Source organism: Melopsittacus undulatus, chromosome 9 (genome assembly GCF_012275295.1).
Source record: "Melopsittacus undulatus isolate bMelUnd1 chromosome 9, bMelUnd1.mat.Z, whole genome shotgun sequence".
Classification (NCBI taxonomy): domain Eukaryota; kingdom Metazoa; phylum Chordata; class Aves; order Psittaciformes; family Psittaculidae; genus Melopsittacus; species Melopsittacus undulatus.
This window is the reverse complement of record NC_047535.1, coordinates 22728580-22871642: the sequence shown is the minus strand read 5'-3', so window position 1 is coordinate 22871642 and position 143063 is coordinate 22728580. Positions and strand designations below refer to the sequence as shown.

The following is a 143063-nucleotide window of genomic DNA, read 5'->3' as shown; positions in this document are numbered from 1 at the left end:
CTAGTTGGCTTTAAATGCTGTTTGGTAGAGAAGCCTAAACTACTTGTTTGAAAGTTGGGCTCAGAGAACTTCGATGCTCAGCATCAACAACTTATTTCTGTAGCAGACTAAATTATCCCAAGAGTTATTTATGAGCACCAAGTGTTAAAATTCAGTCCATCTCAGAAGACTTTTCCTTGTGCTGAGGTGCTGGCACAGGGTGCCCAGAGAAACTGTGGCTGCCCCATCCCTGGCAGTGTTCAAGGCCAGGTTGGACACAGGGACTTGGAGCAAGCTGCTCTAGTGGAAGGTGTCCCTGCCTGTGGCAGGGGTTGGAGCTGGGTGAGCTTTAAGGTCCCTTCCAACACAAACCAGTCTGAGAGTCTGTGATTGTGATTCTATGATACAGCTGAAAAACATTAATACAGTACATTAAGTATTTTCTGCACTGACAAACTTAAAAATCATTTCAAAAGTTTGAGAGAAAAATATAAATTCCATTTGCAAAATCATCTCTGAAAAAAATGTCACTTGTTCATGACTTGCAGTCTTCATTATATCTATACTGATTTATTCTTTTAAAACTGTTTTTCAAGGTTTTCCTGTTTTCATAGTGTGGACCTGCTGCAAAGGAAAAATGGAAGAGGCACAAATATGCGTCCCACTTACAATCACAGACATCATCATTCATGAATTTCATTATGTTTTCATTTCCATTTTTTCTGCTTAACATCATAAAGTGTCTGAGTGGCAGTTGCAGCAACTGTTTACATTATCTGAAATACCAGCAAAGTATTCCCACTGCATACCAACAAGAGCCAAGGCCTATATTTTACACACAGTATTTAAGGCCAACTGCAAGACTTGGATTTGAAATTATAACTCTGGTGTATGATGGCACTGAGTATTTGAGTTGACTTCTACCTCATTTTCAATATTGCAGAGTTATTCTGGCACCTTTTAAGAGGACACGTGGTAAAGTACACAGATGGCTCTGAACAGTGCAATCCTTCTTTTACACTTTTATCTGAAAAGATGATGTTTTACCTGAGAAGGTGTTTTAGTCTGAGAAGGGAAGTTTCCTCCATATAGGAAGCTGAGAAATGAAGGCTTTCCACTGACTGCAAGAGGGGTTCAAGAAGAAAACTGGAGAGGGGCTTTGGACAAGGGCCTGTAGGGACAGGACAAGGGGAATGGCTTTAACCTGCCAGAACAGGGGAGACTGAGATGAGCTCTTAGGCCGAAGCTCTTCCCTGTGAGGGTGCTGAGGCGCTGGCACAGGGTGCCCAGAGAAGCTGTGGCTGCCCCATCCCTGGCAGTGTTCAAGGCCAGGTTGGACACAGGGGCTTGGAGCAAGCTGCTCTAGTGGAAGGTGTCCCTGCCCATGGCAGGGGTTGGAACTGGATGAGCTTTAAGGTGCTTTCCAACCCAACCCATTCTGTGATTCTATGACTGCAGCAGGGTTGGGATCAGACTCTTCAGCTAGTGTTTGGATAATTTGTATTTTTCATTAAGATGCAATAACCAGGGGAACCCTTTCATTGTTTCTGTGAATCACTTAATTTTTAAATGGTGAACTTGTGCATCATTTCAGTCATAATTTGGAGCCCTACCACTTTACATGCTGTTGAAAGCCTCATCTCTCACGGGTGTTTTGTGAGACAGAAATTGTAATCAATTGGGATGAGAGAAAAGCTCTGGCAAGGAGCAGATTCAAGTTGTGAAATGGGTAAAATAATGTTCTCCTTAGGGCTGGGAAAGCTATCTCCTCATTAGCATGAGCATTACCAATGCATGTAGTTTACATGAAAATTACTGATGCATGTAGTTTACGTAGTGTAGCATCTCAGTGAATGTGCAGCCCTAAGTCTTAAATAATTTCCAAATAAATGCGCTTTCTATGTGTGTTTTCTAGGTTCAGAATTGGGATTGTTCTCAGGCAGAATACCCAAAACTAGCTCTTTTGATGTCATATTCACAGAAACAGGCACAATGTGAGTCAAGCTCCTATCAAACGAACGAAATTAGGACAAACGTTTAAAGACTTCTCACAACCAATTGCTAACAAATGATTTACATCGAGAATTACTTGCAGAGTGATTACAGCACGTTTTTGGAAAAAAAAACAACCAAGAAAATCAATCTGCTCATGGACAAGTAAAAGAAGACAAGGAAAAATTCCTCTAACAAATATGAAACTGAAAATTATTCACTCAGCTCAGTTGGCAACAACTACTTTTTATGGTAGCAGGAGCTTGTGGAGTAGGAGGTAACCATATGAAGAATGATTGATTCAGTATCTTATATTGCCATTCTGGAAGTGGTTCAACATCTAATTTAAAAGCCATTTTCCTCCTTTTACCCAGTAAAGAAAACAAAATGATAGTCAATGTCTGTGAGCTGTTTTGGGCAGATAAAATCTATTTTGTGTCTATGCAGTCCTGTGGTCGCTGAAAAAGGCTAACTCATAAGAAAGAGCGGTTATTTATTAGGAAAGATCACTCTTGCCAGAAAAAAAAAAGCAACCAAAAACCTGCCTGAGGAAGTATATTGCCACCATAATCCTCTTTGCATCTTCCCATCAGAGAGTAAACAATTTGCCTTTCCAGAAGAGATACATAATAGTTCTTAAACTCAGTGTATCTTTTCAGTCTTTGAGTTGTGGTCTTGTGTAAAAAGCATCTCCACCAGCCCATCTTGCAATCCACAGTAACAAAGTGATTGGTGATTTAGTTTCCTTTTGAAAGAATTCAAAGCCCACTTAGGGCATCTCTCTCCTAAGACCACCTTTTGCCTCTTCTTTCTCACTTTAGGGCGGAAGGCAGCCACTTTCTAGGCTAAGGCTTTGGGATGCCACACTGGGATGCTGGAGGAATTATCTGCTGCTCGGGATAGGGGGTGACTGTAGCGTGTTCTGTTTATGCCTGCGATATGCTGGATGTGAGTTCAGCATTCAGAACTCCATAATGCCTTACACATGTGTTTGTGATTCAATATTTAATTCTTAATTTAATTAATTCCGGAGCAGGCACATGCTATCTTTCAAAGGCACAGCAGATGCGAGGGAGCCCACTTGATGATTACTGCTTTACTTCACAAAAACCTTCAAATGCTAATGACAGAAATAAGCATTATAGCACAATCATTGGGTGAATGATATCCAGCATTACTCCAGATTTTAACCATAGTGAAAGGTTTTATGAGCTACTTTGAACTAATGGAAGAATAGTTTACTTGTAAAACAGTGACATGTTTGTTCCCATAAATGGTGGTTGCTGTAATTCTATTGTATTACTGTAGTTACACTGAGCTGAGTGAGCTTAATATAATTGAACTATTGGTTATAAAATCCTACTATTTTTGGGTTGTTTTTTTTTTTTTTTTAGAGAGAGAACTAAGAGGACCCATACATTTCATAGCATCACAGACAGTTTTGGGTTGCAAAGGACCTTAAGATCATCCAGTTCCAACCCCCTGCCACAGACAGGGACACCTTCCACTAGAGCAGCTTGCTCCACGCCCCGTCCAACCTGGCCTTGAAGACTGCCAGGGATGGGGCAGCCACAGCTTCTTTGGGCAACCTGTTCCAGCTCCTCAGCACCCTCACAGGGAAGAGCTTCTTCCTTATATGGCCTGGGATGAATACAGGGATGTTGTCCGGGTAGTTAGGGATCAAGTTAGGAAAGCTAAGGCCCAGTTGGAGCTAAACTTGGCAAGGGATGTTAAAGATAATAGGAAGGGATTTTATAGGTATGTAGCAGCTAAAAAACAGACTAAGGACAATGTAGGCCCCCTCTGGAAACTTTCAGGAGAACTGGCTACACAGGACTTGGAGAAGGCTGAGGTTCTGAATGGCTTCTTTGCCTCGGTCTTCACTGGCAAAGGCTCTGACTGCACCAAGTCTTAGAAGGCGGACACAGGGACTGTGAAAACCTAGACCTTGGGCCCACTGTACGAGAGGATCTGGTTTGAGATCATCTTAAGAACCTGAATGTACACAAGTCCATGGGACCTGATGAAATCCATCTGCGGGTCCTGAAGGAGCTGGCGAATGAAGTTGCAAAGCCACTGGCCATCATATTTGAAAAATCATGGCAGTCAGGTGAAGTTCCTGATGACTGGAAAAAGGGAAATATAAGCCCCATTTTCAAGAAGGGGAAAATGGATGACCCAGGGAATTACAGACCAGTCAGTCTCACCTCTGTGCCTGGCAAAATCTGGGAGCAGATTCTCTTGGAAGGCATGCTAGGGCACATGAAAAAGAGAAAGGTGCTTGGTGACAGCCAGCATGGCTTCACCAGGGGGAAATCCTGCCTGACCAATTGGGTGGCCTTCTATGACGGGGATACAAAAGTGATGGACAGGGGTGGAGCAGTTGACGTCATCTACCTGGACTTATGCAAAGCATTCGACACTGTCCCACATGACATCCTTGTCTCTAAATTGGAGTGTCATCAATTTGATAGGTGGAGCACTCAGTGGATAAAGAACTGGCTGGATGGTCGCACTCAAAAAGTTGTGGTCAACAGTTCAACAACCAGCTGGAGAACAGTAACGAGTGGTGTTCCTCAGGGATCGGTGTTGGGACCAGTCTTAATATCTTTGTCAGGGACATGGACAGTGGGATTGAGTGCACCCTCAGCCAGTTTGCTGATGACACCAAGCTGTGTGGTTCTGTTGATACGCTAGAGGGAAGGAATGCCATTCAGAGGGACCTTGACACACTTGTGAGGTGGGCTGATGCCAACCTCATGAAGTTTAACCATGACAAGTGCAAGGTCCTGCACCTGGGTCGGAGCAGGCACAGCTACAGGTTGGGCAAAAAGGAAATTCATGGTAGTCCTGCGGAGAAGGACTTGGGGGTGTTACTCAATGAGAAAATGAACATGAGCCGGCTTCAGTGTGCGTTTGCAGCCCAGAAAGCCAACCGTATCCTGGGCTGCATCAAAAGAAGCGTGACCAGCAGGTCAAAGGAGGTGATCCTGCCCCTCTACTCTGCTCTTGTGAGACCTCACTTGGAGTATTGTGTGCAGTTCTGGTGTCCTCAACATAAAAAGGACATGGAACTGTTGGAACAAGTCCAGAGGAGGCCACGAGGATGATCAGGGGACTGGAGCACCTCCGATATGAAGACAGGCTGAGAAAGTTGGGTCTGTTCAGCCTGGAGAAGAGAAGGCTGCATGGAGACCTCAGAGCAGCCTTCCAGTATCTGAAGGAGTCTTACAGGGATGCTGGGGAGGGACTCTTCATTAGGGACTGTAGTGATAGGACAAGGGGTAACGGGTTGAAACTTAAACAGCAGAGGTTTAGACTGGATATAAGGAAGAAATTCTTTACTGTGAGGGTGGTGAGGTACTGGAATGGGCTGCCCAGGGAGGTTGTGAATGCTCCATCCCTGGCAGTGTTCAAGGCCAGGTTGGATGAAGCCTTGGGTGATATGGTTTAGTGTGAGGTGTCCCTGCCCGTGGCAGGGGGGTTGGAACTAGATGATCTTGAGGTCCTTTCCAATCCTAACTATTCTATGATTCTATATCTATCCTGAACTTCCCCTACTTAAGTTTGAACCCATTCCCCCTTGTCTTGTCACTATAGTCCCTGATAAAGAGTCTCTCTCCAGCATCCAATTCCATGCCCACTGAAGGGAACAATGAAAAAAACAGTGTATTTCTGCAAGAATGTTCTAGGCAACCTTTTCAACATAGGAAGGACATGCTGCAGAAGATGGAATTCAGGAGCTATTTCATCAACCCATTAAGATACAGGGTGAGGATATCTGCATCCATTTGAACTGTGTTGATAATTCCTGTCCTTTATACCTTCCCTCTCACACCACAAATCCACATTAGACTTGAGACTGCTTGAAATGATTCTGGATAGCAATACCAGTGTACTGCTAGTGGATGTTCTGCCCAGCTTTCTTGTGCTTTAGGAGCTCTTTCTGCATCACCTGCCTGCCCCTGGGCCAGGAGCTGGGGATACAAAATAGCCTATTTCCTGACAAGCATTTGTCATGACAGCTGATATCTTGGTAGACTAACTGAGAATCATAGAATAGTTTGGGTTGGAAGTGACCTCCAAAGCTCATCCAGTCCAACCCCCATGCAATGAGCAGGGACATCTTCAACTAGATCAGGTTGCCAGAACCAAATCCAACCTGGCCTTGAGTGTCTGCAGGAATGGTGCATCCACTACTTCTCTAGGAAACCTGTTCCAAAGGAGCTTTAATTTTTAATCTAAATATAGTCAGATTTCTCAGCCTGCTTCAGTCTATTAACTGCAAATATGCATGTAGGTTGCTTGACCCAGATTAAAAAAAAAGCCACCATTGCCCTTTGACTCTACTGCCTCCGTATGCAATCTTGGAAAGGTTGCCTAGAAAAGGTAATAAAACATTCAGTGGCTGCAATCCCCCACGCCTAGAAGCTTTATTGCTTTTGTTTAATTTGCTACATGTGATTAACTCCACTGCATTTCTGCCTGACAGAATCTGTGACTAAAAGTGTCCTGTGAGTATGTAGCATGCTGCAACACCGGTGGAAAGTACATAAGACCGTAGTCTTCATAATCACTCTTTTTCCAAAGAACTACTGCTCCCAGCAGACAGGCTATTTTAGGCTGTAGATGGAAATCAGAAAATTATATTTTCTTGCCCTGTTAGTTCTCCTGGGAATTTTAGTGCTTTCCTCTGTGTATCTACTTTGGGTGTTGGTGGCAGCATCTCCTGGATAATACAGGTCTCTTGGAGGATTGATCACTGGAGCCTATTCTGAAGTACTCATGAGAAATAATTTCCATTAGTCCCAAAGTATTATTTGTTGATATAAAATCAACATCAGTATTAGATCAAAACTAGGTCTGGACAACCTGATTCAGTTCATGATTTGAGTGACAGTTCACTCAAAATTCAGGCTTGCAAAGCAATTAAAGGTATTTCCTTAGCTACCTGCACTTTCTGTTCTAATGTTGGTAATATATTTGCATCTCTCAAGTTTGCAGACTGCCTTTTACCTCCTAGTTGATGATCTGAGCTCAGTCACAAATGTAGACACTTGATTTGTAGACCTGTTTATACCAGTAAAAGTCTAGACTTGCCCTAGTTTATAGCACAGACATTATAATCTAACTCACCCGTATCATATGGATCTAATGCAAGATTTTTGCACGGTCTTTAAATCTGAGAAGTTCTAATTATCATTCTTAATATTTCATGTATTATGCATTATTTTCCCTGGAAGAAGCTTTGTGTTATTAGGAATTCAAAAGATGAGGTTCTGCTGCAGCAACACGCAAATCTGGCAACTTGAGAACAAATCATAATCTTTAGCTTCAGCTGCACTTCTCTGATGCCCCAAATGGCACTGAGAAGGGTTTTCTGTGCTAGGAAATACCATAATTATTTTGTGGCATGGGTACTGCTGTGATTCTTACATCTGCATCCCTCCCATTTGATTGAATACTACTCACAGGCATCCTTTGACGTGCTGAGTAGCTGGTAATTTATTTTAATCAATTGTAGTACTATTGAGAAGCTCTCTTTGCCTATACAAATAAGTAAAAAACAACTTTTAACCTCACAAAACATTAAACATGCTGTTTTCTTCACTGAGGGAGAAGGATTGGGCTTTTATGGGAGCAAGCCTGTTGCGTGAAAGATATCTTAGTCAACAAGGCTTGGCACTGAGAGCAGACGAAAGATTTTCAGAGAATATGTGACAAAACCAGATGGCTTTAAATAAATGAATAGAAAAAACACTTAGTGATGTACCCAGACATCCTATGTGATCACACAGGCATCACAAATAGTTGTCATAATCATGAGCTGTCAGTCTCATAATCTACTTTGCTTTGTCATTTACAGCATTCATGTGCTTGACTTTAAGCAGCCTGATGCTGTTCACTGGTTGCTTGGTTTGACTTTAAAAATATCATTAAAATTTCAAGAACATTTAGAAGGTTGGAAAACAGTGGAAGGAATGAAGTGACTGAACTCCTGATTTACTTTGTTTGGAAAAGTCTCATGACCTCTGCATTTCCTTGCACATCACCAGCTATGTTTGCACTTGCTAACACTGCTTCCTGTGTACTTTTTCATGGTGGGCTTTCTTCCATTTACATGATTTATTCAGGCAACTTCATTGTCATCCCTTTCTAGTCCTTCTGAAACAGCATGAGACCCAGCTACTGCTTATTGCCTTTGTTACTCTGTTACCACTTCCAGACCTTCTTTCTTACCATTAATTCTAGTTACTTGTCTGGGCATGTTTTACCTCTGTCCTTTAATCCCACAGTTTTCCATGTACAGCCCCGGGTACCAGAACTCCCTCTTGAACCACCCCAGCTCCTTGAAATGAGAAGGTGATGCAGCTTGTTGGGAGCACAGCATGTACTATAATGTCCTTACCCATTGCCAGACAATTCTGTAGTTCTTTCTCCAGAGAGCCCTTTGTCTTTTCATGTACTGAGCAGCTGGATGCAGGGAGTGTTTTTCTTCCCTTTGCCCAGCACCTCACACTGAAGACGAAAGTACAGCCGTAGTCCCAGGGGTGTTTAAGGGCCTGTGTACTTAAGTACTTTCATTTGCCAAGTCCTTGTCTCCTATGCTGGTGCAGGGCCTGGAGCACAAGTGTGATGGGGAATGGCTGAGGGACCTGGGGGGTTCAGATGGAGAAGAGAAGGCTCAGAGGGGACCTGGTGGCTCCCTACAAGTGCCTGACAGGAGGATGGAGCCAGGAGGGGCTGGGCTCTGCTCCCAAGGAACAAGGGATGGGACAAGAGGAAACAGCCTCAAGCTGCACCAGGGCAGGTTTAGATGGAGCTGAGGAACAATTCCTGCCCCACAGGGTGCTCAGGCATTGGAACAGGCTGCCCAGGGCAGGGTTGCAGTCACTGTCCCTACAAGTGTTCACACACTGTGAAGACGAGGCCTCAGTGCCATGGGGCAGTGGTGGCCTTGGCAGGGCTGGGGAATGGTTGGACTGGGTGAGTGACCCTGAAGGTCAGGTATCCTGGAAATCCAACACATGGAATATTCACATAATGTACATAGGTGGGTTCAGCCCCCAGGAAAGGGATCATTTAAGTCCTGAAAGAAAGAGCTGAAAGCCAAGGCACAGGATTCTGTAGGTAGATCAAGTTGCTTCTAAAGTAACATGATTTTTTTTTCTCCAACTCTGAAAAATGCATCAGAGGAGAGAGGAGTGGGGAATAACATTCCTGCCCTTGTCAACTCTCTTCTAATTCCTGATGAAATAAAGGGATAGCAAAAGAGAGTCACAGCAGAAAATTCTCTGCTGGAAAAAAAAGTTTACTTGATCCAAAAGGCTATTCTTACTGGTGAACATTATTTAAGAAAACAAAAAAGCAGATTTCGAGAAAAGCAGATCTATGGGAAGTGGTCAAATTCAAGAGCAAGGAATTTGATTTTTATATAAATGCCAAATGTAAAAGAGCATCTCTGATGTTAAAGTGCAATGAAGAACTTGGTGCACAATCAAGCATGGCGTTTTGTGGCATCTGGTATGGTCAATACTATAAAATATACAATATTTCTCAACAGGATTTCCAGGAGGTTTTCAAGTGGAAGTGGTGCAATTTTCCACAGATACACAGAAAACATTTGCCTTCAAGTTTACTGTATTTTGGCCAATATAAAACTATGCTTAAGTATAGATGTTGTTCCCAAACTAAGCATGATTTGCAATAGGAAGAAGAAAATAAATAGCTTGACAGATTGCCATTCCTTCCTCTGTCTGGTCAGTATATGTAATTTTTATTTACATTATATAGGTGTGAGCAAAGTCTTCATATTCCTTGAAATAGGGTATACTGTACATGAGACTGAAGTCAGCTGAGCACATCTGAAAGGAGCAGGACTTGTAGGAGCACACAGGCTCAACAAACCTTAAGAACTGACACATCAGGGTAAGCACCCTAAACCTGTTTTGTCCAAATCCCGGTAGCTGGCTGTGAGCAATTAGGCTGACATTTAGCCCTTCTGTTGCATGTTCTTGCAGTGCTACAGACTCATGCTGTGTGATTACAACAAGAACAAACTTCGAGAACCACGCAGCTGATTGATAGCCAGCAACATCCTGAGAGTTTGCTGCTCCAGTAACCACTGAAATATCTCAAAACTATGCTGAAAGAAAGGCAAATGCATGTCCATACTTGAATTTACAGCATTCCTCAGGTGTTCTATTTCCTGGGAGGTCCTATGTGAAGGAGAATGTGTATCAGAAGAACATCTTTTCTCAGAATCAGATCAATCAAGATCAGTAGGCACAAATACTTCACTACTTAAATAGGGCTCAACCATAAATGACAAGTGAGGGCTAATCCACCTGCCAGTCTTCTGAAGTTGTTCTGATTGAACAAGAAATACTATATTTTTGCTAATTATGCTTACTACATATAGCCCCATACAAGGGGGTCCCATTGGGCCAGATGCTGTGCAGGCACAAAGGAACACGTAATCCTTTTCCTGAGCATCTTCAGCTCTAAATAATGTGTCTGAATCTCCTGTTTTCTCAGCCTTCAACTAGAGGATATTTTGTACCACTGACCCAGAAGGTAGTGAAAGGGCTCTGAAAAAGGTTTAAATAATTACCTACCTTGACTTGGATATTCTGTGAGTCCCTTCTAATCTCAGCCTTCCCAGCAGTTTGTGAAATAAAAAAAAAAAAAAATAATAAAATAACATATTAGTCTAACCCACTGTCAGTTTTATGACTGAGCTCCTCTGCCATATTGACCACTCACCACTTGGGACCAAACCTGCTGCTGTTCTCTCCTGGTAGGTTTCTGCTAGATACAATTGCAATATGGCAGATGATTTCAGCTGAGAATTTGATGCCAAGCTATTTTGGGACTGAGTGAAACTTGTCCTCCATAATTACTTTATAATCAGTGAAGAGTGCTTTCTAGAGCAACTTAATATAATACAAAATCACGCTTTAAATATTCTGTTCTTGTACCATGTAACAGCAAGAAAGGACGAGGACCTGGAGAGTGCAGGATGCTCACTTGAGAGTCCACAAAAATTTGATGGCAGTGATATATTGGAGAGGCCTGATGTTGGTAGCAGGCAACCAAGGATATCAATAAAGCAAATGGGAGAGCTGGATAGCTTATGATGCCTTATCTCCTCCAGAATGCCACATAGACATTTATTAGGAAAATAAATGTACATTAATGAATGAAGTATCAACCCGTGATTTACAACAGAAAAAACATTTTCTGTCTTCAGGAATTTCTACTTAGTTGCACAATCCTTCCACAAGCTCCTCAGACCATCTCTGCAATCACAGGGAGCTCCAAAATACTGCTCCTCACATTACTGTAACTGTCTTTCAATTCTGTTGTCTTTCAGTACTGTTAACTGTTAATTTCAATTCTGCACTTATTCATGACCAGTTGATACCCATTCAATCCCAGGCTAACCTTTAACTCATGCAGTTTTTCCTGTCTGATACTACCCCTAAGGATATTTATAAATAGTTGTCTTTTGTCATGCTTAGTTTGGTGGGGCTAAAAAGATGAACTGATGTTAATTAGTCATGGAAGTCCTTCCTGCGCAAGAATGAATGTGACCCTTCATCTGGTAGACTAGCCCCAAATAGCTCCTCAGTTTGCAAAACCACAATATTCTGGGTTACATGTAAAAGTTGTGTATTTTTTGTTTGCAGTTAAAAGTCATCAGGTACAAGTCCCAGTCATTTATTGACTCAAGATTATGGAAACACAGGATCCCAGCTGGTTTGTGTTGGAAGGGACCTTAAAGCTCATCCAGCTCCAACCCCTGCCACGGGGTCTTAAAGCTCATCCAGTTCCAACCCATGCCATGGTCAGGGACACCTTCCACTGGAGAAGCTGCTCCAAGCCCCTGTGTCCAACCTGGCCTTGAACACTGCCAGGGATGGGGCAGCCACAGCTTCTCTGGGCACCCTGTGCCAGCGCCTCAGCACCCTCACAGGGAAGAGCTTCTGCCTCAGAGCTCATCTCAGTCTCCCCTGTTCTGGCAGGTTAAAGCCATTCCCCTTGGCCTAAAAGCTGAAGGTCACATTTTTTTTAAGTTAATGCCTATTGAGTTACTTTTCTAAATATGCAGAGTTGCAAAACTCAGTGTAAACAGACTCCTCCAGAAGCAGAGAGTACTCCAGCTTATGGAAAACCAAATAAAGAGCTCTTTTAAGGAAAAGTAACAAAAAAAATTTGGAAACTCTTGACATACCTTCAAAGGAAATTCCCTTTCTGTATGGAATTGCTTTTTACTGTGCCGAAGCCAGTAGCTTTGAAAAACATTTCTTGCCATGCCTTAAAGAAAGCAAAAGGAATCTCTTTACTCTCTTCAGTAATCCCTCTCTCCTAAAACAGGGATTTAGTAGATTTAAACCACTCTACTAAACTTTGCAGAACTGACTGTAGGTAGCTGAAGTTATGTTGGATCCTGCTGCCTTCATTCAATTAATTTGGGAAGTAAAAGGCAGCATTGAAAGTTCCACTCCCGAGTGATTTCTGCTTTCATTCCTGTCAACAGCTGGGAGTCAGCTGGGTGGTCAGGGGCTGTGAACTGTCCTTTAGGACAGCAGCACCCAGCAAAGAGCACGGCTGTACGAGGCAGCAGTCCCAGCCGTGGTGCTGATTTACTGCTATGGCGGTGACCCCGCTCCTGGTGCAAGAGGAAATCGATCTCTCCAGCTAATAAAAAGGGAAAAGGCAGCCTCTGCAGAATGAGACCACACCTTCTGGGCACCGCGGGAGTTGCAGGATCTGAAAAGCTGTTTTAGTAAGTTTAAAAGAAGAAAAAAAAAGTGGAAAACAAGGTTATTTTTCTTAATGCTCCACTAATAAAGCCTCTTGTGAGCTGCACTTCGTTTAGTGTTTTCAAATGCAGCCATCGAGGCAGCTGGTGGTGGCTCATGCTGCCGCTGGCATAGGAAAGACTGCAACCAACACAGGCAGCTCCGGATTGAGCAGCACCGGTTTAAAGCCATTGATATTCACGTGGTCAGTGCAGGAGAATGTGGTTGTGCTGCTCCTGCTGCTGCCTTTGGCCGCCAGGAAAGCTGTACATGATGTGTACAGATATCCAGGCCTCACTGCGTGGAGGGCAGTACTGCTCCAGCACCCAGCGTCAGCCTGACACCAAGGTCATGTCTCAGTGTGCCCAGCACTAACTCACCCAGCACCTCCAGGCAGCAGGATGGCCCCAGTGAGCCTAGCAGTGGCTCATGGTGACACCACAGCGCAGTAACATCAGCAGCAGGGATATTACTGGGGGTGATGGAAGGACCCCCAATGTAGCTGCAGCCCCACTGCCACTGCCAACGCATCCAGCTATGCAACAGCATCTGCTGCCCCTCGTCCTCCCCTCCTCTCTCCACCTGATGTGGCTGTACCTGGCCCTGACCCGCAGAGGCTGTGGGGGGTCTCTGCTGCTATGCAAGAGCACCCTCCGCCTCCCGATAGAGCTGAGCACAAAGCATGGAGGAAGCAGGTTTCCTGCTCTGTGTTGGGAGACGCTCCTGCGTCCAGGGCTCACAGGGAAGGAGCCTCCAGTGTTGCTGCCGATCCTTTCCTGCACCAGCAAGATTCCTTATTTCCTTGGCAGCCTCTCACGTAATACTCTCGCAATGTGCTGCTAATGCACATGGCTTTGGGCCTGGGCACCAGCGCTAGACAGGCCCTTGCACCTCCCCAGGGCACCCCTGGAGTCTGAGAAACAGGGCATTCTGAAGCATGACCAATATTGCTGCAGATCCAAAACCACTCACCGGCTCCTTCTCGTTTTATTTTCTTTTTCCACATGTGAAGAATAGCAATAATAAAATGAAAGTCCTACCACAGCAGTAGGTGGTGATGCAGAACTCTGGCAGTCATATGTCAGCAGGAGAACAGCACACTTGACTCTGAATCCCTCAGTGCCAAGCATCCCAGCTGGGGTCCCGCTGCTCTCACACTCCAGGGAAGGCAGAGGAGAGGGATGGAGCAGAGAGAATCTGCTCTGGGGGGCTGGTCTGTACAAGTTTTCATCTCATGTGAAGAAGACAAGAAGTTGGGTGGTCCCCAGGAAGCTCCATGGTCCCCTTGTCTCAGTAAGGGGCAGCTTGCCCTGAGTCTCGTGCCCACCACCCTCCTGAAGCCCCTTCAGCTGCTGGACCCCATCCACACCATGCTGACGGAGGGAGCAGATGGACATGGCAGGCAGGCCCTAAACACCCTCCCCCTGTCCCCGCTGCAGCAGTGGCACAGGGCAGGACAGCAGTGACCACAGGGTGGCACAGCTCTGCATGGTGCATGGGGGCAGAATTCAAGCTCCCTGTGTATCTTGGCGTGAGCTGAGCAGCACATCTGTCATCAATTCCGCTTCACCAAGAGGCAAAGGGAGTGTCTCCAACCTTGTTCCCATCTGCGGGAGGTGGGAGAAGGGCTGGTCCCTGGGCCTGGCCGCCAGAGCCATTGCACCTTCCTGGAGGGATACAAGGGAACACTAAGATGCAGCTCATTTTAAGGGGAAACAAGTTTTCACTTTGCTTCAACTTTTCCTTTAACTGCCCCTTGTCCAAGGCAGAGCAGGACAACTGCCGAGGGCAGAGCAGCAGCTCTTAGTGAACAGGGAACCAACATCAAATCTTCTGAACCCTTCCCTGACACAGGCAAATGCTGGTGCCACTGCTCCCACTTTGCACAGACCCGCCTGGGCTCCCCTCCCTGCCACGGGGCTCACAAACAGACCAGGGGCTTGCAGTGAGTTTTTAAAGCTGAGCTCATGTCATTGTGCAAGCAGCCTGTCCTGGCGGCAGTGAACACTGTGTCTGTGGCTGCAGCTTGGTGCCATCTGGGGCTCACTGCTCCCCATCCCTCCCACATCCCTGATGCCTGTGCCACAGGAGCAGCCCAGAGCTGAGCACGACACCTTCATCATTTTGCCTTTGCTTTTACACAGCAAAGCACGAACTCTGAAACCAAACACTGTCATTGGGTTTGTGCCACAACGAGAGCAGCGATAAGGAATGCAGCTCACCCCAAGCCCACTGGCTCCCAGCTCAATGCAGCTCAAAGGAGATTTTCCAGAGACATTTTCAACTTAGCAAGGATGTTTTGGGGTAGTTAAATGACTTGTGAACTTTGCCCAGGCCTAAGATACAAAACTCATCCAAGGAGATGGACCAGTCACGTTTGGTATTTCAGCAGCCTGCAGAAATGGAGACAGTCTGATCTGTAGTGTTAGAAAAGCAAGGCCCAGGGAATGGAACCAAGGCCCAGGGAATAGTCTGTTGCTTTCATTTTACTTAATGAGTTTATACACTGGAACTATGAATAAAGGGGCTGTGCAGTTGCTTTGGCTTTAGTAGTAAGCCTGCAACCATGACAACAGGCAAACATTACTGATCACCATGACAAAGAAGGGAGACAGGGCTGCTGCAATGGAACAGCCAGCTTGGGCCCGGCAAAAATTCAGTGGACATGGAAAAATCCATCCTGAGCTTTAGTGCTCAGGGTTTAGTGCTCTGTGAAAAGGAAGATTTTGGGATAGTCTTTCGGCAGCTCCACGTGTCCACATTGTTTCATTAACTGCTGGGAGCAGCAATGTCTTGCAAAGCCAGGATGTAATGGAGTTGTGCCTTAAAAAATTGAGATCTGAGTAAATTACAGCCAGTGCTGCTCCTGCCTGCACCCTGCCTGCATCTCTGCCTGTGCCCTACCTGCATCTCTGCCTGTTTCATGCCTGTCCCTGCCTGCACACTGGGATGCCGCTCACCAGCTCATGCACTGAGAATCTGATGCTAGACCTGATGCTCATACCTGGGTCTGGAACACGCACAGCCCCTCAAGGTGCTCGGTCTGCACAGGCGGCGAGTGGAGGGAAGGGGAAGGGATGCTTTGCTTTGTCATCTGGCAAACAACAACCAGCACCAGCACCCGGCCCACGCTGCCCTTCCACAGGGTCTTCCTAATGATGCTTCAGTTATTATCTTAGCCTGGACTCCTCTGGGACAGAGCAAAGCAACAGGTTTACCCAGAAAGGATAAGTAAAGAAAATAATAAGCAATGCTGCCTGAAGGTATGTGATCAAATCACAGAGCCACAGAATCACACAATCAACCAGGTTGGAAAAGACCTTTCATATGATCAAGTCCAACCATTCCCCAGCACTGCCAAGGCCACCACTAACCCATGGCACTGAGGCCTCATCTCCACAGTGTGTGAACTGCAGCCCTGCCCTGGGCAGCCTGTTCCAATGCCTGAGCACCCTCTGGGGCAGGAATTGTTCCTCAGCTCCATCTAAACCTGCCCTGGTGCAGCTTGAGGCCATTTCCTCTTGTCTCATCCCTCATTCCTTGGGAGCAGAACCCAGCCCCTCCTGGCTCCATCCTCCTGTCAGGCACTTGTAGGGAGCCATCAGGACCCCCTGAGCCTTCTCTTCTCCATCTGAAACCCCCAGGTCCCTCAGCTGTTTCTCGTCACGTTTGTGCTTCAGTCTCCTCACAGAAATAACACTGCATGCTTTGAGTGTGGACCAGGCATTTGAGTCAAAGGACATAACTAAAAAGCATCTCAGAGCTTATTAAAAAAGTGATAGTAGAGGCCTCCAAGATGTTTCCGCTTCTCACAGGGCAGGGGCTGGGACAGCCTAACACCAAACCATAGAATCATACAATCCCAGACTGGTTTCTGTTGGAAGGGACCGTACAGCTCATGCAGTTCCAACCCCCTGCCACAGGCAGGGACACCTTCCACTAGAGCAGGCTGCTCAAAGTACAGACGAAACCTGTTAACCTGTCAACAGTGTCAGTCCAAACCAAACCAGAGTATTTAGTTTTTGCTTTCTCAGGATCTACATTTTCCCACTGAGGAACCCTGCAGGCAGGTAGGTCTTGAACAGTTTTATTTGTCTGTCTTGCTAGTAATAGATATTAGAAAACAGTGAAGAACAGTGGAAGTAAGGAGGATGAATTGAAGTCTGCAAGTGCTTAACTCCACAAGATGTGCGTCTCTTTACTTACCCCACTAGTCAGTAACCAGCAGTATTCTTAATTCAACACTGCTGATTGCTTTCATCTCATCTCTCAGCAGTGAATATTCATTAAATACAAATATACACAAATATGCTCCTGGACTCCTACTGCTGGAGCAAACACAAGGCCACCAGTAACGTTGTTCAATATTTCACACCCGTGAGAGCAAGACCACAGTGAGGTGTCAGGAACACAGAGTCTGCCCAGGCTCCTGCCCCCATCTGCTGGCCCTGCTCCCCCCAGCACCACCAGACACTGCTGGACATGGAAATGAAGGTTCATTCTACCACCGAAAGGCAGGCACAGCAATGCTGAGCTTCACGCATTCCAAGGTACGGGGTTTCTTTAAAACCAATACACACTTTGCTTTTAAAAGGACACAAAACCATGTTACCTTCTAAAGTAACCCCCAGTGGAATATTTAAGGATGCAAAGTCCTGCAAAGTCTCCATGCAGCCAGCTCTGCAGGGCACATTGGCCACCGCCAGCAGCCAGCCGGGTGCTCGCGTGCAATTAACAAGTACCTGAGAATTATTTTGCCATGTTGGACTTCTTAACACACTCCCCTTTCCCAAGGCTGCACTAACAGCCCCTGGAATGGTTGTTAAACATCTGATGGCTCAAACATCTCCATATGCCCCCAGCATCAAACCAGTACCTCACCAACTGTATTCCTCCTTTCCTCCCAGGAATTCTCTCCCTCAGAGCACTAAAGCACCAAGAAACCGAAGACAGGAAAAGAACCACTTTAAAATGTTCGGAAGTCTCACAGAAACTGTACAAACCCAGAGGGGATTTGAAAGCCTTTCAGTTGTTTTTCCTCCCCTAAATCAGTAGCTATTGAAATACTTCACTGCTTTGTAGGATTTGCAGTTACTTCCTTTTATTGCCACAATAATATGTTCTGTCAGATTAAAATGTCTGTCTTCCCAAACAGGCACCTCCTGTAATATATCGGACATTCTTATTTATGGGTTCAACAGTAACAAGAACTCTCATGTTCCTGGGCAGGAGGGTGGGAAAGAAGCAGACTGCTTCCAGAAGCTTTCAAGCTCTCTGTACCTGTCCTTGTTCCATAGAGCCCAAAGCATCCCCACTTTTCTCTGTAGTTTTCCCCAGTGTTCCATACAACCTCTGCCAAATCTCTCCAGTGCCTGCATCTCTGCTGCTCCAGCAAAAAGGCTGGATGAAGAGGGAGCCCACCCTCCTGCAGAGCAGGACTGCAGCCCTGGCAGGCCTCCTTCATCCCTTCACATGCTAAAAGCTGCCCCATTGTTCCTCCAGCTCTCAAAGCCCCGACTTTCATGAGCACATGGCCAAACCTGGCACATGGCTTTGGGCTGTAGCAGACCAGATATGTAGGGCTTTGACGGATAAAAGCAGCCTGAGATCACAGAAGTAAGTTTAAGGAACTTCAGGCTGTTCCCTAAACTCTAGTCATGGTTTTATTTCTATGCCCACAACATGGAGGGCAACGTCACTGCCCTGGCTGCCCACACACCAGATCCTGACCAAAGTTGTGCCGCTGGAGCAGGCAGCCCTGGATCCATGGCCTCACCTGCTTTAGGATAACAAATTGCAGAGCAATGTAGGATTTGGATGACACAAAGGCCTAAAATCTGACCTTGCTTTGCCCAGTGCTGCATTGGCATTGGTGTTACACACAGGGTGCCCAAATAGAGATAAGCTACAGCCCAAGTTGCTCCATCCCCTAAGAACTGCAGTTGAGGAACATTTTGGTACTTACTGTGTATTTTAAGAGCAGATCTCATGAGGATCCAACAGATCGACCTCATCATTCTTCTGGATTCCTATGTCAGAGCGTAGAAGTTGTTATCCAAACATACCTGCTCGGTTACTCTGGGGAAGCCTTGGTTGTCCAGCCATGCAGCCCCCAGAGCTGGGCTGTGAGGGGTTTGGGAGCCATCGTTTTGTCTCAGCTAAGAGCTAGGAAAGCATCACATACATTATGTTTATAACCAAGCTTGTACAGCAGAGGGGCTGCCTGTTAGTACAAAAGCTTTACTAATGAGCTATTCCTCAAGCTGTAGTAGAAGCCTGAGGGGTAGCTGGTAACTCAAACTCTTTTTCCTGGAGGATTCCATGTTGATTAACAGATCACAGATAATCCTGAAGCTGATGCCTGACTCTGAGGACATCCCCAAGGCTAGTTTGGATATATAAAGATACTTCAATACCAGTGACACAGAAATTTTTTATTGGAAATTATCCCAAGATCTCAATAAGTTTACATCCACATCTTGGGGCTGGAAGAAACTGGGAGAACAACATCCAGGAATTGGTCTACAATTTAGCTAAAGATGGGTTGGTTGGTGTGTTAGTCTTGTACAACACTCCCTAGACCTTCTAACTCTGCTGTCAATAGCAAGATTAAAATAAACTGCTTACTTTTTAACTTAAACACTTGTTTCACAGTCAAAGTAATTTCAGAATAACCAAACAACACAAAGGAGTCCCATTCTTAGGAGCACGCACATAGAATGGTTTGGGTTGGAAAGGATCTTAAGATCATGCAGTTCCAAGCCCCTGCCATGCTTTCACAGCACCCAAACTGGAAAGGGTTTTTATGTTAGAGTTTTTGTGGGTTTGGTTTGGATTATTTGATGGTTGGTTTGCTTTCAGAAGGTGGCACAGGTCCTTATGAACTGCAGTGACTCACAGGTAGCATGGGAGAACGGTTTTCAGGAATCAGCATTAGTTGGAGACTTCCTGAGAGGCAGCAGTGTTGGCAGAGCACCCTCTTGGGCTTCCCATCACCTCGAGCAAAGCAAAGGCAGCCACAGCACTGCAAAAAGGCCAAGCTCCAAAGGGAGATTTTAAGTGACACTGTCAAGGAACACTGCAATAGCTTCAGCACAGACTTAATCATCTTTGGATGGCAAATACATATCTGAGATGTTCAGGGAAGATGATGAGACTCCTGTTGGCTCTGAGCAAACAAATGCCTCAAGATACCTGCAGCCCTGATCCAGCTCTGGGGCAGCAGCACAAGAGGGATGTGGAGCTGTTGGAGGAGAGGGCAGAGGAGGCCATGGAGATGCTGCAAGGGCTGGAGCAGCTCTGCTCTGGAGCCAGGCTGAGAGAGCTGGGCTGGGGCAGCCTGGACAAGAGAAGGCTCCTGAAGGGGAGACCTGAGAGCAGCTTCAGTGCCTAAAGGGGCTGCAGGAAAGCTGGAGAGGGGCTTTGGACAAGGGCCTGTAGGGAGAGGCCAAGGGGAATGGCTTTAACCTGCCAGAACAGGGGAGACTGAGATGAGCTCTTAGGCAGAAGCTCTTCCCTGTGAGGGTGCTGAGGCGCTGGCACAGGGTGCCCAGAGAAGCTGTGGCTGCCCCATCCCTGGCAGTGCTCAAGGCCAGGTTGGACACAGGGGCTTGGAGCAAGCTGCTCTAGTGGAAGGTGTCCCTGCCCGTGACAGGGGTTGGAGCTGGATGAGCTTTAAGGGCCCTTCCAACACAAATCAACCTGGGATTCCATGGTTCTATGATACTTGTGGGTGCAATGAAGAGTTGCTTGAGGTCTCCATGCTCATCACTGCTGTTCAGTCAGCCACCAAGTACCAGACAAACACAGCTAAGCCATCTTATCACCTAATTGAAGAATCATAGATTACTTTGTGTTGGAAGGGACCTTAAAGCTCACCCAGCTCCAACCCCTGCCACAGGCAGGGACACCTTCCACTAGAGCAGCTTGCTCCAAGCCTCTGTGTCCAACCTGGCCTTGAACACTGCCAGGGATGGGGCAGCCACAGCTTCTCTGTGCACGCTGTGCCAGCGCCTCAGCACCCTCACAGGGAAGAGCTTCTTCCTTATATCTATCCTGAACTTCCCCTGCTTAAGTTTGCACCCATTCCCCCTTTTCCTGTCACTACAGTCCCTGATGAAGAGGAATCAATGTGCATGTCAAAAAACAGAGGCTGAAAACAATTCACTCCCAACAGCCCAAGGGGTAAACTCAAGGGGCTGCAGTGCAAAGGCCAGTGGCTGCTGCTGTCTGCCAGGGGAACAGGGCTGTCACTTAGAGGTCCTCTCCCCAGTCCTCATCACACATGCGCCAGTGGCTGCTGAGCTTAATGCAGGAATAAACTAGAACAAGCATGTCCAGCCTCTGTGGGCAAAAACACCTTGATGGAAGTATGGACTAAGCATTGCACTTCAGAATGAAGTTAAAGTTCAAGTTTTTGTATTCCTCCTTTTTTGTGCTTACCTGCTATGTTAAACTTTGTGATGGTCACACTCACCTGCTTGGACTTTTGGTTATCACCAGAAGAAAATCTTTCTGATTAAACTCTAAACCTAAGTGTTAGCTTGGCAGCAGATCAAGAAGAGAATGACTGTTACTGTTCTGCAAGGAAGAGAGAAACTGGCGATAGCACGTAGGGAAGAAAAGCTGCAAAGCACAGCTGTTCCTCCACAGAGGATCCCATTCAGAGGTTCATCCTGGAGGAGCTGAAGGACCTTGGGCACATCTTAGGGCTTTCATTTCCAACTGCAGTGCAAGTTAGTCAATACCTGGGCTACACCCTAAAATGGAGCAGCCTCTTCCAGAAGAGATTATCTAAAGCAATATGTCTATATCCACCTGTACTCTCAGCACCCATGCAGATGGGCACGAGAAGCCAAAGTGGACAGGAAATAGGTAACAACAGCATCAAAATAAGATTATTTAGAAGCAAGATTTGGAAGAGACAGATGTGTCAGATAACAACAAAACAAAATGCCAGGCTCCAGCTGTGAGAAAGGATGGTACTGAAAGGCTTACAGGCAAATAGAAATCCCTATTTCTCTGGTATCAAAAACAGGAGTGAGAAGGCCAGAACACTGTGGTCTGGAACTGTCTAAGGGGGAAGCAGCTGAGGTGCTTGGGTGCACAGCATAGCAGCAGAGGGTCAGAAGAGTTCGGGGCCCACATATAACTGCAGGAGCAGCACCCCTGCCATTCATAACTAACAGTGCTAAACCCCATCTTTCTAAAGAAAAAGTAGAGTCGTCCTTTATAATAAATGATTACTTGCGAGATTATTGCTACAAACTACTCAGGATATCACCTGAACCCCCAGACAGCTGAAACCCATCAGCAGGGAATTAAGAAAAAGAAATCTCCCACTACATCATTTTAGCTTGTTGAAGGCACTTTAAAATCTTTTAAAAATTGGTCCAATTACCAACTCCTCTGTTAAAGGATTTTAGTCTTACATTTAAAATTAGAAGTGACTTCAGAACTGTATTTAACTCTGGCAAGAAAACATGGCCAGTCTGTCAGAAAAAGAAAGAGGTAAAAAGGGAAGTGACAAGCACAAACTTACTCTCTGGTGAAGCATCTGTAGTGTTTTTTACTGGATTTAAAATAGAATATTATCTTTACAAAAGAACTGTAATAAATCTAAATGGAATTGGAACTTATCTTCTTTGTACTAGAACCTGAATACATGTGCCTGGCTTATCGTACAATTAAACTGTGTGAAAGAAAAAAGGAGTGCCCCCTCCTTCTCCCTCATCTCCAGCCACTGCTCACAGGAACCTGGCTTACAGCAGAAGGGAACAATTTGGAACAAAATCCTTTTCCCCCAAAATAATTCTCCTTTATTTTTTCTTTCCATAACATTTTTTTTGTATTTCCAACTATAAATAAAAAAAAAAAAAACTACTAGAAAGAAGTTACAAAATTTCATTGAATGGACCAGAAGGGCATAGAATTTCTCACACATGATAAATCACTTCCCTTCTTCCTCTTCCTCCTCCTTAGCTGTGGCAGGACCTTGTGCTTGGCGCCGTAGCTGAGGGGGCCACGTGTCAGTCGCTGACGATCTCATTTTCAGAATCTAAAAAACAAAATATCCACATAAGGGTTTCACACACAGGAAAACCCAAGCAAAACCCAGAAGTGCCATTTGAGACTGTGGACTCAGAGCAGGCAGAAGATGCTTCTGCCAGAGCATGCCAGCTGCACTTTGGGTACTGCAGGGAAGCAGAAACCAGAATCCTCTGTTAATGCATCACCTGTGTTGTACTGAAAGTTTAGAAGCATAAAGATGTTCATGTTGGTAGCAGAACTTAAGCACCTTGTGGAAACCCTCAGACCAGAGTCCTGATTTCCACAGGGAAGAGCTAGTGTACTGGGAGGCAGAAAGGGAAAGCTACCACAGATGCTCAGAGCTCCCCTCAGATGATGAGACTGTCACTGAGGAGAGGGATGAGGTGCTGTGTTTGCTGCAGGAAGCTGCTGAAGGGATGGTGGCACTGCTGGGGCTGGTTGTGGGCACCACATCCCTGTGCCTGCAGGCTCAGCAGCACTGCCCAACCTCACCTCCCTTATTCAAAGGAAACGGAACCAAGCCTAGGACCATCCTCCCACCTGGGAAGCAAGGATGCCATACCCCACACACCAGCAGAACACAAGGCAGGGAGGGGATCCATCAGCCTCCACCACCCTTTGCAGCCCACAGGGTGAGGTGGCCGGACATGGGAGTGTGTAGCAATGTCAAAGGCTTGAAATGACAGTACCAGAATAAAACACAACAAGGGTACCGAGAGCACAGCACAAGGCTGAAGCAGCAGCCACACAGGGTGCCACCACACATCCCCTGAATCCCATGGTATGTGCCCACTGGCTCACAGTGACATGCACCAAAGGCTTTTACTCTATGGCAAGGGAACATGCATGCTGTTATGGATCTGTGAGCCTATGTAGGATTTATACAGCATATGGTTTGCTAGATGCTTTCAGGAAATATGCAGTGAGTCTTTTAGGACATAGAGGGAAGGTGAAGGACACAGAGCAGAGGCACACTGTGCAAACAGATGCTGTCTGCCTGGCATAGCTTCTGGTGGGCCCCAGTGTTTTAGGCTTTTCCTTTATTAAATACAGTCCCAGTTCTCCCCCTCCTGTATTTCTGCTTGTAGGAAGAATCACTTTTAAAGGCAGTAAAATCATGGCTCGATCATAATTCCTCCCCAGGCTTCTAGTCAACATCAGTTCTGCAGATCCACCTGAATCTACCATCAATTCTCAACATCTGCTCACTATGGACAACCAGCATTTGGCACAGAGGTTCATCCAGAAAAACAGGACAGAATTAACTATGTTCAGCTAACGGGAAAAGCCTTATGGCAGCAGCAGGTTACAGCCCAGGGCAGCCATAAAGCCAGAGCAAGATTGCCAGGCCCCTGGCTCTTCATGCAAACCCTTGCAGATGCTTAGCCCACACTCCATGGACAAGTTCTTCACTTCTCATTCTGAAGTCAGGCCAAGTTTCGAAAGACTGAACAGGCAACAGCACTGAAGAGATCAGTGAACTCAGTTGTACTCAGCATTTTCTCAGTGCTAGGGAGAACTATGGGAAAAAGGCTGGGATTGCACATCTTTTAGTGCTGACTAACTGTGAGAGAGATATCAGATGTAATCTATCTAATCTATTAAACAATAAGGGAATGCTGAGGAAGCTTTACCTGATTTGCAAAAACCAAACTCACACAAGTTAATACTTTTTGGGGTGTTTTACATCACACCTGAAGAACACCCGTTTGAGAAGGGCTGGAAGCTGGTTATTTCTTCTTAACTTTCCTAGGTTTTTACAAGGTCCCAGAGCCCTGAATATCTCTGGAAACGTATGACAGACACAAAATATCCCCAGAAGAGTGGCTCAAGAGGCTCTCACCATGTCCATCCTGTCACCTGAAAATCCTCCAGAGCAATGTTGCTGTAGCTGCACTCAGTGGTGCCTTCCATAACAACAAGCAGAGTATGGAGATCTGCTCCTTTACAACAGAAATAAAAATTCCCACCTTTTCCTTCGGCCTGTTGATGTGCAACTACAATGTGCTAAATATGCACCATGAATCCATCCAGTGGCACTACATCAAAAGAAATTAATCCAAGCTTCCCTTGCTCACCAGACTTTGAAAAACCAAGATTGCCACAAGAATTTCACTGTTACAACAGATCTTTTATCAGAACAGTAGGTCCTCTTCCCTGCATAGCTTCTCCAGGCTTAGCAAGCAAAATCCAAAGCTTAATGAGGCTTTGCATGTAACACTGAAGGCTTCAATTACCCAGCCTCTTCATTGTGAATGTTATTTCATGGGAGAAGATTCATGGTCAAATATAGATCTGAGCATATATAGCAACAATCCTGTTAGTACACTACAACTGCTGCTGAAAAGAGAGGAGGAAGGATCACATCATTTACAGAAGTTGCTGCCTCCTGATACAAGCTTGACTTTCAGATGAATCAGTCGTAAGTAATCTATTTACCAACACAGCTGACATCAGCACCCCAGAACATCCAAATCCCTCTGGGCAACACATTCTTTCATAAGGCAGAATTTGCAACTTGACAGCTTCTAAAATGCACTTCATTATATCGCACTTCTGGAGCTTATCTGCATTAATAAAAGAATCGGCAGGGTCAGAGCTGGAACGTCACCTTCCTGTTGCACCTGTCCACACACAGACCTACCTGAAAAAGCAAGTATCGCCCCAAAAGTCACCAATGCATGTAAGTCAGAACAGGATTCCCATCTGATCAACAGTTGATTTCAGAAGTATAGAGGTAGGAAAATAATTGTATTTACCAGTTTCTTTCAGAGAAACACCACAAGGATCAGCACAGCAGACAGCTTGCCAAAATACTCCACAGAAGTTCAGCCTGCCTAAGTGCTAGCCAACCACAGCCCAGCACCACACATCAAAGAAATGCTCCTCAAGGATTCAATCAGTAATAAATGACCACAGCAAGAAATTCCATGCTATTAAGACTTTACTGTTTCAATCTCATCATGAGATGTTCATCCACCTGTGACAATGAAGAGCACATGAGCTCCCTGCTCATATGCTTTGCAGAGACCTTGCCCACATTGAGCAATCACACACCTCTCCAGAACTGCCACCTTGCTCCACCAGCATTGCCAGAAACCAGGGACTGAGAAAGGCAGACGAGGAACCAGAGAGTGCAAGGGGACTTGAATAAGGTATAAAACACAGCCATGAACTCTTCCTTTTTGTGACTTCCGTCTCCAAGCCAACACTTCAACAGCAATTATTGAAGACTCAGGTCATAGGAGCTAACATCTGAGACATCAATCTTACTCAGAAAAACTTGAACCCTTTCTTAACCAGAGGCAGGGGACACAACAGGGAAAATGAAGCTGAGGTCACATCTTTTCACAAGGAAGACTTCTGGTTACAGCTCTCCAAAGGCAATTCCCAAAGAACATAGGAAAATGGATGTTTTTTCTACTCAAACATGGACTAACTGAACCATACCAACACAGACCCACCAAGTGTTACATCCATGGGGCTTGTTTGGAAAACCTCTGAATGTTCTCAGAGTTGAAAGTAGTGCAATGGGACCATAAAAAAAAAACCAAACCAAACCAAACAAACAAAAAAACCAAAACCCCAGATAAATGCTTGAAGGGAAAGAGCAGCTGTTGACAAAACCAAGTTCAGCCAATGACCAATGCAAAGTATTAGTGATCTCCTTCCACAAATACCTAATGGCAGAACCTGCAGCTTGATTAAGAAGCTAATTTCAGAAATCCTGCCATTTAGTGTGAGCACATGCTATTCCCAAACATGAGTATCTCTGTGGGAGCAATGAGAAGCCACATTTGGCCCATTCAATCTCCTCTTTGATACCAGCCAATGTCAAATACTGCGGAGCAAAGTAATCGTTAAGTAATATATCCTCCATTAAGTTGTGGAATGAAGACCAGAGTTACACATGCAAATAAACTGCAAGGGTCAACTTTACACCATTCTTTTGAATGAAATCTGTGTCAGGGAGGTTGAATCAGCACTTGCAGAAGACTCTTAAACCACCTAAATATCTCTCCCTGCCAGCACCAGCTCTCAGCTTTGCATCCCTGCAGCAGACAAGCAGCACCAGCAGCTCTTCTGTGTGCCCAGCCCCGTTCCAAGCAAGCCAGGGATATGGTAGGAAAACAGGATGTGAGTGCACATTAGCTACTCCATCTATAGCAGTCAGAAAGTCAAATTAATGGCATATGGGCAAACTTGATTTGGCATTTCCTACTGGGTGCATGACTTGCCAGTTTAAAACGTTCTTCCAATGTTTGTATTAAGTTTCTTCAGCTTCTAAAAGATTGAAAACTGGAGGGAGATCTGTGAGCTCCCTCCTCAAAACCTTGTATTTAAGGCTGAGAATGTGTACTGACTTCACACATCCCTACAAAGCAGCATTGGGAACTTCAGGAGATACCAGGATGGCTCCAGGCAGGTTTGACCCCTGGTTGCTTCATATCAAAGCAATATTCAGAGTCAGGAATAAAATTAGTTCAGCTCTGGGCTCTGAAGGAGGATGTCTTTCTGGGTATAAACCTCCCACCACCTCTGATGGTGCATCACAGACCCTTCAGGTCCCTCTCGCTCCTTTCCTCAATTTCTGCTCAAGAAGTTGTCCCATATATTTCATCTCATGTAATTTGCTTAATTGCTACTGAGGGTCAAAGCACCCTTTAACACAATTGGCACAGGATCACAGAATGGTTTGGGTTGGAAAGGACCTTAAGATCATCTAGTTCCAACCCCCTTGGCCATGGGCAGGGACTCCTCACACTAGACCATGTTGCCCAAGGTTCTGTACAACCTGGCCTTGATAGAGGACAAGAAAGTCTAGCTTGAAATTAAAAGTCAGAACTGCAGCCAAGGCAACAATCAGACAATTAAACCGATGAGCACTGAAATGCAGATACCAACCTCTGAGCCAGTGTTTGTCCCCAGTGCCAGCTGGAGATGCAGCAGCTAAGAACATACCCAATAGAAAAGTGGAAGCTGCACTGAAGCCTGGCTCAGGAAGGGTGCCCAATGCAAGCAAAGCAAGAGGGGCTTGCATTGTGCACACTGAATATCTTCTCTTTCCTTCCCTGTATTTCAGTGATGCCAGGCTCAAGTTAAAAGGGCTTCTCTAGTATGTTCCAGTGTAGGAGACACACGTTTCCTCTTCCACGTGCTTCTTCCACCACCTACCAAGGTCTAGCACCCTCATGTGTACCACCAGCAACACTGAAGGTACTGTCTGCTCAAAAAAATCCATTTAATGTTCCAGACTGGTGCCAGCACAACATCAGAAATACAGCAGGGAGATTTCATCAATGTAACCTGCGAGGAGGCATTATGCAAGTTCTGGAGCACCGTTTCACTTCTACAGCTGCCAAGAGGTGGGATGTGTCACCTATGGGCAGAACCTCAGAAACACCAGAGGCACCACATCTGCTCCTTCTACACAAGCCAAGGGATAAAAGTCCGGAAAACAAACATAGAGTTACTGGAGCAGCTGGGAATCAATAGAGTTCTATGGTTTAGAAAAACACTGGGTTTTTCACACAATTTTCAAGCACAAAATGTTTATTTTTCTTCTTTTTAATCTATACAATTTCTCATGGTCTTTAGTGCCACTGACTATGTCAGTATACAAGGGATGGACTATACAACAGGCAATAGCGACATAAACTGTAAGATTCAGTGCAAGCTGAAGGAGAAGTGGTGTGAGAACATATTTTCCATGTTTGCTCATGAAGCATACAGACATGAATCTAAAAAACCCAAACAAATTAAAGATACATGTTACAGAGAAGAGAAATCTCTTACTACAGTAAGTATTTTGCCCAGGCAGAAGACTCTGCATAATTGTCTATAAAATTCAATTCTAACTGAATTGATGGAGTAAGATATTCAAAGGGTACAAACAAAATAATTTAGACAGATATAATGCTCAAAGTACAATAGAACTATACAATTCACAGCTTGGCAGCACAAGACAGCTCTGCCCTTCCGCAGACAGTATAAAATGGCATCGCAGTAGAGATAGAGAGCAATGTGCCTTCAGATGTGACCACATGGTTGGAACCTGTGTCTGCAACGCTCTCCCTTAGCGATCCCAGGGAAAAGAGACTTACCATCAGCAAATGAGTGTTAGTGGTTGTCTTGTGCCTTTAGACCGAGAGGTGCAGGTGGAGACTCTATGCACAGTAAAACGGGTAAAAAGCAACTTTCAAACAGGAGAGAGGTGTCCATGGCACCTAGAGCGCAAACTTGAGTCAAACGAAAAAAGAAATAAAAAATAAGAAAAAAAAAGAATTCAAACACAGGGTGGTGAGACTCCAGAACTGAAGCGTCACATAGGAAAAAGCACAGCTTCACATTCTCATTCCATTTTAGCATGAATACTGCTAGCATGTCAGTGGCAAACCATCATTCTTCACCTCAGAGGCCAGAACACACAACAGTGCTGTACTTACAAGGCTCTTACAATAACCTGGAGGTACATTCTCCTACCATCACAATTTCAGTTAGATTTCTTCAGTTATGAAACATGCATGAATTTGTAATTTAAGTAAATTGTCAAAGCCCAGCAGAGGATAGAAAATGTAATCCAATTTGCTGCTGATCTGGAACAAAACAGTATATGCCTGCCTGGTAGAGAAATAAGTTGCTGTCTACAACAGCTTTACCAAAGGCTGTGGAAGAGAATGAATTGCACTACCTGAAGCTATTACCCGTCCTTATATACAACTTACTTGGATCACTCTGTAAATGCTTCTATTTTAAAATGCGCATTTCACTATTCTGTTTACAAACACAATTTTTATCAGCACATCAAACAAATCTCACCTCACAATGATTATTTTAAAGCTTCAGAAATGAAAATTCATCCCATGAATTAAAATAAAAGCATTTACTGAAGAATGAAACTGATAAAGAACGTCAACTGTAAATTTTCAATATCTTTGCAACCAAAAAGAACTCAAACTCACAGGTGGATTGTAAATAAAACAATACCTTTCACATAATTTTACATCTCTTTCCAGCTGGAACTGAAAAGCAGAAATTCAAGGCACTGTACTCCTGCAGGGGTTAGTACAATTTTCTAGTCATCAATTCAAGTACATCGACTTTAAGGATCGCAAGTGTAAAACATCAGAACACAACAGGATAAAGTGTCTTCAGCAATGAAATAGAAGCAAATATTGCCACCACAGATGAAGGATCTTTTGTGAAACCATTTCACAGTGATTGCTGGATGCAGTGTATGGCTGAGTATGCTCGCGGGCCTGGGCCCCTGCCTCGTCCAACAAAAATGGCATCATCTACACATCAGACACTCCACGGGACATTCCCGTTACCAAGGGTGGGCAGGTGCGGGCCAGGCGGTTCGGGAGCACGCAGCTGCGGTGGCACTGGGAACATCTGCAGGCAGGGTCGGCTGAGGGGCGAGAACCGTGCAATGCCTGCGCCGCCAACATGCCACTGCGCTCCATAAACGGGCCTCGGGAAAACTCCTCCGTACTGGCAGAGAGGCATCACATAAGGGGTCACTGTGACAGAGAGGGCAGGCCCTGGTATAGGCACTGGCAGGGACGGTGACACTCCAGGAGCTAATGCAGCGGGCATGGGACAAGCCACTGGAACAACGTATTTTTTCCCCAATCCTGTTCTTACTGAATTAACCTACAAAAAGAAAAATACAAAAAGCATCGCTATAGAGCTCCTCCTCCCTCCCTGCTGCCAGCAGCGCTGCTCTGCCAGGACATTCATGGCTGTGCCAAGACACACGTGGCCATGCAGGGACCACGGCAGTGCTGCTCCCCCAGTGCCATGGCCGTGGCCGCTGCCATCACCATGGCTCCATGTCTGGGCTGGTGGCTGGGGAGAGCACAGGGATGGCACCGTGTGCTCGGAGCCTGGGGGTTTAATTTTGTTTGTGGGAGGAACTGAGGGGCTTTGTGGGTTTGCTGTGTTTGGTTTTTAGGTTTTTTTCTTGGTTTCTTAAGACAAAAATTTCAAAATCAGAAATATTTGTGCCTGTCCAGCCTGGAAAAGAGAAGGCTTAGGGAAGAAATTTTAACAGCCTTCCAGTAGCTGAAGGGAGCCTACAAGAAACCTGGAGAGGGGCTTGGGACAAGGGCCTGTAGGGACAGGCCAAGGGGAATGGCGTTAACCTGACAGAGGGGAGACGGAGATGAGCTCTTAGGCAGAAGCTCTTCCCTGTGAGGGTGCTGAGGCACTGGTACAGGGTGCACAGAGAAGCTGTGGCTGCCCCATCCCTGGCAGTGTTGAAGGCCAGGTTGGACACAGGGGCTTGGAGCAGCTGCTCCAGTGGAAGGTGTCCCTGCCTGTGGCAGGGGTTGGAGCTGCGTGAGCTTTAAGGTCCCTTCCATCACAGCCTGTCTGGAATTCTGTGAGTTTTTAAGCCTGGGAATCTCCAGTTAATTTGATATTTCACATTAAATTAAGAAAATTGGTATGAAGGTGAAATTTCAGAAGAAAAAAAAAGACTATATACGTAAGGCTGTATGGAGTGCTTACTCTCTGCTTTTGATTTTAGTACCTCTTCTCAACTAAAAATAAAAATGGTAATGTCACTTTGGGATTTACCACTTTGGGGCACTAACCTGTGCTGGAAAGCAGATTTTACAGAACTATAGAAACATCTGATATCCTTCTTTTCTTTACTGTCCCCATTTCTAATCTGAAACCTGAATCTCATGGTGAGCATCAAACTAAGAGAAACGGTTTGGTATAATAAATTTAACATTATTAATGTATAAAAATCCCCCCAAATTAACAGCAGAAACCAAAGAACAACAAGGACATATTTTTAAGAACAGAAGACTTCTTTAAGCTGTTAAGACTTCTTTAAGCTCTAAGACTTCTTTAAGACCCTTGTCTTAACATCCTCAAAATGATGGTTTCCACCAAACTGGACAACTGTGAGTGGATGACAATGGATGCCCATAGATGTACCTAATCAAAATATATAATTTCTTATACAAGCAATAGATTACACAGTAGCATTGAAACTGTAAGGTGTCATTTTAGTAAGTGGTCCTATTAAAAAAAAATCTAACCTGGTGTTTATTTTCAGTTTCTTTAACATACTGAGAAAAATGCCTCTATCCAATTCATTCTTTTTGACATTTTTGCAGCTAAATTACTCCATAAAGCAGCTGTATTTAAGGCTATATTTCTACAACTGGAAAGAAAATTGCATCACATTCCAAACCCAACCATTATACCTCCTGATTAAAACCTGCTAATGTCTTGATTTAAGGTTGCTTCCTCTCCCTTCTAAGAGGCAACAAGACATCTAGCTCTTGAGTCTTCCCTTGGATAGAAGCCTCTTGGTCAAAGCCATTTTTAAACCATCATCTCTTAACCAGCTATGAAAACTCAACACTAACAGGAGGCTGAAACAACACATTTCTTGCTGCATGTAGATGCCAACCGAAACATCAAAATCAACATGCACTGGAAGAGTGCTTTCAAAACAGCAAGAGGATTTCCCAGCTCTAGGAAAGCCAAGAGACTGCAAGTCACTTTGTTAATAAAATTCAAAGGGAAGCGAGTAGACGTTCATGCCATGATGAACAAAGTGTGCACCTACACTGAGCTCAAAGTCATAGCCATAAACAGAACTAGCTCGGCATTGCAATCCAACAGTTGGTATTTTAATGGAAGTACACCAAAAGGAAGGCCCCAAGATTCATGGTGCAGCAGGGTGCCTTGTCAATAGTAAGGGGGTATTTCACCCCTGAGCACAGGCCCTACAGCTGCTGGGGGGGCTGAAGGCCACAAGTAAAGCTGTGAACCCTAAGTTCTCCAATCACTCATGAGCTGGCCAATTCTTTGCTGAAAGGACACATGATCTGTAGCTCCCTCTTTAGCCAGGTGACCTCTCCTCTTAGCTGCTGCCTTGTTTCTTCAAAGCTGCCCAGGGCAGTGATAGAGTCAGCATCCCTGAAGGTACCTAAAAGACATGTAGATGTGGCACCTTGGGACATGGTTTAGTGCTGGCCTTGGCAGTGCTGTGATAACAGTTGCACTTCAGGACCTTAAAGGTCTTTTCCCACCATGATTCTGTAACTGGTGCCAGTTCTGGCACAAACTTTTGATGCCAAAATATGCATCACCTACAGCACACTGTATCTTGGCAGTGATGAGGCCACAGCTCCCAGTGCAACTTCTGGACTTTGGTATTCCAAAGCTTAGAGGTAGGGATGGAAATTGTTTCTTTTACACTGAAGTTTTGAATTGAGAACAAGTGGTATAGTACAGACTCCTGTATCCTGCTAAAGCAACCAACATTTAGAGATCACAGAAAACTAGAAGAGCTTTATAGCCACAGCCTGCAGTCAAACAGGACAAGCATTTGGGTTTATTTAAAATACCGCAATCCTCCTGCAGGAGCATAAAGTAGAAGTAGTCTTTAGTCTTTTTCCTTCTTAAATCGACTTTAGATGATGCAACACTAGTATAATGAGGAATAAGATTTATTAAATGACTTGGTCAACTATGTGAGATATTATTTAATTTTTAATATTCCCATATTAATTTACTTCTATTTGTTCTGCTGCCTGTATATAACCTGACAAAGTCAGCTGCCCTGGCCTTAAGCAGGCTAATAAGGTAGACACAGTCTCAAACATAATGAATTTAACAACAGTGTTGCAATATCATTCCCATGTAAGAAAGTCTGCTGGAGCTATTTCATAGTGGTTTTCTTTTTCTTTTCTTGGAAGAGGGACTGGGTTGACATCCTAAAATGTATCCTACATCATATGGGAAGGAAGTGAAATTTGCCTCCTCCTCTTTCCCTCTGCGTCTCAAGAAAAGAAGGCTATGGGGATCTTATCACTCTCTACAACTGCCTGACAGGAGAATGGAGCCAGGAGGCAGCTGGGCTCTGCTCCCAAGGAACAAGGGATGGGACAAGAGGGAACGGCCTCAAGTAGCACCAGAGGAAGTTTAGACTGGAGATTAAGAACAATTCCTTCCCCAGAGGGTGCTCAGGCATTGGAACAGGCTGCCCAGGGCAGGGCTGCAGTCACTGTCCCTGCAAGTGTTCATGCAGCATGGAGATGAGGCCTCAGTGCCATGGGTTAGTGGTGGCCTTGGCAGTGCTGGGCAATGGTTGGACTTGATGATCTTAAAGATCTTTTCCAACCTGGTTGATTGCCTGATTCAAATAGCCTCCTCTGCAAAAACAACATACTCACTGAACAAATACCTATTAGTGACACCTCTGCATACTACCTTCTTACCTCTGCTCATGCCCCCTCCTCTCCTGCACTCGCCAAACTCTCCCTGCACTAATAAACCTCTGCCTTGAGGGAAGCAGGTAAGGCTTGTACAAGTTCTGTTAGTATGAGCTGACTCCTTCTCCTGCTTGCCCAAATGCCTGCCTTCTCCTGCCAGTCTTTCCCTTGCTGCCACTTTTTCCTTTCCCCCCATATAATCACACATAGTCATTGAGAAAACAAGAATAATTGTACAAAGAACATCATAGACAAGAACATGTATAAAAATGAAACAAAACCCACAAAAGACAAAGCCTATGGTAGTACATGAATAAAAACCCAACTGTTCTTCAGCCTTTTTGAAAGTCTCCACCTTGTTCTCATGCTTTAGATCAAGCAAGCTCTACAAACTCATAGCTGTATACTTTCACAGTACTGTAGCTAGGAGTTGTGTTTGACTTATAAGCATTATAAATACTTCTGGTTTTCCATCAGAACATATGAAACTGGATAACTGTGCTGCGAAAGTTGACTGTAACTATCATAAGCCATTCCAAAAATGCAGGATTTAGACTATTTTTCTTTCAGCTACATCTTGATGGCTATGTTATTTGCATTACTTGTTTACTTCTGTATGGTCCAACTAACATTGAACAAAACTGAATTACAGGACAGGGTTAGAGCTGGCTGCCCTCAAGAGCAGGGGAAGGATGTGAATACATCTGTTTTTTTTTTTTAATCACCTTTTTCCACATTGGTGAAACCCCACATTTCTGAGGTGCTACAGAAGATTTGTGTTTGTGCTCTTCCAGATTCCTGGAAAGCTGTTCTGACATTCAGACCCAAGAAGGCAGTGTTGAATAGCTTCAAACACAGATTCGTCTTATTTTTTTGATTTTTCCAATCCAATGGAGACAGAAGACACAGTACAAGGTGTGAATAGTTCTTCCACTCTGTTTTCCCATCTGAGGCTGTCTCCAGAAAGCCTGCTTCCCAGGCAGCCAGCTCATTAAACCCAAGGTGTACTAAATGTAAACAGATGTGCAGCTATGGATGATGTTGTCTAAGCCCCAGCACATATTACAGACTGACGCAGACCTGCACGTTCACAGAAACAACCTTATTATGGATGTGGAATATATTTACAGCTTTTTGGGTAATAGTTTTTTCTTTAAAAGCCATGGAGCTTTGTGACAGTATGAACAGAAAACATTTTGGTAAACCCTTTATTTCCAGGCATCTTCAAATAATGCCTTTAACTGCACAATACTCAGTACTCTTTACACACAAGGCAGTTCATGTTCCTGAGGGTATTCCTTGACTGATGGTAACCACAATTACCTGTAAAAAGGGATTATTTCATCATGTCTTCAACCCAGATAAGCATGAGAGAAAGAACTATTATCAGGCAGTTTGGCTTCAGCTCTTCCTAACATCTCCCATCACATTTCAAATTACTGGTGATGAGAATCTGTGTGTTTCCACATTTATATAAAACATTTGAAAAGGAACATTTCAGTGTTCCTGTGACATAACTGGATGCTCAAATGCTCCCCCATAAATTTCTAGTATGTATCAACCAGGATTTGACAGGTGACTTTCACAGAACCAAAGGAGAATTTAAAGTCCTCCTTCACACAGCGATTATTTTATCACTTTCTACACTTCCGACGATAAAAAGAACGAATATAAAACCACTTTATCAAATACATCACCAACATCTCTTCTAAGCTGATTTCCAGCCTTAAAGAGTATCTTTCACTTAAAAAGGTACCAATACTATACTATATTCACATAATGAACAGTTTGCTGATGTTGGCGGAAGCATCTCAAATAAAAAAAAGATAATCCAGGGAAATTACTCCGTTTCCAGGTAAGAGAGAAGACTTGAAGTGAGCCACACAAAGACACAGCCACCCTGCATATTCATAACAGTGGGTGGACAGTAAAAGAAAATAAGGAATTCAAAAATAAATAAAACTCTACCCTCACCAATAAGGATTTGTTGCAATTTTCCTTTTGCCTGGATGTTAAAAAAAGAACCCCAAATACACAGGCCATTTGATTTGACGCCTACTTTGTGATACCTTCTATGACAGAACCCTAGATTTCCATGCCAGGAGGATGCTCATAACCTACATGGCAGCTGTGTTACGTACAAGAGCTCTGTGTGGTGCTAACTGCAGGAGAACTATACCCATGGGACTACTCACATCCCTCCTACTCCTGTTTAGAAACCCTTCAAGGATACATCTTTCTGTCCAATAACCTCCAGAGACGCTTTAGAACTGAAGGTGTGAATTCTGCTTTCCTCCTGCCCCTCTTTCATTGCACAGGACAAGCAATAGCCTCTAACCACTCAGTCTGAACATAGGAGACAACCTGCCTCTTAGTTTGCTCCCATCAAAAAAAAGTAAACCACAAAAAAAAAAACCACATAAGAATCACCATGTTTCCAATTTACCTTGCCTTCATGTCTAACTTAAAACCTTATTATAACTTTCTCTGATGGGCTGGAAATCCTTACTCTTTTCTTGCAAGGGCATTTTTCTACTTGATCAAAAAGAGGACAAAAAGATGCTGTTAAAAGATGGACAGAAGTATAGCCCCAGCTTTATACATTCCCTGTTAGAAAGCTATCCCCTAAGGTCATTTTATCTTTCCATTACCACTTAAAAGGTGGACTCAACAGTGATTCTGTGGAGGTGTAACATCTCCCCATGCTGCTCATCACACCAGGTGCTGATGTTATGGGTCACTTCTTTGGCTGTCCAGACTGAGTGTGTTCTCACACAGTTTCCTTCCTTCTCTTTTAGATATTCTTCTCCTAACATCATGAATCCTTCTTATCCCTTAACTTCAATTTCCCCTTTAGGGTAAATTTCAAGAGGTACAAACAGTAGAATGATGCTCAACTCCCAAAACAAGCCTTTTCAAAGTCTTTTAAACCATATCCATTGCCCTGTTTTCTATCATCTGCAGCATCTGTGCCACCTTCATGGCCAAAATATCCCAACAATAACCTAATATCTGCCATCTACCTTTGCATGTCTTCTGCAGCCCACATGGCCTTACAAGGACTTGATGCACAAAACCACCCAGGGCAAGCTAGTGTGGGCTGGCAAAGCCCAACTGACTGCCACTCCAAGCAGCAAGGAATGACCTGAAATGAAGAGCAGAGAATCCCAACCTCTCTGTGCTCCTGGTAAATTACCTCTAAAAGAAATGTTAATTCCCTGGAACAACTGCCATGTTCTAGAAGGAAACAACCCCTTAAAATCAGTGTACTGAGATAGGGACATTCCTGTTCCTCTCACAGCGATACTTGGGCCTTCTCCACAGGCTTTGAAACAGAGACACCAAGACTACAGAAGGTAAAAATAATCCTAAATTAATGTTAATGGGTGATTTAAAGAAGCAAAGTAATAATTTTTAAGAGTCTGAAGTGGGCAAAACACTCCCATTGGTTGTTTCAAACTACTGTAGGAGTCTCACCAAAAAGACATTGAGCTGCAAAAAGCACATCAAAGGAGCATAAGAACTGACTTAACAGAATTTGTGCCCTCACCATCACTTTCTGGAAATCTCCAATTTGTATCTACAAGCACCTCTTTTGATTTATTTTATGAGAACTAATAGGGTCTTAAGTAGATGCCAGTGTTACTCCAGAACAGGTCTATACTAGTTAAACCATTACTATGTAGAAGGATTATTTACTCTCTGGGTTTTGTTCATTTATAGCAACTAAGAACTGATGTAAAATTGCTTATTAAATTTGCACAAGTGCTTTTCCCCATGAAGTCAGTGACCCCAGTAACTCAGAAATCACCAGGTATCAGAACAGACATGTTTACAGTTCCTACTTGGGCACATCTCACCTCACAGATAACTAGATTTACTCCTGGTGCATTCAAGGTTTTTCTTCTACATGCTAAAAAGGCAATGGTTTACTACCCATATCCAGTTACTATTTTTTAAAGGGATTACAAAGCAATTCCTCACCAGGTTTCTTTCCACTGTTTCATTACTTTTAAAATTACTTTACTTCCCTCTACTTTGGCTTAATCTCCACTCTTCCAAAAAAATTAATCCAGCAAAAATTATTAGTCAAAGGATCATCCAGCCATAAGGAAGAGGAGGAAGAGATCTGGAAATCCAGACCAGGGTGTGACAGAACAGTAAACTGGGATTCTGAATACAATTTCATTCATTTTTGTGCCTGCCTCCATATCATCACTCAGCCATAGAAATAAGCACAGAAAGCACACATGAATGCGTATCATACTTTTTCCCCAGCTACTGAAAGTAAGACAGGCTGAATGGGGTACACCTGATTTCTATTTTGTTCTAGTTTACTTTCACAGCATTGCTGAAGATGGTATTTTCATGAGACAGAGCACCTCAAAGATGCCCTGTACAACAAGCAAGGGTCAGAACCACATCCAGCTCTCCCCTGTCTCAGCACAATCCTAACTCTACTTCCACTAACCAAAGGCTCACTACCACCAAGCCACCAGCCCTGCCACTGCTTTGCCTAAGGAAGACTAATATTAAATATCAAAAAGAAGTAATAGTTAAAACTTAAATGGAGCAACACATGGTTAACCGTAAGAGTATTGCTGTATATTGCTGTTAATAAGCAGTTTGCCATTTAAAAATATATATTTTTAATATATATATAGCAGCCCATATATCCCTTAAGATTATTCCAAAAGACAATTTAAAAACAAAAAGTCTGGTTTAGTATTTAATGAAAAGAGATGGACATTTATAGGAAGCATCTATCTGAAGTAATTTTAGTGTATGTTCTCCTCCAAATCTGAGTTCTGCAAAGGCTTTCTGACACATAACAAAAGGTACGTTCTTCAAGGAGTGCCACTTACTCCACATGTCTCATTCTGTGTTTGCATGGGATTAGCCTTTGGCTCCATGTCTTGCCTTTTTTGGTTCTGCTTCAGTTGGTTTAAAGAAGGTTTTGTCTGTGCAGCTCCAACAGTTTTGCTTGTCCACTGGTCAACCAGCTTGTGAAGATCATCTGTGAATGTCCCTTTCTTGTTGTTACTGTTGTTGGCCTGAACCTGCAGGGTTGATTGCGGGAGGGGCTCGGGACACGTTGCGAGACTGTTTGTCGAGGATCCTGGAAAGCCACACACAAAGAAAGCTGAGGATGACATCTCTGCTTCACCACTTCCCTGCTCAGTTTCTCATCTACTCCAACTCAAATGGTGGCTTTTCAAAATTTTATCCCTCCCCCTCCTTTCTACAGAACACCTTTGCTTAAAGAAATGGTCTGAGTCCAATATATTCATTGTTTTTCTCCCATTCTGCTACCTCAGCCACTAGCTGTTGCACCTACAACTTCTCTCTAGGTAAAATTAATGTCTTGGAGAGAAGAAAGGAAGGCAGTTCCAGTAACATGGACACCCTAAGGCTCACAAAGTCTCTTCTGAGGAGATGGTCACGAGCAAGTGGGAGGCAGGATGTATCACTTGTTAAAACTGCACACGTTTAAAAAAGTAAATTTACCATTTATTGTACTTGCATAAGTTTACTGTCCTCCTGGAAACACATAACTGTCATACAGGTTACAAGTAGGGTTGGCTACTACGCCTCTGGGAACCCACAGTCTCTCTTGATGGTGCTAGGACCATTTACTCTGCCATCTGCGTATTTTTTGGGGGGGGGAAAGACCCCATCAGGATCATGACAGAAAAGGAGAGGAGGACATAGCAGGTGTGTGAGGTTTTTAGGTAAAGATAAAGATACAGAACTTTTGGTATAGACAAAAGCAGAAAGGAAGAGTATTGACAGATATTTCATTTTATATGATCGCTTCTTTCTAGAAGAGCTAAGAGAAAAAAATCTGTCATTGACACACCAAGACCAGCAGAGAACAGCAACTGAAGGTGCCTGAATTTGACCTAAGCAGAAAATGTAAGGTAACTTTTCACCTAACATATTTGATATAGCTAAAGATTTGAAATAAAGACCATCTCTCCAAGCAAAAAGTTCATTGAACTGTGGTAAAATTATCATAGAAGCAAACATGAACATTCAGTCTTCTTGTTTCTGTTAATCAGTTACCAGCCAATGAAACCAAGTAAACTAATTAGCTCTATGGTTATACATAATACATTAATAACCTTTAAATGATCATGCATTCAACCTGCAATGTAACTTCTAAGTGGATACTGCTCATTTTCCTTTACTTGGGGGAAAGGGACCAGTGAGAAAAATAAGATTTTTGACAGGAAAGCTCTTCAATTAGTGTTTGATATTTCATGCAGTTCAATGGGAACAAGGGTGCTTTAAGCTTTAAATTCCTCTAGCAGAGAACTGCAGTCATATAAAGGTGTGTATTTCAGAAAGACAAACACTGAATTCAGTTTTCCGGCTGCATGCGTGCACAGTCTCAAACACAAAGAATACCACAAGTGTCTTGCAGCATGCGTGATCCCCAAGACATCATAGCACATGCATTATTACGAAAGTACCACAGTTTATACAGTCAAATTTCATACCGGTATAAGTGCATCAGCTCTATTTATTAAACAACTAGCTTTTAGTAAAAAATAACTAATAAAATAAAGCAAAAAACATCCCATGCCATGAAGGAAATACTGAGAAACAAAAATGGGATAGTTACTACTACTGTGATCTTTGCCTAGACATAGTCGTTTCAAGGTGGACCCTACAAGGTAAAACAATACAAGACATACAGAATTAGGTAAGACTAAACATAACAAATCTGACGGACAAGCTTCGGTACTTTTAAGCAATCAAAAAGTAGTTATTATGCAAGAAAGGACAGACAAAGTCAGCAGTTCAGGTGAGTAAAGGAAGTCTAAATAACTGGACAGCTCAAACCTTTCTTAATGTGCAGCCATTCAGAAGCTTTGAAAAGTACAATAGCATGCCAAAGCAAGGTCTCATGACTTAAAGATGCATTTGGTTGGGATATTATTTTTGTTTGGTTTGGTTTTTGGTTTGTTTATTTTTTTTTCCAAATTGCCTTGGCTTCCTAATAGGAAGTTTGAATTCCTACTCTATTTACGCAGGAAATGATGTCAATTCAGTTTGTGATAGGAGGCCAAAAATGCTTTCAGGAACAAGTCAAGCTAGTCTGGCTGCAAAGACAAACTGTAAAACAACACTAAAAATCCTGTTTTACAAGTCCAAAAAGATACATTGTTCTGCAGGTCTGAGGCCAATTGTTTCCAAATACTTTATTAGTAGGATTTGTGTCTAAATGTGAGATTCTGAACTTCAATTGACAGTAATGGTGAATGAGTTTCCCTTATGCCTTGTCCAAGTGCAGAAAAACAATCCAGCAGAGTGGCTGAGTTTTCCTTTAACCGAACTACATGTTTTTTCACATTATTATCTTGTTACATCCTTTGTCATGATTTGACATATTCTGTTGGATAGTTACAGTGCCAGAAGTGTACCAAGAACCCTCCTCGACTGTCAGATCTTGCCAGACATAAGCACCATTTCCATTTGAGTGCGAAGTTTCCTGAAAGGTATTTTGGACTTGGTAAAAATATCATTATGGTATGGGAGGAGATGCATATTTGACATGGGGCATGGTAAGTTTATTGTGAAGAAGCACTTGAAAATATGAGCACAATCAGAGAGGGGCAAAAAGCAAGAATCAGGACGGATGTGCTTTTTGTCTGCAGCAAACCAGCGTAGATAATTTATGTTACTGTGCCAGAAATGCAGCTTTAAACTCAGAGATTGTAGGTCCAGATTGACACAGGCTCTGAATGAGTCTTCAAAGGAGAAAGGAAAGACATCAGTCAGAGACCGAGGAAGAGAAAGTAAAAAAAAAAAAACAAAAATAGGGAGAGGGAAAAGAGAGAATAAATGTTTGTGTTTTGATATTGGTGGCATGAGGAGAACGGAAAGATTGCTTTGAAATATTTTCTTATTATTTCATACAGTTTAATGAGGTTTCTATTCCAGGAAAATCAGAAAGACACGACTACAGTAATGTCTTATGCAAGCATGACTAAGTGTAGGTTTTCATCTCAAAGCCTAGATAAGAAACACAAGTCACATTCATAACTCAACAATCTGTTGTATTTTTCACTTCTTCCCCTTTTTCCTCTCAGATACACCTTATCTTGCCTATTTCAAAGTTACCTAGCAACTCCCATTCTGGAAACAGCAATAGCAGTCATACTAGAATGCTATTTTCTGAACTATGCTTCATTTCTGCATGAAGCAATAGGTAGCATTTAGCTCAATATGGATGCAAATGAAAAGCAACTGCCTGCAAAAATAAAAGCAGGCAGCTGACTACAGTATGTGCTCAAATGCCTGTAAAAAGAGTTTAATCATCAAGCCCTCCACTTCCTGAACACCAGTCACAAGTTTACATGTACCTCGGGTGCCAAACCAAATCCGGGGGCCCCAGAGGTGTAGGGAAGAGGTAGAGAGCAGCGAGGAAGGGCAGATTCACAGAGTACCCACATAAGCGAAGTCAGCTTTAAGGAAAATCTTACAGAAGAGTCAGTCACCAAAAAAGAGAGCTGTTTCTGTTATCACTCCAGCATGTTGCTTGGGAGACAAGAAACATTATCTAGAGAAGCAATACTGTTTGAAGCAGGGGCTAACAATCATTAGCTACAGCTGGTTCTAAATTCAAATTCAATTAAAAATGCACTTGGTACACCTAATTCAACAGATTAACTGTATTACTCCTACAATCAAGGTGTTTAACAGCTGTAAAGTTAAAGAGATGAATCATAATTAAGATTCAATCTAAGACTGCAAAAATTCAGCAGAGTGTTTTACCTCCAATTCCAGATTTCTTATTCGAGAAATTAAGTAGCTATCTTATCTTGCAGGACAGAAAATCCACTGTCCTGTATTTGCACTATAATAACTGCCAAAAACCTTGAAAGCTAACATAAAATTGAAATGGCTATACAAAAAGGCACATACAATACACTAATTACTACAGACCAGGCAAAAATGGCTTTACACAAGATGACAGGTCTAAGCCAAAAGGAGCTTTTGAAAATTCCACTCACAATCAGCACAAACTCTTAGAACCATAGAATAGTTAGGGTTGGAAAGGACCTTAAGATCATCCAGTTCCAACCCCCCTGCCATGGCCAGGGACACCTCACACTAAACCATATCACCCAAGGCTCTGTCCAACCTGGCCTTGAACACTGCCAGGGATGGAGCATTCACTACCTCCCTGGGCAACCCATTCCAGTACCTCACCACCCTCACAGTAAAGAATTTCTTCCTTATATCCCATCTAAACCTCTGCTGTTTAAGTTTCAATCCATTACCCCTTGTGCAATCACTACAGTCCCTCACCAGCATCCCTGTAGGCAACCCTTCAGATACTGGAGATACTCTGATGTCCCCACGCAGCCTTCTCTTTTCCAGGCTGAACAGCCCCAACTTTCTCAGCCTGTCTTCATATGGGAGGTGCTCTAGTCCCTGATCATCCTTGTGGCCCTTCTCCGGACTTGTTCCAACAGTTCCATGTCCTTTCTATGTTGAGGGCACCAGAACTGCACACAATACTCCTTAAGATGCCTTTGCAATTTAACCCAGGAAGGAGTTCAGGCTAAAATGACGCTGAAGCCCACCAAAACTAGTTTCTTCCATGAAAAATACAAACGAAAAGTCAATATTGGCCATGGGGAACAGATCAAAAAACCAATTCTGGAAGAACACTAAAAATGTTCCATTTTGATGGATCTTGTAACAAGGGAGGCATTTGTAGAACTATCTTTAAAGAACCTGAACATTTATTTTTAAAAGTATGCTTCTAACATGTCTGCTAATACAGTATAAGCCTCACCCTGGAATATCCAAGCTTCTCAAAGAGATCTTTTTTTACTTAATCAAGTGTATAGATCCAAAGCATTTCTGAAAGCCATAGAATAGAATGATTTGCATTAGAAGGGACCTTTAAGAAAAATCCAGCACAACTTTTCTCAACAGCACTCAAACAAAAAATCCAGGGAAACACCAACTTGAGCCACAGGCCCAGCATTCTAGACTGCCTAGACATGGTACCAAGCTGCCCACACTGAAGAGCCTTAGCCCGGCCCACTGGCATTCCCGTCATCATTACCTATCACTGTTTTTTCCTGAGGCCCACAGCCACAGCAGCTTGGGAATCCAGCTCAATGGAATCACCAGCCATATATTCTTCCAGCAACAATCCCAGCCCCGACTGCCCTTGGAAAGGATGGAGCCACACACAGCCCCATCTCCATCCATTCACACACACACAACCAGCTGCTAGACTCACTGGGAAAACAAGCCATCCCCATCAAAACCTACCCACAATTTCACTTTGGAAAGCTCTAGTGCCAGACAGCATTTGAAAATCAGCTGCACTTTCTGAGCAGCTGTGACTTTGGATGGATGTGCCAGGGTTAAGTGCTTGAAACTCAGCCCATCTCCTTGTCTGACTCAGAAATGGGGGAGTGCAAACCTCCTCTCCCAACACCTCCCCAGAAGAAACCGAGAAGACAGCATATGGGCTGAGAACAGAAAGCAATTAGTCGTGCTGAGTTATTTAAGCATCGTGAACTTCATGCCTTGAATGATTTACATATTCCCTTGGTTTCATTCACAATACCCATGCACCCAAACATTTTAATATTCTGGTTTTTAATTGCCATCTCCCAGTCTTTTTGCATCCTCCTGAATAACAATTCTGTCAAAGATTAATGAAAAAACTTCTGGAAACTACACGTGCAGAGGAAGAAATGACAATGTCCATTTTAACACCAAATGGGAAAATGTGGACTGAGAATTCCCCTTAGGTTCTCACAAAAAAACCCCAAAACCCTGAATGAAAAATGGTCTCAGTTCTCTCACGACTTCCAATAGTTGTTAAAAACTTGCATATAATAAATCTAGTCTGTTGAGCAGGAAACCTGTTTTCAAGAACCTGAATGCTTGCACTTTTCAGGGACCTCAAACAGAAAAATTGAGATTATTTTTTAAAATACTGTTTATACATAAAATTAGGAGGAGTGTATTTGAGTGGTCTTGTGCCTTTGATCTCTACTACTTGGATAATGACAAGCAATGTGGCAGTCCCATGGGAGATCTGATATTAATGCAAATGAACAGCTAGTTAACCAAACACTTCCTCAAGAACATTATTAGCCTTTCTAATGTTATATATAAGTGGCCTATAGTACCTGTTCAGCACAACATATCTTTATTGTACAAGCAAAATCTGTTTGCCTAAAAAGCAGCGTATATGATTGAGTAAAAAGGTCTTAATTTGTTAATTAAGTAGCTCGGTATCATTTGGTTGAATTGCCAGTTGCTTCACAAGTCAGACAAATAGGGTACAAATAGAAGGTGCACAGTTATTTGAAATGAAAAATCCTAGCAATCCATTTCAAAGTATCATCTGAGAATCTGATATTGCTTTTTACTTCTTTCTGCTTTGATGAACTGCTAATTGACTTCATCTCAGAGGTCACATAAGGTCATAAGAAAATACACTGAGTGAAGTGCTTCAGCCAGATCCACTTACACACATAAAGTTAATGGCACTCTCCCTTAAGAGTCACCAGATCTTCCTGCTGCTTATGAATAGGTAAAAAAATTGCTCACTTAACGCAGTTAAAGTGAATGCATGGGGAAAACCCACCTACAAAACAGATTTTGAAAGAACTAGCTGGAGCACTACTGTCTCAGTATTTCCACATGCAAAGAGCAGGGGGGGAAATTAAAGAAAATAGAGTGGATATAAACAGTACTGTATATTGTGTTAATACAGCCCTTGTATGGAAGTTATACCCTCCAGTGACCTTCTAGTATTGTATCAGCTTGCTACATGCATGTCTTCATAGTCCAAACATGTGTGAAAGAGACCATTCGTCTACAGAAGGATGGATTTCTTTTTGTTGTCGCTGGAACCGGGACAGCAGACATGTATATTTGCCACATTGCAAACAAAATTACTTCAACATAAATCACATAAAGTACAAAAGCTTTGATAAGTCCAGGGTAGAATTTACCATAAGGCTATATAATAAATGATGAGATCTTCCACACATGCTTTTGGTGCCCAGGCACGAGCCAAAAGCAGTGCAAAAAAAGCTTTCATATGAAAAATTAATATAAATAAGGTGTGTTCATAATAATTACTTAAAAGAAAGATAAAAAGAAAGAAAAGATGGCTTAGAAAAAGGGGCATCCTGCCAAACATATCAGAGATACAAAACATGGAACTGGAAAAAGGGGGTAAAAGAAAGATGGGCTGTGATAAAATACAAAAGAACAAATACAAACAGATGGACAAAGACACAGGTCCACTGAGGAATCTGGTACGAGGTTTGCTACTAGATTTATAGGTCACTCTCTCAGACGTTTGGTGGAAAACCGTCCAGCCTGCAAATGAATATAAAGGGAAGAAAACAAAGACACTTATAAAGTACAAGTAGCTGTGATCAGATGTCCTATACCATCAGTCAAATCAGCTTTGTTAGTTAAACATCCACATCTCCATTTTAACTTTGCCAAAGAGGAGTAAGTTAATTGACCATACACAAAGGATGCAATAACGGCAGAAGAGAACAGATAGATATATTTTGTAGATTAGTTTGGCAGGATGTGCAATGAGAGGAAGGTATTTTAATCATCATTGTAACTTCCAATATGCATGGCAACAAGATCAGTCAAAGCCTATGGAGGTGTGCAATATACAGGAGTTTCAAAGGTCAGGACTGGGAAACACAGCCAGTCTACAGTCCTTGGGCTGGGACTCCAAAACCATGCATGAAGTTAACTCCTTAGATAAAGGAAACCTAACTTGGTTTTCTGGGTTTGGGTTTCTTTGTTTGCTTGTTTCTTTCTGTTTTTAGAATCACAGAATGGTGAGGGTAGGAAAGGACCTTAAGACCATATAGTTCCATCTAGAATTTCCCCTCACACCCAAGATGGTTTGGTAGTTTATAATGAGGAGCTCTGCGCCTACCACTTATAAAGCCCAAAATGAATCAAAGGAAACAATCTCTTCTCCTTCTATATCTTTGCTTGTCTGTTTTACTTTCTTTTTTTTCTCAGAAATCTGTAAGGCAGACTCCAAAAAAGGTGTCAGTATAAAGCCACTGCTGGCAAAAATAAAAAGTATTTCCTTCCTAAAAATTAGTATGCCTTCTTGAGTTTTGACTGTTAACACTTGGTAAGGTATACTTTACTTTTGTTCTTCTGGCAATACTGTAACAATCTCTTTAAAGATAAAGCAAGTAATTTACATTGTCAAAGGTTTGTGTTCCTATAGCACTAGAAGTGAAATCCATTCCTAAGTAGTTCAAGCATAAGGGAAGCAAACTAATTTTAGCATGTGCTGGAAGACATGCCAAACAGCTGGGATGAAAAAATCACCTTGGCCAGAGCTTGCGTTCACGTCACCTCCTTCAGGGCCTAAGCCAGAGCAGATGTCAGAAGACAAAGAGGCCTTGACAGAGCATGGCTGCTGTGTCTGAACAGCCTTCCCAAAGGTGGCTGAGGCAGAGGAAACTATTGCTGCTGCTGCTTCAGGAGAGCCAGTCTGAGATTTAGGTATTTCTTTGTGGGGTGAGTCTTTAGAGTCTGAAAGATTACCTGAAAGAGCAAACAAACAATACATGTGATGGCAAATGCTAGGAAAGCACAAAATCAAAATCCATGCCAGAAGTCTTTATCCTTTCCAACCCTAACTATTCTATGATTCTATTTTGCCACAAAGAACAACAGGGATTTACAGTTCTGAAGTACTGTGTGAAGCACAGACTTTACAGCCCACAACAGAAAATGATCTACATATACTACTGCTGATCCAGTTTCATAGAGTCATACAATCCCAGACTGGTTTCTGTTGGAAGGGACCTTAAAGCTCCTCCAGTTCCAAACCCCTGCCATGGGCAGGGACAGCTTCTACTAGAGCAGGTTGCTCCAAGCCCCATCCAGCCCAGCCTGGCCTTGAACACTGCCAGGGATGGGGCAGCCACAGCTTCCCTGGGCACCCTGTACTCCAAGAAGCTTATGGAGTAGGCTTGACTTTTAGTTTCTTTTCCTGCATTTTTCAGGAAGCTTGAAGTCAGGACCTCACAAGAAGCACTGCTGAATTAAAGTGAGAGCCACAGAACTGACTAAGTAGGAGGATGAATGCACAGAATGACTGAGCAGAACACCTAGGTTTGCTCTCAAAATAAAAGGTGAAAGCAAGCAAATGGAGTGAAATAAAAAGTTGCTGCAAAGACATAAGGAACTTTTTATTTATAGCTATCTATAGTTGGATGCACATCTGTATTGAAGTATCTGTCTGTCTGTCTACATGGATATCTCATTACCACCAGAATACCTTTGTAATCATTTGTTACATGGATTTATCAGCAAAAGCATCTAATAGTAGAAATGACAGTAGTAGTAACGGTACTAGAAACTTCTTGCCCTTGATCCCTAAGAAAGGACTTAGGAAGGCCAAAAAAATGAGGAATCTACTTAGTTAATGATGAGAAGACTCAGGCATGATTTCTTAAAGTTAATGTGAACCTTATACAGTGCCTCAAACACCTGGAAAGTAATGCAGAAGAAATGCACGAAAGAAAGCATGCACCAAAGCAGCAGATTAAGCAGATCTCTGTTCTCTAAGTGGAGGTGACAAGGAAAAAAAAAGGAGAATTGTGACATTTGATGCAGAAATAAACTTATACTCCCTGGACTAGGACAGCAAATTGACATAAGCCAAAATCCACAAGTGGAGACAGAGGTGGGCTTTGTGAATAGACAGAGGGAAAAATGGCTAGAGAGAACCAAAGAATAAATGGCAAAACAAACAGACCACACATATCAGACGTTTAGAGTACCTGATCAGAAGGAAAGGAAGTAAAACCTCTGCATGTCAGCTGGTAGCAGCTGAAGAGCTATAGAGCACTGAATCAACATAACAATGCTTCAGTTCCTCCAGGCAAACATACTGAGACTCAAGATGGATCACAGAACATCTTGCCTCTGAATATCCTTGCTTTTCCCATAGAATCATAGAATAGTTAGGATTGGAAAGGACTTCAAGATCATCTAGTTCCAACCCCCCTGCCATGGGCAGGGACACCTCACACTAAACCATATCACTCAAGGCTTCATCCAACCTGGTCTTGAACACTGCCAGGGATGGAGCATTCACTACCTCCCTGGGCAACCCATTCCAGTACATCACCACCCTAACAGTAAAGAATTTCTTCCTTATATCCAGTCTAAACCCCTGCTGTTTAAGTTTCAACCCGTCTCAGTTGAAATTCTTAATTAAAAGCAAAAACTTCCAAAACATTGTCTACAATTCACTGTGGTGCAATGAAATTCAAAGTGGACCTACGATGCAGCGACATTGAAATCAAGAGCTACCAGGTTTGAAACACAGGGTTCTCTAAATAACAGCATGAACTAAGTAGTAGAATAGAATAAAAATGATTTGTCTTAATTTTGCTGAACAAATAGGTACTGAGTCATATCAACATTTCCCAGTTGAATTATAACTTTATACTTTCCAAAGAGATAATGACTCAAGACTGTACTACTGTTTGAAAAATCTCAGACTGTTTCAGATGGTCCAAACATCCATCACAGTTTTATAACTGTTCTTACCCTCCAGACTTTGGGGGAGCAAATGCAATATAATCTAATTTATATGGCATCTTATAGGAAAATAAACCAACACAAGATACAGCACATAATCAACAGAGGATAACAGCACCTAAGACGTGAATACAAACATCAATAAACTGCATTTGGAGAAAGAAAATGTAACCAGGCTGTATTCCAAATTAAAGCAGACTATTGTTTCTCTGCCAAGCTGATGCAGAGGTGTGCATGGTTCAGCACTGGGCAGCTGGAATAACCCTGTTCCAAAGGAAGCCCACTGCAAAACCAGTTTGCAGAACACAAACTTGAGCCACATTACTGAAAGCAAGGAAAAATTGCTGCATGTCCTGCAGTCCACACAATTGCACAGCAGAACCACAACCAACACTAACAAAACAACTGAGGAAACAACCTAGTGTACCTACTTGTGCTTGATGTGCCACTCCTGAGCTGCTGGACCAGAGGGTTTAATAGTTTTCCACCTTTCAATTTATTTTTGCTGGTTCTTCGGCGACGGCTGCTTGGTGGGGCTGAGTGAAGGAACCCCAGGTTGGGAGGAAGGGGCTTCCCTAACCGAATATACAGTGCCTCTATCTCATTCTTCTGCTGAGTCTGAAGTTCAGCAATTTCTTTCATATGTCTAAACATAAAAGATAAAGAACTCTGCTAGAGATGTATTTGATGAAGCACTGCATCCTGACAGCATAGACAGTTATAAAAAAAGAAACAATACAGTCTGGTTATAAAACAATCAATCCAAAAATATATGAAATTACAACAGTCTGCCTGTGGTGACTGACTTCTCAAATACTCATTTGTAAGACAGAACTATAGACAGCTAAAAAGACTTTTGACATCCTTAGTAAAAACTACTGGTTTTGACAAGAGATCTGAACTCCAAACTATTTCAGAGCTCTCTTCAAACCAGTGGCTTCAAAAAAGCTAACTCTCAAGGCATGTATAACAGTTTGAAGGAATTCAATTTGGAGAAAGGCAAAAGTGATTCCCATAGAAATGCCACTAGCACATGAGCCATATTATCTATAATGCAGATTTCATGGTGTCATAAAGCCTGTTTAAGGGGTTTTGCATTACTATAGTTCTGTTTTCAAAAGATGCATCATCCATATTCAGTAAAACAATTATCTCTTTAGATACAGTTTAGCGTTCTGGTTAAACTAACATTTATTGCTGGTTTTTACCCATCACCTGCCAGGAAAGAAATGAAATGTTTGCATTTAAAGAAGTCAGCTCGCAGGACTGGCAGCACGACAGGTTCCTGCACCAATGACTTGATGCGAGATCCGATGGGAGGTGAAGCAAGGGTCTTACCTGCCTGATAGATACTAGGTTATTTACTGTAAAAGCTAATATCAGTGGGTCTAAATCACTCTTGCAGATAGGGGTGTGCAGAGAACACTACAGCAGCTGCCTGTGCAGCCATCCAGATTATTTTTATGATGCCTTATACAGTGTCCATCTGGGGACCTACTATCTTATACAGTACAAGTGGTATTGTTTGCTACCATATCACTACAGTTCTTCAGTAAGGAAGCCAGACAACACAGCAGAAATGTTTTGGGGTTTAAAAATGTTATTACTGAATTATTCTTCTAAAGGGAACTAACAAATAAAGTGATGTGCAAAAGGATGCACTATGACATGTTGGGGGAAGTGATGCCTAATTTGCCCAAAACCAGTGCACTCATTACAGCTATGAAAGCCACGTATTTGCTCATCATACGCAGAGATGCTGCCTGGATATCTTAACACAAGCTTCCCCAGCACTGTTTGCAACCCAACATACTTTTCTCTCAGGTTCTGCAATTCTTTCTTCATATCTGCATCTTCAAATTCTGAGTCATTGTCACTGCTCATGTATGATGACTGCGAGTGGAAAGATGTGATGTTGATGGTAGGAATTTTTGCTCCTTGCCCATTAGGGGAATCAAGGCCAGGCGAGCCAGCTTTGCCAGACCTCTGCAGAAAAGCAGCTGCTTTCTTAATGAAGTCAGTAGCTGTGCTGCTGCTTGGGGGGGAGAGTGGGGCAGCAGTAGCCGACTGCCGATGGAATAGCTCCTCAGCAGAATCACTGGAACCCTGGTCACAGAGGACATCAACAGAGGAGGCTGTCGGCATGCGCCGGACAGCTGTTTTTAGATTAGGGCTGGAAGGGAGCTCATCCAAGTAGACATCTGGGGGTGCCGAGAACCTCAAGCAGTGCGGCGCTGCTAAAGTTAATTCATCTTGTGTGCTGATCACTGAAAACCTGCCGATCGTTTTGGCTGGTGTACTGCTATCATGAGCTTCAGCTTGTTTTCCATAGGAGCCAGAGTCTAGAGAATCATCCTTTTGAAGGTTATTTATCACCCCATCTGCTGTAGGTATCTGTGTTACATTTTCTGTGTGTGCAGACAGTTTCATAGTTTTTGCCTTCTCGCTCCCTTTAGAAGTTTCCATCTGCTTAGTTACGCTTGAAGATGTAGGTGTAACCTGGAGAAAATAATGGAGATTAACATTGAAAGTAGCTGTAACAATCAAGCATAAAACTGCTCCTTGTTTCTGGTTACCTGAAGAAGGCCTTTTGCTGTAGCAGCCGGAGTTGAAGTGATGCTTGCAGCTGAACCTGTTTTACAAGTTGGAAAAAAAAAAAAATCATGTCTGGAATGCTTTAGTATAATAAAAGCCAATGTGTTTAGTGTGATAAACTGAAGCATGATGAAGTGTAGCACTGAGGAATAATTTAACTATACAATCTTTGTAATACAGGAGGCAATATCGATGCCCATATAAAATATCTGCAGGTAGTAGACACTCTCTTCGATCTATTGTGGAAATTAAAAGCTCAAAAGGTGGGCACCGAGACCACAGAAGCACACAAGAATGAAAGTGTCAGTGGAAGTAATCAAGAAGCAATTATTTCACAAGCTGGATGCTGCTTTTGAAGTTAAACCAAGAAATGAAGCCTTTTATAAAGCCATTTTCTTCTGGTACTTTGCAGAGAGTGAACATAAGGCAAAAATGTGTCACTTCATATTTCTGAAATGGTGAAATTTCAGAAAATCACTGCTTGATGGTATCTAAGATACATTAATTTACTGCAAAATGCTATATTCCACTTGCATACTCTGTCTGTAGTGAGAGACAAATGCAGGCTACCCAGTGCTTCCCTCTCATGCTGACCTGAAAGCTGTGGATGATCTACGTTCACTAGGACAAGAATGATCTATGTTGTCACACAAACCTTGTAGCCAGCTTTGTCACAACAATCTCAAAAGCTATATATATTACAAGCTTCCCCACCCCACCTGTGACAGAATGAACAGTTTTAGGTTCCTCAGCCCTTAAAACCTCACAATGAGTTGCAAGACAATTAATATCCAGCTTCTTACACTGGCTCCTACTGTGTGTAACTATACAAAGTTCCATTGTAACTACAAGTACTTAAAAGTGCTCTTTACTAGTTCTCCATGGGACTTCCTTAAAAGTTTAACAGGCTTCCCCCAAGAGGGACTACCCTCAAGCATGTTATTTTTGTCAACATGTTTTTATGAAGCCCAGGAAATCTGAGGGAATTTCTGTTTGGACTTTTTAAGGGCACTGGAAATTAATTATCTGGAACACAGCCTTCCATGTGAACACCCTGCATCTCCACCATAGGCAGGTATTACATATTTATGGTTTAAAAGAAATCACCGTGAGGCAGTTCCTTTCTAGGAAACTTGACAGAAGCAAGATGTTCAATATTAGTTGTATTAGAAATAGGATCAGGAACACCTTATGCTGGGCAGTGCTCTGCAGAAAGGTGAGCAGCAAGTGGACACTGGAGAAGAGGACCATGCACTAGTACAGATGCTGCTGTGCACTGAAAGGAACATTACCTTTTCTGCTTGCTGACCCACCTCTTCCTTCTGAGGAGCAGGCACTGATGCCGGTGACCTCTGACTTTTCATACTTTCGGTACAAAGAAGAAAGAAAAAGCATGTCAGTCCCACACAAAGTAGAAAGGTGATGCCTTCTCCTCCTCTCTCTGCTCTCACACTATTGTGGACTATTAAACTATTTTAGTGTCTATGAAGGTGACCTTCTAGCACTTCCTTCAACTCCTCTGTTTTTCCCGTTCCCTTGGGAAGAAATGAAAAAGCAGTAGCAGTCTCACAGAGGGAACTGTAGCCTAAGTTAGTAAAAAACAGGCTAAAAAAACATCCCAAAACCCCAAACTCAATTATATATATCTCTGTTTGGGGTTTTGTTCCAGTTTGCTTTTCCAGCCAGACTGTAGCTTCTTCATCTGTATGTCTGTCTTCAGAAATTCTGCCTCTCTTTCTTCCTATTGGCACACATTTTAATAGGACAAATTATTTGAGAGACACAAGACCTTTCAGAAAGGGAGAATTTTATCTGCTGTAGAAAGTCATTAGTGAGTTACTCAAGTGCAGGCATCTTGCCTGTAACATACTGGATTTTTCAAGCAGTTGATATAGTGCACCTGGCTAACACTACACAGAACAGCCTCATCCTTACTAATGGTGATATACCTATATCCAGAAATACTACTTTTCAGGTAAGATACACACCGATCTAGCAGAAAGTGCTGCAAATCTGTTGAATTTCATAAACTCAGGGTCTTACTTGAAATAATGCAATACAGGGCACAATCGAGACACTGGGTAAATAAAAGTTTGGTTTTCACAAATGAGCCAAATTTTATTAATGTAAAATGATGGTAAAAATTTAAGAGAACTTTCACATTGGAAAGCAGCCAACAGACAGAATACACCCAGTAGCAGACATGCAACATGTTTAGAAAAGCAAGAAACCTACACATGTCCTACCACAGGACATGTACATAGACATGGTTCAATGTATATAGACATTGGTTCTGAGCTTTGCTCTTTGGGGTAACAAGGGGCAGAGCCACCACTGGACTTACCAGTCCTGGATAGGGCAACATCTTGGGTGCTATGAGTGGCACCGATGGGGCCTCAGCAGCAGCTTTCACCTCCTGGCTGGGGTCTGCAACACTATGGCCTGATTCTCTCGAATCCAACACCAACGAGGGAACTTGATCTTCAGGAAAAGGCGGCAAGTGAAGTTCACTGTCGCCCTGTTCCAAGGGGGCAGAAATGTCTGGGGTCCCTGCCGATGCAGAGGAAGTAGGAACGTATTCCTGGTAAAGCAAATTGCGCAGCTTCTCATCGAGGCTTTTTATGGTGTTGTCGACAAAGTCCACCCTGGGAGGCCCCTCTCCGTCGGACTCGGCCGTGCCGGGAGGCTGCTGCTGCAGCAGAGCGACCCCTGCGGCGTGCTGTGGGGCTGCAGGTGCTGGCCCCTGTGTCGGGCTCTGGAGCTGAGACCCCACCACAGCAAGAGGATCGGCCGTGGTGGCTGCAGGGAACGACGGGCTCACAAAGGGATGCTGCACCGCACTGGGCTGGCTGGGCTCTGGCAGCACAGGGACCTGCGCCACGGGCTGCCGCTCCAGCACGATGGCATCCGGGAGCACCTGGAGCGGGCAGAGCTCTGCTGCCTTTGTGGGGGCTGCAGGGACTGCCCTGTGCGGCCCAACACTGCAACATGCGATCTCCACGTCAGGGACACATGTGCCCTCGTCAGGCTGCGGCTGCAGGCTCGGGGCAGCATCAGGCGGCCCCTCCAACAAGGCAGCACAGGGGACAGGAGTGCCAGGATGAGCCGGCATTGGAGAATATTCCAGCTGACTGCTGTTGGTGGCTGGCTGTTCCAGTATACTTGGAGTAGATTCCGGTTGTGCTGAAGCTGGAAACTCCACCTGGCTCGGTAAACAGATGGAAGATGCTGTGGCAGGAACTTGTGCCAAAGAGGGAGACACTCCAACAGGGCTGTCACATGTCTGCTGATCAGATAGGGCACCAGGTGGATCCATCACCACAGGCTGGTCATCTGGCTGCTCTGAGTCTGGAGAGAACACAGACATCACCATAACTTTTTAATAAGCCACAGGGAATTAAAGAAAATTATATGAACGATAACCACATCCAGCTGTAACCCACAAATTCTTCCCATCAGAAAATAACTGTTATACAAGCCAAATTAGACCTAAAATTTCAGAGTATGCAAAAATATGTCACTGAAAAGACACTGCTTATTGAAAAAGCAGTGACTAGAACTTCAGCTACCTTATAGTGTAAGGCGGGGGGGTTAAAACACTGAGACTTTCCTGAAACTCAAGACAAACATTGCCAATTGGGTTCAATTCCAGGAACACAAAATGCATGACTGAAGAACATTCACCATTTTCTTCTTCTGACTAAATGAAGGGAAATGACCACAACTAAGTCAGGTGAGAATAGAAGAGAGATGGCACACAAGCTTCAGAGAAGAAAATATTTTCTGTAATGCTTGTAAATACCTGGCCCTTCCAACTGCTGTGTACTCTGAGGTACTGGTGGGGAAAATTCTGGTGCATCAGTAGTAGGGTTTTCCACAACAGGACATATAATAAACCACCTTTTCCCAGTATGCAAAACTAGAGGTAGAAAGAAAAGAAAAAGTAAATGGAGTAGTTCCCATTCATTCCAGGTCATCTATCAAAACCTAGTCTCAATTTCTGTGTTTCAGAAGAAAATCAGAGTGTCTACAACAGTAGCTAAGATTAACTCCTAATTTGATTGTCATCCCTTCTGCCTCCTGATTCTGCCACATATTTTAAGTAATTTTCAAGCATTCACACTTCCCAAAGAGTAACAGTTACGTGCTGTAAACATTTTCTCATGATGAAAGATTTGTTAAAGTTCATCCAGTTCAACTTTTCCATGTTGGAAATTTTCTAGTTACTATTTTCTTCTACATTTAATTTCAAAGCCTGGCATATGTCAACGGCAAACCAGAACTAGATACACTTTCAAACTTTCATTAGTATAAATATAAAGGTTATGTTAAAAAAGGTGGACTGAAAAAATTCTGTGATGCTTACATGAAAAAAATAAACCAGAGCTTTTGAGCAGAAAGTCTAGTTTGGAGGTTTCACAGTTTCTGGACTCGTAAAGGAAGTTTTCATTTATCCTTCTGCCCTGTTCAGCACGGAGTAAATAAAGCACCACATGCAATAACAGGAATTATGGAAATGTTTTTTCCTTCAGCAGAGGTTTCATTTTTCTCACCAGCATGAACTTATAGAGAGAACCAAAGGCCAATTCCCTTCCCATTCCATTTGTCTGTAAAACCCATAAGATACGAACGTGTAACACAGTGTAGCTGAAAATTTCTGGGTTAGATATGTCATAGAATAGTTAGGGTTGGAAAGGACATTAAGATCATCCAGTTCCAACCCCCCTGCCATGGCCAGGGACACCTCACACTAAACCATATCACCCAGGGCTTCATCCAACCTGGCCTTGAACACTGCCAGGGATGGAGCATTCACAACCTCCCTGGGCAACCCATTCCAGTGCATCACCACCCTCACAGTAAAGAATTTCTTCCTTATATCCAGTCTAAACCTCTGCTGTTTAAGTTTCAACCCGTTACCCCTTGTCCTATCACTACAGTCCCTCACCAGCATCCCCATAGGCCCCCTTCAGATACTGGAAGGCTGCTATGAAGTCTTCACACAGGTTCTCCAGGCTGAACAGCCCCAACTTTCTCAGCCTGTCTTCATACAGGAGGTGCTCCAGTCCCCTGATCATCCTCGTGGCCTCCTCTGGACTTGTTCCAACAGTTCCATGTCCTTTTTATGTTGAGGACACCAGAACTGCACACAATGCTCCCAGTGAGATCTCACAAAAGCAGAGTAGAGGGGCAGGATCACCTCCTTTGACCTGCTGGTCACACTTCTTTTGATGCAGCCCAGGATACGGTTGGCTTTCTGGGCTGCAAACGCACACTGAAGCCGGCTCATGTTCATTTTCTCATTGAGTAACACCCCCAAGTCCTTCTCCGCAGGACTACCATGAATTTCCTTTTTGCCCAACCTGTAGCTGTGCCTGGGATTGCTCCGACCCAGGTGCAGGACCTTGCACTTGTCATGGTTAAACTTCATGAGGTTGGCATCAGCCCACCTCACAAGCATGTCAAGGTCCCTCTGGATGCATTCCTTCCCTCTAGCGTATCAACTGAACCACACAGTTTGGTGTCATCAGCAAACGTGCTGAGGGAGCACTCAATCCCACTGTCCATGTCACTGACAAAGATGTTAAACAAGACCGGTCCCAACACCGATCCCTGAGGGACACCACTCATTACTGGTCTCCAGCTGGACATTGAACCGCTGACCACAGCTCTTTGTGTGTCAACTCAATTACCAACAAAAACATAAATATTTTAGCTTTCTCTTGCAAATGTAGTCATGGTTGTGAAAAGAGTTTGCTTGCCTGTACCTTCTCGACTTCTTCATCACTGATCATCAGCTCATGCAACCCAGGGCTTCCCTAAAAGTCCTCAGATGTGAGATTCATGCAGAATAGCCCAGTGATCATCCAGGTTGCTAACAGCAGGGACCACGCTTACACCTGTATTTCAGATATATTCCCAACCACCAGGAACTGGTGAGTTTCTTCCTGAATCTGGCAAACTCATGACTACCTTAAAGCTTATTCAAAGGCACACTTACCATTCTGCTGATACACAGGTGTCTTCGTCTGAGACTGCCGCTTCTCCTGTTGAAAAAGCAGAAACAAAACAATAGAACTGTCTCTGAACACAGAATCATTAGGGTTGGAAGGGCCCTCTGGAGATCATCCAGTCCAACCCCACTGCCAAGGCAGGGACACCCAGAGCAGGCTACATAGGAATTCATCCAGGCTGGTTTTGAATGTCTCCAGAAAGGAAGACTCTACAACCCCCTGGGCAACCCCTAACCAGGCTCAGCTCCTGCAATCTCTCCTCGTAAGATATGCTCCGGATCCTTGATCATCCTTGTGGCCTCTGCTGGACCCTCTCCAGCAGCTCCTTGCCTTCCTTGTGCTGAGGAGCCCAGCAGTGGACACAGCGCTCCAAATGTGGCCTCAGCAGGGTCGAGCAGAGGAGGAGGAATCATCTCCCTCTACCTGCTGCCACACTCCTCCTGATGCACCCCAGGATACTCTTGTCTCTCCTGGCTCAAGGGCACACTGCCAGTTCACGGTCAACTTATCATCTACCAGTACTCTCAGGTCCTTCCAAGCTGAACTGCTCTCCAGTAGGTCAGCCCAAACTGTACTGGTACATGGGTTCTTCCTCCCCAGGTGCAGTACCTTGCACTTGCCCCTGTTGAACCTGATTAGGCTTCTCTTCACCCAATTCTCCATCCTATCAATGCAAGAGGAGCATCATTCCAAGAAGCACTCACATTGTAAGCTTTAATGGAGTAAAAACATTATTTTTTTCTAGCTAAGAAACATTTTTTTAACACACGATGTAACATTAATTTACAGTAACTGGCTCTAAGGAATCAAGCTAGAAATCTTTATTTAACATTTCTTACCTCACCCATTTCCAGTCTATCGGTATCTTGCTGGGGACTCATTCCCTGATCAGAACTTCTTTCTCCTTCTGTATCTTCACTGAGCATATCTTCTGCTTTATCAATAATATCTTTCATTTGTTCAATAAATGTCTCTTTTTCACTCTGCAATATGAATTCATTCTCTACCTATAAGGCCACATGAAAATAAAGAGGAACACAGTAACTTTTCCATTAATGCTCCATTCCTCAACTACTAGAACACTTGGACAATAAGCACATGAGAACAAATTAGCAGAAGCAACCTGGTGCACCAAGAGACTGGAGACAATCACATAACCAAGTCTTACCATGTAAGTAGCAATTTCCTCTGGTGCATCACCATCCAAATCAAACTTGAAAGTTACCATTTTGTGATTGTGTGTTTCAAGCTGGCACTCCACCATCTTATCCCCCGTGTTACAAACCTGCAGGCAAAGATTAACAACAGTTATTTCTGGCAAAGGCAAAGGAATCCCAAAGTCACCCTCAGAGAGACTGTACTTGCATTTAATATGGTCAGTTTGGGTCTGCTGGACTTCTCCTGGCGTGAACGTGCACGTGTAGATTTCTTATGTTTCTTTGAAGACTTTCCTTCTTGTTTTCCACTTCCTATTGCTCCTTCAAAGCTGTCACTCATCTCTTTACCTGAAGCAACATCTGGACTCATGTAGCTTTGTAATAGAAAGGAAGAAACCCCCCAAAATAAAACCACCATTAGGCACAATAGTTATGCATAGGTAACAACAACAAAGACTACCCGAAGTACACATCTGCACACTTTTGGCCTAAACGTAGCCAACTACTGGAATATGATCAGTAAGTGAAGGGAATTACTTCAACTCGGGCACATGCCCTGGCTACCATACTGCTAAGGAACGGTCTATTAACGTTTCTGCCAATACCACAGGGAAACTACCATCACTCTTCATAAATCACTACATTCCCCTAATCCTTTCACTTCAGGGATCCTGACAGTCCTCTGAACTCCACAAATTCAGAGAAGTGGCTGTTTTTCTAAGGTCCAGTTTTCTCAACCCCTGCCCATCTGCACTCACAGCAGAAGGTCTAAACAAGGTCAGGTGAGGTTTGTTGGAGATGAAAGAGAAGTCAGCATAGCATCCTGTAAAACACTGACTCTTCTCTCTTTGCAGTTCTCAGGGATCAGAAAGAGATTTTGTGCCCCAATATCCTAGATGACCAGCTAGCAACACTATATTACTTTCAGCAGTCAAAAGAGCAGCTAACAGTCTGATTTTAATACGACATGCACAGAAGATCCCAACATGTAAGTAATTTGCAGGAAATTTTCAGAGGTTCATAAAAACCACATCAGGAAGAAACTCTGTCAGGCCATCTGGCCTATTTTATTACCCCTAGGTATGATCAGCTCTGTCTAAACCAGTCCTCACACAGTTGTGTATAAACTGATCTTACAAAGCCCCTGTGAAATTTCATCACCTTCCTGGACAATCTACTCCTGTGTTCATTCAGGCAGGCAGGCATAAAAGTATTTAAGCCTAACCTATGGATCCCTTTCTTGAATTTACAGCTGTCAGTTCCTGTTTTATACTAGTTGCAGTTTATTTCTACTCCCTTTGCAGCTACCTTGTACGTGTAACTTGTTTATTAGGGAAGTAAACAGATTTTGTGCACTAGATATATTCTAGATCACACCCTTGCTGCAATAGCCAGCCATTTGATTCCCATGCTGTTACCCTCCAACTGTACAAATGCACAACCCAGCTCTAGCATGGAGTTATCCATGCACCTGAATCAAGGAGAGATCCCCCTGAGATTATGAGGCGGGAGCTGACACAGACTCTCCACACTGTGGCAGTCAGGAAAGTTCAGATTTTCAAACACAACTCTGGAACAGGCACATTACAATTCAAAAGATGACTGAAAATTTGATGTGCCTTTCAACAATGGGCTAGGTAGACAAAGAGAACTCATTTTGTCTATCTCACTTATAGTCAGAACTCACCTGTAGTCATGAAAAATTGAGATTTCACAGAAAAATGTCACTAACATCCTTAACCCAAAGCTTTATAATCAGTAAGGCTGAACTGGTGCTGGCTCTTGCCATATGGAAGGTATTCAGCTGCTTATGAACATACACTGTCCGTATCTACCTTATCCCTATCCCAACCCTGAAACATCTAGCGTACTGCTGGTGCTAAATTAGGAGCTGTAGCACAGAAGCAGCAGATGCCTGGGGAGGGGAGTCGTGCCCCATTCAGCCCCTCTCCAGTCTAGCAGTGAGCCTTCCTCTCCAGGGCTCTTCCTCAGTGGTTCCTCTAAACCTTGATGTTTCCCCTTCTGATTTTGATTACAGAAACAGGCAGATGAGGGCTGTCAAAAACTGGAATTCGCTTTTTTTTTTTTGAAGAGTACTGAGCTGCCTCTTAGGGTTATTGTTACTTCTGTGATTAGCGTTACTAAGCTTGAGGGTGACCTCATGTACTGCAAAACCATAGAACAGGCTTTGGCTGTGTGTTTTACCACTTGTAACGAAACCGTTTGAGTGATTCAACGTAAGTCACTGGTAAACTGCTCCCTTTAACATACCTGGGGGAGATCATTACAGAAGGTGGTACAGGCATACCCAATTTATTCCAAAAGAGAGAATAAACTATATACCAAATTATACTGCAGCAACATATTTTTATACAGAGTCAACAGCAGACCCAGGGACTGTACCACTTCAGTTACCTGAGCAAAAAGAGAAGTTACATGTTGAAATGAAAGCTGTCATACACACATCAAGCCTAGGAAGCAGCACTCAGTCTAGAGAATTAAAAGAGTTGGAGGGGCCAAAATAGGCACACAGCACATCTGCAGCTTTCTCACTAGATGTGTACCCTTCCATCTTCAAGCCCCTGCCCAAGGCAAAGGGCAGGCATTTGACCTAGTCTTGCAAAGAGAAAGAGGAAAAACAGCCTCCAGAAAGAAAACATTTCTAATGCTGAAGAGATTATAATGATACCTTTCACAGCTCTGTGACAGAGTTTGAAGTTTGTCCTGTATTGCCTGCTCCTAAAATGTAAGAAAAAGTAATTTAAGTAAGTGCATTGTAACGGCAGATGAAAAATACCTTTAAGAAAGGTTTTGCTGTTAAGACACCAATAACTATTCCATTTAACTTCTTGAAACTTGAAGTAAATAACTCATTTTACCCTCCCCACATTACTTCTGTCCATAGCATCACTTTCTCTTTTAAGACAGAGCCACTAATATGCTACTTCCCTTCTTGCTGTCTCTAAAGCAGAAGAAGTGGTGAAAGAACCGAAAGAGTTCTTGCCACAATGGGAAAACTTGATTGCAGGACCAGTGCACATCAACACACACCTAATTTTATTTTTGAATGGGTATAAAGTATAAGCTAATTTGCTTCATTGCTTTGTATATTTTCCTGAAATACGTAGTTTATTTTCACTGTATTTGGCTTTTTGTGAGTATTTCTGGGTAACTTACAAATACAAGATGAAAACTCAGTTTAAAAACACTGCCCTCACAGCATCTCCTCTTGCTCTCTACATCATAGATATTTTCCCTAAAATCTTCCCCTTTTCACTGGTTGCAGTGGCAGGACAGACAGTGACAGTGTGACTTTGCATTGGGTAGACTTGTCACAGAATTTGTGCTGACGTTGCTACTGGCCCTACTATGAAAATGTACCAAATATGTACACAGACACACATGTGCACATATATAGCTGTATGTATATTCACACACCCCCAATATATTAATAAATATATATTTTCATATATATTTATATATATTTACAAACATATGTCTATAAAATCCTTCTATAGAGACACAGCTAGAAACAAGCCTCTTGACTGTCATCACTACATCTTCATACCAAAGCAGCTGGTAGACTGGAGTTAAAAGCTTAGCAGTTAACCAGTCAGCTCCACTCCTTGCTTATAATGCCACATATATGCCATGCCAAGTTTGACTGCAGTTTTGATAAAACTGCAAAATTAATGAACAGTGAGAACACAGACATAATTTATCTAAATTTCAGTAATGCACTTGATCAAGTGCCTTACAAAATCTCATTAGCCTGATTAATTTGGATTGGTTTGAATGTGAGTACTGCCATACATTGAAACAAAGAGAAAAGATAAAAATGTTATGGCAGAGTAACAACAAAATGCAGTGTTTCCAACATATACAGATATGAAACTTCTCAGCATAGGGACCACATTGATCAATCTGACCATCTTATGATACTGGATTAATTTCTTAAATCCAGAGAGAGAAGGGAATTAATTTACAAGATGAAATATGAGAATGAAGGTAGTGAAACAGGGGTTAAAAGTTCCTAGGGATATGATAAAGAGACAGGACAGACATGTACCTCAGTGTGCATGGATTTCTCAGGTAATACAGGACCACTTGTATCCCCCATATCACACTGCTCAATAATAACATGGTTTATTAATATTTCCAGACTCTCTAATGGGATGGACCCTGTACTGAAGGATGCAGCTTTGACATCATTGAACCTAACATGAGCTGTGCATACAGAAAAAATAGGCAAGGGACAGGACAGCCAGGAGTTATTTGAGGATCCTGCAAGTGAAGCACTACAAATGGGTTCTACCATCCCTGCTATATCTGACCAATAGGATACAGAAATTCACCAGGAAATGTCCTGCGTGTCACTGCATAAATATTCCTCTGGCAAGAATAAGGTTGCCACTAGACGAACAGGCAAAATGGGGAACTAGAATCTGGTTTTAGTGTTAGCAGCATCCTTACTGAACATCTTCTGGAAAAGGAGGTAAGATGTACCTTTGCTGAAATTAGGCTGTACTGTGTAGTCAAGGCATGCAACAAGTGCATGAGAGCATGGGTAAAACCAAAGAGATTTTGTTTGAAAAGATGGGAACTCTTGCTTTGGGAAGAAAGGTAGCCCAGAACAGAGAGCCTAGAGGAAGAATTCCAAAAGCAGAATTGCTGAGGCACATTTCCACTTGGAAGTGGAGAACAAATCAGACTTATTTACTGAAATCTGATATGAATGTCAACACCTTTGTTTTGCTTTGCTTATGGATATCTATTAAAGAGTGAAGAGAAGGAAATGTTCTGTGACATTATGTCAAGACTGAAGGTTAAACAATCATGGGAGTGGAAAGAAAAGTCAAAATAGCAGACAGGAGGGAGCTGACAGTTTTAAAAAGAAATCCAGTAAAAAGTATCTTGCTTATATGACTACTGAGAATTGGGAATGCCTATGAATATCTGAAGAAACAAAAATCCCAGGGCTAGACTAGAATTCAAGCAATACAGGAGGATACAACACTAAATGAAATGGGAATAAGACTGAAGCTGAGGAGTGTGAGAGGTTTTACATAGTGAAGAATCAGATGATGAAGCAGTTTCTTAAGGCAAATAATGGCTGATTGCACAAGTGCTTGAAACATTTAAAACAAGACTGGACTAAACATGGATGAAACTTCACAGAACAGATTCTTGCTGACCCCCAGCATTTAAAAGAAAGTAATTTCTGCCTCTGTGTGCTACAGACAAAGAGGTATTTAGTCCTGCTGCATCATTACTTTCAAGGAGATGTTCCACAAGGTATGGCATGCAGTTCCCAGCTTCATCTGAAACAGCCTATTATTTGCTGACCCAGAGCTGCCAGCATCTGGGACAAGTGGCTCTATGTGATGAGAGAGGATAATCTCCCTTGTGAAATAAGCATGTTATTTCACAGAGGAGCAAGTAAGAAGGTTAAGGGTGAAGCTGGTGAGTTACTTCAGAGGAAAGTACCTCTTGAGATGTCTTTGCGAGTGCTGGGCCAGCTGAGCAGGTAGCTGGGAACTGCTGAGCCAGTGGCTGGGAAAGCTCGGGCTGAAGCAGGCCAGAAGGCTGCAGAGGCAGGCAGTGATCTATGGGCACAGGCGGGCTGGCTGCAGCGAGGCTGCCATGGAGCTGTGAAACACCTTCCGGGGCGGCGTGGGGTGGCAACACCTCAGGCTGCAGCTGCAAAGGCGGTGACATGACTATGGAGGGTTGCACTGGCAGCATGGGCACCTGAGTTCCAGCCTCCAAAGCATATTGAGAGTGTCCAGTCATCTGCTGTAATATAACAGACAGCTGTTAAAAGAAATCTCTACTCAGGGTGCTTGTGACTTACATGACCATGCACCTAAGCCACCAGAGCTCAGGGTGAAAGGGTTGTGATTCTGTAGTGAGACTGCATTTGTGTGATCTTTGCTTGGATAGGTAACTACTGAAACTTGCTTTGAAATAACCAAATAATAAAGAGATTCTTCCTCTATTATTATGACAATGTGTGTATTGCTCAGGTGCTATTTAGTTTGTAGAAACAAAGCCATACATTGCTACGAAATAAAAATCTTGGATTATGAATTCATTGTCCTGAATAGTTAGCTCTGCTTTCACTGAGCCACCACGATGGCCATGCTGAGAAAAAGACACCCCAGCCATAATCTGAATCAGTATTTCTTTAAAACTCTGCTCTCTCTGTGGACCCAGTCACTGGTACAGACCACACAGTCAGCTCTTTTTTGACTGGGTATATACCAGTGTCTTGTGGAACACATTGTTTTCTGTTTAGTTTAAATATTTAAGACACATGCTAAGCACCAAGGCTCCAAGTCCTGCAAATACTTCCCTGTGCTACATGCACACAGGAAGAAGTGTCATTTATCTCAGTGGATTTCTTCAATGCATTAAAATAACTTGTGTGCGTAAACGATGCGATCAGATGCCAACCACCTTAGAGACTGTGTTGTTATTCTGCATAACAGTTCTTTTGAGTTGTACATTTAAGAACAGAACATTCTCCTTTTAGGTACATCATGTATTATTCCAAGGGGACTAAGCTTGTGGGAAGGGGAAAAAAGAAAGAAAGGAAAATATGGGAGAAAAAAGGCTTTTTACTATTAGATAAAATTCTTGCCTAATTTTTACTTTTTTGTAGAATCATCACTTAGAGATCTAGCCTATTTGGAGGATATATATATATATTAAAAAAAAGTGAAGACTCAAAAGGGACTTCAGACGAGAAGTAGGCCACATAATTTTGTTATTGCATACTCTCTGCATATTCTGGATATGAGCCGGAATTGTGATTCCAGGTTTTCATGTGGACAGAAATAAAGACATTATGTGCTTTGCAACACACAGCAGTTACACAACTGCCTAAGTGGAGGTTGGTAGAGTAGCAACTCTGGTGTACAACAAGAATAATTCACAAAATGGTTCTGTGTAAAACCCATCTGGGCAAAACTTAATGGAGAGGTGCTAAACCTCAACTGCCGCAACAGCACTGCACTGGAAAGCCTTTATTTACAGAAATACCTCTCCATTAAAAGCATTTAGAGACATAGAACAATGTTATTGAATATTCCTCTGCATTTGTTCACTTTGCTCTTAATAGCTACTTTTTTTTTTTCCTGAAAAATATTAATGGACAAATCCTCCACACATATTTGATAGCTAAGGACTGTGTAAGGACAGTTTGGGAATATCAGTTCCCCAGCTTTGGTGTTTGCTGTGCTTGCTCTCCCTGATTCAATTCCCTCTAAAGCCAGTAGAAACACTACAGCTAATGAGCTTAGTGGTAATTGTCTTGGGCTCCATGTTGCCTACAGTGCCACAAACAGTACTGCTGTACCAAATATACAGCTGAATAAAGTCAAAAGTTATGTCCTGCTCTGAAGTTGCCATGATATGGCAGGTTGAAATGGGATGCTATGAACTTTGTTTAATCAATATGTTATGGCAAAGTGATGTGGCAGAATAGAGGTTTTCAGGAATGCTATTATTAACAGATATAGCGCTCTCTCCTGCTTGGGTCAGACTGTGTTTCATGTTGTCATATCACAGATAGGGCGATAGAAGTATTTAGACTCTGTCAATAAGTCCTGAAACACCTCTCTTGTAAATAGAGTTAATATTAGAAGCTCCATTTTATGCCTCATTTCATTTGAGGGGGAAATGGTCTGCAGCTAAAATTCATTCTTGTCTAATAGACCTCTTCCATGCAGGTTGCTGGAGTTGTTAACAAATGGCCAATTCCCTTTACTGTTTTAAAGCTGTTCTACATCAAACTACTCTGTCTCTGCTGCCAGCTTACCCAGGGTTTGCACACAGCAGCCCATGTGCATCAAGCACTGATCAGGGTAAAGGCATCAGCAAAGCTGGGTGGCTGCTACCACAGCTTGACCCATTCTCCTGCCACAGGAGAACGACAGCTTGTTCTTGTGTCATATTTGAGATAGGAAAAGTAAGGGGGAATTCAGAAAGTGCTCTCACCTGCTCACTTTTCAAAACCTGTGAGATTATTCCCTGTAGCCTCAATATTCACCTGCCCCTGGGTTAAACCTCACCTGTTCCACAGCTCTAACAACCACCTCCAGAACTGAGGTCAAGGAGTTAACAAACCATCCTACCAACAGGGAAGAGATCTCCCTGCTATGAGTGTACAGCATGGGAGCCCCAGTATCACCTGTGCTCAGAACCACCCTGCAGTCCCGCGCCCAGAGCATTACCTGGTGTCCAGCCCCTGGCACAGGCAGAGGCTGTTCGGAAGGATGGATTATGCTTGGCTGGAGTGACTGAGGTTGCTGCACCTGGGATACTGCTTGCGTGCCCTGCGTGTGATGGGGAGAGGGCGCTTCGCTCTGAATGATCTGCTGGAAGGTGGCCGGGTACATCTGCTGTTGGGAGAGCTGGGGCACCACATGGTGCGGCGGCAGTGCTGGCACTCCCGGCGGTGCCACGGCAAGCAGCGGGATCGTAGCAGCCGACATATTTGGCACTATTGTTTGGCAGGGCAAGACCAAAGAAGCCACGGTGGTATGAGGAAGATTGACTGCCTGCATGGGGAGGGCAGGGGAGTTTGGTGCCATAGGCAGAGTGGGGTTCATGGGGAGGCTGGGTAAAATCACGGCTGGAGCAAAATACTGAGAAGGAGCAGGTATGGGGGGCACGTTTGCAGCAGGTAAATCAGAGAGGTTTGGAGGAAGGCTGTCAAGTCCTGCCAGAGGAGTAATTGCAGGAATGACAGGAAACTGAGGAATCTGAAAAAAATATAATACCACATAAATTGCAAGTGCTTTCACTGATGGTACAAAGTAGTTTCATTTGCCATACAAGTACGTAAAAATATTCTGTGCCATGATGATAATTATGTCTGTTTGTTAATCACTTCCATTCATTTCCTGAGGTTTATAAACTGATTTATACTTAAATTAAAAACTGATTAAAAACTGATTTATACTTAAATCATTAGTATAAGAGGAAAAAAAATTTGGGGGAGGGCAATGTTTTTATACCTCACAAGACTGACACTATTTCTAAGCCTATCTTGAAGCCTTTGAGCAACATACTAATTAAAGTTGCTTTCATTTCAACAGCAATGAGAAGGAATTGGACCAGATAAAATGCAAAACACTTTCAAGCAAAATTCAGTAAGACAATTTAATATCCTTCAAAACAGGCTGGCTGCAACCCAAGCAGCATGGAAGCTCCCATTAAAGGGGTTTTGCAACCAAAATCTCCCAGTGATGCAGCAGACTGTAACTACCCTGTTATCATCATGGAAGCAGCTTGTTTCTTCCCTTTGGCGCAAGCTGCTTCACATCATGGTGTCGTCACTACCAAACACTCTAACAGCACCAACAAACCCTTCCACCAGGCCAAGGAAAGGGTCTGTCCTTGCTACTGAAAACAGAAACAGGGCTGACAGCTAGGGAGGGGAGAGGTAGGGAACATGGAAATCAGGAGCTCAGAAAAAGAAAAAATTAATGGGCAAATTCTCATGCTCTTAAGCCTGGGATGGGGAAGAGATTATGCCAGGGGAAGATGCATGGGGGAAAAAAAGAAAAAAAAAAAAAGCAGCAGTTATTGCAATTTTGTAACTGCCATGAACTGGATTCTGTAGGCATGCCACAGCATTGCTCACAGAAGAGATTTCTGCTTCACCAAACAAAAACAAATAGTAAGGAAATGTACAGGAATTAGGAAAAAGCTATATTCCTATGGGCTAATTAAATCGGCATGCACTCAAAATAGCCACACAAACCCCACAAATCATGTTAATTATTAGCTGGAAGCTTTACTGAAATGGATGTATTCGCACACTGGTTCCAAAGGTGTTACCTGGGAAGGGGCCACCGGAGGAAGCTGCGGCACAGTTGAAATTTGAAGAGGTTTCAGTGGGGTGCTGCTGGCTGCCACCTGAGAGGTCTGGGGCTGATACTGGGGTAGCAGATGGGTTGTAGGCTGGATGGGGCAAACGGGCTGGCTGGCAAGTACCTGCTGCAGGGATGCCTGCTGGGCTACGGGTTGCTGCTGGGAAAGAAAAGCAAAAGGTTATAGCCCATGTATTACATAGGAACCAGTGCACTGGACACAGCCACCAGAAGACCAGGTTGGACACAGGGGCTTGGAGCAAGCTGCCCTAGTGGAAGGTGTCCCTGCCCATGACAGGGGTTGGAGCTGGATGAGCTTTAAGGTCCCTTCCAACCCAAACCATTCCATGGTTCTATGATTCTCCTCCAGTTCAAGCCACATGGTCAAAGCAAAACTTGCTCAGAGCAGGGGTGGTTCACTGAAGGACACTCACAATTTAAACACTGTACAAGAGCCTATGTTTAAAACACATTTAAATGCAAGATACATTACATCTGAAAAGGCAAGTTCTAACTGTCTTGAAAAGGTTATTTGTAGTGACTCAGACTTTAAATCCCAGAGATTGTTCTAGTTAGCCCTGTAAAATATCCACCTACTAACTTCCAAGATTCCTACCCAGCTAATCCTGGCATCCAAAAGCTGACTACATAATGTAGCAGGCATTGAAATATACAACACTTATTATCCAAGACATGAATAAAACACTGTAATTATCGTAGAAGCTGGATCCCAGTTATTTCTGAGGTGCTGTAGTAACGTTGGTAGCCAAAAAAGCAGTTTTACCCTTCCATGGAAAACAGTGCCCCACTGGCCTGCCAGATTTTATACTATAGAAGAGAAATAAAAAGCTGCATTAAAACTGAAAATAATCAGTACCAAACTTTCCCATTTCTCATGGTACCAGCACCTCCTCTTGCACTTCCTCTAATTAATGCTGAAAGATTTTAAAATGAAACTTCTGTCTCAGAAGCTGGGCATGGAGGCACCAATTTGCTTTGGATTGACCTACTTGGGATCACAGGACTGATTATTCCACCTGGGCACTGCAGCACATGGAACTGACAACATGCCCCAGGGTCAAAAGGTAACTTTCAAATGAAGAGACAAGCATTTTAATCCTTTATCTTCACCATAAATCACTACCATAATATTTTGCTCTGCACATTTTTTGGAGTCAGGATTCTTCAACCAGTTTTTAGGAATTAATGCAATAAAATTGGAGAAGTACCACCAAAGAAGGAAGATACTGTCCACCCCAAGGTCACTGACAGTTTCCAATGCAGAGATCAGTGAACAAGAGTGTTTGGCAACTGGTATGAAGTGTCTGGGGCTGAATGCCACAAGCAGCCCAAGACATGCTGGAGACAGCACTGAATAACTGCATAGCACCAAATGAGCACCTGCAGGGTCTGTCAGTCCTGCCTGAAAATTTATCTTGCCACGCTAAAGAAAAAAACAGTGATTTTGATTATTTTTTTCTAACTCTGGTCCCAAAAAGGCTTATTCTAGGCAGGCAACAGTTCTATTGCTTGATCTACCTCAGGCAACGTTAGGTCTGGCTTTGAACTCCACCAGGCAGAAAAGGTCTCCTATGAAGCCAGGCTGAGAGAACTGGGCTGGGGCAACCTGGACAAGAGAAGGCTCCTGAAGGGGAGACCTGAGAGCAGCTCCAGTGCCTAAAGGGGCTATGGGAAACATGGAGAGGGGCTTTGGACAAGGGCCTGTGGGGACAGGACAAGGGGAATGGCTCTAACCTGCCAGAACAGGGGAGACTGAGATGAGCTCTTAGGCAGAAGCTCTTCCCTGTGAGGGTGCTGAGGCGCTGGCACAGGGTGCCCAGAGAAGCTGTGGCTGCCCCATCCCTGGCAGTGTTCAAGGCCAGGTTGGACACAGGGGCTTGGAGCAACCTGCTCTAGTGGAAGATGTCCCTGCCCATGGCAGGGGTTGGAGCTGGAGGAGCTTTAAGGTCCCTTCCAACTCAAACCATTCTTTTATTCTATGACATGGCTCTGTACTGCAGTTTCTACCATTCCAGGTTTTAAGAAATCAGGGGCATTTACTCACCTAAACCACCAAATTCAAGGGAACAGCAGTGCCAATGCAAACAAGTGGCTCAGCAGGAGCTGGCCTGGCACTGATAATGGGACAGAGTAAACCAGTTGGGATGGAGCCTACCTGAGGCACTGGGGATGCTTGCTCATCCCACAGCAAAAGATCTGCAACACAGACCTAACCAGAACTCAGGAGCAGAACAGTCCCGTAACACGATGCTGGGCTGGAGATAGTAAACCTTGGCAGCATCCAGAGGTAACTCAGCATCCCTGGCTGGATTAATCTGCAGTTCAGGCAAGTTGTCCACAGATAACTGAAGATTGAGCTGGCACAGGCTGTTTAACCTACCTTCAACTCAAGAGGACACTATGCTAAGAGGAAGAAAAATTGCCCTCATGGAACCAAGCAGCTTCCTAAAGCCTCCATTTCAAATTCATCTTGTGTTTTACAAAATGCTTGTGAATTGGATGAAGCATAGAGAGTGGAAAGTATTCCAATGATTTATGTGAACCATGCTCCACTATAATCTTAATACTATAAATGCACAGATATCCAAATTGGAAACAAACAAAAATATCGAGGAGATGCAGCAACATTGACCCCATGTGTCTGAGCCATCAGTGTGTATTCATATAAGATCAATACATCTCATTTTGTTTGGCAGAGGAATTTTCTCACCTTGATTTCTCATTCTTGTATTGACCTGCCCTACCACTCATTTACAAAAGACTGCAGATCTCCATCACTCACGGCATCATGCCTGGAGACTCTGGGAACACCAGACCTACTTCTGTTTCCAAGGCACACAGGGTACTCTGGGAAGTTCTGCACAGAAACTTTATCATTTTATCTATTTCTGTAATAATAATACCATAAAAGGTCAGTCGTTTATTTGGCTTCCTGGTAAGACTGGAAACACAGACTAGTTATAAAATCTTGTTACTATCAGGGTTAGAATTATTTCAAGAGACAGCAGTGCTGTGAAGAGAGGGCATATGAAAGAAATTGTGGAAGTTGGGCAAATATCCTGTTCCAAACCAGCATCTACTCATGGGGGAAAATAAACAACAGATTCTGAACTCAGCATAGAGCTCCAGAGGCCACTAGAGAGACCTGTGCAACTCCTGAGGTCCTATGTTTGCCTAATGTAATTTTGTCTGAGAACCATGAGAATACTCCTACCCATCAGACAAAAACCCTGACATGCAATAAAACTTCATATAAGCGTATGTTTTAAAAGACCAAATTACATTGTCTTCTACAGAAGAACAGGTATAAAATGCAACCTGTAAGATAGATGTTGCTAACTAAAAAGGTTTGGAGAGATATGACACAGACTGGTCACAACGAATACAGAAACTCCCCCACCTTGTCAAGAGTTTCTACTGAAGGAAGTCAAGCTTTGGTAGAATCACAAAACAATGAGCCATTAATTACTGGGTCATACAAGTCTGTGTTTCAGGCTGAGCCCATCTCCATGAAAAGAGACAACCACAACCTGCCTGGAGAGAGATGTTTTGGAGATGCCTATAAGGAACACAGGTTTGGGGGGGAATTTGATAATTCAAGCTGCACAAAGAATTATTTGGAGAAAATACAGAGAGGGACAGACTCTTCTGTGGCCTTCCAATATCTGAAGGGGGCCTACAAGGCTGCCTGAGAGGGACTCTTCTTCAGGGACTATAATGAAAAGAGGGAGTGGGTTCAAACTTAAGCAGGGGAGACTGAGATGAGCTCTTAGGCAGAAGCTCTTCCCTGTGAGGGTGCTGAGGCGCTGGCACAGGGTGCACAGAGAAGCTGTGGCTGCCCCATCCCTGGCAGTGTTCAAGGCCAGGTTGGACACAGGGACTTGGAGCAAGCTGCTCTAGTGGAAGGTGTCCCTGCCTGTGGCAAGAGGTTCGAGCTGGATGAGCTTTCAGGTCCTTCCCAACCCAAACCAGTCTGGGATTCTATGATTCTAAGATAAAGCTACTGGCTGGATGCCTACTATAATGAACTACATTTCTGCACAACTCCAAAAGTAGCATTGCTGAGGATTTAAAGTCAGCTGACACGAAGTAACAGTCACTTTATAACCTTTTACGAAGGCAATGCCAAATAATAATGCAAAATTAATAAAAGGTTAAAAGCCAGGCTTCAAGCCTGTTAAGCCATAATAGAAGTCTTAAACTTCATCAAAACATTCCAAGGTATCACACAACTGTTCTCAAGCTTGTTACTCTTCCATCCCTTAAACCTAATGCCCTTTGCTCCATCCATCCCTAAGTCTCTCAAGTGGCAGTTCCATGGTCTCTAACACCTCAAACATCCTACAGATATGGGTCGAAGCAGGGCAGGGTAAGGGAAAGGGTAAGGTAAAGCAAGGGACAGGGAAAGTGCTTTTCAGCAGCAGCCAAACCCTCACCTGCTGGCCGGCCAGCACTGGCTGTGGCTGCCCCAGTGGCAGGGAGGCGACGGTGGTGGGCTGGACCACAGGGAACGGCATCGCAGGCTCTGGGTAGGGCTGTGGCCTCTGGGACACCACGGCAGGCACAGCTGGCACTGTGGGGACACCAGGCTGCAGGAGGGAGAGCACTGCTTTAGAGAGGAGCAACCCACATGTTATGAGCCTCTACAGCTACATATCAAAAATAAAACAAAAAAGAACCTGTCTACTTGGTACTCTGTCCAAAACAAAGGTGGGGAAAATGATGAAAATTTATCTGCAAGGAAAGTTAGTTTATCTACGTAAAGGTGGCAAAAAGTCAGAAAATTCCAAATAAGAAAACCAAAGTGCATTGCATTTCTTCTGGAAGCAAGGCTGCAGACCAGTAAAACCACTCAAAGCACATACACAGTGACTGAAGGTATACCAATAGCAACAACAAGCCATCAACTGCGTGAAACAAAAATCTTCACCAAGACTTTTATAACTTCATAAAGAATCATTATTTTCCCCAAAAGCAGACACAAAAGGATGACAAGAAAATGAACAGCAAAATGAGAAACAAATTAAAACTGCAGAAGAAGTGAGAATAAAACAACAAAAATTCAGATAAGGCTGGTAAAAACAGCAGCTCTCTCAAACTCTAGCTCAAGCAAAGTGGATGAATTAAAACAAAACAGTATGTCAGACTGAGGCTCGTAAGCCTAAACAACACTACTACAACTCCACTGATGTGCTTGTTATCTGGGTAAATAATCTCCCTTGGAAAATGGAAGGTTTTGAGTCACACTTTTCTTCCTCTGCTTGTTGAGATTTTCAAACCTGGAAACTTTTTACCTAAGTTATTACAGGAATAAAAAACACATAGAAGAATCATGAGAAAATAAAAAGCTGTGAGAGATATTCTGCTTGTGAATAAAGTTATCTTTCCAAACCCTCAATCACAACAAAGGTAATGCATTTAGGTTAAAATGACTGAAACCTACCAATGGAAAGAATGAGTCTGCTCTAAGAGTGCCACACAGCTCTATTTAATAAAATACTGCTCAAGATGGGCCTTTTGAGTGTTATACTTAGAGCTGTTAAGCTGGGCCTCCAGGTGAACAAGAACTGAGGAAGGATGTGTCCCAGGAGACGTATTTGGTTTCCACAGTGGAGGGAGCTGCTACAGATTCTGAGGATGGTATTTTTATCTTGAGGTAAACATGTCATGTTTCAATGCATTCATGAAATAGACTTTATAATTTCTTGCAGGCATTTTGGAAAGTAGAAGGTAAAATCAGGGGAAATCAGGCACTTCCCAAGAATTAGGGCAAAGCTGGATCAAGCAAGACAAAGCCGTTGGCCTCAGCTTTTATTTTTTCTTCTCCTTACTGAAGAAGGATGAAACAAAGACACAAACAGATGAACCTGCCATGTTATCATTGTCACTTTTACCATGCAGGTTGCTCCCACTGCTTGGCAAAGGTTCACCCACCAGCTCACTCTCTGCCAGCAGTGCTTTGCCAGCACACACTTTACAACAGGACTGGGACTGTCCAGATACGTTGGCTTCTCCACCATGGGAGCATGCTGAAGGCAGAATGTTCTCTGCAACTCTTGTAGATCTCATGGGAGAAGAACTGATCTTTTGGCTAATTATGCATTGTGAAGACTCATGGAACAGAGACAGGTCTAAACTTCTGCCACGTGGTGTCTCAACCTCTTCTCCCTTGAGACACTGAGTTTTGTGGGAGTTGGCTATGTGAGGAATGAGAGCTTTCAAGAGGCATCAAGGCTTCTGACACATTTTGATCTTGGCCACACTGAAATAAGCAGGCTGGGCATGTCTGATGAGATTGAGGAAATACTAGCTCCACAGGGTCTGCAGAGGTCCCCAGTGCCACCAAAGGCAATATGCCCACTGCCTCTTCTCTGGTCTGCAGATACGCAGTTTCCTCTCCTGGCTCTTGAGGAAGTTGTGTTTGGAGTCAAAGCCATGCTGGGGTCACTGTGTGGTGAAACGCAGCTGCCTGTCATGCATGATGAGCGCAGGCTGGAACTGGAACATGGTGGTGCACCAGCTTCTGAAGTGAAGCACAACATTCATGTTGTGCCTCTCACTGGAAGTACCTGAAGATTAGTGTTAGCTTATGTGTTTATTCTTGCACGAGTAGTTCCATTAACTGCTTTTGGTCAAGGTCATAGCAGCACAAAACCAGGAGCAAGTGTGAATGTCTGACTACTACAAAATCAGTGCCTAATTTTGGAGCCTCAGTAACAGACGTACATAATCAACTGTGCAAGATTAAATCCAAACCCAGAGCCCAGACAGTGACTGGATGTGCAACCTTTGTTATCAAGAAGAAACTTCAGATCCAAGAGGTTCTTGTGCAAATGAAGGAACAATAATGTGTGGCTATACTGACAGTGAACAAAAAACAAAATACCACCCACGGAATGGTTCTCAACTACATGAATGAGTTTAGAACTAATCACTGTAAAGTGACTAATGTAGTTCAGCGACAAAGGAGGGATAAGCAGCTTTTTTACTCCAATTATGACAGCTGCTGGTGAAGCACTTCTTCAGAATGGCAAATAGAGCCACACATCATCTACTAAGTGCACATTGCAGACCAACTAGAAATGTATTACTGAGCAAGTCCCCATCAGTAGAGCTGGTGAGGAATATATAAAGCAAGTTCTGGAATCCATATGTACTGAAATCAAGAGTTATGAACAAGCCACTGGGTCTGATCTAGAACACCAAATGATTTGTAAAAGCTTCAGACTTACTCCTGAGGGCTGCTGGTAGTGCCCCAGCTGCTGAAGGCCGTGAGGCACAGCCTGGCTCTCACTCAGAGGTGGGCTGTACACCCGCTGGATAGCAGGAGGTATGGGATCAGGCAGGGACGAGTAGATGACACTTTGCTGGCTGCTTTGGGAGTCTGAGTAAACAGTGGATCCCTGGCCACTGTCGAATGTGCTGTCAGCTGCAAGAACAATAGTTTTCATTAAAAGCTCAACTCCAAACATTCAAGTAATGATTTTAGAGCAAGGTCAACACTGGTTTATGTTATTAGCATTTTTACTACCTCAGCCCTTTCCATCAAGTAAACTAATTATACAACACAAATGTAATTTTCTACAAAAGGCACATACTGCTCCTCTTAAGCCAAGACCCACCCCCATGGGTTTCTGTGCACAATGATATTTTAGGCACATGATATTCCCTTTAACGGGCATAAGGTTGACATTAAGAATTGCAGACATTTATACTACATTTTATCCTACATTTTGTAGGAAGAAAGGAAAGCAAACCCCGATTGTAGAGTTCCTAGCAGATGATGGAGTCTTTCAGGGTTAGATCTCCCAGGGATACACTCACTTTAACACCCTTTTTTTTATTAGTAGCACTGAATATTAGAAAATTCTTTATACCGTACAACTTACGAGTTCAGCAAATCAAACCTTAATTGAGTATATAACAATGCCTCAAGATGAAGAACAGGGAACAAAATTATTTGCATGTTTGCAGTGATTTAGCAGCACCATTCAGAGTTCAGTTGGAGTTTCTCATGCAGTGTTTGCCCAGCTAACCTGCAGAATTGCACAGCTACAGGTACTTTTGTGCAATGAAAATAAAACTGTACCAGTGGGTATTACTGATTTTAAAATGCATTTGGAAGCCTGTGAAGTACAGGTGCCCAATTCTTTTTGAGCATAAGATACAGTTTTCTTTATTTGAGAAATGAGATGAGGCAATGAAGACTATAAGTATCCAGAAGCCACATAGCTTGTAACAGATTTAAAATTCAGAACTGAAAGGAAACTGTAACACAAGTACAAAAGAATGGCTTAAATTACAGCTAAATTTAAATGCTATTTCTTTTTCCAACACTTTCCATCTTCTCTTTTTTCCACATTCCAAATAAGGTTTCACTTACTTAGCTTTTAAATAACAAATTATTTTTTAATAGCACCAGAGATGACATTTCTCTTCAGTGCTCACAAACTATTCTCCCAACTGGCTTTTTACAAAATTAAACTACCCTCTATGATTTATTCAGCTCATTTCTAAGGCGAGGCAGCATGGCCCTGCTCCAAGGCAGGGGTTTCTGCAGCATACACACTTCCATTTTGTTACAAAAAATTATTTAAGATCTCAGAAAACCCCAGCACATGACAGTGGAGTGCTAAAGTAAAAGCTGTGAGTCAGTCTCATACGTTTACAGAACACACATTACACCCATTAAGTTATTGATTTTCAATTCTACATTTGACCTCAGATTTTTGTGTGAATTGGTAGACCAGTAATTTATAGAGGTCTTTGGCCTAAGATCACTTAGATACTATTCAAAGATACCTGATAGTGAATAATCAAATAATACTAAGTTCTGGTTAAAAGTTAAGGAGGAGTAAGACAAACTGAGGGGCTTATATTTAGTACAGAACTCTGCCAACTTGTGTCCACCAGAACCATGGGAAGCACACGTAGACTCAAATACCACTGGAAGCAAAGAGAGTCATAATTAGGGTGTTTCTCAAAGGAATTAGCTAACATGAAATAAGTACATGATCTAAAAAAAAAGGAAATAATTTTAATTTTGCTTCACAAAAGAAGCTTTGTAAATACTGCAATATTTTGAGTGTTATACAAATATGGCCATTTCTATATCTTGTTAATGCTTTGCTTCTTGTAGAGGTATGTTTGGTTATTCTCATATTCAAAGCAGACTTCTGTACAGCAATTTGTACAATACCTGAATTAAAGCAGCAGTTGTCTCTTTGCTAAAGATAATGAATCTTTAATTTAAATACAGTTCCACAGAACAGTAAAACAGAAAAACTGTGATTAATAGTTTAGCAGCAAAATAAATAAATCAGATTTTATCAGAAAAACTGGCCAGAAAAAAAAAAACAAACAACAAGAACTTGCATAAAATTTCAAATTTTCCAAGCTAAAAATTATCTGACCACATTTCCTTCAAGACATTAAAAAGCATGAACAGATTAAGATTTCAATACCAAAGCTTGACTCAGTAATAAAAGCTGATTTTAGAAGACAGAGCAAGAGACAAGTTACTTTAGGGAAATAACACCACTGCTTCTTCATACTCTGCAGTTTGTTAGAGAGAAGCCTGATGCGCAGAAATAAAATGATGAAACAAGCCAGGCAAGCAAAGCCAGGTAGTTACTTATTCAGAGACAGACCAAGATCAGTGCTTGGAATTAAAACAGGATTGAACTAGCCCAGTGATCACTCTTTAATCAGTCACCAGCTGAATGTGAAGAGCTGGCACATCATTGGCTTGCAGCTACAAAAAGAGCAATCACCTCCTCTGATCTGCCCTTGCTTCAGGGCCATGAGCTCAGGACAAAACAGACAGCCTGGGGGAACACAGAAAGTCCTGCATCCATCTCTGGGGCAACAGTACAAGAGGGACATGGAGCTGTTGGAGCGAGGCCAGAGGAGGCCATGGAAATGCTGCGAGGGCTGGAGCAGCTCTGCTCTGGAGCCAGGCTGAGAGAGCTGGGCTGGGGCAGCCTGGACAAGAGAAGGCTCCTGAAGGGGAGACCTGAGAGCAGCTCCAGTGCCTAAAGGGGCTGCAGGAAACCTGGAGAGGGGCTTTGGACAAGGGCCTGTAGGGACAGGCCAAGGGGAATGGCTTTAACCTGCCAGAACAGGGGAGACTGAGATGAGCTCTTAGGCAGAAGCTCTTCCCTGTGAGGGTGCTGAGGTGCTGGCACAGGGTGCCCAGAGAAGCTGTGGCTGCCCCATCCCTGGCAGTGTTGAAGGCCAGGTTGGACACAGGGGCTTGGAGCAACCTGCTCCAGTGGAAGGTGTCCCTGCCCGTGGCAGGGGTTGGAGCTGGAGGAGCTTTAAGGTCCCTTCCAACTCAAACCAGCCTTTGGTTCTGAGATTCTGTGATCTAAAGACCTCAACAAAAATTACAGTGTCAACCCATAAGGTCTGGTGCTCCCAATGCGTGACCAAACCTCTATAATATACTTTTTCTTGAAACTTTATTTCAAGATTCTTATGAATCCCCCCAAGACACTTGTGTTCTTTGAGCTACTGTGCAAAAGCTTCCAGAGTAGCTCATCACACTACTGAGATCAGACTGTCATTGATTTTCACCCTCCAACATTCCTCACCATATGCACACAAAGGCAAACCAAGACTTACATGCAACAGAGGTGACACTGGTGGGCAGGTTCTGCTGAAAGGGATGCTGGTCTGCCTCGGGCTCCTCAGGCTCTGACAGGACATGGTGACCAGTGTGAGAAAGGTAAGTGACCTGGACCTGCTGTGCATGTGGCGTCTTCAGCTTCTCCAGACACTCAGAGTCCCGACGTTCCTCTGACTGCATTCTTGGCCAAATTCGCTCTCTTCTCCATAGTATTAATGCTACTCTGTCACGTATGGACTTTGCAACTATCTTGAGATCACTTTCATGAAAAAATCCAGAGTCAATCTAAAGAGGAGGCACAAACACACCAAGATTGTGTGCATACACCTGTATTACTTGAATCTCTTCCCAACAGAGAAAACATCCATTTGAAAGAATGGAAATTACATGTTTACTCCTCACAAGAACAGTAAATCAACAGCTTGATGGCTGTTTTGAATAAAACTTCTATTCCTAACACATTTTAAAACACCAATGTGTAATTTCCAAGGCCTGAATATAATTGGGTAAATTTATTCACCAGTTGAAAACCACTGAGAAGAAGAGAGCAAATTCAACTGCAGGTGGGTTCCCCTTTGGTTGTGGCTTGGGGGTTTTTTATTTTTTTTTTTTTCTGGGAGGTGAGGAGATGAACAAGTAGACAAAAAAGGAAAAAATGATTTTTGAAAAATGCTCTTCGAGCAATGCAACTGGAGTGAACATCCTACCCCTAAATTACTGCCTTAACCCTGCCAGCACACACAGCTTCCCACATTGCTGTGCTTGATGGCACAGTAAGTCATGAAAAAAAACAAACCTCAGCACAATTTAATCTCAAATCAACTTCTCTTAAACAGTAAAGCCAGTTAGTATTGATGGACTTTTATAAAGAAAAAGCCTGTGACTGAGTCAAAAGCAGACCATCCACACTTGACTGAAAAGAGAACAAGATCATCTCAGAATTCAACTGTTCAACAGATACAAAGGAAATTCATCTTTGTGCTACTTGTTTGCATAATTTCCTACAGTGTAGTGTATGAATTTTAGTTTAATAATAACCTGCCAGATATTTGTCTGCTCTCCCTACGTCGTTAACATGCACATTCTACAGATTAGAAAGCACTTATATATATAGAGGAAATCTAGAGATTTCCCTTCTTTGCTCTTGCCCAAACATAAGACAGTTTTACAGCTTAGAAGTTTTTTTCTGCTTAAAATGAGTATATGCAAAGCAGCTTAAAATACAGCCTGAGACGGATATGGGTACTTTCCACTGTCTGTGCCCTCAGACCTTACTGACATTCCTGAACCGATGATCTAGCAAATGCTAAAGACAGAAGGGAGTTACTCAAGAGAACCACCACACAGGACTGGAGAACCTTGTTTATTAACTAATTTTATTAACTAATGTGCCAGTAGATTCTTCATGACAAAACTCAATGGGAAGGCACTAAAATCTTGTCATATTAGTATTTTTAAAAAAAAATTCTTATTCCTACATAACTACATAGAAAATGGTTTAATTTTAACAAAGACATGGTACTTTACAGTAGCCTCTGGTTACCAAAGTTAACCATGATGCAAACCCACTAGAAGGCTTCAGGTTCCTTTTGCCCACATCGCCTGGACAGGCTGTAAGGCCTGACTACTGAAACCCCATCAATAATGACAAAGAATTATACCCCATTGCAAACTGACAACAAGAAGACAGATGAGCCCGAATTTCTCCCACTAAATTTGGAGTACATAGTGGTGAATCCAAGCATTGTAAGGCAACACTACCAAAATGAGTGCCTCCTAAGCAGAACAGGAGTGATGATGACAACATGGGATCCCTTGGGATTTAGATTATAATAGGAACATTGCTGCAAGCACAGGAAGATTCAGTCTCTTGACTCAGTACTTACTGATTCTGCCTCAATGATGTTAGAAGACCCAGACAACTGCAGTAAAGGCATCATTAAAATATGAGTTCAAGGACTATACAGTGAAACTGGAACATAAAATAAGTTTTCTAACAAAACCCTACAAGTTACGAAGATACAGAAATTCATGGAGTTCAACTTATCTGTTAAAAAATCCAAAGCTAATTCCTATCTCTGTGCTGAGGGCTTGACTCTAGTTTCCTATGTATGTTTGGTGATACGAATGGCTGACCATAGTTTCTTCATTTACATTCCTCTTAAGCAAATCTGACAGAAAAGTTGGAAAGAAATGTTTTGAAGTATTTTGAAGTGGAGTATTTTGTGATTGAACTTTTGAATGCTTCTAATTCATTTCAAGCTGCTGTCTGAAACTAAACAGATCCCAAATTAATTTTAAGACATTCAACAGCTAACAGAAATCAGCAAAAAAGTTTTCAAAATGTAAAAGTGGAAGAGACCTCTATGGTCCCTATGCTATTTGGAATGCCTTTTCATGCATCTGCTTTCATACTTGGGAAATGATATTTTGCAGTTATTAGTTCTTCCCTGTGTACTCCTTTCTTGCACTGCTCATTCTAAAATCAATGCAAACTGCTTAAACTTGACCCCTGGAATGGTTTAAGTGGAAGTTACTTTACCAGATTTGTTCCTGCTGCCCTTTCAGATTCATGCACAATTAAATACACATATACATTTTTGTCAGAAGTTTATTTTACCATTTCTTGTGCAACATCATCAGGAGTTTCCTTCTCCAGATCAAAAGTAAACTCAATGGCTCCATTATCTTTGGGTTTTCCTTTCAGTTTCTTAGGATCTTCTACCCAGAGTCTTAAGGCAATAGAGGATTTCCTACCATGGTCTTCTTCTGCAAGTTCCACTCTTACCCCAGTATCTTCAGCAAAAAAGGCATGGCTTAACAAATCTTTAATTTCATATCTGAAATGGATATAAAGAATATTCAAATAGTGCAATTCTTAAGCAGTTTCAAAGAAGTTTGTGACAGGAAATGGTGTTAAAGGTAGGAAAGATTAGCTGTATGTTTGGTGTTCATGCCTAATAAATTTGTGTTCTTCGCAAAAAGACACAGTATTTGCAGTGTTACTGAGGACTGCTGAATGATATTTCCTATTTCACAAAGCTTCAGCAATATTCATACCCCATCAGCATGTACAGAAATGCAGATTATAGCTTTGCTCAGTTTTTCTTGAGTATCTCACATAAAGAGTACTAAAAAAGAAAACAGGTTCCCTCTAGGCAGGCAGTTGAGGTCCCTAAAAACTGCATTTGTGAAAGCTATGAAATACTGAATAGCAGACATAGTTACCTAGGAGAAACAAGGATAAGACTAGATTTTAAAACGAAAGCTGGAAACAAGGCACAATTTGTCTCCACCTCCAGAGGTTAATGAGCCAATGGAATCTGTGGTGAATCTATCATGTCACACTCATGGTTGACCTCCACCACGCTTGATGCTCCACACAGAACCTCCTACATGAGATTTTACAGACAGCTGTGCTAGAAGACATTAGCTAATATGTTCACAATAGTGCTTCTGACTGTATTCTTTGAAGCTGAGAGGCTGAGAGACACACCAACAGCATTTATTCAATTATCCTGACATTCCTGGCAGGAAAGCAGACAATCACCTATAGCTGAATTTCCATTCTGTGTTTTCTGCTGCACAGGGGAAACTCAGAGGCCAGAACAAAAACCTACAGACAGCTTTGAAATCTCTGCATACACATTATTTAATTCAAACCTTGATTACTTGAAACAAACCTTTCTTCCTTATTTTTGCAAATGCACTCCCCAATTATCTCCTTAATTTCAGGATCAGTAACTTTCTCAAAGCTTGCTGGCTTTATACCCTAAAAGGACAGAGAAAAACAATTTAGTTCAAAAAAGAATTGCAGTATATCTCTTAATTAAGAACATTTTCCCTACATTTTACAGTCAATTCAACTCTTGGAGAAACTAGTACTTCAAAGTTCTTAGTCTTAATGCAAAATTGAATTGAAGACATAGGATTACCATATTTCTAAGTACCACTGCACTTCAAAAACTGAGCACATTAGTTTGTACCTAAACATATGCAGGGCAAATTTCCTTTTTTCTTTACCAACCTTTGCAAACCTCACCTTTATATCTTGAAGTCAATATTCAAGAAACAGCAAATTTTACATATTCAAAATAACTCTTCTCTGAAATTATTCTTTTTTTTGTCTTAACTCTCAAAACATCAAATTAACAAAGATGAATAATCATGTTTTTCTTCAAACAGCCAGTTTAAAGAATGAGTCAAAAGTGCCTCTGCGTGTTCCAAATTCTTGTTTCCCACAAATCTTTCAATAGTTTGCTCTTCTATGTCCCCAACATTCTTCAACACCTCCACCCCACCAAACAATCAAAACCCAACCCCAAAAGCAAGTAGGGGAGCAGGAGAACATGCCCAACAGCTCTTTGTAACTCCTGCATTTCCCCAGCACATTGTTAGAATCTCATGGGTAATGAGTGGCAGAGCAGGTGTAACACATATATCAACCTATAAATCAAGATCAGTTTCTGTCAAATGTTAAAATTTTTGCTGGGAATAGCGTTCAGTTCCAGATTTGGAACAGATAACCTATAAGCACGGCCTTTCAAGGAGAAAACTCAACTGTTCCTTACAGGAGGAAAATTTAAAAGAAGCACACATACACTTCTAGGGCAGCCAGGTCATCTCTTCCTACTTCCTAGTATGCCAGGATAAAGATCTTAACTCAGCATGATACCCCTCGGGGTACGTAGCCACAATTAAAGCATGTATCAACATAAAGAGGGACTGTAGAAGTGGTAGCATGCAAGTTCTCAGTCTAAATGACAGTTTATGTATCATGTCATCTTTCTTAATCAAGATACACTAAACAACAAGCTACACATGCATTTTCAAATCCCAGTCTGACAGTTTCTTCTGATGCCAAGTGTCCCGGGTTCAGCTGTAACAGACTGTTACTGGACTGCTCTTATATCAATCCATGGGATTTACATGCTTTCGATTCTCCTCCCCATCCATCCGGGAGCAGGGGGTAAAAAAAGAGAAGGAGGGAGTGGCTGCATGGCTCTGAGTTACCAGCTGGGCTTAAACCATGACAGTCAGGTTGCAGGCAGGGAGGAAAGGATGAACCATTAGGAACCGCCATCATTTCCAGCATGGCCACCGGACTGCTCTCCTTGCCAAATAACGTAGGAGAAACTAACAGGTACCTCAACACCTGTAATGCTGGCAACTCATTCCATGCAGTTCAACAGAAGATTTCCTGTGAACACTTTTTATGTATATACATCGTCATAGATAAGAAAAATGGCAACACAAAAAGTAACCCTTTTTATGTGTGATATTCAGTTTAAATCACAACAACAACAAAAGTCAATTTTAAAACCACAGAATGTGCCTATCTACTAAAACAAGATGTGCATGGGTGAAAATTAGTTTGGAAACAGATTCTGCAGTTCCATGCTATTACTTAAGGACCCAAGCATTTTCAATAAGGTCAATAAGAAGAATAAAGGATAATAAATAAGAAAGATAAAGGAAACATGACTTCCCTTTATCTAAAAAACACAGAATCTGATTAATCACATAACTGAATGAAATTGGGACATTTAACTCCAATGAAATGCTTTTAAAATTTCACTCTGAAAGAAAAGTCAATGATGAATCATGCAGTGGCAGATACAGAAGCTTGAAGTCCTGAAGAGTGGTCTTTTTTCTCACTTGGATGATAAAAAGAAAACATGTATTTCAGAAGGTATCTGCCAGCACTTCACTGAATTTAGTCTTGAATAAATGTTATGGGTTAATTTCAATGAGGGCTGGCACTTCTCTGAGAATTTCTGAATATTCCAGCATCAGATGATACTTTTATCTTCTCATTAACATTCTGCTGCTACTCGAGTCTCAATTTTAAACTTGAATTTATTTATGTCATGTCAACTAGTCCCTTTTTGTTTTGAAATCTAAGAGTGAAATATGTAATTCATAAATTTGGGGGGAAAAAAGACAGAAGAATCACACAAAGACTCAGCTTTCCAGTTTTGCCTCAGTAGAGAGTGGCCAAGATCCGCAAAAGCCAGTCTTATAGGAGCGAACCAAAATAATCTGTATCCATGGCTGCCTGGCTGTGACCCACTAAAAAGAATTATTTTCTTAAGGCAAACCTAAATGTTACTTATGAGATGAGGGTTCAGATTTGTATATTAGAAAAATGTGTCAAAGTGCTAGGAGTGCCTGGGCTTCAATTTGCTCAAAACAAGCAAAAGTACCACAGTGTGTCAAGAGCTCAGTACTGGAAAGGAAAGAAAACGAAGTACCACCAAAAGACATTCTTAGAATGAGTCCTCTATACATAATACACCCTGAGGCTATAGGAACTTACTGTGTTCTCAGATGGGGAGGAGTCTGAGAAACTCTTTGGCAATTCAGAATGGAAAGCAACAGAACAAACATCTACATTTTCCAACACTGCAGTTTGCTATAGAAAACCACTGATTTCCATCTCCGTGATACTTAGCAGGAAGAATTTGTAATAAAGACATCTTACTTACAATCTGTTTACTGAAAAATAGTCCACAAAGGTCCATCAGTATCAATCTAACAGGGTGTCAGGTGTCAAACACAACACCCCAAACACCAAAAACAAATCCCCAAACAAAGCAGCAGAGGCAACTATTACCACACTACCTGAAGAGCTTCCAGCTACCTAGAGGAACATATTGCTCATGGATCTTCACACTCAAGGGAACCTGCCAGTTGCTTCTTATAATTGCAGAGTGCTTTCATGGGTATCTTAATACACGCTGAACAGATGAGATATAAATAGCATCAGGAATGTTACAGTATCTCAATTTAATTTTCTTTTCCAGAATTCATGAACAATCTTCAGTTACATGGTTCAGCTTGATGACTGGGATGGAGCAGGGTTGGATATATAAATCAGGTTTGCCTGGAAATGGTCCTTTTGAGAGATACCAGAGAACTGACCCCAAATTCTGACCTTACAGATTGCTTCCACAAAAGAAAGGTAAAACAAACAAACAAACAAAAAAACCCTCCTCCAAACACCATTGTACTTCTGACATCTTTGGAAGGAATACCGACTCATCTTGGAACATCTATTCTATTCATCTAGTGAACAGCTAAGGTATGAATACATGACTAAAACAAACAAGGACAAAATATGCACAGTGAACAGAAGTACGTTGCCAAGGTGTGTTCTTCCAATGCTCATATGCTGTTGCTTGGTTTTGCTCCTTACTCTTCAGTAAAACCTCCAAGGCCATCTCACTGTCATCCTGCAACCCTTCCTACCATGCTGTGCCCTGATACAGCCCTCCTGACAGTGAATTGGGTTTATGTGGAAAGCAGGTTTCTACTTGCAAGCATTCATTTATACAAAAGCCATCTGTCTTCCCTGAGCATTCCCAAGGAAACATGGCACCAAAATGCAAAGCATATTAGCTAAGGAATTCTCTATGACACTTGAAAACTGTACAGCTGTCTTGTACAGAACAGTAAATTCAATACCACTGCATCTTGAATGCAGAGCTAACTTGTTGACAGAAGGTGCATATAGACATTTTCATGCAAATTCTGTAAATGCCATGTAATCCAAGAGCAAAATGAGAGAAGATCAAACTATTTCCTTTTTGATATATTCTGTCTCAACCAGGATGATTTACTCTGAACTTCTCGCCAGCACTTTCTCTCCTCACATTCCTACTGAAGCCATTATATTCAAAATACATTGCACTCCAGTGTAAGATAGTTGAGTTGACAGTCAGGCACATATAGGACATTAAAGTTCAAACCTTCATGTCAGGGGCAACTCTGTGAAGTTTCTTTTTCAGAGGCCTAAAACCAATCTCTTGTGATCTTTCCATCAGCAGAGACACTGTATAAGATGCCCAGCATATGCCAGGCAAGCCAACTTCACCTCTGACCCATGTCAGTTAGGGACCTTTCTAAAGGCTTTCCTTTCACCTAGAAGGTGCCCTCCTTACCTAGATACAGTTGACTTTGGACTAAACCACCACCTTCTACCTGAAGGTAGTCTCTTGACTCATGTAGTTCCTAGAAAATGAAAAATCTTTCTTTCAAAAAAGCTGAAACCATGTTTCCAACTGCAATTTCACCCTCTCACAGATGCTCTGAAGTTAATAAAGTGAAGGTAAAGTTCTCAGTTTTGCCAGGCTTTTGTTCCACAACATTCGTCAGTGAGCTCGCTGTGTACAATTATAAACTCATCTCTATTTCACTCCAAAAAGTTACTAAATACTAATGCTATCCTAAGAAGATTATCTGCAGATCTCAGAATGTACCTGAAATGGACAGAAAGTCTGTGCAATGACACAACATTATTTGTCCTTTGTTGCTGTGCTACAGCTATAGCATTTGTTCTGTTTGAGTAATATAGAATATAGTCTGCAAATGCTGGGAAAACTTTCAATACATTTACATAACAGAAACGAGATGGAAATTTACAATGCAAAACCAATACAAACATGGTGGTTGTTTTAAAGCACAGGTTTGTGCTGCTGAACCCAGCGAGGTCACCACAAACCCCTGGCAGCTACAGCCAGCTTGCTGTGCATTCTACAGCACATCAGTAAGAAAACATTGGGCTGGAGCTGCGTGGGAAGCTCACAGGCTCCGATGCTTCATCGCTATTGTCTACATCAAAATCACTTAGCAGAATGACTGAACACAAAAAAAAAACCAAACCCAAGAAAAAACCATCAAGTTATGCATGAAGAATGAGATTATGGCATTAGAATGAAGGTCACTGCAAATATGCTGACCAGGAAATCACTTCAAAGTTAACTGCAGAAAATGTGCCTTGGACCTGCTGCTTGAAAAGTATGTATTTTCTATTTATATTGCATATGAATGTTTTAATGTTTGCACTCCATAATTCAGGCTGAAAGGGTAGAGAGAGGTGACAAATCTGACAAGCATGTCTCATCTGGTAAAGAAATTAGCCCCTCTGTACAGTTAAAAATTACTGCCCCTTCATCCTGGACATACGCCTACACAGATTTAAAAACAAGTGTAGAAAACTTAGGTAGCAATTAAGACATGAGAATATGGCCAAGTAGAATAAAAGGTCACTGAAATAAATAACTTAATAATCTTACACTACAGACGCACATAATGCACAGTATCTTAAAACAGGGATGTCTCAGAAGGGTTATGTTTCCATTTTCCATACCAATAAGGACCACCAATGCATGGGACTCATCAACACCTATGACTTTAATTGTATCTTATGGCCTATTAGCAGGCAAGAGTTTGATAGAATGTTAAAACAGAATAGAAACAATTGGAAAAGGCAGTATAATGGCAAAATCAAACTAATACATTGTGTGCTGGGCAGCAGCGTGAACATGCAGCCCAGAGTAACCCAAAGTGAAGTTAAAGGCAGTCTGAAGAATAAGGTGGTTACTCTATCTTCACTAGCAAGCAGTTCTGACCCCTTTACATACTACTGGCACCTCCCATGGTTGCCATTGTGATGCTGAGCCCAAGGCAGGAAAAGTGAATTATTTTAAGTTTTCAAATACAAGCATCAGCAAATATATTTTTACACTACATTAGCCTTCAATTTTAAAACACTAAAAATATTGTTTACATTTCTGGGGCATAAACCCACACTTTTATCAAAACCTAAGTAAATTTCTCACTGACAAGCTGAAGTACATGACAGCCTTCAGGGGCACCACACCACCCATCCCTCAATTGGAGAAGGTCAGGACCACCTCTGGCTCTACTGAGAGCCCCCAACCTCATCTAACACTGGAAGACAACAGTTTAATTCAGCCTCTTGGTTTCAGCCTAGGCTCCATTTCTACCCTGTATTTCAGTTCAGTAAAATCCAACACTAGCAGTAGCTGCTGCATGACTAACCCTTAACCCTTCATGGAAAGTGATTTTAAAGTCTTTTCAGCTGTAAGTTGTCACAGCCCCAGCTAACAGAGCAGACCTTGTGGTCTGATGATGGCTCAGGACCCACACCCTGAATCCCTGCCCCTCCACAGCAGCAGCAACAGCTTCCTTCACCCCTAAGCTGCAGCTCACATGGGTCATAGTGGGGTTCTTTGCTGTCACCAGCTCCCCGGCAGATGCAGCTCCTCTAGAGAAGCTGTTGAGCCCAAGCTGGAGGTTCCTTCTGGGACAGGGGATCTCCCTGATGCTCCTCTTGCACCCTCACTAAGAGGTCCACCCCCTGCTCCTCCTCCCTGTCTGACAATTCATGCAGCTTATGGCATTCACAGGACTTTCTCCCTCTTAACAGGGAGGTGGTTAACTCTTTCCTTGGAAAGACAGCAATACCAGCTTTTCCATCTAAAGAATCTAGAATTCAGTGTGAGGTTTCCCTGCTCATGACAGGGGGGTTGGAACCAGATGATCTTAGGGTCCTTTCCAACCCTAACTATTCTATGATTCTATAAATCAGTGCCCGTGCCTGATGTCTTCTGCTTCAGCTTCCCCTGCTAGATGGTTCTGTTTCAAAAATATCCCTTACAAGTAATAAAGTGAACTTTTAACAGCTTCTCAACCATTACTTCTTTATAAGCATGATTTTCCATCTCTAAAGTTGCTAGTATAAGACCAGTTTTACAAAGTTTTAATAACTTACCATATAATCCTCAGCTATGTAAAGGTTATTGCCATAGAAAATAAGTTGCTCAGGCTTTCAACAGTGTTTAGAAAAAAATGACTAAAGTCTGCAAACTGAAATATAATATCTGATTAGGAATCCTCTGATTAATCATTATTCTTTGCCATTTTGGATAGTGCTTTAATAAATGAGATTTAGGAGCCTTGCAAAGTCTGAACTACCAGTATTCCAGATGGCCAAGAGTAACCATGGGTTGAAAGCAACACTCCAGGAAGAGATAAAACTACCAGAAATCAGGGTTGCAATCCCAGAATCCCAGACTGGTTTGGGTTGGAAGGGACCTTAAAGCTCATCCAGCTCCAACCCCTGCCACGGGCAGGGACACCTTCCACTAGAGCAGTTTGCTCCAAGTCCCTGTGTCCAACCTGGCCTTGAACACTGCCAGGGATGGGGCAGCCACAGTTTCTCTGGGCACCCTGTGCCAGCGCCTCAGCACCCTCACAGGGAAGAGCTTCTGCCTAAGAGCTCATCTCAGTCTCCCCTGTTCTGGCAGGTTAAAGCCATTCCCCTTGGCCTGTCCCTACAGGCCCTTGTCCAAAGCCCTCTCCAGGTTTCTTGTCAGCCCCTTTATTCACTGGGAAAGACCCAGGTTTATTAAGCTACAAATGTCAGCTTGCAACAGGTTACACAAAAATGGAATAAAGCTACTTCCCCTCTTCAGATGTCTCCTACTGGTTTAAGAAAGTGATGGCATCACTCTTTTCCAGCAGGGACATCCTCCTGTGTCCTGTGATACTGACTTCAGCTTTTAAACACAGACTCACAAGTAATTTGCATCCTCCCTCTCCCACCAGGTTAGCAGCAGTACATCCTGTTAGCACAGCCATCTGCAAGAGCACCAACTTCCTGGCATCCCAGTCATCACTGGTGGGAAAAGACAGATACTGAACAGTACAAACTAGAGCTATAAAAATTAAAATTGCACATCAACCCATCATCTGGGACATGCAAATGTTTGGGTGTTTGATCTCTATATTGAGTGTGAACAATTAGTGTACAACAAAATTGATAACACAATTTTGACCTCAAGCAGTGTTTGCTGACTGTGGGATTTCACAGAACCCTATTAGTACTAGCCTGACCCAATGAACCTCTTGAAAAAGGCAAGTGGTCTCAAGAACCTTTCAAAATCAACCAGTTATGTTTCATTTGAGAAGACTATTGGTCATAACAAGCAGTCGGATAAGAGGATTACAAACTAATTTTGGGACCACATTTTTGGAGACCAGGAGATGGATCCATTCAATGTATCTCCTGTTCAAGCCTAACTAATCTTCCTACCTTATAGGTCAAAGAAATAAAAGCAACATTATCTGGAGCTAATCTCTGCAAATTTTAGCACAGCTTGCTTCCCCTCTTCCCATCCCGAGTGTGCTGACTTCATCTTTTGGTGATGCACAAGGGTCAAATCACACAGCTCGCTCTCTTTTGTAACAACCAGATGGAAGGACGTACCTGGCACAAACTTTGGCAAACTAGCCTTTTTAACATAATCTATCGTGAAAAGAACCTCCTGTAACACTTGGTTTCACTTAACCAAGCAGAGCAGAATATAACTACAGCTGCCAAAGCCTTTGGCAAGTCTCATTTCTCTGCAGTCAGTGATTTGTATCTTACAGACTCAGGAGTTTCTTCAAGCATCCACAGCACAGCTCACGTAGACAAATACATTTATCATCTGGGGGTAACAACAAGGGACAGGGCATTTTGTTCAGTGTAAGGATTATTTTAGATTGACTTCTCCAGCCTAACCTCACCTGAAAATGCAGCAAAACCATTTCTACAGCTCCTCTTGGGATTGCCAGACTTTGTGGAGTTCCAAAATGTAGATACAAAGCTCCTCCGACTGACTCCAAAACTAAATATTGCTAAATTCTCCCTTTTATATCTTCAGATATTTTCTTACTTGTACAAACAGATGGAATATGTTCTGGAAATCTGAATCCAACATCCTCCACCAGATAAGCAAGTGTTTTGGCTATAACCTAAAAGTGAGTCCTTTTGTGGGAAACTTGATCAAATCTGAAAACTTGTTTAGGACGCAAGACTAGAGGAAAGATTTTTTTCCCTGCTCATTCTTCAACAGTTACATGTATTGTCAGCCGAGGGAGATTAAATCAGCAACTAAGATTACTGAAAATACTTTTATGCTGCAGCAGTATAAACAACAGGATCCAGCTGTGGAACTGCAAGATTACACATGAATCTGCAGCAGGCTTGTGCAACCCTGAGCTCACACACCTCAACTTCTACAACACATCACACATTCGACAGGACTGACACCTCATTCACATAGTATTACAGAATCATAGAATAGTTAGGGTTGGAAAGGACCTTAAAGCTCATCCAGTTCCAACCCCTGCCATGGGCAGGGACACCTTTCACTAGGGCAGGTTGCTCCAAGCCCCTGTGTCCAACCTGGCCTTGAACACTGCCAGGGATGGAGCATTCACAACCTCCCTGGGCAGCCCATTCCAGTGCCTCATCACCCTCACAGTAAAGAACTTCTTCCTTATATCCAGTCTAAACTTCCCTGTTTAAGTTTCAACCCGTTACCCCTTGTCCTATCACTACAGTCCCTAATGAACAGTCCCTCTCCAGCGTCCTCACAGGCCCCCTTCAAATACTGGAAGGCTGCTATGAGGTCTCCATGCAGCCTCCTCTTTTCCAGGCTGAACAGACCCAACTTTCTCAGCCTGTCTTCATATGGGAGGTGCTCCAGTCCCCTGATCATCCTTGTGGCCTCCTCTGGACTTGTTCCAACAGTTCCATGTCCTTTTTATGTTGAGGACACCAGAACTGCACACAATGCTCCAGGTGAGGTCTCACAGGAGCAGAGTAGAGGGGCAGGATCACCTCCTTTGACCTGCTGGTCACACTTCTTTTGATGCAGCCCAGGATACGGTTGGCTTTCTGGGCTGTGAGTGCACACTGAAGCCGGCTCATGTTCATTTTCTTATCTACCAACACCCCCAGGTCCTTCTCCACAGGGCTGCTCTGAATGTCTTCTCTGTCCAACCTGTAGCTGTGCCTGGGATTACTCCAACCCAGGTGTAGGACCTTGCACTTGGCATGGTTAAACTTCATGAGGTTGGCATCAGCCCACCTCACAAGCATGTCAAGGTCCCTCTGGATGGCAGTCCTTCCCTCTAGCCTATCAACAGAACCACACAGCTTGGTGTCATCAGCAAACCTGCTGAGGGAGCACTCAATCTCGCTGTCCATGTCACTGAAATCTTTGTTGAACAAGATCGGTCCCAATCATCAAGCTACAAAATTCCAGTACATAGGAAGGCGGTTTACTCACACAGGTGACTTTCCGGTAAATTTGAGCAGCATTCTGGCATTCTGAGTAAGGATATTCTGAGGTAGCCATTTCCAACATGCACATTCCAAAAGCATAGACATCCACAGATTCATCATAGTGTTCCTCATACATTTCCGGGGCCATGAATTCTGGTGTACCTACACAGACACAAGCAAAAAGAATGTAAACTGTAAGAATGTAATTGAAAGAATGCAAGTTAAAATAATTAAAAGAATGTAAGTTCTAAATAGCTTTAACCACAACCTTTTTCACCTATAAGACTCATGCCCATTATAGCTATGTGAAATTATTTCAAAAGGGGGAAGTAACCAGCTCAAACACTGTCCAGGGAAGAAACCCAAAGTCAACACACATACTTTACTTACATACCCATGGCTCGCTGGCAATCATAGAACAGTTAGGGTTGGAAGGGACCTTCAAAGCTCATCTATGCAATTGGCAGAAGCATCTTGAATAATACAAGGAGGAAGAGGAGAGAAGAGAAATACAAAAAAGAAGGGGGTGGGAGGAAAGTATCAAAATTTCAAAACTGAAACAGCAGAATGAGGTGCGGCACATTGCCTGACCAGAGTGCAAGCCATGAAATGGTTTCTTTTCTGTATGGAGAGCAAGAAAATACAGGGGAATAGAAATGAGAACCTTCACTCTTGGTTTTATCAATGCAAATATGCATTTTTTTCCCTGCAGAGATACATAGCAACCACCCAGCAGACAGACAGCTCTTTGGAAGCAAATAGTATCACAAATCACCTACAAAGTCATGCACAAAACATTAAACCTAATTCCATCACTGGTTTAGTGGGACAAATCAATGAGGCTACTCACAGGACACGGTCCTACTCAACAGGGATTAAGGTGTCAGAAGTCTAATTCAACTGATTAAATATTAAGTGAAGCACTGTACTTCCTGCTTCATAACTTGGAGCACTGTGTACAGTTCTGATGTCGCCAGACGTGGAATTCTTGAAGCAAGCCCAGAGGAGGCCACGAGGATGATCAGGGACTGGAGCACCTCCCATACAAAGGCTGAGAACACTGTGGCTGTTCAGCCTGGAGAACAGAAGCTGCATGGAGACCTCAGAGCAGCTTCCAGTGTCTGAAGGGGCTACAAGGATGCTAGGGAGGGAATCTTCATCAGGGACTGTAGTGACAGGACAATGGGAATGGGTTTAAACTTAAACATGGGAGATTTAGGTTGGATATAAGGCAGAAGCTCTTCCCTGGGAGGGTGCTGAGGTGCTGGTACAGGGTGCCCAGAAAAGCTGTGGCTGCCCCATCCCTGGCAGTGTTCAAGGCCAGGTTGGACACAGGGACTTGGAGCAAGCTGCTCTAGTGGAAGGTGTCCCTGTCTGTTGCAGGGGTTGGAACTGGATAAGCTTTAAGGTCCTTTCCAACCCAAACCATCCTGCGATTCTATGATTCTACAAGTGGAAGTTGCAGCTTTATGACAAGCAGCAACATAACAACGCCTGTACATCTGCAGAGCAAACTACTCTGAAAAGTGGTTATCCACTTGTGTTATCCATTCCAGGAACTGTATCTTGTGGTGTAATTTATGGTTAGGAGTCAAGACTAATTTATTTCCTTTTTACATATAGAAAAAATGAAAGAAGAGAGATTAATGCTTGTATGTTGCAGCGGAGGACCAGTGAGCCATAAGCGCTTGGATGCCAAAAGGAGCGTGAGAGGTCTTGGACCACATGAAAGACTCAGACAAACCCTGCCTGTGCAGCCCAGCAGCAGCCCCCAGGACCCAAACTTCTCCCCATCACCCTGCAGCAGCCTGAGACTCTTCATTTTTTGTTATGACATGTCTTCATCAGCAGATAAAGCACAACTGTAATTGAAGTAACACACCAGGAGAAAATACTTCTAGTATATGTTTGGGGAGATGATGTAAGGATTTTTTTCAATGTCAACATGAACAGTGTCTCTCAGAATCAGGGTATGTCAGTAAAAACTCTGCTTTTGCATGTTTTCTTGGCCTAATTCACCAAATAGCACAAACATTCCTGAAAAATTAATTTTACAAGATTTGGGATCAATCTCTCTCATTGCTTATGATCCTCCCATCTCCAAGACACTTGTGCTTTTGTAAATTAGCAGGACCTGTGAGGTGGAAGCTCAGCTGAGTTCCTGCTCTTTGGGTTTTTTGTGACAGCAGTGGTGGCTGCTGCTCTGCAATAGTTAACAACTGCCACAGAGAGAGAGGTTTGGAGTTGCTACCTTGATTTAGAAGGAACCAGACTCAGAAGCAGGAGTGAATCGCATGAATTAGGGAGCATCTAAAGCAAATCCGAAAGTGCCAGCAAAAGCCTAAGAAGCAAATGAAATTCTTGACACCATGCCAAAAGGGCATGAAAATGTCATTTTCCCCCATCCCTCAGGGATGGGAAGGGATATATACAAGTACCCTTAAACAAAACAGACCACCTAAATGTAAAGATGCTCAGTATTTATTCAGCTCCTCTTGGCAGAAGGAGTTTTGCCCTGGCTCAGCTCCCTGCAGAGATACACTGCAAGGTCAGATGAGCATCAATGATGGCACGAATGCAGCAAGGGAAAAACTGGACCTCAGCCATGCTGACTTCATTCCATTCAAGCCAATGAAAAAAAAAATCACAGATACTAATATTTCTTTAAAGCTGCTACATCTACAGAGGAGGCAGAATCACTTATGTGAGCAGTGTTTCCAAGCCCTCCTAATTCTTTCCTTGGAGCAGTCCTACTCATGAAAAAGGTAGGCTTAGTGATATTGCCAAAACAAATATGGACGCCTTGCCAGCAACCTGCAGCCCTTTTCAGTATTGAGCTTCTTTTAGACACAAGCGTGCTTTGGTGGTGTTGTGGTAACAACTAATTTTACAAAAGCCTGTATTGGTACTACAGATACTATGCCATTGTGTCCTGTGGACAACTGTTCTACTGCAAAAAAGCATGTGAAGAAATACTGACCCTCAACAGCAAGCTATTAGAAGTTAAAAACTAGAGATCTGCCAATTACTGAAAGTTAAATTTAACAGCTACAAACCGACATCTTTTCACTAAAATCCACAAGGCTAAGCACACCTACAGCTGCCAAGCACATACCCAAGATTTCTACCATTCTAACTTCCAAGTGCTCTGGGCTCCCTAAGCATTAAAGTTGATACTTCAGTACAAATAATTGTAAAGAATTATAATCTCTGAAAATTTGAGATGCTAAAATAATTATTTAAGCAGCTACTGCTTGAAAGACAGGGTGCTATTTTCACACATGAAAAGGGAACACTGACTGTCACTATCAGTTTGTTAACTCTAATTACTTAGAATGTAATTTCCTTTTATATTGTAAGTTCAAATACGACTACATGTGTGATAATTTCCCTCACTTTCAGCATCCTCTCTGAAGAATTTGCAGCTTCCTAAAACCATCACCAACAGATCTGAACAAAGGAAATCTGCTATGAAAATCTGAGTAAAAAAAAAAGAGAACAAAAAAACCAAACAAAAACCACATAAAAAAACACAACACATAAAGTTTGAGAATTTGGGATGTTACACTGACACAGAAAATGCTACGTGTAACTTTTGCAAGGAAACAACGTCCTTGGACAGTCATTCAGGAAACATCCTGGCAGTTCAAGCAAACCCAAGTTCTAATACTCGTCACATGGGCACCTCCTGAGGGCATCATCTATTGTATATCCTAGTGGAAATCACTTTTAATTTTGTACCTGCTGATTTGACGTTGTTTTAGCAGAACTCTGCCAGGATGGCATCGAGGCAGGAACAAGCTCTGCAGTCGCCTGCAGCCTGTTCTGCTGATGCCCCAGTAAATGGGATAAGGTGTTCCAGCCAGACCAGCTCCCCTGCAGCCACTCTGCAAACAAGAAGGCTGGCTCTGCAGTAGGATATGTAGATACCAAGTAATATTTCAATTAAAGAAAACAAACAACAACAACAAAATAAGAAATGTTTTACCCTTGTGACACAGAAGGAAGGAAAAGAGTAACCCATAGTCACGGCACCATTTCCTACTCAGATTTTTATAGTGGCACAAAGTGAATAGCCACAAAACCACTTTAATCCATTCTACTAAACCTACATGCAAAAAACACACTAGTGTAAAACATGAAAGAAAGGTATTAAAAAAACCACCACCACACCAAGAGCAAGAAGCCAAGGAGAACAGGAGAATTACCTATTACACTTTTGGCAAATGAAGCTCTCTTGAGGGTTGCGAGACCCAAGTCTCCTATTTTCACAGATCCAGTGGGCCCAGTAATAAAGATATTGTCACATTTTAAGTCTCTGTGAATGATTGGTGGAGTTCTTGTGTGCAAGAAGAGAAGACCTTTCAGGATCTGCCGGCACCAACTACGCAGGACTTTTGGTTTCATCACTTTAAATCTTTTCAGATACCTACAGCACAAACATACACAGAAGTGAGCATAAAGAAAATGAAGTGTTATTAGAGATTCTAGGGGGTTCAACAGCTGAAACTCCATTCCAGATAAAAGCCACTTATTAGATGCCATAATAGCAGCTCAGAAATATCACAAAAATGAAAGAAATTGATCTTTTCAATGGAGGAATTAAGCATTCATTTTCAGGGAGGAAGATAATAAGCATTTTTGGTGCAAATACAACCAAATATTTGCAAGTCTAATAAGTACAGCAATTCACTGCACACAGAGAACAGCTTTACAATATGTTTCCTATATTTAAATCAGAAGAATACTGAAGTTTAATTTTAACCACAAGGTTTTGACCACTGGACCATGCACCTGCATTTTTTCCATTTACCTAAAACGCCGATTGGAAGGGTATATTTTAGAAAGCTGTGGAACCTGCTAATGCACTTGCAGAGTAGCACACTGGGTATCTATAGTGACGAATCCTGCTCCCATTGGGGATGAAAATCTGTTCCAGAATTCATGCCAACTGTTTTATACCACCTTAACAGGACTGTCAGTACCACAAGCTATTAATTAATATGGTTTAGCAGGTAACCTGGAGCACCTTCTGCTTCCAGAAGAGGTTCTACCATTCAAGTGCTATTCTAGCTGAATTTTCTGACAAAACATGCAAATACAAGCACAACAGCAAACACAAAAGCACACTCTGACAAATTAAAGCATCACAGGCAGAAGACGAAGCACACCAAAGAACAGCTTCTAATTGCATAACTGAGACAGTAGAGGAGGGAAAGAGAGATGGAGGCCAAAATTCTTCCTGTCAAATCAATGCAGTTCAACCGCAGGGACAAATGACAGACACTAGAGAACAGCTCCATTTATTTTTTTTTTTCTTTTACCTAGAGATGCCTTTTTCAGAATATGAAAGTAGGGTTTTTCTAAAAATTCCTATTGCTATTCTTAGCCTCCTCACCAGGAGCACAGCACTTACGTCTTCAGTGTTCCAGAGGTCATCAATTCGGTAACCAGCACGATGCACCTTTTGCCTTTTACACAGGATTCCCAGAAGTCATAAAATCTCACAATGTTTGGATGCTGTAGACCTTTCAACATTTCTGCTTCCTCTTTAAATCTCTGCCTCTCTACTTTTGTGAGTTTTCTGTCCTATAATCCAAAATAAAACATTATTAGTAGCAAACAGACGAAAATAAAGGCACTGCATTGCTAGGGTGTTGAGAATTTTAGATTTGCTTTATGCTTTTATGTAAGAGATGAGCAGCATGTATGAACTAGGGCACTCGCCTTAAATCCAGTGTCAAGATGACAAAGGCTTGCCTCTGAACAAAGAGACGCCTGTGTTACATGACAACATTAATATTTCAGGCAACATAAACACACCCATGGCTCGGTGGATCTACACAGAGCTATCTATTTACTTCTTGTTTTGGTTTTGTGAGGCTCATGACCTAAGAATCTGACACACAGGATTACAGTCTAGGTAGGAATGTCCTCTCTGCTGTGATGGCTCATCACCCTCCACAACGGCTCCTTGGAAGTTGTGGCAGTGATCACAGGTCAGGTCCTCAGGAACCACACAGGCTGCAAAGCCCATCCCACTTCCAAATTACAACACCCTTCTCCAAACAAACAAGCGCATACATTTTTTATTTGTTTGCTGTTCTGCTCAATCATACAGACTTTGCTTTAAAGCCAACAAAGTAAGAATTTAAAACTGTCTTGCAGCCAGGTGCTGCACACAGGATGCACAGAAATACTTAGAGATTGGAAATGTGAGGAATGTCATGTTTTACTGCTCTGGTTTTCCTAGAGAAATGGAAGAGCATTTACCATTAACTTGAGGCTGCAAAGTGACCCTGCAAGGAGCATGCAGGGACTGTCTCCTCCTCCCCAAGGGTCAGCAGAAGGCTGCTGGGCTGCTGAACCTCACAAGCAGCATGAGACCCCTACCCAAGCAGGTCAGATGCACACTCTAGCCTCTTTAGATGATGTAAAAGCAAAACAGAAGCATCACCAAAGACCACAGCATCACTGCCTGGTTTGTCTGCCCTGGACAGTTGGGTTGGGAGCACTTCCCTTCACTGACCTAGAAATGAAGCTTTTTCATTCTTTAAAAGGCACAATTGTGTAACTGTTCTTACTTACAGAAGCAAAGACTCACAAATCAGGAAGATCAATTAGTTCAGATTTTAACCTCAGACATTTTCCTTTTCTCTGTTCACTCGGGCATGCTTATAAGAGCATTTACATGGTGATTTAAACTGGCACCCAGCTGATTTGTAACCAACATGTATAGGGATCAGACCACTGCCATTTTGACAGCCGGTCCTCATCTGCAGTCACAAAGAACTCAGTACAGGAATGACAATTTCCATGGCCACAAACAAGTTTTATACAAAGACCTTGCAAAAGGTTATAATGAGGATACTTTGGCTTTTCTTGCAACACGGAAAACCCACTTCCCCACTGGTGTGTGTGCATGAAAGCAGCTTTTCCATTTTCCAGTGTAGATGCTGAGGAGGTTCTCACAGTTTTCTGTACATTCTATGGAACAGAATGAGAGCAAACATTGCCTTGAGCAACAGCAGCCATCCTGGCTGGCACAGGGGGTGTCCCATGGGGACTGATGCCTGGGTCCCCAGGAGCACCCTGCACCCCACAGCACTACCAGGGATGGGCAGGCAGCGGCATGGCAAATCCCAACAGCCGAGAGCAAGGCAGGATTTCTGCTGCTCTGTGGCACCTACAATTTTTCTAAGTGAAAAAACCCCAAAAGCAGGTTAAAAAAGCAACAACAGAAGAGCCTGAGCGTTGCTTCCAAATCTATGACTTCTTCCCCTACTGCTGACTTTCCCCTGTAGAATAGAATATTGCTATTCTGAATATATTTTGCTATACAGAATATTGTAGAATAGACACACTGCTATTAAGGGCTATTAGGGACAAAAAGGAACAAGATTATGTGTAAGACAGGAAGAGCAGCATGGGCCAGCAGAAAAAGGAAAAGGCAGCAACGTGGATCCAGCAGATTTTAAAAACCCTTCTAGTTCCCTCACCTGGACACTCCTTTTCAGCTTTCTGGGCACTGTGAGAATGTTCCACTGCTGCTTTGGGGGCCACTTTGGAAAATCTCCTTCAGATGCTGAGAAGAATCACATTCAGAATATTCTACACATCACAAGCACCGGGTATTTTGGGCTGCTGTCTGTATTTGAAGTTCTAAGATGGAAAGCGGGGCAACAGAGTGATTCTGGAAGACTAATGTGTGTTTCATGTAGAACTACGGTACAAAGAATCTGGATTTCTTTTTCATCATAATGATAACTGCGGATCCTTGTCAGGAGAAAGCCCAGGTCCAATACTGCCACTGGAGAGAGGAGGCAGGGGCAGGGAGGATGCGCAGGCAGGGCCTGGGGCCCTGACAAGTTCGCCACCTCAGCAGGGGTCTCAGCACTGTCAGGGCTCTAACAACCTTCTCTAAATTCCTGCAGGCTGAGCCTGACACAAACCTCACACTTCTTGGCTCTTTCCCTCCTTGCTAGGACACAAAGTCTTGGCTCAGGACGCAACACTGTAATTCCATTTCAGATAATTGAAAGTTTCTCAAGTCTACCACTTAGCACAAAGGTTTCTAAAATAAACTTCAGCCTTCAAACGCTGACAGCAATTGTATGGATCTGGTTCAACTTTTCCAGACACACTGAAATTAAACAAAACCAAGCCATTAGTGACACAGCGCTCGGTGTTGTTCCTGCGAGGAAATAACCTGAAATTTAACTTGTTTGTCCACCTTAATATTAAAACTGTGAAGAACAATCAGCTTAAAAGGCTGCAGCCTTTGTTGGCGGCACAGCTGGAATCAGAGCATCAGAGGGAGTGGCCACAGTAACAACGAGCTTCCTCACCCTTGGGGCTTTAGATGTAGCAGCTTTGCAAACACATACACAGTGCAAACTCATCCTTAACCATTCTATGAATTCTAAGTTACATGTGCCTTAATGCATGAATCCAGAAATTTGTGTGCGGCTATTATATTATTTGGACACCACAGAGAGATGCTGAACAGCGAAACTGCCCATCATTTCACTGCAGAGCCACAGCTAGAATCACACGTAGCAGCAACAAAAGCACCAAGGCATAGAAAACACAAGCAGAGAGAAAATTGCACCCACTGCTTAGCAGCCTAAAGATCAGGGTGCTTGAAGAAGGCATTTCCCACAGCAGCCACATTGATCCATGATCAGATCCTTATCCTAGTGTTGAGAATTGGACATTTTTTTACCACAGATACTCTGGGCTCCTGCAATTAAATGGTTACAGAGTGCTTCTGCTGGAATAAACCACCAGAGCCCTGCTTCACAGTGCATCTTTTACACAGGCAGATACAAGTGGCAAGAAGAGGTTATAAATTGCAAGCTACCTTTTCTTCAATAGTTTTCCTAGCTTTCCTGTTGCCAATCAGATCATAACTTCATGGTCAGTTTGAAATGTCAAATGACCAAAAGCTATTCACTTATTTTTGGAAGGAAGAAATAATTCCCAATTAGTAATTTATAGCCTTGCTCTTTATAAATCACACACCCATTCAGGGACACTGGAGTAAAAGAATGTTTGCAGCAGGAAGATACATGAAAGTAAATATTCTATCCACAAATCAAGTTTCTGTTAATCTAACACACCTATGTTCTTTGCTCATCATAGGCAAGGAGAACAAACACCTCTGTTTAATACAAAATTTATCTCTTCATTAAGTTCCTTAGAGGGAAAAACCGCAAAGAATGGAATCAATAAATTAATGTGTTAACAAAATTAAAAGGAAAGCTTACAAATTAAATTTCTGAAATAGCACCCAAATTAACAGCAGGAACATGTTCTGTTAGTCATCCCCAAGTATCATTTCCTCTGAGTTGTAACACATGGGCTCTGACTAAGAAAGTTATACAAGCAAGAGACTGGCTTTCACCTGCATCTTTAGATTTCTAAAGATTAACAAGGCAGATTAACAATTGAAGTCACGTTTCTTGACTACTTACTTGTGAGGGGCTAACAGATTTGGGAATAAACTACACCCTCACCCCATTAGGAAAGGGGATCAAGTGAAAGAAATAAAAATAAGACCATATACAACTTTTTTTTCCCTTTTTTTACATATCTGCCTATATAACCACACACAACTTTTTTTTTCTTTTTGCTTTTTTTACAGATCAGTGCCTATATAACCATGTGAGAGCAGAGCCTGAAGCACAACTACTACCAGAGCAGGAAGCCAGAGTTCTCCTGTTTCACTCTCAAAAGACCCTTCTCTATTTTGGAGATCCCCATGCCTAACAGGACAAAGCCATCATTTTGGAACAGATTAAGGTCTGGAAAGGCAAGTAGGAGCAGAAGGTCAGCAAATGAGGGACAGGCTCACCCCTGTCACACAGAAGGTATAACATCGCTTACACATGTAAGTAATGAAGAAAAGGAAACTAAAGAGGCATTTGTGATATAGGAACAGAAATCAACTATCTAAATCAGCAAAATCATTATCTGTTCACATCATTATATTTTAACATCTGCATGTCACATCTTCACATTTGCTTATGTACCACAACTACTCTGCTAATAAGAGATCACCTTGAGATATGAGATCAGCAGTGGGAACCATTGACAACTCTCTCCTATGTAGCTCTCTATTAGCTTACTGAGGATTTATGACCAGAATTACCGTTCTGGTCTGCCCTACCCTCACCAGTTCAATAGTGAGATTGGTGGGAACAGGCAGCAGCTTTCCCAGACATCCTGCAGTGTAAACCCAGAACTTGCTTTGCTCTGCCAGTGAGCTTAGGATGTGTTAGCTTGTACCTGCCTATGCTTGTTAATTCATTATATTCTGTATTGTCAGTACTGTTTCTTCAGGGAAATGTCCCAGTTTTGCAAAAATTTTTAATTAAAAAAAATAAATCGAAAGCCTTTGGAAATAAGATGAACAATAGCACATTTTAGAAGAAAAAAATAAAATCCAATTTTGTATTTAAAATGAACGCTTCACTCATTTAGTGCAATCACCTTTTGCATTTCACACTAAGACGTGTCTAACCCGCTATCAGAGGAATCTAGGATTTCTCCCAAAGACATAACTGAGAGCAAAAGCAGGCTCAGACATGCAGAAGTTGTGACTGTGAAAAGCTCAAGGTAGCACTGAAGTAGCTGCTCTCAAGCACCAGCTGTATGCCTTTATTATTATTATGCTTAAATTATAAATTTTTAAAAGCATTCAGGACCTTTAATTCCCACACCCAAGCATGTATCATTTAAAGCAATCCCCTTTCTGTGAACACACAGCAGATGCCATTGGACATCTTGTAAATCAGGAAGACAAATTTTATAGCTTCATTACATATCAGCATTCAGCCAACATTCTTCTTCACTAAGTCACTCTAAGGGAAGTTACAGCCTGCTATTTGTTAGCTGTACTGCATAGCACTGGTAACCCATTTTCCAAATGCTTAAAAAGAAGCCCTTGCACCCAAGGATGCTCACATTTGCAACCAACAGTAGCTACAGACGCGGCTGAGAGGAAATTACTCATTTGCCTGAGTCATTGCTAGAAATCTATGGAAAAGAAGGAGCTGAATTCAGATCTTTATGGCTAAATCTGGAACTGTAGAGAAGGCTGAGCTTGCTTTTTTTGCTGGGCACAAGTACAGCTTGCTACTTTTAAACTGCTCAAGGGACATGGCAAAGTCTTATGACAGAGGAACGATGAGATTCACATCTACTGAACATCAGAACTTAAAAAACTCGTCCTGCAAGGTGTAGGAGGAAGAGGAATCAACATTTCCAATCACAAATCTTAACAGCATGGGCCATGAAAACACCTAAGAAACACAACACCATAGGCAGAGACTGTTTTACAGATTAAAGCCTCCCAACACAATTGCACGAGGATAACCTATGGTTAAACACAAAAGTTCTTGTCACCAGCAATTGAATAAACTGCATGTAGCACCCCATTAACTCTCTTAATTACCAGTGCTTCACAGGTTCCATATAAGCTTGTAATTTTAGATGAAATACCAGAAACAGTTCGGGCTTGTCTTACAAAATGACTTTTTCAAAGGAAACTGAAATCAACATGTGAAAAAAGCTGGACAAACCCTATGACCAGATCACCTCTGCTCATGCAGAAACAAAGGGAAAATCCCAAACCACTGAAAAACTGGTTTCCACATGCCATGAGAATTTGGTATTTTCTGTATTTCACTTCTGAACCTTGTGTTCATTAAAGTTTCTGCAACTGTTTGTGCTATTTTTTTAAGTGCATTTTGCTTCACCTACTTCATATCACCCATAAACAGTATTTGGTCATGCAAAATGCCTAACCCTAGAAGACAGACACGTAACATCTCACACAAATGAAGCAAAATGCCAGTGTGCCTCTGATTGTGGTCCCATGTCCCACATCCCACCTGCAGTGGGCTCCATCTTCTGTCTCCGTTCCTAAAGGGGCTTGGAAAAACACCAGGTGCAGGCTGGAAGACTCAGACAGAAAGTACAAATGTCTCCAAGTACAAATAAATCATAGAATTATACTGGGGCTGGAAGGGACCTTAAAAGCTCATCCAGTTCCAATGCCCTGCAATGGGCAGGGACACCTTCCACTAGAGCACGTTGCTCCAAGCCCCTGTGTCCAACCTGCCTGAAGCCTTTGCCATTTTAATCACTGTAGTTATGAATTACCCTTATTTGTATGCTGGACTCCACATCACACAGCTAGACTGAGCAGGTGGCTCCAGCTATCTTTTGGAGGCTCAGTCCTTCTGGCCTGGGCCACAGCAGGAGTGGAAAGAGACATATCACTGGGGATGCCTAAAAATCAACTTAAAAAGCTGAATACATGTGGAGAGAGGAGATACTGCTGTCTGCAGAGAGCTGGTGTTTCCCAGTATAACATGGCATAACACAACAGGTAGAACCTCTCACCAGACCCATATAGCAACAGGGTGCTTAGAAGCGGAGAGAAACGATCAGACTTTCCTTTCTGCTTCTCTCCTTACTCTAAGGCATTGCACATGAAGCTCAACAAAGGCAACTGCAAGGTCCTGCATGTGGCTCAGGAGCAATCCCAAGTATAAACACAGAGCCCAGCAGAGACCAGACTGAGAGCAGCTTTGGGAAGGACCTGGGGCTGTTGGTCAATGAGAAGCTCCCCATGACAGACCTTCAGTGTGCGCTTGAGCCCAGAACCCCCCCGTGTGCTGTGCTGCACCCCCAGAGCGTGAGCAGCAGCTCAGGGAGGGGATCCTGCCCCTCTGCTGTGCTCTGGGGAGACCTCCCCTGCAGCCCTGATCCAGCTCTGGGGCAGCAGCACAAGAGGGACGTGGAGCTGTTGGAGCGAGGCCAGAGGAGGCCATGGAGATGCTGTGAGGGCTGGAGCAGCTCTGCTCTGGAGCCAGGCTGAGAGAGCTGGGCTGGGGCAGCCTGGACAAGAGAAGGCTCCTGAAGGGGAGACCTGAGAGCAGCTCCAGTGCCTAAAGGGGCTGCAGGAAACCTGGAGAGGGGCTTGGGACAAGGGCCTGTAGGGACAGGACAAGGGGAATGGCTTTAACCTGCCAGAACAGGGGAGACTGAGATGAGCTCTTAGACAGAAGCTGTTCCCTGGGAGGGTGCTGAGGCGCTGGCACAGGGTGCCCAGAGAAGCTGTGGCTGCCCCATCCCTGGCAGTGTTCAAGGCCAGGTTGGACACAGGGGCCTGGAGCAGCTGCTCCAGTGGAAGGTGTCCCTGCCCATGGCAGGCGTTGGAGCTGGATGAGCTTTAAGGTCCCTTCCAACCCAAACCATTCTATGAATTTGCAAGTCAACTTATTTTATGGGTATGAAACCCCCTTCAGTTTCTCTCTGCTGTATGCTTGCTAAGTAGAAACGTCTTTTACAAAAAACAGGGGGTCCCACTCCATACCTGCTGGGGAGACCCAGCCAAAGGAACACTGATGCCTTCCTCAGACTTCCAAGGCAAACTGAACACATTGCTTTTTACCCCACATTACCATTCAGGGTACAAATGTTAAAGGTCATATGGGCAATAAGCTTTGCCAGCCAAAACTAACCCAGCATGAAGAATTACAAGAACAAGGCAAGTTTTATTTAGATTTGCCCTGACAAATTTAATGTCTCTTGTGTAGAATTCAGTCTTGCCTTTCTAACAGGCATATTTCATTTCTATCCCATTATTGTTACCATTTCCCATCCTGCTATAACTTAGCAATTCCATACTTCAGTTTAAAACAGACAAAGTGAGATTTTCTTACCAGTGAATTAATTATAATCCAGCAGTAATCCCAGATAAAGAAGTGGATGCCCCATTACAGTTACAAATTTTCACAAATAATTAAGAGTAAGCTGGGTGCAGACAGGTCCAGCATTGCACATATTGGAACAGTAAAACCTATTAAAATGGTAGATCTGCTAAGACCCAACAGAAATGCTTGTGTGGCATTACAGCTGCACTAAAATACTTTGTAAATGAGTAAAATTTTCTTCACAGCAGTATCAAAGCTGAGCACTAAACCAGATCAGTTCCTATGTGCTGCCATCTTGCAGATGGAAGAACACCAATGTGATATTTATAGAACGATGATTAAATGTGTTCACTTTAGTTTTTACCATTCATGAAATACACAAATTTAGAAAAGTCACTTAAAACAAACCATCCCCTTTGGAACTTCTATTGGAACTTTTATTTATGCAGTGACAGGAAACACATGATCACATTTGCTCTGGCGAGCATGCAAGTCAGAATATGTATTTTCTGCCTCTAAAATTAAGCCCTTGAACTGTGTTGGACTGGCTAGTCAGGCAGCATTGCCAGACCTAGAAGATAGGCACTGAACAGGTCTTCAGACTCAGTCTCTAATTACACACTAAATGCATTTATTTGAGCAAATAACCTCAAAAATCTTCAAATTAGACTCTTGTAGCAGGCTAGAGTTCTTCAACTCATGGCTCCTACACAGCAATAAATACACCTCCCATTCAGTCACAGAACTGATTGTTTCCAACAGAAACCACCTTGTGTCACATCAAGGCAGAGTTAAAAGCCATTTCTCGCTTGTTCCTGTCCCCTTCCAGTGCATTATAATATTTGAAGCCATTCAAACACATCAGCAAAGCAGACCTGAACTCCTGAGAGCATCAAGAACATCAGGAGGTCCCCATGGTCAAGCTGCCTGTGCAGCAGAACTTTCACCTTCTGTCTCCTTTATCATCCCAGTGACTGCAGCCTTCATTTAGCTGGACATGATTTATTGTCTTCCTAGAGAAGAGCTGTCTTGGTGCACAAGCTAGGCAAGCAAGGAAAATATGCAAAACCTGCACACACTGCCTGCCATGGAGGTTTAGCAACTCATAATTTCTCACATCTTTGTTTTCACAGAACAAGTAGGACTGAACAAGTCCATGTGTGTCTATGTACATACATGATGACTTAATTATATTCCTTTCTCTCAATATAAAACAGCCAGACAACAGAAAAGGATGGGTCTTTGCACAGATCTTAATTTAAAATCTCATAGTGGTTTAATGGGTGCTGAAGAGAAACTCTTTCAGATCTTTCCTCACACTGTGGCCTGCTGAGCCACCTGTACCTAGTCAGATAATTCTGTGCCTTCATTTCACATCTCTAGGACATAAAAACTAATAAGAAGTTCCTTGGTACACCCTGGAGATCTATGGATAAGCAGCATCGTAACCAGCAGTATGATGAACTCTTCCTTCTCACAACTTGCTTCTGGTTTTTGGTAGGGACCTTTTGGGGGAGTTCATTGGACAGGAATGCAGGAAAACAGTCCTTTAACATGACTTGTTCTGTTTTGAAAAAAGAATCCTTGCAGAGGGCCATATTATTGCAAATAGACAAGTTAAACACTTGCACATGGAAAGTAAAGAGTCTCAGAGGCCTTGGACCTGCTCCAGCAACACAGCTCATTCCAGCCCCGATCCATATCATGCAGAACCCAAGAGAAGACCCAACTGCTTGCTGCTGCTGGAAACAAGATGCAAAACAAGATATGTGGGAAGGATATAGTGCAAAGACAAAGAAAAGCCAAGGGGCCATCTTGTCTGCTGTAACAACTCCTTCACAGGAAACAAGCATTCCATGCAGCATCTTGGACAGCAGGACCTTTTACCACCACAAAAGATCCTTTAGAGACTGGGGTATCCCAGTTCCTGAAGATTCACATTGTAATGTATCTGGAGTTTGGAAGTGTTTTTAAATGCTGAGAAGTGCTGTCACTTTTCCTGCATTCCTGACACCACTTAACCTGTGAGACAAAACTCCAAGGCAAAGGCTGCGTTGCTGGCCAGGCTACATAAACAAGTCTTCCACAACAGTTGAGAATTCAGCTGAAAGCATCACATTTGTACCAAAATATTTCTTTTTTCTTCTTTCTTTGCCCTCCTGCAAAGCTTGACATTATATAGCCCTGCCCAAAAGAATAATACTAGCTTGTCAGCTAAAACATACTAACAGCTAGGAATTCAACTTCTCATCCCTTGAACAGCAACCCATGAGAGGCTAACATCAACATGGGTTTATAAGAAACAGATCTTGGCCACTTTCACAACCCAAACATATAATCTCATTGGAAATATAAGTATTGACATAATAAACTCAGATTTCTGCAATGCATTTGCTTCACATTAAGAAAGAGTAAGAACGAAATAGAAAATATCTATTTACATAAATGGATTAAAACTTGTGTAAGCGATCAGTCACAAAACATAAGCTACACACAGAAAAATACACATCCTTAATGATTTTCAAGAAATTCTTCAGGGCTTAAGGTTTGTTCTAACAAAGTGATGTGTATGTTTATAAAGAAACATAAAAAAAGCCCATAATTGCCAACACATTTTACACGTGGAAAAGAATTAAGAGAGTGTTGAAGCATAAAGATGATAGGTCACAAAGAGAGACTGAGATGCTTGTGTAAGCAGGGTGCAAGCAGTCTGACAATGCCTGTCTGGCAGGAGGTTGTGTAACCTGGACAGAGAGACAGAGGAGAGACCAGAGACTCCAGTCTTGGGGAGCAATGATCTTAAACCAGACTCAGCAAACTCCAGCCTTGCTAAGCACAGCCTGCCAGGAAGCAGTAACAGGCTGGAGCAGAAACATGAAGCAAGAGCCTGCTGTACTCTCCTGCTGCAAAAAGCATCTCCTGGTGCAGAGCATACTTTTCAACATGTCCCTTAGGAAAGACCAAGTTATAAGGATGGGCCATGAGAATCACTGAAGAATTGGGCCATGACTAAGGAGTTCTGCACAATTTATCTGAGAAAGAGTAAGGGACTATCAGAGAGTAATCCAAGAAACTCTGATGAAGCAAGGTATATAGGAGATTTGATCAGACGATCACAGTGCTACTACCTGACTTCAAGTCTCTGACATAGTTAAGTTACAGTCACTTACCTTAGCAGACACATCCTCTTGCCTAAGGTCCTGGAATACTAGTTATCAAATGCAAAAAATAGTTTGAATCTTCATCAGCAAATCTAGACAGATTTGAGTGATACTTAGTGACAGGAGTTGCTGCAGGCCATCATGACCCAAGTTTGAAACAGATTCCCAAATGGTGGACATAGGTACAGTTCTTCTGAGACAACACTCTCAGATTCCTTGGTCATAGCTGTTTAATAAGCTCAATCTCCAGCCTACAGAATTACAGATTTTATAGTGTCATGCAAGGAACGCTTTATACACTGTATTTAACAAACAGAATCAGGCATTTAGAGACTCTATAGAAAGCAGTATTAATCAGAAAAATATGATGACAAAACACTATACATATTTAATGAAACATTTCAAGAACAGAACTATAGAAAGGTTTGTGTTGGAAGGGTCCTGAAAGCTCATTCAGTTCCAACCCCTGCCACAAGCAGGGACACCTTCCACTAGAGCAGCTTGCTCCAAGCCCCTGTGTCCAACCTGGCCTTGAACACTGCCAGGGATGGGGCAGCCACAGCTTCTCTGGGCACCCTGTGCCAGCGCCTCAGCACCCTCACAGGGAAGAGCTTCTGCCTAAGAGTTCATCTCGGTCTCCCCTGTTCTGGCAGGTTAAAGCCATTCCCCTTGTCCTGTCCCTACAGGCCCCTGTCCCAAGCCCCTCTCCAGGTTTCCTGCAGCCCCTTTAGACACTGGAGCTGCTCTCAGGTCTCCCCTTCAGGAGCCTTCTCTTGTCTAGGCTGCCCCAGCCCAGCTCTCTCAGCCTGGCTCCAGAGCAGAGCTGCTCCAGCCCTTGCAGCACCTCCATGGCCTCCTCTGGCCTCGCTCCACACTCAGATTTCACTGAGCAGCACAAGGAGAAGATAATGTTGACAGAGACACTATTAGCAAAAAAAAAAAAAAAAAAAAAAAAAAAAAAAAAAGCTTGTTGCATATTTAATCCCATTATTTCCTATATTCGTAAAACCCAATGCTAGCTAGAAAAGCACACAGAAACCTTCCCCCTGTTGTCTCCCTCCTCCAACACACTCTGCAAACAGGGAAAAAATGCAAAAGCCAGCTTTACTCTATAAAAGCCCTCAAGAAGAAGGTATATAAAGATGATGCAGTTCTTGGCTGTCTCACTCTGGAATTATGTGTACCTATGCAAAGCAAATAAAAACTCTTTTCAGTCAGGCGAGTTTTTGACTTTAAGGGCACTAAAAGAGCACTTACAGAACTGAAGAATCCACCCACTGGGAAATAACCCAACAGAACTATTCTCTTTTAATTCAGGTAAACAAAGAGATTAAAGCATCTTCAAATGGAACAACGGAAGACCAATAGTGCATACAGATAGCATTAATTTGAATGACACCACCTGGTTTAATTGGGTTTTACAAAAACCAATTGTGCTGCCAGCAAAACTTAGGATTGAAGTTCAATGCACATTAAACAAGATGGTTCTGTATTCAACCGATAAATAATATTACTGCTTAGCACTTTCATTAAGGAGTTATAAAGAATTCTTTTCCCCCAAGGATGGATCTCAGTAAAAATTAACCACCTATAAACCCCCCAATACAGCACACACTGAACTGAAACACTGAACAACTTAACCAGAAGTTAGGAAAAATGACCTGAGACCTCTGCCTACCTTTTATATGATTTCAATGCTTTCTAATTTTTCTTTAAACTTTCCAAAATTCAGGTATTTCATCTCTCCTTAGAGATTTTCCTATTAATAAAGGGCAATCAATATGCCCTTTTAAGACTGTAAATGCTGGTCTTTCTGAAGTCCCTCTGGCTTGCATAGCATGAAAGCTTTTTCTAGTATGAAACAACAGCTTCATGACTAGCAAAGGAGAATCAGCAATATGAATAAGACATTTTTTAATCATCAGTTGTAATGGACACTCACTAGAAAGAATGTAAATCCCAGAACCTCATTTCCTACAGTCCCTAGGATAGGTGACAGGTGAGTACCCAGAAGGGCTTCATTGGTCAACAAGTGTGGGGAAAATAGTACTCATACAGAAAAATGAAAGCACAGATGCCTGCAGAGTACACTAGGAAAACACAAATAGTACAGTATTTAACCACATATCACAGGACATCAACTAGTAATTGCCATATCCTGGGACAAAGAAATGTATAATATACCCTTGCAGGAAGGTTAACGGCAAACCAGATACCCTCAAGTGATTCTGTTTACCTCTTCCTCAATAAAACAATTGTTTCTTAATAGCGAGATTTCTCTAACACTCAGCTTTGCCCTCCCCAGTGCTCAGCTCAATCTGGCTAGCCCCAGGCAGCCTCACCGCTGCTAACACAGCATCAGACCTCAGCGTTTCAGCCACTGGGGAGACTTACGCTCACATGCAGGAGATCCTGAATGGTTACAGATGCAAAAAAAAAATGAGGCTTCACCTGAGGATGGCAAATTATCACCAAGAACAAGTTTAAAAGCTTCCTGGGGAAATCAGAGCAAGGGGTGAAGCACGCGTTTGGCATAGAATGTTTTTGCTCAGAATTTCTGAAGGGGTACAGCACTAAGAGGAGATTTCAGAGTCTCTGCACATGCATTCACAGGTCTAAATTTTAGTATTTACATCTTTTTAAATGAAGTCTTACAAATCCCACTTTGTATTTGAATTTTTATAGTTATTTCTTTACACAGCAAAACCTGGATTAATGCAAGGTACAGCAGAGAGAGAAGGAGTGAATTCAAGTCTATGGGTCTTACTCAAATCATCACTAGTGACTTAAAATAATTTGTCACCACTTCTTGGCCAGTACCTTCCCCAGTTCTTCCCAAACCCTCCTGTAGTATCCTTTTTGTATAACTACACGGCAAATTCAAATAAGATACCATGAGGAATAGCACAAATAAGGCCTGAAGATACATTTAAATCTCACTGAAGAAGGAAGGGCTTCCTAAAATTCTTCACCACGTTAAAATCAAAGACCACACACTCATTCACAGTCAACTGTACACAAGCTCAAAGCACATGCAATCATGGAATCATAGAACAGTCAGGTTTGGAAAGGACTTTAAGATCACCTAGTTCCGAACCCCCTGTCATTGGCCAACATGGTTTTACCAGGGGGAAGTCATGTTTGACCAACCTTATAGCCTTCTATGAGGAAGTGACTAGGTGGAGGGATGATGGTAGAGCTGTAGATGTGGTTTTTCTTGATTTCAGTAAGGCATTTGATACTGTCTCCCACAGCATCCTCATAGATAAGCTAAGCAAGTGTGGGCTTGACGATCAGGTAGTGAGGTGGATCAAGAACTGGTTGAAGGGAAGAAGGCAGAGAGTTGTGGTCAATGGCACAGAATCTAGCTGGAGGTCTGTGACTAGTGGAGTCCCTCAGGGGTTGGTGCTGGGACCAGTGCTGTTTAGTATTTTCATCAACGACCTGGATGAGGGAACTGAGTGTACCCTCAGCAAGTTCACTGATGACACTAAACTGGGAGGAGTGGCTGACACACCAGAAGGCTGTGTTGCCATTCAGCAAGACCTGGACAGGCTGGAGAGTTGGGCGGGGAGAAACTTGATGAAATTCAACAAGAGCAAGTGTAGAGTCTTGCATCTGGGGAAGAACAACCCCATGTACCAGTACAGGTTGGGGGTTGACCTGCTGGAAAGTAGTGAAGGGGAAAGGGACCTGGGGGTCCTGGTGGATAGGAGGATGACCTTGAGCCAGCAATGTGCCCTTGTGGCCAAGAAGGCAAATGGCATCCTAGGGTGCATTAGAAAGGATGTGGTTAGTAGGGCAAGAGAGGTTCTCCTCCCCCTCTACTCTGCCTTAGTGAGGCTGCATCTGGAATATTGTGTCCAGTTCTGGGCCCCTCAGTTCAAGAAGGACAGGGAATTGCTTGAAAGAGTCCAGCGCAGAGCCACAAAGATGATGAAGGGAGTGGAACACCTCCCTTATGAGGAGAGGCTGAGGGAGCTGGGTCTCTTTAGCTTGGAGGAGACTGAGGGGTGACCTCATCAGTGTTTACAAATATGTAAAGGGTGGGTGTCAGGATGATGGAGCTAGGCTTTTTTCAGTGATATCCAGTGATAGGACAAGGGGCAATGGGTATAAACTGGAGCATAGGAGGTTCCACGTTAACATCAGGAAGAACTTCTTTACTGTAAGAGTGACAGAGCACTGGAACAGGTTGCCCAGGGGGGTTGTGGAATCTCTTACATTGGAGATATTCAAGGCCCGCCTGGACAAGTTCCTGTGTGATGTACTCTAGGTTACCCTGCTCTTGCGGGGGGGGTTGGACTAGATGATCTTTTGAGGTCCCTTCCAACCCTTGGGATTGTATGATTCTGTGACACATCCCACTAAACCATGTAACTCAAGGCTCTGTCCAACCTGGCCTTGAACACTGCCAGGGATGGAGCATTCACAACTTTTTGTGCAACCCATTCCAGTACCTCACCACCCTTACAGTAAAGAACTTCTTCCTTATATCCAATCTAAACCTCCCCTGTTTAAGTTTCAAACCATTACCCCTTGTGCTATCACTACAGACCCTAATGAATAGTCCCTCCCCAGTATCCCTGTAGGCCCCCTTCAGATACTGGAAGGCTGCTATGAGGTCTCCATGCAGCCTTCTCTTCTCCAGGCTGAACAGACCCAACTTTCTCAGCCTGTCTTCATACAGGAGGTGCTCCAGTCCCCTGATCATCCTTGTGGCCTCCTCTGGACTTGTTCTAACAGTTCCATGTCCTTTTTATGTTGAGGACACCAGAACTGCACACAATACTCCAAGTGAGGTCTGACAACAGCAGAGTAGAGGGGCAGGATCACCTCCTTCGACCTGCTGGTCACACTCCTTTTGATGCGTTTGGCTTTCTGGGCTGTGAGTGCACACTGCCGGCTCATGTTCATTTTCTCATTGACCAACACCCCCAAGTCCTTCTCCGCAGGACTGCTCTAAATTTCCTTTTTGCCCAACCTGTAGCTGTGCCTGGGATTGCTCCGACCCAGGTGTAGGACCTTGCACTTGGCATGGTTAAACTTCATGAGATTGGCATCAGCCCACCTCACAAGCATGTCAAGGTCCCTCTGAATGGCATTCCTTCCTTCCAGCATATCAACTGAACCCCACAGCTTGGTGTCATCAGCCAACTTGCTGAGGGCACACTCAATTCCATTGTCCATGTCAGCGACAAAGATGTTAAACAAGACTGGTCCCAACACCAGTCCCTGAGGGACACCACTCGTCACTGATCTCCAACCGGATATTGGGCCACTGGCCACAACTCTTTGCATGCAGCCATCCAGCCATGCCACAGTTTCAGTCCATGCAACTAATGTTAGGAACAGCAGTTTGCACTTTTATGCATATGCTAGAAAAGAAGGTACAAAAAGTTCAGAAAACATGGCATGGAGGGAGTGGGAGGGAAATTACTGTGTTACTTGGCATCTGTTTATCCCAGCATGCACACACAAATCTCTACCAATAGTGCTTCTCTCTCCTGAAAGCTGTGAGGGATTGCTGAGCCTTCAGAAGACTTTCCAGATTAAAGCTTTATTATAAATATTGTGCAGTTAATTAGAATTCATTTCTCAGCCATGCCAGGACCACAGAGGTTTTTTCAGATGCTGATTTTGCCAGGTCACAACTTTCCAGGATGAGACAGATGAAGGGAGAATTCACAGCCCATCTGAACTCATTTGGGCTGTCCTGTTCATAGAATCATACAATCATAGAATAGTTAGGATTGGAAAGGACCTCAAGATCATCTAGTTCCAACCCCCCTGCCATGGGCAGGGACACCTCACACTAAACCATATCACCCAAGGCTTCATCCAACCTGGCTTTGAACACTGCCAGGGATGGAGCATTCACAACTTTTTGTGCAACCCATTCCAGTACCTCACCACCCTCACAGTAAAGAATTTCTTCCTTATATCCAGTCTAAACCTCTGCTGTTTAAGTTTCAACCCATTACCCCTTGTCCTATCACTACAGTCCCTAATGAACAGTCCCTCTCCAGCATCCCTGTAGGCCCCTTCAGATACTGGAAGGCTGCTATGAGGTCTCCACGCAGCCTTCTCTTCTCCAGGCTGAACAGCCCCAACTTTCTCAGCCTGTCTTCATATGGGAGGTGCTCCAGTCCCCTGATCATCCTCGTGGCCTCCTCTGGACTTGTTCTAACAGTACCATGTCCTTTTTATGTTCTGCAAGATTCCCACGGAAGACTATCCATATACATATGATGCAGCTGCCCAGCAGCCACCCTGCAAGCCCAGAACATGTAGGATTTATGGCTCTTGTATAGCCTGACTAACACCTAGTTTAGAACCAGCCAGAACAGAAACTTGGGTGCACTCAGCTGATCTACTCCTGTACCAGGAAATCATACAGGAGCTCTGTTTTTATCCTTCTGGTGGTAACCATACCTCCAAGCTCTTCATCCTATAAATTATTACCCTGTTATTATGCCAGGCAGCACCAGATTGGGCATATGACGCTTATCTGATTTGTCTAACACCATCTGTCTTCATGCGCAAAAGAACGGTTCCAGGCACATAGACACTGCATCACTCTCCGAAAGAGCACTAGTAGAAGTGATTCATGCCATTATTAGTATTCATGTTCTGTTAGCAGAAACACAAAGACCCATTTTTGGTTAAGAAAACACTGTCAGGGACCATTGGTTTAATTCTATCCTGAAACAGGAGCATATGGAAAACCATCCCATAGGGATTGGTGGTACTCTCCTAAACAGATGTTCTTGTCATAGGAAGTATTTAGAAGGCAAGCAGGTGTGATTGATGAGATGGCTCACAAACATAAACCTTTGCCACAACAGGAACACCATTTCCATTCAATTCTTGCACTACATCAAGGCTTTAGAAGCAGGAAAAGCAATCACATAATTTTGAGAGAAAGACAGGAAGGGAGAAGGGCAAATGCACATATTTGTCTCCTTATAGAAACAGTACTTTGTATTAAAATAATGCTTAGTAAAACAAGCAATTATCCTTCCAATGAAGTGTTATTATTTCACAAAAAAACCTGCAACAAAAAGACACTACAGTAACCAATTTATAGCTGATTTACCACTATAACACTTCAAATTATTGTCTCTTTTATTACTACTGTCTCTCTTAACCAATCTTAAGCTAATAACCAATGATTTCTTCTAGTCTTATTTACTTGGATGCTTCACTAAATATGCACCCAGCCAGTAACAGGAGACCTACTCTCAAGAGATGAGGCTTTATGGAAAACCAAGCACTAGCCGCAGTGTTTTAGCCTCAGCCAAAAAATTACACATTGATGCTTCATTGCTCATGAGATTTAAGGGTTGTATTTCTCCTCTACCACAACCAAACCCCCTTTGTATGTTCTGACAGTACAGACACCAGCTCTAGGTTTTTTAATCTAGATTTAGATTAGACTGAGCAGAATCTAACAAGACACTTGATAGACATGACAAAGACCATGTCCTTAAAACAGCAGCCTTGGCAAATGCTCACAAATGCAGCAGTTCTAGAAAGTATCATAGAATCATAGAATAGTTAGGGTTGGAAAGGACCTCAAGATCATCTAGTTCCAACCCCCCTGCCATGGGCAGGGACACTTCACACTAGACCATATCACCCAAGGCTTTATCCAACCTGGTCTTGAACACTCAGTTCCATGTCCTTTTGATGCTGAGGACACCAGAACTGCACACAGTACTCCAAGTGAGGTCTCACAAGAGCAGAATAGAGGGGCAGGATCACCTCCTTTGACCTGCTGGACACGCTTGTTTCAATGCAGCCCAGAATACGGTTGGCTTATCAAGAAAAGGCTCCTCCATTCTACAATGTGCAGTTCACTTCAAATTAAGTTGTAGAAATAGTGACTGAAAACCTTTTTCCAACTTGGTTGAGGGGGAAAACAAAAACAGAAAGCTGGAAACTTCAGCGTTTACAGGGAACACTCTACCACTCTTCCACAGCCATAAGATAAAGCTCACAAAAGTAAGGCTGACAAAATCAGTGTCAAAATCAATGACCTCATCATTTCAGCTGGGAGATGAGCCCCAGGACAGTGGTGAGACAGGAAGAGCCATGGCCATGCAGTGATACTTCCCACTCACTCCCCTTGCTCCTCCTTTGCTCTGAGGCTTCAGTGGCCCAGCTGCTGAAACACAGTGATCATCTATGCATGTTGAGAGTGTTGGACAGTTTACTTGCACAGAACATTTTGCTTAAGAACTGTTTATACTGTTCTGTATGAGATAAGCAACCAACAGGTTAATCTGCTTTCAAGTTCAAGGCTCCGCTTGCATCAGACACTTGAGTTTCTGTTTCTGAGCCTTTACCACTGCCAATAACTCAAACAAAAAAAAAATCTAAAAATCAAAGTGTAAATGCATAACCTGAGAGGCACCATCGCTCATGAACAGAAGGAGAGTCCTTCTTCCTTTTTGTTTCTTAAATAGCAAGCATGCTCTGGAAAACACAAAGCTTTGTTTTTACAGGTATGTTTAAAACCCAGTTTGTTCAGTTGCAAACCTAACCTGAATTCAGGATACAGCAGACCATTAAAATTAAAACCAAACAGCAATTCACAAGCAGTAGGAGCACTTAGGAAACAGGTATTTCCAAATTACAGCATTGGTTGGGGCTGGGTTTTTTTCAATATTTCTCTCTCTGAAGTTTCTGCGTGGCACATTACAGGTGTTGGCTCAAACCTGAACAGTTTCACAGTAAGGCTCCTGACTTCTGGGGAATAGCTCAAGCTCTTAGCAGGAAAAGTTCCTTCTCATGGAACCCTCTGACATAAGACCTTGTGAGGCCAACTGCAGGATATGCCAGGTAATCTGGTTCATAAATTCAACACCCTTCATCTTAAAACAATCCAAATTCTTGTCATGCCATTCGAAGTAAAGCTGTCCTAAAACTTTATGCCTCTATTTAGGTTACTCAAGACCAGTTGACAAATCATAGAATAGTTAGGGTTGGAAAGGACCTCAAGATCATCTAGCTCCAACTCCCCTGCCATGGCCAGGGACACCTCACACTAAACCATATCACCCAAGGCTTCATCCAACCTGGTCTTGAACACTGCCAGGGATGGAGCATTCACTACCTCCCTGGGCAACCCATTCCAGTGCCTCACCACCCTTACAGTAAAGAATTTCTTCCTTATATCCAATCTAAACCTCTGCTGTTTAAGTTTTAACCCGTTACCCCTTGTCCTATCACTACAGTCCCTAATAAATAGTCCTTCACCAGCATCCCTGTAGGTCCCCTTCAGGTACTGGAAGGCTGCTGTGTGATTCGGAGAAAACTCCAGGAACAAACTTGCCAACAAAGTTTCCAAGCTGACAAGCAGGTATTCTTTATTGCGGCACCGGGAGACACGGGGGATAACTCCTCCTAACGTGTGTCTCTATTGCTACACAAGCCATCCTTATATAGTCCCTGGGCACACATACATATTCATGAGGCTACGTATGGATTACATCATTTTCCAGAAAGCTCCCCGCATGCATACAGAACTGTGGTGGTGGTCTCTGAGGGTCGTTTACTTCTTCCAACAATCTTCATCACTTCTGGCAGCCTTTGAAGCACACGCAGTAGATGCTTATACCAGTTTAATTGGTTCATTAGCACCAGAGACATAATAATCCTCCTATCCTCCTACTTATCAGTTAGTTTACCCACAGCCTATCCTGGACACCTGCTATTCCCAGATACTCCTTATCCCTGCGTCCTGTTTTTCTAGACTGTTTTTCTTAAGACCACATCAACTATAACAATTTATCTTGTGCCAGTATGTTCTCTATCTGTACTCTATTTTTTCTATGTATTATGCACCTCAGTCATTTTCCACTGCTACTGTTACAAAGCCATTGAACTTAACATTGCTTAAAACTAATTCTAAAGGTTTATAAATTCCATTTTGTGATTTTGTGCTCCCCTTGTTTCATGTGGCAAACATTGTTTCCTGAGCCAACTTCAGCCTTAAAGGCTCTCTTCCTTCTGATGAGTTTTCCCTCGTTTTGCATTTCTACAGAGCTATCCCCTCTTGGTTCGCCAGGCTGAGCTAAAGTCTAGCCTTATTTTATAAGCAAGGTTCTTCATTCACTTAATCACTCTTGTAGCCCTAACATGACATGTCCTTCCTTCCTGAAGACAGTGACCACAACTGTAAGGGTAGTTTCTGCACCCAGACAAGTTGCTGCTTCTCTTTGGTGCTTGATTCCTCTATACACAAAATTAGGATATTTTTTGTGGGCTATTATGTGAAGCTGCATATACTTACACTATATGAAACCAGTTCAATGCACTCTTAACGAAATAAATGCAAATACAACTTTGCCAACAGCCCAATTTAAAAATTACTTATGCCTGTTCCATTTAGGTTGGCTCCTGACCAAGCTAAACCAAATTTGCATAAATGATGCACTGACTGAAATAACAGGGTTCACAGGACTCACCAGATCAATATAAATGCACACCTCTTAGCCCTGCGTATGTGACCAATACCAAAACACAGAAACAGACAATTGCAGCAATTGGGTCTGGAAATCACAGGGAAATACCACTAGTCTACACCCCTGCTGCAAGGCAGGAGCAACGATTTCTAAATTACTGACAGACCTGCCCACCAGCATCAGTGAGCCCCCATACAGAGTATCTGTCAATGCTTAACTGCTCTTAGTTGCAAAGTTTTCCCTTTTTCTAACCTACATCTCTCTGGATTAAACACAGTTTCATTTTAAGTCCATCAATTCTTTGCCTGAACATAGTGGACATGAAGAATCATTTATTCAACTCTTCTTTTAAGTAAGTTTTAGCAGTATTCTTCAAATACCTTTATCTTAAAGAGCTTCACCTCAGCCACCTCCTCCCCAGACTGGACAGACCATGTCTCACTACAAGCCATGCACTCAAGATCTCTGCTTGCTGTTGTAGCCACATGCTGGATCCTGACCAACTAGTCCACATCTTCTTTGAAGTGAGATGAGGTGGTTCACACTGGATAGCATGCTGTTAGTCATCCAAGGGAATTGTCCAACATTTTGTATATTAAGATCAGGAGACTGGTGAACACCAGTTGAAGGCATAGTTCATGGCTTGCAACCCCAACCCTCCCCCCCAATACATATCCCGGCTTTTTGAAAGAGCAGAGATTCAGTAGGTGTTTCACAGATTTTTGATTATTATTAAATCTGAAAACTAGACAGCATTTCCATGGTCAGCATCCAGTTGAGGTTAATATGACTGTTCAGACTGTGAGCTATTTAGTTTATCTGTGAGATCTGGAACACAATATTGCCTAATCTATTTTCAAGAAAACCTCATGGGTATCCTGGTGCACACATTCTGCCTTAGAACCATGAGACAACGAACCCCATTTAGAGGGAAAAGAATCCATACAAGCCTATAAGCACTGCAGCACTCAGGATATTAAACTTTACATAGAAACAGTGCTCAGAAAGGTTTGAAGAGGCTCATACATCCCAATTAGATGCCTTCCTAAACCAGTGCCTCTAAGGGGATTGCGCTGCTCATTCTCACCAGGATATCCTCCTTTCCCAGGGACTGAGTTCACAACCTCATCCTCTGGGCAGGCTCACCCACAGCACCAGCAGCAGCACCACAGCTGCTCTGTGCACAAGGTGCCTGCTCCTATTTCCCACCATGCAAGGCAGACAGGAAAGGTCCTGCTCAGTAAAACAGCCGAAGAGCAGCACAGACCCTGTGTCAAACCAGAAGGTAGAGAAGAAGACTTGGAGCTTTTTCAAGGCTCACTGCATTTGTAACATACAAGAGAAAGAACAGTTTGGGCAAAATACTACCCAGAAGGAAGAAGTCCTCCAAACCCCACCTCACATTAAAGAATCAGGTTAGCTTCAGCTCAGGTGGAGAAGCAAGGGAAAGATGATTTAGACAATCCCAGGAGAGAGGAGATACAAAGGTATCCCTCACCCTGACTGCACATTGCCTACAGTTCCCAGCCTCTGGACTTCTCCCACTCCACAACCACCCATTCCCATTTAATTCACCCCTTCATTCCTCTCCTTCCTCCATGCCATGCCCCTTGCAATCATCTATTCATACAGTTTTATCTTCCCTTGGAAAACACTTTGAGTACCTTCACTGTTTTCTGCTGCACTGACATGATATTATTCCCTCCTTACCTCTCAGAGAAAAAAAAAAATCCAAAAACCAGATCAGTGTAACGTGATTTCCATCAGTGGCCAAATTCAAGCTGACACAGGCTGGGTGTATATCAGGTTCAAGGCTACTGCACAGCCCATCGGGGCAGAAAGCCCTCAGTGTGCCTGACACAGAGGCAGTGCCATTTCCATGACTTACTCATCCAAAGACCTTAGTTAACTCTTTCCTGAATTGCATTTTCCTTCTGCTGTGCCTGAAGAGTGGTGAATATCATACAAACATTTGTGAATCAAACAAACAAACAAGGTCTGGAATAATCCCACTCTCTTTGTGTGCTGGCATTTAATGCTGAGCCTGCTTTCCTAAGCAGTCACATTTTAGTTGTCCTACAATTTGCTAGCAGATGACAGTACTTGTTGTCCTTTATATCCACATTACATAACCATGCCTCTGCATGTGTACGAAGCTCTCCAATATCAGCTTTAACCACATTTTCCCTTGTACATTCACAGCAGCTTTGAGAGGAAGGAACATTAGGAAGTCAGTCTCATGAATTATCATCTTGCCTTAATACCACACAGGACCGTGCTTTTAAAGTCTGCCCACCAAGAGGCACAGCTTCTGCAGAAACAACACATGAAGGGGGAGAAAAAGCTGTAAGAGTGGTCTACCCTGAAGCTGAATTTTCAGAGCTCCATTAGACTTCTTCCTTTCCAAACAACTTTAATTATTCACCTGTCTGCCCATGCCAGCAGAACAGCAAAGGAGAGCAGTGCCTGCAGGAACCTGATGGCCACAACCACCAAGAACTCAACCACCACCCACTGATCCCGTTACAACTTGTTTCCCATCCCTGAAGCACCTACACAGGCATTGCTGAGCCAGCAGATTTCATAGCAGGTAACCCAAGTAAATTTTGCTTTCTTGCATTGCTCCCCGCTTTGCCAGACTCCCTTTTGCTGGGTGCTCTGCCCCATGGATAGAGGTTGGTCCAGCACTCCCTGAGTATCCTGTCCCACACACCATGGGGAGAGGAGGAGATAGAGGCCATTTGGGGAGACAAATTCTCAGCCTCTGCTGTCAAAGATCCATTTCTGATGATTAACAAACCCACTGAAATTCCTCCAAAGCCAATCTCTCTCCAGCTTTGCAACAGCTCAGAAATATTGTTCTTTTATCATAGAAAAAATATGAAGAAAAAAAAATTGCAGATTCTAACTTCATACAGAAGATTTTTGTTAACTGAAAAGCATCATCCAGCACAGCCTAGTATGATGTGCCTTGCTTTCTTTTATTATAAAAGTTGGATTTGAGGCATAATAGTTCATTTAAATTATTATGTAAAGTGAGGAAAGAATTTCTTCACCCAATTAAAGTTGAGGGCTCTTGAGAAATAAAAAGATGTGCACTTAAATACAGAACAAAAGACATCCCTTAACTGGAGTAACACAACAGAGCTCACCCAGCCTGAAAGAGGACTTGGAAGGAACTGTAGAAATAGGTCTCTTCAGAATTCAGGCAATAAACTTAAACTACAACAGATCCCTTACAATAGCATCAGCAAGAATAACTACCTAGAAATAAACTGATGAAGCACGCAAGTTATGGTGGGTAAACCAGGACATGCCTCAGTGTTTGCCAGAAACTTAAACAGAAAATACAAGCACCAAACAAATACAAATATCACAAACCAAAAACCAAAAGGACACACACTTAAAGGAAGCCACCACAGGCCTGTTTGTATGGGTTTAGAGGACCTGCAGTTAGACTGCAAAAAGGATATAGGTAATAATTTTCTTATTACAGCTTTTGGCTGCTGTTTCAAGGAAAGACAGATTAGATACCATATCTGTTTGGTCTGACTTCAAATTAAAAGCTCTGTGATGACCTTTCATTCCCAGTAGGGTGTTTTAGTTGGTTTGGTTGGATTTTTTAAAAGTCTGTTAACTACATTAGGTCTTCCAGAACATTACCCTGAAGAAAAATGATTTCAAATGTAAGAGACAAAAATAGGATTGGAAAGAAATGCATCAGCAGAGGTTTGGCCTACAAATTCCATTCACAAACTCCCAGGTTCCCACCCTACAGATGACCAAGGGGAGCCCATGGTCGTGCTGTGATGGACCCAAAGCCCTGCTCTGGTCCAGAGCTGGTGGGCACCCTGGCACAACCATTGCTGTTGCCGGCAGCTTTCGACAGTAAGACAATTAAGACACTAAGAAGAACCAAACACAAAGTCCACACACCATAACATCAAGACATCTCACATGGAGATAAGATTTTGCAACTTACTAAACATACACAAGCAAATTTCTCCAAAAACCTGGCAGGCTCAGCCTTTAATAGGTTTTAATATTTCCAACTTCCAACTGATGAAGCTGCCATGGGAAAAGATGAGCCCTAATCTGCAGTTCTGAGAGGAACCAGGAAATACAGGTGTAGGAAGTAAAACATCCTGGCCTATTGAACTTTAAAAGGATAAAAAAAATAAAGCCTGGGAGAGTTTCTTAATTGCATTTAAATTCCCATAGCCTTTTAAAGAGCTGGAGAAATGCAAGTAGAAGATTTTGGGAGTTTTCTCCCTGACAACCAAGACAAGGCTGGATGAAGAAGTTTTTCTTATCACACCCCTTTCTCCCAAGACACTTCCATGGGAAAAATAAACTTTAATTCCCATTTTAATAATACACATGTGAAAAGTACGCTAGGGGTGCATTTCAGGTGCCTGCTTCCAGCACAAACATCCTGTAGCTGCCAGCCACAGAGACACAACATGCATTTATTACCCAGGAAGGAAGCACTTCCCAGGATGTGCCAGATTAGCCCTTCCGGGTCTTTCCCCCAACTATGACATTAAATCCAGAAAGTTTCTCCTTACCCTTTTCTACTCTTTCAGTTAACCTAATCTGAGAAATAATCTCTGGTATTTCCCTGCTGCACTGCAAAGAACAAGTGGTGAGCAGCCTCCCTGGAATGCATCACTATCAGCACACTGCTGAACCTTTCATTTTGGGAAAAGCTTGGTTTCCATCAAGCTCTAGATGAGAAAGTTTTCAAAGAACACTCAGCTTATATCAGCACTTTTAAAACCTGCAGCCCTGATCCAGCTCTGGGGCAGCAGCACAAGAGGGACGTGGAGCTGTTGGAGCAAATCGAGAGGATGCCATGAGGATGCTGCAAGGGCTGAAGCAGCTCTGCTCTGGAGCCAGGCTGAGAGAGCTGGGTGGGGGCAGCCTGGACAAGAGAAGGCTCCTGAAGGGGAGACCTGAGAGCAGCTCCTGTGCCTAAAGGGGCTGCAGGAAACCTGGAGAGGGGCTTGGGACAAGGGCCTGTAGGGACAGGACAAGGGGAATGGCTTTAACCTGCCAGAACAGGGGAGACTGAGATGAGCTCTTAGGCAGAAGCTCTTCCCTGTGAGGGTGCTGAGGCGCTGGCACAGGGTGCCCAGAGAAACTGTGGCTGCCCCATCCCTGGCAGAGTTCAAGGCCAGGTTGGACACAGGGGCTTGGAGCAACCTGCTCTAGTGGAAAGTGCCCCTGCTGCCCATGACAAGGGTTTAGAGCTGGATGAGCTTTCATGACCCTTCCAACACAAACCAGTCTGTGGTTTTGTGTAAGAATATAATTTGATTTACTGAAATATAATTCTTTTACTAAAAGTTTTTGGTTTAGTTCACAAGACTACATATGTACAGGTTGGAGCTTCAAGAGGTTCCAAGTCGCTGTAGTCAAATTCTTGATATCCTAGAAACAGGTGCTCAAAGTATTCAGCAAAGGACTTCTTGCAGGAGGAGGCTGGGTTGGTCTTGCCAACAGATTCAGCCAATTTTCAAAGTACTGACTGGTTTGAATATCATAAATAATAATAAAACATCAAAATCGAGATATGGATTATCATCCCATACAAAAACATCAAAGCATGTTTAAGATTGATGAAAAACTTAAAAGTCACAAAGTGATCTAATTAAAGTATCTTCAAGCTTTTTTCATAAGTTTTCAATTTAGCAGTTCTAAGAGCATTTTATTTAGTGCAATGAGATAAAAGATCTAGCACAGCCTTCCTTGAGGCTGCAACTTAAATTTAATGATCAAATTTCTCAATTTACTAGCATCTTAAGAGCATGCTAGCACATGGTCAGCACAGTCTTGTACACGGGTTTCAAGAGAAAAATCAATGTATCAGTTGCAGTGTAAAGAAACAGTTAAAATATTTGTAAAAGCAGGTTTTAAGTAGAACTACACAGCAAATGCACAATGCACCTAATCTCAGCCCAGGTACCTTTTAAAGAAAGCACTTGAGAATCCACAAATTGTTTTGTGGATTTGCATTTGTTTGCATTTTTTAAACACCCAGGCATGCTTTGCCTACCAGAGCTGCACAATATATTCTGCACCACTACAGTTGAGAGTTCCATATACTGCAGTTATTTAAAAACCCGCATACTTTAAAGGGTCCTTGAACAAAGAATAATACTTATTGAAATGATCTTACTCAATACTCACTAAATTCAGGAGGACATTGACAATTTTAGGTTCTTGTATTTCTCTTACTTGCACAAACATTTTATCCATACTGATTACTATAGCACATTATTGGGGGTTATTTTTAAAGTAACTCTCACATACATCTCATGGATATGCAGTAAGTAAAGACCAAGGAAAACAAACTCTTTCCATAAATATGAAAGCAAACAGCAACCCAGCAGTTGACACCAAAATAATCTAAATCAAATCACAACACAGCCATTACTTAATGAATTGACTCCACTCTCGGCACCGTTATCAGCAATATCACTTCAGCTATTTAATAAGGCTTAACACTATAAAATGAACTCAGATAGCAGCTATAATGTTCCTTAAAATGTTATTTTTCAAAGATAGGTAGAATTATTGGGTTTTTCCCTGAAAAGCAGAGGAAGCTTTTAAGCATGTATTTTTGCCTCCACATTTGGGGTTAAGGAAAAGTCTATCCACTGAACTGTTGACTCTCTGGCTACGTTATAAATGTATACATACGTATTCGCAAATATGCTGATTTTGCATTGTGTCTTCCTTTGTGGAGATTACAGCTCAGTACAGGCTTACTTATTGTCACTGCTGTATACTGTATATAGCTACAGAGTTGCTTTTGTCATCTCCAACCATTCACATTAATGTTGCAAGACAACACTCAAGACCTGCTCTCATCACACCACAATCAATGCAAGGAATTGTTTCAAAACCAAGTAAATCTGCATTGTAAAATTGGACAGACCCACAGTAAAAAGCTACTGCTCTGTGAATGTTACTATACTTCAAAATACATAGCATGCTTTCAACACAGGCTGAATATAATGCTTATTGAAACACATGTATAAACTCTGGCCCATGGATTCTAAAACTTTGATACATGAGCACCTTAGAAATACTCTATTTTTCTGTTTTAAACTGAGCTCATTAAAACAGGTAAACAAGCTTTCATGACCAATTACTCATCTGTCTTAGATCTCTAAGAGTAATTAACATTTCAGCATGTTAAGATCTTCCAGCTAAACCAGTCCTTCCATTTTAACATCCATGCAATTAAACACTGCTTTGTCACATATTCTAGTTCTTTTACCCTTAAATACGTATCCTCTCAGATAAACAGATGCGGAACTGTACTAAGTTGATGGAAAAATTGAAAATGTTGCTCAGAAGTGATGTAATGATGATAAACAAGGAATGGTTTTTACTTAATTCATCCAGGCTGAAAAATTACTTTAAAACAGGCTTGAAACTCTACTGCGTCCTCTGTATAGATTGCAGAGTCACCCTCCACTGTTGCAGTGTGTTCCTTGGGGCACTGTATAAGCACTAGAAATAGCACAGGCTCTGCCAGGCTGTCAATGGGGCACAGAAGAGCTCTGCCTCAGGAGTAGTAGTACCCAGGGTCTCCCCAACAACCTTAGTCTTGCTGCCACCCTCCATCCCCACCGGACCACTCTGGAGGAACAGAGCACCATCTCTGCAGAACACATGCCAACAGCACAAGCTGCAGCTCTCCTTACAGTGCTCGTCCCCAGTTCCCAGGAGTTTGGCATTTTTCAGACTTTAACTTAGCAAGAGCAAGACAAAGCCAAGAAAGCTTCTCCCAGTTATTTCTAGTGGTTGTCAGAAAAAAAATATAACTAAATCCAAAGCTTGGTTTTCAGCATTTGTTTCTTCAGGGAATAAGACTACACTCATGCTGTGTGTGTATCTACTGTTACTCACAATACACAATAAACTGGGGTAGTTGATCACAGAAACAAAGCACCTCATAATTTTGAGGTAATCTGATATAAAAGGGAAAGAAAATTCTCCAGTTGCTCCCACTGCAGGAAAAACTGCAGAAAAAGCACAACCTTAGTATCTGTAAAATCGATAGATAAGCACATTCAGAAATAACCAAACTGGGAGAAGCAGTTCCAAGGGCAGTTCGCATCTTCCTAGGTACCGAGGGCTCCAACTACAAGATGGTTTCATCAGTTACCCTGTGACAGAAATCCATGATGAAATATACACTATATCTTTCAAGATACAAAGATTCATAAGCAGTGACAGAATTCTCTCTTCCTGCACGCAAAACTCAGTGAAAACGTTTTAATGGCTTCTTTCTTTTTTTAACAGAATTCATTAATTACAATTTCATATGATAGGATGTAATAAAAGCATACATAAAATACACAATGTTAATTTTATCAAATCTTTTTCTTCAAAAAAAAAAAACCCCAAAAAACAGCATTTACAACATGTGTACTGTTAAAAAAGGAATTGCAGCATCAGAATTGGGGCACCTAAGCATCAACAAGGCAGTCAGGTTACCTGTATTAGTCATTGCTAAAGAACAGAAATAAACAATTACTACTCAAGAGGTTATAAAATACCTTTATCATGTAATCTCATTAGATGCCAATTCATTTTCCTTTATTTCTCTGCAAATTCCAATTTCCATCCCAAGTTCATCAGGATTTTTGGAAAGATCGGGAAGTACTACAGCTGGCACTGTCAGCCCCACAGCTGCACACAGCAGTTGCCCAAGAAAACAGCATACACAATGGGAAGACAGTGTTTTATGGGATTAAGCAAAGATGATAGCTTCATGCAATCATGAAGATGACCCCCTAAGAAAAAAGGGGCATGAAAAAGGAACAAGTATATTTATATATACCAGAAGGTGTTAAAGAGCAGGACCCTGTCCTTATAACTTTTGGGATGGTGGTAAAGAACACAGAAGAAAAGAAATGAGAAGGAAAAAAAAACCTGCTTTTAAACAGCCTGCTGGAAAGTTATGAAGTAGCACCTATTTGTGATAAAGGCTCCCTAGAAAAATACAAAGCAATGCAGGAATGGGATGATGAAACACCCTGCAATCGTTCCCTAACCTGTAACAAAACCAGATCAGCATCAGTCACCCCTCCCCCCCCCCCCCCCATGAGAACTCGGGGTTCAGCAGCAGTGATCTCATGGTTGGGTCCTAGGTTAGCAAGCTGTGTATTTCCTGTTAGGCCCTGTTCAGGCACAGCTAACCCACCTCCTCATCACAGACCCTCCACTTTCAGTCATTCTCTATGACTATCTTCACACCACAAGATTCCCTCCCAACACAGACTACACTCTGACACTTGCTAGAAACTGAGCTGTTCAGCAACATCACAAAGAAAAATATGGATAGTTATTAGTGTCACAAAAGTCAATAACCACCCAAAGCCCCATTTATGTGCAACAGCTACTTTTGAATACACCAACTCCATCATCTCAAGTCTCTCATTTCACACACAAGAGCGCAAAACCAAAGTTATTTAGATAAGTTTCCTTTGAAGCCCATGTGTAAATGGGCACTAGCCTGTTCTCCCCCTCCTTCAAGCCTCCTAAGAGATAACTCTGAAAAAATATACACACGCTTTGCTAAATGAAGCTTCATGTTTAATGCTTTGATGCAAAGGCACAAGAAAAATGAGGTGGTTGGTGACAGCCAACATGGCTTCACTAATGGCAAATCCTGCCTAACCAATTCAGTGGCCTTCTATGATGGGGCTACAGAGCAGATGGATAACAGCAGAGCAGTTGACATCATCTACCTGGACTTCTGCAAAGCATTTGACACTGTCCCACATGATATCTTTCTCTCTAAGCTGGAGAGACATCAATTTGATGGATGGACTACTCAATGGGTAAAGAACTGTCTGGATGGCTGCATGCAGAGGACCTTAAAGCTCCAAGCACAATCCAACCTGGCCTTGAACACTGCCAGGGATGGAGCCTAAAAACATCTTAAAGGTTGCCCTGTCTGCCTTTATAGGAACCAGCCCCAGATGCAGAGTTCACCGCCCACTGTCTGGTATAGGTCTGATACCAGCCTAAACAGAGTGTCCTTAAGGTCTGAAATGGAGACTCCAAAGTGAATTTCCTATTTAAAGACCAAATGAGCACTGCTACTTGACACCAATGGGCCTCAGCAGCTATCAGTAGCCTAGACGAACTTACAGGTCAAACTTCCTTTAGATAACTTGAGTCCAGTTCAAGAGTCTGCCACACATCTGAAGAACAGCAGATTATCAGCAGGAGCTTTCCTCTCACTGTTTTAGAGGGAAGTCACAGAAAAATACCCCTATTTGTTCCCTGAAGCAGTGTTTAGAGCACTTCAATTTAATTATTATTAACAATTAACAAGGACATTACAAATAAGTCCCAAATATCACACTCTCCCTGCTTTGCTCCCATCTGCCTTTGCTGGAAGCTCGTCACAGGCTTCAGTTAGGCTGAGCTGCCGCAATGCTTTTTTGAATTCATTAAGGCCAATGAAAGATGTTACACAAGTTATTACAGCTTGTGCAAGAACAAAAAGAATATCAGAAGTCTGGAGTGCAGTGGAGCCTGATGCTGCATCCCTGGGAGGAAGTACAAAACACACCACACAAGGGAGCACATAACCTGAAAAGACTTATAGATGGGCTATAAGCAACCATTCCAGGCCATTCTTACTGATACATTTTACCTTATATCCTGCAGCTTAATACAAGTGGTTGTGTAATTTTTTCCTCTACTTCTACTATTAATTTTATATATGCACAAACATTAAGTACATAAATAGCCACCCCCATTAGTTATGTTTGTGCTGTTTGCTAAAAGACAAGATAGTCTCATCCTCCATTAATAATCAAAGGCAATACAAATTTACTGAAATTGAGAGACAAGCAAGTCCATTTACTAGTGCAACACTTGCTTTATTATCTATAACAATTCTCAAAACACACTGATAGGAAAGAGAAACAAAATAAGCGAAAAAACACATAACCATGGCAATTCTCCTTAATTTATCAGTAAAGCCTAGAACAAAATAAACATATTTAGAATTGGTTTTACAAGGTCCGGATCTCACCAAAGCTTCAGCAGAGCTCTGTACAGGCCTGCAGCAATGAGACAAATCCACTGGAAACTGTGATTTACTCCCCTCACCCTTCTACAGTGTTCTGTTTCCACAGGCAGGATTGATTCTGCTCAGCCAACCACCACAGCTGTACTAGCTCCAGCAAGTACAACAGGTCACCCAAATGTTGCTCTGATTGAAAAAACCCAGACGGCATCAGGAAAAGAAATGTTCAAACACTGCTTACTGTTCAAAAATCTGGAATAAACACAGTAACTTCACTCCTTCAAGCACATACCATCAAGAGAAAAGTACACCCATTGCAGTAGCAAACACAGGCAATGCTTTCCTTATCATGCCTTCGTAAAATACTCTGCTCTCAGGAGGCGGTGACCAATTGTCTTTTACACTTTTTAATGAAAGCTGATTTTATAGAATACCAATAAGGTTTGATTATTTAGGTATAGCACCTTCCTCCAGCTCTTCAGACTTACTAGGATTTTGGCAGTTTTAAGAACTTGAATCCCTGACAATGGTGTTTAGACAAGCACAGGAATACACAAAACAACATTCCTGTGCTTGGTACAGAACTAGTTTATCAAAGCCTGTAGTTGGCTAAAAAGTTAACAGAAAAGGTAAGATAGTTCCCCTAAAAGCATAAACATACACAGGAAAAAAAATAAAATCAGCATTTATCTATGCAGATTTACATTCAAATCCTTTGAGTTAGGTCAAAATCATTTAAAATAGTTTTGAGAACTGGACTACAGCAGGATTATCAGAGAGGCAAACTGGGAGTTTAGTAACCAAATACAGTACAGCTTTCCCTAAAAAGCATTGCAGAAAAGGACTAGCACCAGAGAAACATGCCTGCTTCCTCTCAAGTTTTCATTTTCTTAGGAAAAAAACACTTGGAATCAAAGCCATGACTCTAAGCTTAATATAATCAAAAACTACATTAATTCAAACTAACTTGCGTAAAGTGCTACCGAGATTCACGATAGGATCAAATACTACTTAAAAAGTGTTTCATTTTCCCTTAAATCAGCAATGGAGATCAGATTAAATTCAGAAAGAAATGGCCAGATAAAAAGCCCCACACATTATTTGAGCCTTCTTTCTCCTGTTTCCAAGTTTATGAGTGTTTTGTATCCCTCTGTAGCAAGCAAGTCAAGAACAGATGGTATTAGATCTTAAGTTACTCTTTCCTTGATATTTTCTGGGATTCTGTGATTTTAAAAGAGATGTATATTCCCATAATATGGCATCTCATTTCACCCATTAGTCCCACTGCATATTTAACTACCATATTACACAGCCATTATACTGTATTAACACAATAAAGCAAAATTATTTTCCAGTAAATCACTTACTAAAATCTAATTGTGTATACTGTGATACCTGATAAGAATTAAAATAAATGTAGAGCTATATGGAAGATTTCTAAGGAGGGAAGAAATCCCCTCCACTCCAGAAATCCACTTATTTGGAATAATGCTGTGGGATCAGACTGTAAATGTTGGCATGCTTAGACTGTGGATATGGCATGTTTAAGTAATACATTTTTAGTAACAATTTTTTCTTAGAAAGCACTCTTGGGATGAGGGTGAACCGAAAACCCACGTATTTAAGACCACTCAAACCTGCAAGGGAACATCTTCCAAAAGTAATATTCAAGATGACTCCAATTATTTGAGTTCACTTATTTTTCTTTCAGGGATTGAGTAGAAGTGATACTACCTCACTGCACTAACTGGATAGATCAGGAGTAAGCCAAGGCACTGCTGACAAGTTACTCTAGAAAGTTTTTGGTATATATTTTATTGTCAACTGACTTAGAGTTCTAAATTCATCAATCCTTACATGCAACTAGCTGTCAACTATGATGCTTCCTAAGGCTTAAAGCTGTTCAGTGACATGACATCCTGTATCCACAACACAGGTGATTGCAGGAGACACAGGAGAAGCAGGACTTGCAGTCTTCTCCTTGCATCAATTTCTGAGTGTCTTATCTTTTACATAGACATCACCAGCAAGAAGAAAAACAGAACAGACCAGAAGCTATGCAGCATTCTGGAATTCAGAATGGACAAATAATTCTGAATGGACAAAATTCCCAACAAGCAAGCTGTTTTGGATAAACATTATGAGAGAACAAAGACTTCATTCAAGGATATGGGAAGCTGCTTATGAAGATTAGTCCATTCCAGAGCAACAGATCAATCTAATGCAACAGGGTCTACTTCATGGCTTATGTGGAAATTAGATTTAGGGAGATCTACAAGTACTTTTAGGGAAGAGAGGTATGGACAATGAGGGCACACACCTTCCTTCTTAGAACATACTGAACAGTTCATGATCTTCCACCAGTTGATCAAAGCCTTTTTATTTCCCCTGCTGAAGTGAGATAGAGGCAAAGAGCAGGCATGACTCTTCTCTATAAACATAAAGAAAAATCACCACACCAGGTCCAACAGAGATTTGAAAGTATCATTCATCTCACAGTTTTAACAGCTGATCCGGACTCCACTGCAGAAAAGGCTGCAGCCATTCACTTCTGCAGAGAATACAACTGTAATACTTGGTTCCTCCACTTCAGAGCTACACAGGAATAGCAAGAAACTCGATGAAGGTTGTTCGTTGCTGACTTCTCAGCTCCACAAAAAAATGACCAAATTTCCCCTTCCTTGCAAAGCTAGGTGTCAGGCACACCAAATTGGGATAACACCCATGTTTTCTAAAGGGCCAATATCACTTCAGAGAAATTATGCATTTCCTGATGTAACTTCAATTTCAGATGTACAAACTTAAAAAAGAGTTCTGCCTCTACATGACTCAGATATTCATAGAATCACAGCATGTTTCGTGTTGGAAGGGACCTTAAAGCTCATCCAGCTCCAACCCCTGGCCACAGGCAGGGACCCCTTCCACTAGAACAGCTTGCTCCAAGCCCCATCCAACCTGGCCTCGAACACTTCTCCAAACATTACTTGCATAAACCCCTCCTATTTCAGAGCAAAGACCTATCTTCCAACAGGAGTTCCAAGAGTCATACATCTCACATAACATGCCTTTGTTTGCCCTTTTCCTGTAAGTACAGGCTGTCAAGGTATCATGCATCAGCATGTTTAGTTTGTATTTATTACCAGAACTACCCCAGAACCTACTGAACACACACATGGAAGTATCCTGCTGTCGGCAATCAACAGCTATATCATGGCAAGTCTAAACAGCAGACTTCCCCTGATTGGACAGTTGTAGCAAGCTCTTCTCAGCACTCAAACCCAAACCTAATACTCTCATGGGGTTCCTAAAGCACAAGAGGTTTACCACTACCTCCCTCCTCAACAACCCTTCATATGTGATCCTTACAGGGATGGGTAGATAGAGTGTGGAGGCCTCAAAGAATCTCTGTTCCCAACCTCTGCAGCATCTCTGAGCTCTCAGAGCATGCAAACACTCTACCTCTAGGAACCAGCAGCTAAATTGCTATTGCCCCCCTTTTAGGACATTATGAGTGCCACTGAACTTCCTTCAAACCTGTTACACCCTAATCACCAGACAAGATCATAAATCACAGAATCATAGAATAGTTAGGGTTGGAAATGTAAGCACATTAGAGACACAAGTCAGACTGCACATCAAGCAGAAGCAAGTAACAGGTTGCAACATCAACTTCCTCCCTCCCCCTCATCAGCTGTGCACAAGAGATGGCCAAAGGAACCAGAAATACCCTTTACACCAAGTTCTGATATTACTTTATTCACTCTTACAGCAACTGGACCCACACATGTAGCATGGAGAATTTAACCAGGATTCAAGACCACACAACAAACCTTCAGGCAAAATGTACTCAAAAGAAAAAGAAAGGAGACTTGTTTGATTCAAAAGCAGAATCAAAGTTTGACCCAGCTCTATTTACTGAATTTGAGAAGCAGTCTATTAATAGTTCACTACCATATCCCTATCCTGCTTCTGTGTCAGGGCAACAGCAATATTAACAAACACCAGTGATACAGGCAAATGTTTTCATATTGACACTGTACAGCAGAGATAAACTAATTGTTTAATTTAAAATAGAAGTCACTATCTCATAAATTAACTTAAACGAGACAAAATGGGTCTCAGAGTTAATTTAACATGAGCACACAGCAGTATCAGATTCAAGCTTTGAAACAGTCTCCTTCCTTTCTTCTCCCAAACAAATTTTCTAAATCATTCTGTTCATTTACACTACAAAGTTTACCCAGTCAATAAATTAACAGCATCAAGAATAACCAGCTACTGTTGCAGCATCAGATGAATGCTGCCAGCCAACAAGGACACTACAAAAGGACAACAGTGAAAATCCTGAACAACAATAAACCCTGGATTCTTTATACAGGGGCATAGGACATCCTCCTTCCACATCATGTCATTTTGCCACAAGTGACTTGCCAGCTAGAGCAAAGTGAACTTGCTTTAACACTCTATTTTACAGGCTCCCACTTCCAACCAACAGCATCTGAGCCATGAACCTTGGCTATCACTTTAAGCAACTACCACAGATCTTCAACTGGACATAAGATGGAAAATACCACTTCAAAATTTAAAATCAATAGATACAGGCATCATAGCCTTCTCTCATACATAAGGTAACACAGCAATAAGCTGCATGCTTCTCCTCCCTTCCTCCACCTTCAACCAGGCACTTTGTTTCAAGGAAAGATTATCAGCCTTAGAAACAAAAAATAGCAAGTTGACATAGGTCTAGCATTAATGATTTTAACTGCCCTTTTTATTCACCTTACATAAAACAAAGTCTAATTTCATCTCATGTCTAGAATATTCATGCCATGTTAAAAAAAAAAAAAAAACAATCAGTTACTTGCCAATCTAGATGAGCTTCTTGTTTGAGGAATAAAAACTAAGATCAAGAAAATAAATTATTATCTGTTCCCATATTAATCCTGCATATATATCAAATGAAAGAAGGGTTCAGAAATGTATCCACATTTACAACTGGATTTCCAGTAAAGATCCATGCCCTCCAAAAATGTGAAACTCCTGAACATCACAGTGATTTGATCCATACAACATACTTTTCCTTGTTTGGGCCATTTGAAAAGCCTGGCAATGACAAAGCGCCAGAAAACAGTGAAATCAAACCCTCCTTAGGGCAGCATGTGGTTGTTTCACCCTTACAGACCCCTTGGTGTGGTGGCCATTTGGAAAATGGTCCCAGAGCTATTCTAATACTCTTGATTTCTAATTTCACCTATATGGGCAGGGAAGGAAATTTGACCTCTGCCTATCCTTCACCCTCACATACTTAAATACCTCTAACATCCAGTACCTGAACTGACCTCTGTCCCAGGAAGCATCAAGGACTCCCATGCATTATCACAGAATAGGTAGAGTGAAGTACAAGCCTTGGGCAAAAAGTGGAAAAGCCTGACTTCTCTGCAGTGCTCACCAACAGGCATTTCTCACCTTCCCACCACAGGTACAGCAATGGCAGGATAAATCCTAGAGTAGTTTGGGTTGGAAGGTCCTTAAAGCTCATCCAGTCCCAACCCCCTGCCACAGGCAGGGACACCTTCCAATAGAGCAGGTTGCTCAAAGTGGAAGATGAGACAGTCTGTCCTTTACACGTCTTCAAAGGCAACTAAAAATTAAATACAATCAAACAAGTTAAATATTCACAGACTAAGCAAAACCATAAAGTACAATGAGGTTTTTGCATTTGAGATAGTATCAGGTTTGACTCTTCTGCAGTTTCTCTATATGTTTCCAAAGGGAAATAGGATAGGGATTTTTAAACCATTTATCTAAAAAGATTATTTGGCTTGGCAGCAGTAGATTGTCAGACACTTATCTTTCAACATTTTAGTTCAGAGTGCAGCTCCACACAGCAGTTGTATGCCACCAATTAAAATTAATTACAGCTGTTGGAAACTTTAGAATGCAAACCCTTCCAAATTGCAAGGGCACACTAACTGTGCTCCAATACTTCAGTTTCAGGAAGGAACAATACACCTATTTTCTAGCTAGAATCTGACTATAGCTGTTCATGTCTTCAGGCAGGTCTAAACCCCAGATGTAGTCTGGTTGGCATTTGGAGCCTACCCTAATCCAAGCCATGATTTTGGTTCTGAACCGTAAGCCATCTTTTCAATGAAATAAACCCACGGAACAAAAACAGCTCACAAGGTCTTTGTACACACAGACAGAAAAAAAAAACCCAAAAACCAAAAAAGACACAGGCAACTGTAAACTGGGCTGATAAACTGCTGAGCCAGGACAGAGGCTTAATGCCTGCATGCATCCTCAGTGCTGTTAGTTTTTAACTCTCCAACTCTAAAAGTGCCAAGCACAAATGCATCTCCACAAGAAAGACAGTACAATTTACTACTGGTTTTCCATAAAAAGGCTCCTGGATGGGGTTGACAGTGTGAGATTGTGGAGGAAATAATTCTGTCTTCAACAACATGGTGGTGGCAGCTTCCAGCCTTCTGCTATGTCTGAACTTAGCATTTCTACAAAGAAAGAGACAAACGAGGGCATATCTAACTGGCACAGCTTACATAAAGACTTTCAGAAGTGCCATGAATAAAGTGACCACTTGATAGGAGTCTCTGAATGTTTTCCCAATAAGGCCCCATAGCTGAATTGAGAGTACTGTATAAATCAAAAAGCCCAAGACAACACACAGCTATTCACAACTTCTCCTAACTGCTTCCTTCATGCAAATTCAATCTAGAAACACAGGCTTTAATCCCCATGTTCATTAAAGACCTTTGTCATTCAGTTGACCTTTCTCAATCCAGACCCAATTACTGTCTTCCAAAATTTTCCCTCCATCTCAGGGCACTTGGCCTCAGGCATCACTTCCAAACCTGCAGGCAAACAGACTCTGTGTTCAAGGAAAGCCAGCAGCCCGCACCTACCTCTAGACATTCACACCATTTTCTCTAAATCAGTCAAATAATAAGCTTTCTTTCCATAAATTCTGTATTAATGTGAAAATACCTAGTAGTAAGATCAGATTAAGCTGAATCGCATATAATGAAAACCAGTAGGGATGTTGCAGTTACTAAAAAATTATTCCTTCACATGCAGTTAGTTCAAGAATACCCGAACAACTAACTGGGAATACAATGACCAATCACCAGGCAAGCTTCATGCAATTTCCCCCTCCCAATCTTTTAGGTGTAAATAACCCAATACCCGGAGTTCTCCCAGACATCTGGCAGTCTTGTAGTTAAAGCTATTCTGTTACAGAAAATACACTGAAAATCCACCCATTTCAGTTCCTCTGCTAGAGCACATAGCAATGGCTGTGCAGTGACAGGGCTGGCTTGTGCTGGTCAGACTCACATCTGACCAACATCAGCCCCTTCCTGTGGGAAAACTTTTCCTCTGATAGCATCCCAGTTATTATCCACAATGAATTCAGGCTGCCAAGAAGGACATGGTTCTAAGAAGAAGCCAAAGCCCAGGCCTGCCCACAAGGCTCTTCTCCCAGCAGTGCCCACCCCATCTCCCTTTTATATCACCTCAGCAACCCCATAGCCTATCCCATTTCCCTACAAGTCCTGCAGAACCCTTCTGGGCCAGAGGGAGAAAGGGGTTAAATCCCTCACCACCACTCCACCATGTCCTCAGAGCCATACTTTCCCTGTGCTCTGCATCCATGCCTAATGAAAGCCAAGGGAACACGATTATGAAGACCAATAAGTGCTCCCCATACTTCTTAAGGAAGTAGTGCTGTGGGGAGTTGTGATTGTATTGGGTAATGAAATCATTAGGCAATAAAGATGTGCTGTACATCCATCCCCAGCTCTGGCAGTGATTTACAAACAGAATGGGCCAACATTAAAAATAAACAATCAGGAGTTCCAGCTTATTATACCACACTATTTACATGCTATTCTCTAATACTCTCATAGGCCATGAAGCTTGGACAACCAGTAGAAGTTTAAGGACCTCAAACTATGACTAGTTCCCACCAAAAATCACATATTAACTCAGACTAAGTAACAGCTCAAGGAAATAAAAATGGTCTTCAGTTCTCTTAGAGGGTGCCCATTTGAATGAGACACAACAGAAAAAGTAGGAAAGAGACAAAATCTTCACCAAAAATATAAGCATATACTACCATAATTTTTATGGAAGTGAGAATATAAAAGCCAGAGAAAAGAGTAACCCTTATGTCCCAAACGAGCAAAAGACAGTTATCTAAACCCTCACTGTCTGCTGGTATTACTGGATATTTCTCTCCAAAGAACTAGACCTCAAATCAGATCTTTTATTTAAAATCTTCCTTTTAAATGATATTTGGCTAGGCAAGTCTTTGATCTAACTGAAGGACTTTTGGAGGTTTGATTCACAAGATCTGGCAACAATCAATTTTTCAGAGCAGTGGAAAGGGCAAGGCACAGAAAATCTTCAATTTCTGCAACAGCATAATGCACCGATGTTTGAAGCAAAAGGAAAGTTCATTCCTGCAAATGCACCCTAAGTTCGTTTATGTTTGGTGTCTTTTTAATGCAGACCTGCTTCTCCACTGCTGCTAAACCAAGCTGCTGCTTTCTGAAGGGCCAGACTGAAGCACAGACCAGGGGCAGGGAGGAAGACTAGCCCAGTTTAGCTCTTCTTGGCATGCTTTGGGCACTGGGAGAGTGACTCACGACCTCTATGATATGACAGGTCTTGCGCTCATGTCCTTGCTGTCAGCAGGCAGATCCCAGGGCCGAGAGGGTTAAGCCTGGGAGGAGTGTACATAAGGTGGTAGATTCTGAGCCAATGAGATTATTGCGCTATAGTTAGACACTAGATACTAAGCAATGGTGACTATAAAGGCTGCTCAAAGCTGAGCTCTGTAGATGACAGCGGCATGTTGCCCTTAGCTTCTAGGCTTACAAAGCAGAAAAAGCACAGGAGGATGAGCTCAGCTTACCTGAAGTTCACACCATGCGACTTCCACCCACGTCTCCGTGTCCAGACCCTTATAGACCGTTTTGAAGGATCCCCTCCCGAGTTCAATATCAAACTTTAGGAACCTGCCATCCAGCGAGGTGGCAACCGCTTTCATATCAGCCTCCTCCTCCTCGGGCTCCTCTTTTTTAGCCTTGCTCTGATCTCTGGAAGCATCCACCGCCTCTTTCCTCTCAACATCTCTGCCAGGTTCCTTCTGCTCCTCGGTGCCCGCGGCGCTGCCCGGGCCCGGCGCTGGTCTTGGCCCGGCGGCAGGCTCAGACCCCGGGCAGCCAGGCTCCGGGGACCTGTGTCCTGCTTTCGCCCTCTCCGCAATTATCCTCCTGGTTTTGGGGAGCAGGATGATTTTCCTTTGATGCTCCGACTCGGGAAGGTCGAACGGGGGCTCCTCCTGGTCCGAGTCCACCACGCTCCTCCGCAGGAAACGCTGATGGACCATTTTGGGGTCCCTGGAGGTGGGGGCGCGGGGCGGCGGAGCCGGTCCCCCCGGGGCTCCCGACATTGCAGCAGCGTCCGCGGCCGCCTCGCTCCTCTTGCCACCGCCGGGGCCGTCAATATTCATGCTCGTCTCCGCAGCCGGGGAAGCGCCGGGCTTGGCATTCGCTGGAACCTCGCCACGGCCGCCGCCTCCTCCTCTGCCTCCCCGCCGAGGTGCCGATCTGGCATCGCCCCCAGTTTCCATGAGGTCTGAGGTTTCAGCGACCGCCGCCGCCCCCGGGCTGGGGCAGTCACCGTGGTCCATGCCCTCTCCGGGCCGCCCCACCGCCACCTGCGAGGGGCAAGGCACAGCACAGCAGCGCCCTGACGCACCGGCCACTGCTCCCCTGCCCGCGGGCACCCCGGCCCCGGGGCTTCCAAACAGGAGGGCTCCGGCGAGCCAGGCCCCCGGGCTGGGCCGAGCCGCAGCCGCCGCGCTGCCCGCCCGCCCGCCCCTCCCTCCCCGCGCGGCAGCGCAGCGACCGCAGGTCCGTGCAGCCGCGGGGGTGCCGCGGGCTCAGGTGCGCGGCGAAGCCGCCTCACCTGCGGAGGGAGCTGGCAGGGCCGCGCACAAAGGAGCGTGCGGGGCCGCTTACTTACGTGCGGAGCGGGGGGCTACCGCCCTCAGCGCCATGGAGGGGGATGAGAAGGGCGGCGGAGAGAAGGGGCGGGTACCACCGCCTGTGCGCCTGTCTGGGTGTGCGCGGCGCGGAGCGGGTGCCGGGGGAGCCGGCTGCCGGGGCTCCGCGGCCCGCCCCTGCGCTCTGCAGCACGGCCCTGCCAGCAACACCGGCCTCCCGCTCCGCTCCCCACGGCTCCGGGTCCGCGGCGAGCCCCTGTCCGCGGCGAGCCCCTGTCCGCGGCGAGCCCTGCGGCAGCCCCCGCCGCGCCCCTAAGGGCGGCCCCAGCCCAGCCCCGCGCCCGGCCCCGCACCCGCCCCGCAGCCGCGCTTTTGTCATTGGGAAGAGCTCCTCGGCGAGCGCCCATTTAAAGCACCGGCGCTCGGCGGCCGCCAATGAAGCTGCGGAGGGCGGCCCCCGGCCCCCCCGGCCCGCCCCCCCGCCGCTGCCGCCGGAGACAATGGGAGAGTCCCGGGCCTCGCCCCGCGGCAAGGGCGGGGAGGGGGGGCCTGCGGGGAGCGCCAGTCCCACCGCAGGTACCGTCGCCAGGACCCTTCCGTCCCTGCGGGAGCGCTGGCCCCGGCGGATCTCGAATCCGCGCAGGGCGAGGAGATGGCTGCGCCCGCCAGCAGCGGTCGTGGTGGGTTTAAGCACAGGTTACTAAGGAGGAC

General features: G+C 43.0%; 1 protein-coding gene across 9 annotated transcripts; it reads right to left on the bottom strand.

Annotated features, from left to right (window-relative positions):
* Positions 1-22658: 22658 nt before the first annotated feature.
* WNK2 (WNK lysine deficient protein kinase 2) lies at positions 22659-142063 on the bottom strand. Of its 9 annotated transcripts, none has more exons than XM_031049222.2 (28): positions 141258-142063; positions 99314-99486; positions 98106-98326; positions 93902-94059; positions 83657-83745; positions 82594-82813; positions 79970-80258; positions 76576-76772; positions 73780-73932; positions 69291-69482; positions 67679-68209; positions 64929-65237; positions 62131-62180; positions 59650-59815; positions 59453-59569; positions 59124-59291; positions 58272-58317; positions 56073-56189; positions 54615-55618; positions 53563-53635; positions 52252-52307; positions 51489-52174; positions 50107-50321; positions 47447-47665; positions 46352-46450; positions 40701-40745; positions 38938-39191; positions 22659-22836 (listed from the first exon to the last, which is right to left on the bottom strand). In XM_031049222.2, the coding sequence occupies exons 1-28, from the start codon at positions 142035-142037 to the stop codon at positions 22729-22731; spliced, it is 6735 nt and encodes a 2244-aa protein (XP_030905082.1). In that variant the 5' UTR covers positions 142038-142063; the 3' UTR covers positions 22659-22728. The 9 variants fall into 9 exon arrangements, with proteins under 9 accessions (XP_030905082.1, XP_030905086.1, XP_030905078.1 ...); XM_031049218.2 differs by lacking the exon at positions 22659-22836 and adding an exon at positions 28365-30485; XM_031049220.2 differs by lacking the exon at positions 22659-22836 and adding an exon at positions 28365-30485 and having other exon boundaries at positions 53584-53635.
* Between the last annotated feature and the right edge of the window lie 1000 nt (positions 142064-143063).

Excerpts from the sequence above, each read along its gene's own strand:
- WNK2 (XM_031049218.2), bottom strand. The coding sequence starts at position 142,037 with ATGGACCACGGTGACTGCCCCAGCCCGGGGGCGGCGGCGGTCGCTGAA. Across the intron at positions 83,746-93,901 it reads TTTACCGGAAAGTCACCTGT|GGTATAAAGCCAGCAAGCTT; the intron begins GTGAGTAAACCG and ends CTGTCCTTTTAG. Across the intron at positions 40,746-46,351 it reads ACCTGTGTCTTTGTCCATCT|GGTCCACCTTGAAACGACTA; the intron begins GTTTGTATTTGT and ends TTTACCTTGTAG.